At 45.5% G+C, this 144,179-nt stretch overlaps 1 protein-coding gene across 1 annotated transcript; it reads right to left on the bottom strand.

Annotated features, from left to right (window-relative positions):
* Positions 1-39,866: 39,866 nt before the first annotated feature.
* On the bottom strand, positions 39,867-143,195 carry LOC149454448 (uncharacterized; the record flags this gene model as incomplete). The annotated part of the gene is made up of 4 exons (XM_089687540.1): positions 39,867-40,596; positions 92,344-92,440; positions 99,118-99,272; positions 143,106-143,195. Coding segments are annotated over 4 exons (565 nt in total), but the record flags the coding sequence as incomplete, so codon positions are not given.
* Positions 143,196-144,179: the final 984 nt, after the last annotated feature.

The following is a 144,179-nucleotide window of genomic DNA, read 5'->3' as shown; positions in this document are numbered from 1 at the left end:
ACTGACCACAAGGCAAACAAGGCATCTGCCTAGGGCGATATCTTTCAGGGGGGCAGTGGCATTTTTTGGGGGAGGGGGGGAGCGCCGCCCCCCTAAAGAAGGAATGGAAGAAGGGACACACACAGCATGGGGACCAGGTGGGATCTGAGGGAGGTTGTGGGCTGCTTGATGGTGTATGTAGAGCCTGACTCTTGTACCCGGGAATGTCCGGAGCTGTGAAGGTGAGTGTTTTCTCTTGGGGTGGAGGTGGGGGGTTGCCAGTGTATGGGGGGTGGTGGTAGTTGAAGGCTCTCTCGGGGGGGGGGGGGCTGGGGTGTTGTTGGTCAATGTCAGGTACTCTTCGTGGGGGAGGGTGGGTGTTGGTCGGTGTCACTGTCTCTTCGTGGGGGGGTTTGCAACTTTTGTGTTGCCTAGGGCAGCACAAAACCTAAATACACCTCTGGCCTCAAGGCAAACAAGGCATTTGCCTAGGGTGGAATTTTCAGGGGGGCAGCACTGCCCCCTCCCCGGAAGAAGGGAAGGAAGGAGAGACACATGCGACATGGGGACCAGGTGTGATCCGAGAGAGGCTGCGGGCTGCTTGATGGTGTATGCAGAGCCCGACTCTCATACCCAGGGATGTCCAGAGCTGTGAAGGTGAGCATCTTCTCTCTCTTGACAGGGGGAGTGTGTGGCCAGTGTATGGGTGGCGGTGGTAGTGGAAAGCTCTATCGGGTGGGGGAGCAGGGATGCTTAATGTCAGGCTCTCTCCAAAGGGGGGGGGGGGGTGTTGATCGGTGTCAGGCTCTTTCTGCTAAAGGGGGGTTGGAGGTGTTGGGGTGCCAATTTTGGTGCTGCCTAGTGCAGCACAAAACTTAAATACACCACTGTGGACAGGGCCATGGATAAGGGGGTACCACCAGTCCTCCTGTATGTGGCGCAGGCCAGCAGGGGGGCCCCAGGCAGGTGGGTGATTTGGAATTGGGCAGGGAGGGTGATCAACACAGCGGGGGTGCAATTACTGGAACTGATCCCCTGTATGGTTCTCTCTGCACCAACTGAAAGCCGGCTTCTTCTCCTCTCCCTCCAACTGGCTTTCAGCTGCTGCAGAGAAAGCCATACAGGGGATCGGTTCCAGTAATTGCCCCCCCCCACCACCACAAACATCACACCCATCACCATTCCTGGGCACCATATGTTTCTCCATGCTGCCCAGACCCCCCTCTGTGCGCCCCCAACCCCTCAGTGCTGCCTCCTCTCTTTCCCACCTTCACAATAGGATCCTTCAGGATGAAAAGTGGGAGGGTCAGGTAAATATGTCACATTTACCAGCCCCTTCCTTTCCTAAATGAACACAATGAGTGATCAGTACCAATCATTAACTGTGTTCATTCATAATGGCAGCATAGTCAACTGGTTTTTTTTAGAGGGGGGGGGCCTGTCAGGTTGGCTGTATGGGGTCCCATGGTTACAGAATGCGTAATTCATCTTAACCCTTTGAAGGTCAAGGATGCATGGTGGTGATTGATGGGTGACAAGAAGCTCACGGCTGCAATAACCAGCTGTGGGGTCAGATTAGGCTGGGGTGGGTTCAGGACCAAGCTGAGATGATCAACTACTGCAGAGAAAAGTGAGGTCTAAGACCTGGCTGTTCTTTCTGGATTGCAATACTTTATATAGAGTAAAAGGATTAAAGCATCACACCTGTTTTAGGGTTCCTGTCAACTAGTGTTCTTATCAAAACACGAAGCTTTCTATGAACTGATCTGAATTGAATGAACAACGTAACATTTGGCAAGAAAGGACTACATTGGCCTACTGACCCCAATGACCCGAACAACCTCAGACCCATCTCCCTGCTCCCATTTACATCTAAACTCCTCGAGCGCCTAGTCTACACCCGCCTATGCTCTCACCTCAACGACAACCACCTCCTCGATCCCCTACAGTCCGGCTTCTGTCCCCTACACTCCACCGAAACCGCCTTACTCAAACTCTCCAACAACCTGCTAACCGCCAAAGCTAATGGCCACTATTCAGTGCTCCTACTCCTTGACCTCTCTGCGGCCTTCGACACAGTCGACCACCCCCTCCTCCTCAAAAAACTACACTCCCTCGGCCTCAGAGATTCTGCTCTCTCCTGGCTCTCATCCTACCTGTCACAACGCTCCTTCAGCGTTACCTATAATGCTACCACCTCCCCCTCACTCCCCCTCTCTGTTGGGGTCCCTCAAGGCTCTGTCCTCAGGCCCCTTCTCTTCTCCATCTATACCTCCTCCCTTGGCCAACTCATACACTCTCACGGCTTCAACTACCACCTCTATGCCGACGAAACACAAATCTATCTCTCAACCCCCCACCTCACCCCCTCTGTCTCCGCCCGAATCACACACCTACTGAGCGACATATCAGACTGGATGTCGCTCCACTTCCTTAAACTGAACCTCTCCAAAACCGAGTTTCTTGTCTTCCCCCCAGCCTGGACACCACCCCCCATTGACTTCTCCATCATGTCCAACAACGCCACCATCAAACCCGCCCCGCAGGCCAGAGCACTTGGTGTCATTCTGGACTCCAACCTATCCTTCCAGCCCCAAGTCCAATCTTTAACAAACTCGTGCGACTCCACCTCCGCAACATCGCCAAAATCCGCACGTTCCTAACCCCAGAAACCACTAAACAGCTCATCCACTCCCTCATCATATCACGACTCGACTACTGCAACTCCCTCCTCACTGGCCTGCCTCGCCGCTGGCTATCCCCACTTCAGTCGATCCTGAATGCGGCTGCCAGACTCATTCCCCTTTCCAACCGCTCCATCTCCGCCAGCCCCCTCTGCCAATCCCTCCACTGGCTTCCGATTGCGCAACGGATCAAATTCAAAATCCTAACACTGATGTACAAAGCTGTCCACCATACTGCCCCGAACTACATCACTGACCTAATATCCAAGTACCGCCCAACACGCACACTCCCCTCCTCACAAGACCTCCTTCTCTCTAGTTCCCTGGTCTCCTCCTCCCATGCCCGCCTCCAGAACTTTTCCAGGGTGTCACCCATCCTCTGGAACTCCCTGCCCCAACCCATCAGATTATCACCTACTCTCCTCTCCTTTAGGCGCACCCTGAAAACCCACCTCTTCAGGGAAGCCTACCCCACCCCCTGCTAACCTGCCGACCCCCTCCACTCTTCCTACCACTCCATCCCCCACAGCTATCTCCTCCTGTGCCACCATCCCCTCCCTCCTAGATTGTAAGCTCGAAAGAGCAGGGCCCTCGATCCCCTCATGTTTTGCATTGTATTGGTATTGTTCTGTCACATGTTCTGTCCCCCTCTGTAATGTACAGCGCTGAGCGAACTATTGGCGCTTTATAAATACTGTATTATAATAATAATACTTTACCTGCAGTTCCAATGCACCTCAATGGGACATGCTAAGCCCCAAAGAAACAAAGGTCAATGCAAAGTAGGTCAAACACAGCCTCTGAACCATCATGTGTACTGCTCCATTAATGTTGATAGGACTTTGACACCCGTCAACAGAAACCCTTATTGTGGCAAACAACAACACTTGGAGGAACTGACCTCTACGGCTTGGCGCTCTCATGTTTTTACTCTACACAAGTGGAGTAAGCCTACACAAGGACCTTGTCCGCGTTCTATTGGGCATCAGAAAGCACCCACATATTCGCAAGTGACTGATCTATTCAGAGCCTCCACTAAGCATGTGTCAGGTGCTCCACCACCCTTACCTTAGGATCCCAACACTGGCTGAACAGAACTGAATATCCTTTGGAAGACCCATATTTATTCCTCCACACCTGTTTCCCATCCCAACCTTCATATTTTCTCCTTCACACATAAACCCCCTAACTACACCTGCAACTGACAACATCTCGCCCACACCTACCCCCACATCCCAACTCCAATAATTGCTCCTCCACACTTATCCCCTAACCTCTAAAAACATATCCACCACACCTATCTCTCCTAAACTCGCATAACCCCTCCCCACACTTACAGCCCCACCCCAACAACTTTGATGACTTCTCTCCTACACCTACCACTCCTCCTCAACTCTGATAACCTGTTCCACACCTACTAGGCCCCAGTTCTGATAGCCTCTCCTTAATACCTACCCCCCAACTCTGATAACCTCTCCTCAATACCCACCCCCCAGCTCAGATAACCTCTCCTCAACACCCACCCCCCAGCTCAGATAACCTCTCCTCAACACCTAACCCCCGACTCTGATAACTTTTCATCAATACCTACCCCCAACTCAGATAACCTTTCAACACTTACCCCCCAACTCAGATAACCTCTCAACACTTACCCTCCATCTCAGATTACCTCTCCTCAACACCTACCCCCCGACTCAGATAACTTCTCCTCGACACCTAACCCCCAACTCTGATAACTTCTCCTCAATACCTACCCCCCGACTCTGATAACCTCTCAACACCCACCCCCCAACTCAGATAACCTCTCCTCAACACCTACCCCCCATCTTTGATAACCTCTCAACACCCACCCCCAAACTCAGATAAGCTCTCCTCAACCCCTCCCCCGCAATTCAGATAACCTCTCCTCAACCCTTCCTCCCCAACTCAGATAACCTCTCCTCAAACCCCCCCAACTCAGACAACCTCTCCTCAACACCTAACCCCCAACTCAGATAACCTCTTCTCAACACCTACCCCCCCCCAACTCTGATCATCTCCCCTCCACACCTACTGCCCCCTCACTCTTATTACTCCCTTCTCCAACTCACAATCTTTCATCCACCCCTATTCACCCTCTCTATTCGCTCATTCTCTCCTCCACACCTATCCCCCCCCCCCCGCCTTAAATATAGCACCCTCCTAGATGGGCTGCTAGTTAGGTTAGGTAAATGTAGTTCCTGTAATCAGTTGAGCAGCTTGTGATTATTTTGGGCTGTTCTGTGTTTCACTGGTTGCAGATTTGACTGCTTCTCCCAGCTTCTGGAGGATTCTGGAATGTAGTGGGCTGGGAGAGAAAAATAGGCAGCCTGAATATTTTCGTGGTCCCAGCCAATCCCTGGGGGAGTGTGCTCAGTAGGTGGTTGGGGAGTGGATAAATAGTCCGAGGCTTGGATATTTCTATTTTATTCTAGAACTTTTATTTTCTATTCTGGTTTGCCCTATTCTTTTCTATTCTATTCTATTGTTTTAGCTGATCCTATTATTTTGAAATTCAAATTTCAGAAGACAGCTATATTCTTTCTATTCTATTCTGTTCTATTCTATTCTGTTTCTATTCTATTCTTTTAATCTATTTTATTTGTTTATTTTATTCAGTTTTAATCTATTCTGTTCTTTTTGAAATTCGAAGACAGCTTTATTCTAACACTAATACACATCGTCTTTAAAGGAAATCAGCAATAGTCAGCAATACGTTTATTTTCCGAATTTGTTTTTGAATTAGATTTCATTACGATTCAAATTTCGGACTAAATTTTGTTTTGTTATTTTGGATCCGATTAAATTTGTTACTGTTGTAATTCAGAAATTCAAATACATCCAAACCTGACAATGTTGTCAGAATTTTACATGTCTACTATTCATTCAGCCAGAGGAGTGACTGAGACTGTGTGGCTGGCAGATAATACACTAGCTTGGGAAAGAGAACCTGGGACTACTCAGAGGTCCCTTTAGGAGGTGAGAACTACATCACCTCTCCTCCCCAACTCTATGCTCCTCTACTACAGGAAACGTTCTTTAGCTGATGGCGATAAAGAGGTAATTGGATAGGAGGCTACACAGATCCTATGGGCAGTACAGTGGCTAAATGGTTAGCATGGCAGTGCTAGGGCTGTTGGTTCAAATCCTAACCATGGCACCACCTGCCTGGAGTTTGCATGTTCTCCTTGTGCCTGCATGGGTTTCCTCCAGATACTCGGGTTTTCTCCTACACTCCAAAGACATTCTGGGAGGTTAATTGGTCCCTACCTAAATTGGCCCTAGTATGTGTAAGGGAATTCCTGTACAGCGACTGGCACATAGAAATGCGCAATCGCGCACAGAAATGAGCGCGGGTGCATTGCTAATAGAAATGAGCATAGGCTCGTGCATGCATGGAAGAATGCGCATACGCAGGAGCGTGCCCACAGTTTCTGGCGCCAAAGCCTCTTACTCTCCGCCAGTGCTGACTGGTCTTCAGCTCATTCCCTGTGTCCTGCTGTATCCGGTGTGTATCTGTTACCGACCCGGCTTGCCATTGACCTGCTCTTGGATCCTGTTTATGCTTCTGCTCATCGGTTTCTGATCCTGGCTTCCTCCTGACCTTGTCCCTGTCTGATGTTCCAGTACCTCCTCGCCTGCTCGTTGCTGACACTGGCTATTACTCTGACCAGGCGCGGACTGACAACTAATGGGGCCCCCGGGCAATAGGGGATCATGAGGGCCCCTGTGTCCTCAACCACACCCAAAAAAGCCTATGAAAGGTACTAGGGGCATCTCATGGGGCCCCCTACTGACCATGGGCCCTCAGGCAGTGCCCGAGTGCCCAAATGGTCAGTCCGCCCCTGACTCTGACTACTCTTCTGGCTCCAGTTTGGCTCTAAAGTCCTGCCGAGTGCCTGTCCTGGCTATCCATTATATCAGCTCCGGTTGTCACGGTGTGTTCCGGCCTCACGCTTATCAGAAGTTCCAGCAAGCCACGTACCCAGATCTTGCAGTTCCAGTGGAGTGCTTCCTTAACCTAATCTGGCCCTTCCGGCATCACCTCTGTTCCTGACTGGATGCCCTGCTTGATTTACCGAGGTTACACCTCCAGCCGCAAGTTCTACAATCAATACCCGCAGGCACTCGTGTTTCTCCTGTCCCTCAGCACCATCTGTTCCACCTTCAGTGAGGCCTGGGTTGGAGATACAAGAGAGGCTGATCTCGTCAATTCAGACCTCTATCAGATACGTGACAGTATGAGTGTAAGTTAGGTGCCTTAGATTGTACACCCCTTGAGGGTTAGGGACTTTAGACTGTACACCCCTTGAGGATTAGGGACCTTAGATTGTACACCCCTTGAGGGTTAGGGACCTTAGATTGTACGCCCCTTAAGGGTTAGGGACCTTAGATTGTACGCCCCATGAGGGTTAGGGACCTTAGATTGTATGCCCCTTGAGGGTTAGGGACCTTAGATCGTACGACCCTTGAGGGTTAGGGACCTTAGATCGTACGACCCTTGAGGATTAGGGACCTTAGATTGTACGCCCCTTGAGGGTTATAGACCTTAGATTGTACACCACTTGAGAGATAGGGACCTTAGATTGTACGCCCCTTGAGGGTTAGGGACCTTATATTGTACCAGGGGCGGACTGACTACTCATGAGGACCCCGGGCAATAGGGGATCATGGGGCCCCTGTGTCCTTGCCCAAACTCAAAAAAGCCTATGAAAAAGGTACCAGGGGAATCTCATGGGGCCCCCTACTGACCCCGGGCCCTCGGGCAGTGGACGAGTTTCTAAATGGTCAGTCCGCCCCTGGATTGTACACCCCTTGATGGTTAGGGACCTTAGATTGTACACCCCTTGAGAGCTAGGAACCTTAGATTGTACGCCCCTTGAGGGTTAGGGACCTTAGATTGTACGCCCCTTGAGGGTTAGGGACCTTAGATCGTACGACCCTTGAGGGGTAGGGACCTTAGATCGTACGACCCTTGAGGATTAGGGACCTTAGATTGTACGCCCCTTGAGGGTTATAGACCTTTGATTGTACACCACTTGAGAGATAGGGACCTTAGATTGTACACCCCTTGAGGGTTAGGGACCTTATATTGTACCAGGGGCGGACTGACTACTCATGGGGCCCCCGGGCAATAGGGGATCATGGGGCCCCTGTGTCCTTGCCCAAACTCAAAAAGCCTATGAAAAAGGTACCAGGGGGATCTCATGGGGCCCCCTACTGACCCCTAGCCCTCGGGCAGTGGCCGAATTTCTAAATGGTCAGTCCGCCCCTGGATTGTACAACCCTTGAGGGTTAGGGACCTTAGATTGTACACCCCTTGAGAGCTAGAAACCTTATATTGTATGCCCCTTGAGGGTTAGGGACCTTAGATTGTACGCCCCTTGAGGGTCAGGGACCATAGATTGTACACCCCTTCAGGGTCAGGGACTAATGTGAATGTACAATATATATGTAAATTGACGGCGGTATATAAGCACCTGAAATAAATAAGTTGACCCCACAGGAGGTGCCATCAGTTGCATCCCCTGCTACTTCTCTTCCTACTGGACTTCATGGGTTGCTGTAAACCACTATTTCTAGGTAATAGGTATACTTTCATTGTTTTTTTTCTTTGTTTTTTTTTTTTTTCTGCCATGAACATAATGTTTCTTATTTTTACAGATGGCGTAAAGTCTTGCAAAAGACGATGCTGACAGTAACTTAATATAGCGCACCTGTTAATGATGCGGACAATCTAAATGAGTTATTGGGCATGTGACGGAGACATGCCGATCAGGTGCAGAGTGACAGATTGTATGACATACATTATTGTCCTGTACAGGCACAGCATGCTCAGCCATAAATAACCGCACCAAATGTTCCCATCGTGAATGGAAAAAACAATATAAAGTCAGGCAGATGAGTCCTCCCAACCTTCAAACTTTCTTTGATCTGAGAGTGGTGATGGATGGCATCCATGATGCAATTCTCACATGCGGTAGGAGGCACAGAGGGTTATGGGACGGGGCTGAGAGGTGGCAGCCATGATGGTTTAGCAGCTTTATCCTGGATCCGTTGGTTTTGGCACTGCCAACACGAAAAGCTTTGATTGGCTACTCAGATGGAAGTCGCCATTGTGCCAAACAATACTTCTGACTCTCGCGATTCCAGAGTCTTGGCGTTAGGCTGGAAGCAGAGAGGGATGAATGGGCCGGCCAGGCCCCTCTGGGTAACAGGTAGGTGTTCAGGAGCTCCTTTTAGCTTTAAAGTGTTAGTAAATCTCAGATATGAAGTATGCACAAAGCATATCCCTCTATAGTGTGTGTTTGTCTCAGTCCAGAGCACTATGTGTCATTTCCGGGGCAGCACAGTGACTAAATACTTAGCACTTCTGCCTGGCAGTACAGGGGTCATTGGTTTGTATGCCAACCACGGCACCACCTGCCTGGAGTTTGCATGGTCTCCCTGTGCCTGTGTAGGTTTCCTCCCACACCCCAAAAACATGCTGGGAGGATAAATGGTTCCTGTCTAAATTGGTCCTAGTATGTGTATGTATGAATGTGAGTTAGGGACCTTAGATTATACGCTCCTTGGGGGCGGGGACTGATGTGAATGTACACTATATCAGGGGCGGACTGACCATTTGGAAACCCGGGCACTGCCCGAGGGCCCGGGGTCAGTAGGGGGCCCCATGAGATGCCCCTGGTACCTTTTTCATAGGCTTTTTTGAGTTTGAGCAAGGACACAGGGGCCCCATGATCCCCTATTGCCCGGGGGCCCCATGAGTTGTCAGTCCGCCCCTGCACTATATACAATATATATGTAAAGAGCTGTGTAAATTGACAGCTTTATAGAAGTACCTGAAATAAATAAAAAAAATAAATAAAATTTCTCTCTGCTGTCCATTCCTCAGCCATCAGCCTGAATCACTTCTGACACGTTTTCTCGACATCAAGAGATGTGACTGGGGGGATGGGGCAGCCTGTGATTGACAGCCTCAGTTCTGCCTGTTTGCAGTGTGGAGGGTGGGATGTCTCTTTCCTCAAATCAGCTCTCAGAGCTCTCCTTCGTGAGCTCTGCTGTGTGTAATTTCAGCTCTCTGCCAATTTTTTTCTGAATTCTCAGACAAGCATTATTAATTTTGGACTTTGATTGGATGTAGAGAAAAGAATACTGCAGATACACAGGTACAACGTATGTAGGAGGATTTGTTTAATCTCTGAGGCCAGTCACATCACTGGGTATATGTAAGAGTTTATAACAGTGGTCTCCAAACTGTGGCCCTTTGCTTGACATTATCTGTCCCTTGGGGCACACACTATTCCTCTCACTGATACCAATGATGGGGCACTATTCCTCCCACTGATACCAATGATGGGGCACTATTCCTCCCACTGACACCAATGATGGGGCACTATTCCTCCCACTGACACCAATGATGGGGCACTATTCCTCCCACTGACACCAATGATGGGGCACTATTCCTCCCACTGACACCAATGATGGGACACTATTCCTCCCACTGACACCAATGATGGGGTACTATTCCTCCCACTGATACCAATGATGGGGTACTATTCCTCCCACTGATACCAATGATGGGGTACTATTCCTCCCACTGATACCAATGATGGGGTACTATTCCTCCCACTGATACCAATGATGGGGCACTATTCCTCCCACTGATACCAATGATGGGGCACTATTCCTCCCACTGATACCAATGATGGGGTACTATTCCTCCCACTGATACCAATGATGGGGCACTATTCCTCCCACTGATACCAATGATGGGACACTATTCCTCCCACTGATACCAATGATGGGACACTATTCCTCCCACTGATACCAATGATGGGACACTATTCCTCCCTCTGACACCAATGATGGGACACTATTCCTCCCACTGATACCAATAATGAGGCACTATTCCTCCCACTGATACCAATGATGGGGCACTATTCCTCCCACTGACACCAATGATGGGACACTATTCCTCTCACTGATACCAATGATGGGACACTATTCCTCCCTCTGACACCAATGATGGGGCACTATTCCTCCCACTGACACCAACGATGGGGCACTATTCCTCCCACTCACACCAATGATGGGATACTATTCCTCCCACTGATACCAACGATGGGGCACTATTACTCCCAATGACATTAGTGATGGGGCACTATTCCTCCCGCTGACTCCAATGATGGGGCGCTATTCCTCCCGCTGACTCCAATGATGGGGCGCTATTCCTCCCGCTGACTCCAATGATGGGGCGCTATTCCTCCCTCTGACACCAATGATGGGACACTATTCCTCCCACTGATACCAATAATGAGGCACTATTCCTCCCACTGATACCAATGATGGGGCACTATTCCTCCCACTGACACCAATGATGGGACACTATTCCTCTCACTGATACCAATGATGGGGCACTATTCCTCCCTCTGACACCAATGATGGGGCACTATTCCTCCCACTGACACCAACGATGGGGCACTATTCCTCCCACTCACACCAATGATGGGATACTATTCCTCCCACTGATACCAACGATGGGGCACTATTCCTCCCAATGACATTAGTGATGGGGCACTATTCCTCCCGCTGACTCCAATGATGGGGCGCTATTCCTCCCGCTGACTCCAATGATGGGGCGCTATTCCTCCCGCTGACTCCAATGATGGGGCGCTATTCCTCCCGCTGACACCAATGATGGGGCGCAATTCCTCCCGCTGACACCAATGATGGGGCGCAATTCCTCCCGCTGACACCAATGATGGGGCGCTATTCCTGCCAATGACATCAATGAAGGGGCGCTATTCCTCCCGCTGACATCAATGAAGGGGCGCTATTCCTCCCGCTGACACCAATGATGGGGCGCTATTCCTCCCGCTGACACCAATGATGGGGCGCTATTCCTCTCGCTGACACCAACGATGGGGCGCTATTCCTCCCGCTGACACCAACGATGGGGCACTATTCCTCCCACTGACATCAACGATGGGAACTATTCCTCCCACTGATACCAATGATGGGGCACTATTCCTCTCACTGACATCAATGATGGGGCACTATTCCTCCCACTGATACCAATGATGGGGCACTATTCCTCTCACTGACACCAATGATGGGGCACTATTCTTTCAGCTGACACCAATGATGGGGCACTATTCCTCCCAATAACATCAATGATGGGGCGCTATTCCTCCCGCTGACTCCAATGATGGGGCGCTATTCCTCCCGCTGACACCAATGATGGGGCGCAATTCCTCCCGCTGACATCAATGATGGGGCACTATTCCTCCCACTGATACCAATGATGGGACACTATTCCCCCTACTGACACCAATGATGGGGCACTATTCCTCCCGCTGACACCAATGATGGGGCACAATTCCTCCCGCTGACACCAATGATGGGGCACTATTCCTCCCACTGACACCAATGATGGGGCACTATTCCTCCCAATGACACCAATGATTATTATACAGTATTTATATAGCGCCAAAGGGTTTGCTCAGCACTGTACAATAGCAAGGGGGACAGAACATGAGACAAGACAGTAACAATACAATACACGAGGGGTTCGAGGGCCCTGCTCCTTGGAGCTTACAATCTAGGAGGGAGGGGAAAGTGGTACAGGAGGAAATGGCTGTAGGGGATGGAATGGTGGGAGGAGGTCAGTTGTTAGGTGAGGGTGGGGTAGGCTTCCCTGAAGAGGTGGGTTTTTAGGGTGCGCCTGAAGGTGAGGAGGGTAGGTGACAGTCTGATGGATTGGGGTAGGGAGTTCCAGAGGATAGGGGAAGTCCTGAAGAAGTCCTGAAGAAGTCCTGCAATCGGGCGTGGGAGGAGGAGACCAGGGAGCTAGAGAGTAGGAGGTCCTGTGAGGAGCGAAGGGCACGGGTAGGGTGGTATTTGGGTATCAGGTCGGTTAGGTAGTTTGGGGCGGCATTGTGAATGGCTTTGTAGGTCAGGATTAGCAGTTTGAATTTGATGCGTTGGGCAATCGGGAGCCAGTAAAGGGATTGGCAGAGGGGGAGGCAGATGTGGAGCGGTTGGTGAGGTGGATGAGTCTGGCCGCTGAGTTCAGGATAGACTGGAGTGGGGATAGCATTTGTTTGGGTAGGCCAGTGAGAAGGGAGTTGCAGTAGTCCACATGTGAGATGATGAGGGAGTGTACGAGTTGTTTAGTAGTGTCTGGGGTGAGGAATGTTGGGGCATTGTTCCTTCCACTGACACCAATGATGGGGCACTATTCCTCCCATTGACACCAATGGTGGGGCACTATTCCTCCCACTGACACCAATGGTGGGGCACTATTCCTCCCACTGACACCAATGGTGGGGCACTATTCCTCCCACTGACACCAATGATGGGGCACTATTCCCCCCACTGACACCAATGATGGGGCACTATTCCCCCCACTGACACCAATGATGGGGCACTATTCCCCCCACTGACACCAATGATGGGGCACTATTCCTCCCACTGACACCAATGGTGGGGCACTATTCCTCCCACTGACACCAATGGTGGGGCACTATTCCTCCCACTGACACCAATGATGGGGCACTATTCCCCCCACTGACACCAATGATGGGGCACTATTCCTCCCACTGACACCAATGATGGGGCACTATTCCTCCCACTGACACCAATGATGGGCACTATTCCTCCCACTGACACCAATGATGGGGTAATATTCCTCCCACTGACACCAATGATGGGTCACTATTCCTCCAGCTGACACCAATGATGGGACATTGTTCCATAGAGCCTGAAGGATAGTATACTGGCCCTTTGCTTAGAAAGTTTGGAGACCCCTCGGTTTATAACCACTTTAACCAAAAGCATGGGGCCCAGGTAGAACTAAAACCAGCTTAAACTTAGTAGCTCCCTGGTCACCTCCTACCATGCTTGTCTCCAGGACTTCTTCAGAACCTCTCCCATCCTCTGGATCTCCCCACCCCGGTATGTCTGGTTAGCTCCTACCCTGTAGGCAATCCTTGAAAAATCATATATTCAGGAAAGTCTACCCCACCTCCACCTAAAAACTGTACATCGGGCACCTCCATCAGATCATCCCCCGCAGCTATTACCTTTTTGTACCCCCTTCTCCTCCCTTTAGATTGTAAGCTCCATGAGCAGGGCCCTCTTGTTCCTTCTGTACCGAACCAATTGTATTTGTAGTGTCTCCCTTCATACTGTTAAATGCTGCACAAACTGTTGGTGCTCATATATGAATCCTGTATAATAATAATGTGTACTATATAGAGAGGTCATTGCAGCACGGATAACCTCCTGCAGCCTCCTTCTGTCTGCATGCACTCCAGTGATGGCTGCATGGCATTTCTCAGGGTGGCTTTCCTGGTGGTGACAACAGTGGACCACGTCTGTGTAAAAACAGCCACTTGTCTCCATTGGAAGTCCATATGACAGTGTGACCATAAAAGAGTGCAACTGGCAGACAGGGACAGGGTGTTGCCAATGGCTCCCTCTGCTGTCTCAGCCAATGAGGAGGCAGAGACCCAGGACAGCCGAGGTTCTCATGCACAATGCTGGATTGCAATGGGGCTCAGGTAAGTATTAGGGGGGCTGGGGGCACTGCTGCACACAGGTTTTTTACCTTCATGTATAGAATGCATGAAGATAAAAAACCTTTACAAACTTTTTAAGGACTTTCCCTCAACCACAACATGGCAGAGCTTGGGTCTGTCAACCGACCACCAAGGCACCTAACAATGGAAGATGAGAGTCATTTGCTCCCTGTAACCAGAAGCACCAGACTTGTTCTAGGCCAGTGACTAGAACATGGCAGAGCTTGGGTCTGTCAACCGGCCACCAAGGCACCTAACAATGGAAGATGAGAGTCATTTGCTCCCTGTAACGAGAAGCACCAGAATTGTTCTAGGTCATTGACTCAAAGAACTGAGACCAGAGGGTTAGCATAACAGCCATGAAATTACCGTTTTTGGAATGAGGTGACCAAAGCCCGGCATTTCTCTCACATCAGTTTTAATTTAAGTGCTAAAGTGTTAAGGTGAAGTTGAAGAGAGTGAATTTTGGGTTTCAGATGAAGGTTTAAGGGGTGGGTAACCTAAAGTTTAGATTAGGGTTGGGGTTTGAGGGATTTTTAACATTTGTTTTTGGTACAAAAAGACACATGGCCAAAAGTATCCCATGCCATACCCAAAAAAACTGTGAAGGCAAGGATCAAATGCTCAGACTCTGCAGGGCACTGTAGCAGCCAAACTGAACAGTGTTGGTCCTGACAGACCTCCTTTATCAGAGATCTCTGACCACGTGTGTTCTACAATGGCAGAGGTTCTCAATATTGGAGGAGGGACTTTGCCTGTGCTCAAGCAGTTGCAGCCCAACCTATAAGGTCCTGGACCCAGGTGCCTGGTGGCCAGTATAACCCTTCACTGTCACCAAACTGAACAGTGTGGTCCTGATAGACCTCCTTTATCAGAGAAGATCTCTGACCACGTGTTCTACAATGGCAGAGGTTGTCATTATTGGAGGAGGAACTTTGCCTGTGCTCAAGCAGTTGCAGCCCAACCTATATGAGGTCCTGGACCCAGGTGCCTGGTGGCCAGTATAACCATTCACTGTCACCAAACTGAACAGTGTGGTCCTGATAGACCTCCTTTATCAGAGATCTGTGACCACGTGTTCTACAATGGCAGAGGTTGTCATTATTGGAGGAGGAACTTTGCCTGTGCTCAAGCAGTTGCAGCCCAACCTATATGAGGTCCTGGACCCAGGTGCCTGGTGGCCAGTATAACCATTCACTGTCACCAAACTGAACAGTGTGGTCCTGATAGACCTCCTTTATCAGAGATCTGTGACCACGTGTTCTACAATGGCAGAGGTTGTCATTATTGGAGGAGGGACTTTGCCTGTGCTCAAGCAGTTGCAGCCCAACCTATGAGGTCCTGGACCCAGGTGCCTGGTGGCCAGTATAGCCATTCACTGTCACCACTTCTGTATGCTGTGTGTGGTTGCTGGGATAGGGGCACTGATGTTTTTGGTGAACAGGCATGGAGTGAGACTTGTATTCGACTGGCTGTAGCATAGCCCTGTGATAGCTCATATTTTCCAGATGCATGGGATTATGGGAGAAAAATGTATGAGTGATTTTACTTGAATTTTCACATGCACGTGAATCTGTATATTAATGCACCTTATTGTGTTTTCTCCATTTTTGTGCTGTGTGGTATAAAACTTAGCAGGGAAAAAGTCTACTTGCACATGGTAGTATCACGAGTTCCCAATGAGTCCTACGGGTCCCTATAACATGTGCAGCACCCTCCTAGAAAAGCGCAGGTACAGTCATGGTCAGAAATATTGGCACCCCTGTATTTCTGTCAGATAATGCACCACTTCGCCCAGAAAATTGTTGCAATTACAAATGTTTTGGCATTCTCATGTTTATTTATTGTTTGTATTGGTATGACCCAAAAAAAGTAGAGAAACAAAAAGCCAAATCTGACACATACTGTCAGGAATGGACTCAGCACTGGTGGTGGGACTCACCTGCCGTGTGGGCTACAGTACCAGGGCTGACCAGCGGGTGCTCTCAGCAGCCAGAAGCTCACTCCTGCAGTCAGCCAACACCGGGGCCTCATTGCAGGAGGTGTATTTAAGGAATGACCGGGCCTGTGATCAGGGCCTTGGTGTATGTTTCCCATGAGCCCCTGTACCTGGTATCCTGTGTTCCTGCCTATCTGCCTAGTTGCTGACCCTGCTTTGATCCTGAGCTCTGCTGACCATCTCCTGTTGAACCCCTGGCTTGCCTGACCATCCTTCTGCCTGATCCTCTGTACCGCGCTGCCCGTGAGTTACTGAACCCGGCTTGTGACCCTGACTATTCTCTGCCTGCTCCTCCGGTACCTCACTGCCCGCACGTTGCTGACCTGGCCTGCCTGACGCTACCCAGACGATCCATCCATCCCGCACGGATCCAGCCAGCCCCTTCACATCAGGCTTTCCCCCGGTACATACCCTCGGTGGACCCCTCTACCACAGTTGGGTGCACTCAGGGGCCGCAACCTGGTCTCAGTCCTGCGCCAAGTCCATCCCCACCATCAGGGGCTCTGGTGAAAAGGCAGACTGGGGCTTAGACTCCGCGCCCTGGGGAATCCTGTTCTGTGGGTCACTAGAGATCCCGCCGGGCGGTGCCTGGCAGTGCCTTACGGCCCGCCTGGCCATTCCACCTCTCCAGCTCTGACTACGCCTGGGTTCCTGAAGCCTGCTACTTCCCTGTGTCAGTCCACACATTTCTGGTCACACCCAGATCCCTGACACATACCATGCAATATTATTGGCACCTTCCCAAAATTGTAAGAAATATTTGCAATCCAAGTTTGTGATGCTCCTATAATTTGTAATGAAACTCCCCTGTATCAATAAACAGGCGCTGACAATATAGAAATCACACCGACATCCAGTTAAAATGGTGAAAAATTGACTCAACCTTTCTATGGTTTGTCTCTGTGTGGCACATAGGGAATGGAGAAGAGAAGATGCAGCAAAAGAATTGTCTGAGGATTTGAGAACAAAAATGGTGGAAAAGCATGGACAATCTCAAGGTTAAAAGTACATCTCCATAGCGTCCCTTTTCATTCAGATGGCGTCGTACAATATAAAACAATGTTGAAGTTTAAATGGCCATAATGAGAAATCTTTAGAACAGAAATACAGAAACTGACAAATTAACTACATGCATATCTACCAATTGTCCTGGATTTGCCAGGACAGTCCCACATCTAGGTGCTATGTTCCAAAATGACATCTTCATCCTTTTTTGAGTTACTGAGCATGCAGAAGGTTATTAACAGAGGGGTTAGCAATTGTGAGCAGATAGTTTCTGCATAATTAGGGACAGGACCACCCAAACAGTGGGTATAATCTGGATGGGACAGCCCAGAAAGTGGGCTTGGTAAGTGTATGCTGTGGGTGACAGTAGTCCTAGGAACTGGGATGAATATGTTCGTCGGTATTCTATATGCCCAAAGGTATGTGCACACCCCTCTAATTGACCGAATTCAGATGTTTCTGGGTTCAGCTCACACGTTCAGAACATTACTTTTCACTCAAAAAGGCTCTTATCAATACTAACTACGCTGTACAAGTATTGACGTGCCATGCGTTTGTCGCCTTCAACCAAACCTGTTAAAAACGTATCTCTGCAAATACCGCCATCAAGGAAGAAGTTGGTTTGACCAGTTTGGTGTGGAGGAAACCGAGTAGCTTGACCCAAGCTCTGACCCTCAACCCTACGTAACACCTTGGGATGAACTGCAATGGCAATGGTGAGCCAGGTCTTCTCATCTAATATCAGTTCCTGACCTCACCCATGCTCTTTTGGCTGAGTGGGCATAAATTTCTACAGAAATTCAAAATCCTATAGAAGACCTCCCAGGGGGGTTGAGGCCGTTACAGCCACAAAGGTTATAGGCAATGTTATATCATTAAATGGTAAAGATATGTGAGCGCACTAAGATGGGGGGAAAATACCAGCAGCTATGCACAAGGGTAACCAAAATAAAACCTCAATCAAATAATACAGTAAGGGTGCAGCGCTTAAGATATTAATAACATAAAATCTTATAAACAAAAGTTCATAAATAAGCGTAAAATGGTTAAAAGTTCAAAGGTAACTTTCAGAGCTCCTAAAGTGCCTGTTCTCCTGGTAGGGTCGGTGCTTGTGCAATAATTGTAGAAGAATTGCGCACTCACCAGACACGCAAAGTAAATGTGCCCATAAATATAAATCCAGATGTCATCAGGGTAAACCAGATACTGGGGTAACTTCCCTCTGAAGGGTGGAATGGATCCTGGGGCTTTAAATGTTGATCCGAAATCAGCCAGAGTTTCCCCTTAAGGGGAGAGCAGCACCCACTCATCCCTTAAGGGGATACTCTGGTTGATTTGGGATCAACATTTAAAGCCCCAGGATCCAGCTGATGTACCATTCCACCCTTCAGAGGGAAGTTACCCCAGTATCTGGTTTACCCTGATGACATCTGGATTTATATTTATGGGCGCATTTATTTTGCGCGTCTGGTGAGTGCGCAATTCTTCTACAATTATTGCACAAGCACCGACCCTACCAAGAAAACAGGAACTTTAGGAGCACTGAAAGTCACCTTTGAAATGTTATACCATTGCCCATAGTTTTGAAATAGGATGTCCACAAAGCTCATAGGTGTGATGGTCAGGTGTCCACAAATGTTGAACCATATAGTGTGTTTTGGAAGACGCAAGTGTTCATCCTCTTCGTTCCATCATGAAATCGGTGACTCAATGGCTCAGATCAAGCAAGCGTAAAACGAAAGTGCTGATCCTTCTTTAGTTACATACTTGTTCCAGGTCATTGATGCACCAAGTACTAAAGCAGCTCGCACCCCGCATGCTTCTCACTTGACAGGCTCCTTTCAATACATGACAATCTATCCAAGTGCCAAGCGTTTGTCACTTTAAACAAAAACTGTTAAAACTTAGATGCGTAAACACCGCCATCAAGGAAGAAGTTTTAATTTCTCGCTGATCCCACTGTGGGACAGATTTGCAGAAATGACGGCACTCAATTGAGGAACATAAATTAGAAATTTTGAATCCTGCAATTTGTTTTTCAGGCCGTCAGGGATGATGAATAGAGACGAGCGATGTACGCAGTGCGCATAAAGGGGAAAAAAAAAAAAACCCAGCACAGTGCAGCCGTGGAACCGGTTAAATGACAGAAGCATATTAAAGTTCGAGATGCACAAAGCACCATTGAGATGTTAATGTCGGCAATTTCATAAGTTTATGCATAAAAAAAAATAATTACAGCTTAATTGCAACAAAAGAGAAGAAAACTTAAAGAAAGGTGTTTATATGCTGGCACGCAGCGCCGCTTGGCAGCGCCAGATGAACAGATGCGGAGTGCTGGAATGGATTTTGGAAGGTGGCGTTTCCAATCAATTGTTGATTTTCTCCGGAAAACGCCGTGTCTAATGTAGTAAGTGTCAAATGTACAAAACAAGAGGGGAGAAAATAATCAGTCGAGCTTTTGTTGCGCTCCTTCAAGAGGCGCACCTGTGCTAAATGCCTTTTTCTACTTTCCTGGTAATAGGATTATGGCAACAAGGCTTTTGTAATGCTGGGGGGGGGGGGGATTAGCACTAAAACCTCTTAATTGGCTTTGGTGGATAACAAGAGATGTACGGATGGGAACCTCCAGAGAAAAGGGGTACTTGAATGATGCATCCTCCTCACTTCAGGTCGGATACATGAAGGGAATTGCAATACATTTGTGCACATAATCCTACAATCCAAATTTTACGTTTGCCATTTTTGCTGCACCAAAAAAGCAGCCTGACTACAATTCACCAAACTGCACCTAAAGCATCTCAAAACTTCAGGAAGAAAACTATTTGGAAAGACAATAAATTAAACTTTATAGTCAAAATGGCTGTTTGTAGGAGTCAACAAATCCTAGTAAGGAAAGCATAACATCCCTACTGTGAAACATGGAGGTGGAGATCTACTGTTTTAGTGGACTAGAGACACCTGGAAAAAAGCTTTAAAAAAAAAAAGTTGGGGGTGATGCTCCACCTCATTGGAAGACAGTTGGATGAAGGCCCTTTTTTCTCCGATTCAGAGTTTTGGCTGAGATAATTCACCTGCCAGTTTTCTACCTCAGGTATGCATAATGGACAGAATTGACACATGACCTTCTGCCCAGTTCAGGATGTGAAACTCTTCCAGGGCAGAGAAGCAGAATTCAACAGATCGCTTGAAATTCCAGCACATTGATGGGAGGCAACGCCTCCTCTGGGCCTTGAGACCCTGGAATGGACTGGAGACTCAGTACTCCTCCAGAGCAGTGTAGGCTGGCTTTGGTGGATAACAAGAGATGTATGGATGGGAACCTCCAGAGAAAAGGGGTACTTGAATGATGCATCCTCCTCACTTCAGGTCGGATACATGAAGGGAATTGCACTACATTTGTGCACATAATCCTACTATCCAAATTTTACGTTTGCCATTTTTGCTGCACCAAAAAAGCAGCCTGACTACAATTCACCAAACTGCACCTAAAGCATCTCAAAACTTCAGGAAGAAAACTATTTGGAAAGACAATAAATTAAACTTTATAGTCAAAAAGGCTGTTTGTAGGAGTCAACAAATCCTAGTAAGGAAAGCATAACATCCCTACTGTGAAACATGGAGGTGGAGATCTACTGTTTTAGTGGACTAGAGACACCTGGAAAAAAGCTTAAAAAAAAAAAGTTGGGGGTGATGCTCCACCTCATTGGAAGACAGTTGGATGAAGGCCCTTTTTTCCCCGTAATTCAGAGTTTTGGCTGAGATAATTCACCTGCCAGTTTTCTACCTCAGGTATGCATAATGGACAGAATCGACACATGACCTTCTGCCCAGTTCAGGATGTGAAACTCTTCCAGGGCAGAGAAGCAGAATTCAACAGATCGCTTGAAATTCCAGCACATTGATGGGAGGCAACGCCTCCTCTGGGCCTTGAGACCCTGGAATGGACTGGAGACTCAGTACTCCTCCAGAGCAGTGTAGGCTGGCGTTCGCCTTTACAGTTTTACAGCACAGAGATAGAAACGGCTGATGGCAAAGAAGAGTGGAGCCACCAAACCAAGACGATTTTGTCAGGTGACTTCCCATGATCTTCCTGTCCAGGGACAGAGGAGATCTATTCCATTGCAACCAGACTTCATGCTGCAATGTCCTAGTGTGATGCTGCATAACGGAAATCAGCTCAAAGGATGCTACTTCGAGGCCCAAAACTGCATGCATCGGCTAAGAGCCAACAACTTGAAGGTACACAGTCGTACCTGAACCTACAAGTTCCGTAGTTTTTCTGATGGAAGAAACCTTGGCCTGGCTTGGTATCGAAGACCAGCCCCAAGTATAACAGACAAAGTGACAGAAACAGTGAGGATTTCTGTAGGTTCTTAGAACTTCTCCAGAATCTTGATGCATAGATGGGACTTCCAAACCCAACTCCACCTACATAAGGTCATCATCCAGGTATCCCATGATTGGCATCCCTCTCTAGCAAGGCAGCTGAAAACTGGTACCAACATTTTGATGAAAACCCCAGGAGCCATAACTAGACATGTTGCGAATTGATTGGGCACCACAGGTATAGCAAAACACTGCTGGTGCTTCTGGAAAATGGTTATACGGAGGCATGCATCCTTGATGCCCATGGATGCCAGAACGTTACCTTAATGCAGGGAAGCCACTACTGACCCAATCAACTCCATGTTGAACTTTCAGATTTTGACAAATGTTGATTGCTTCAAGATCCAGAACTAAACCAATTCTATCCTCCTTGGGCATCATAAAGAGGTTTGCGTAAAACCCCTGAAATCCTTCTGTGGTAGGTACTGGGAACATCATCCCCTAGGCAAGGAGTCCCTCAATGGTCAGATGCGGAGTCAGGTGCAGGTTGAGTTGGAAAATCTCTGCAGAGGGATTGTCTGAAATTCTATTTTGGATTTTAACAAATGGGTTCACAAATTGGTATTTTCTAACAGTGTTTCTCAACCTTTTTTCAGTCAAGGCACCCTTTAACATTCTGCACAATCTCAAGGCACCCCCAATCTAAAATGTAAAAACCTATTCTACACACATCCAGTACACCCAATGTTAGAGGCGATTTATTCTTCCAAAGCAAATACACCTTTGCATACTGGTACCGACTAATATTCCAGTGTGTCTCTCATTTTCTCTCCCTCACTCTCTGCTAATGTGAACCCAGTGCTGACGGAAAGGGGCAGGGGAGTGCCAAACAAGGATGATGAGCATGCACCCGATGTCCTCCTTATCAACTTATGATGTCATTAGCTGTTAGGATGCTGGCAGCTAGAAGGTCCTAAAAGTGCACAATGAACACCTGTGACTTTGTGTACTAAAAGGCAGGATTGATCCACCTGCTGGCTTGTATACAATTTTTGGGCATTTTGCCAAGGCAACCCTGAAGAAGCCTGAAGGCACCTCTGAAGAAGCCTGAAGGCACCCCTGAAGAAGCCTGAAGGCACTCTGGTTGAGAAGGCTGTTCTAACACATGGGATAGGCAATAGTACACAAAGTCATCTCCCCACCTTGAGCTGGACGGAACCAAAACTTCATGTGAAGAAGTAGGCAGGCTTGCACTGCTTGCCACCTGCAGAGGCAGAAGGCCACAGGGACTTGAATCCCTTATTAACAGCTTTTTAGCAGGTGTGGGCCACCAGTAGGGGCTGCCCCCTGGACTGTCTTGTTTTTCAGTGCACCTAGTGTCAATCTCCTTCGCAGGTGGCAATATACTCAGTTATTGATTATCCAAAGCTGAGCTGTGTCCTGATGTGAACTAAAAAAAATTTAAGGTGTAGCCCAGAGTTGGGCTTTAAAAAAATACACAAGACACAACCTGCCATTGAATGCACACAAACAATGCTTGTGACAAACATACGGTACATGAATAATCCCTAAAATAACTGCAATATTAGGAAAACAATGTACATAAACATCCAAACATTCACTGGAGAACTTAACAGCACTGAACATGGGGTTAAAATCGTCGTTCAGGCTGCACTGAACCAAGCGGAGTCACCTGAATTTCTGCTGTATGAAAGCGCTGCCAACAGAGAGAAGGAAAGGTTGAAATGAACAGCTGTTGATTGCATTCCTGGGACTGTGGCCGTTACCTTGGAAAGGGGTAATAATGACATGCCTGGTTCTCTGCGGGGCCCCATAATGCTTCGGCCTGCCGTTCCGGCTCCGTAGTCGAGTCACACAATTTAAACCTTTTGTGTTGATAATTGCTCGCTCATATGGCATGTATCGACTTGGCTAAATCTGGTGGCCTATAATCTCCAATGTTTCAAAAAAAAAAAAAAAATCAGACACAGCATTACTTATATTTGTGTAGGTAAAAAGGTATACATCATGAACCCCATCTTTAGAATGAATATGACTAGAGATGAGGAAAACAGAGTTTTAATTTCTCCATAACGACAGCATAAATTGGGAAATTTTGGTAAAATTTAACCATTTTGACGAGAGTTGGAGTCAATGGGGATGGCAGATTTCTGGTGGTTTTTTAAGGGTGCAATTCGCTGTATGTGGGAGCCGTGTTTCCTGCCAAAGGATTTGTATTTTGGTCCATCCAGTCCACAGCCCTGCCTGGCAGGTGGAGAGACCGGACCTTTCTCTGTTGCAGTTAAAGCAGTAGTAAACTGCAGCCTTTGAATAAAAAAAACAAAAAACAAAAACCTGAAAGATGACATAATGTGCACTAAGCACATTAAGAAGTACTTACCTTAGAACTAAGCTCTCGGGTGGCGTGCTGTCACTGCTGACAGGGCTTCCATCTTCGTCCAGTCTTCCATCTTCGTCCAGTCTTCCATCTTCGTCCAGTCTTCCATCTTCGTCCAGTCTTCCATCTTCGTCCAGTCTTCCATCTTCGTCCAGTCTTCCATCTTCGTCCAGTCTTCCATCTTCGTCCAGTCTTCCATCTTCGACCAGTCTTCCATCTTCGCCCAGTCTTCCATCTTCGCCCAGTCTTCCATCTTCGCCCAGTCTTCCATCTTAGTCCAGTCTTCCATCTTCGCCCAGTCTTCCATCTTCGCCCAGTCTTCCATCTTCGCCCAGTCTTCCATCTTCGCCCAGTCTTCCATCTTCGCCCAGTCTTCCTCCCTGGTTCACATTCTCCCGACATGTGACTGGCTGAGCCGCGATGACGTCACTCCCACGAAGCTCTGAAGAAACGGAAACGGTCCCTTCAGAGCACGTGTGTGTGACGTCACTGGCTGCATGCAGTGTGAATATCTAAATACCTAAACTGTGCAAGGTACAAGTTAAAGAAAAGACTTTACTGCCACTTTAAAGCCCTACTGAACACTCTACAACACGGGTATCAAACTGACGGCCATCCAGCTGTTGCCAAGCTACAAGTCCCATGAGGCATTGCAAGATTGAGTTACAAGCATGACTTCCAAAGGCAGAGGCATGATGGGACTTGTAGTTTCGCAACAGCTGGAGGGCCGCCAGTTTGACACCTGTGCACTAGAAAGTCCCTGGTTCTTTTTCTGTTGCAATAGAATGGGGCTCAAGAAACAGCTTAATAATACTAAAAGGTGGAGCTTTGAATTTATTAAGGTGATTTTAAACCATTGAAATGAAAAATGAACAAAGCACATTTCTTTATAGTGTGCACTTGCCTCAATCCAAACGGCTTAATGTGATTTCCATCTCCTCTCTCATTCCTCTGCTATCTGCACGAGTCATTTCTGACAGGTGATGTCCACTCCAAGGATGGTGGAAGGAAGTTCTAGCACACAGCCTGTGATTAACAACCTCAGCTATGCATGCTTCCCTATGAGAGGGGTGCGTGTCATAGTTGTATCGTTAAACTGGTTGAAAAAAAAGACCCTCCGGTTCAACCAATCCATTCCTTCCATTCAGTATATCCAGTCCATTTCTTCCACTCAGATATCAGATTACACTCTGCTGTGAGTTACAAGCATGACTCCCAAAGGCAGGGGCATGATGGGACTTGCAATTTCGCAACAGCTGGAGGGCCGCCAGTTTGACACCCTTGTTCTACAACAATCCCACAGTAGGTATCCCTCTCTTGCTAAAGACAGCTAACACTAGGCAAGTTGAGAATTGATAGTGCTCCACCGCTACAAGTACGCTTTCCTTTTGATTGACAAAGTTTGGTGGTGGGCAGATCCATAGCCACGGTTCAGTCCAAGAGCAGCTTTCAAATCCCTCCACAAGCAGTCCTGTCTCTCGATTCCCCATCAGGCAACAGTAGCTTCTGTGTCCTCCACCTCTAGCCATCAGTAGCTTCTGTGTCCTCCACCTCTAGCCACCAGTAGCTTCTGTGTCCTCCAGCTCTAGCCATCGGTAGCTCCTGTGTCCTCCACCTCTAGCCACCAGTAGCTTCTGTGTCCTCCAGCTCTAGCCATCAGTAGCTTCTGTGTCCTCCACCTCTAGCCACCAGTAGCTTCTGTGTCCTCCACCTCTAGCCACCAGTAGTTTCTGTGTCCTCCACCTCTAGCCACCACTAGCTTCTGTGTCCTCTACTACCTCCAACACTGTGTTGGAAGTAAGGGCGAGCTGTGCTCTTATTCATTCCTGCCGACCTTCACTTCCCCCACAAACTGGTCCCGCAACAACTTGTCTGGGGTGCTTATATCGGCATCTTTCTTCTCCAGCCGCTTCCAAAGATTGTGGAGGCCTACTGCAAAGCAGGTGAGGCTTTAGTCCCCCTACTGTCTTCGGACGAAAAACCTGCATCTCATTTCTCGCACAGTCACATTTTCCCTAAACAGGCCTTCCAGCTGCACCACAATTTGTTCTAGGCTAGCCTGTGAATTTTTCGGTAACACCGTCACCGCTTGGTGGGCATCATCCTCTATAGGGTTAATGGCCAGCCCCGCAGTCAGCCGGGTAGGGACCTAATACAGGCAGGTAGAACTCTGTAGTCTCTCCTCCCACTCCGATAGAGAGATATTTGGCCCATTAAAGTTAGGCACGAAGGCCAATTCCGCTCCTAGTGGTGACATAGCGGCCCCTGCTCCTTCACCACCAGCCCCCAAGAGGAGCATATCCTGCCAAGTGCGAGCAGGATGCAGCGTGGTGTACCGGCGGCAGAGATCACACAAAGGCAGAGTTATATGAACTGTATGTTGTAAATGTTCCAAACTAGCTACAACCAGGCCCTAGAGATGCGCACAGCCGCCTGGAGCCACTTGCAAGATCCACAGCAGTGATTTTGTAGCTTGAACCATGTTGCCAGCTTTTGTAACGAGGAGCGGGAATGCGGCCTGGCTGATCCAACCCAAATGGGTTCCTTAGTGGAGATAGCCTAGTCCCTGCACTTTTCTTACTCCCACGGAATCTTTCCCTGCCACTAAGTGCTGTCCATACACCACCCACTCACAAAGCATGCCAAGTCAGGGGTCAGTGGCTGAAATAAGCTCTATCACGTACCTGGTGATGATGGCCAATGGAGAGAGGGCTTCCCTTGCGGCTAAGTTCCGGACTCCCCTGAGAGTGGGACAGCGGGAGTTAGGCCCAAAGTTGCACAGGTCGCCTGTAGGAGTGCTGGTTGGTGGTCCACAAAGAAGCACAGCTGGTGCACAGAGATAGGTCTGCAGATGGGAGGCACCTGTGCATGGTATGCAAACCCTTCCGGGATTTGGATGGTTACTGGGTAGTCGGTTCAAGCCAAGGTCACATCAGATGGGAATCAGAGCAGACGTAGTCAGATGGGTTAGCTGAGGTCATACACAGAGGAGCAAGAGAGAGAGAGAGTATCCGTAAGCCAGGCCCAGGTCAGATCAGGGGTAAGGCAGAGTAGACAGGTCCAGGAGCAAGCTGAGTCGGTAACAGGAAATCATGGGTCAAAGTCACAGGAAACAGGAACAGGGCACAGGGAGCTAGAGATCATCCAGCAACATGAGGAAGTGATGAGCCTCCTTATAAAGGCCGTCTGGCACCAAGCTGAGGCTGATGTGTCCTTCTGCAGCCATGCAGAGTACTGGCAGAAATGCCAGATCTTCCAGAACTTCTGCCGTGGACAGGACCCTGACATCTGCCCTCACCCAAGATGGGCACAGTGGTCATGCGGGGCCCCAGCATCCAATCGGATAGCTGATCTCCTGGTGCTCACAGGAGGTCACAGAGAAAGTAAGTTCCCTACAGCTATTTTGTGTATTTCCATTTCAGTTTAGCGCCACCTACAGACTGCACCTGCCTACACACCCATCCAGTCATTTCCCAAACATTGGCAGTGCCCATATTTGGGAAATGGAATCACCTGTATGTATTCCCAATTACATTTAGCTTTCGGCCAGAAAATCTCCCACCCAACAAATAAATGGGGCAAGGGACACAGCACTGTCACATACCTGATAGCTTCCCAACACGGGCACCGCCCTCTCAGAGTACCCACCTCTGTATGCCAGTTTAGAGCTGGTTTCAATTGCCTCCACTTTCCTAATCTGAGAACTGGTGGTCATTGTGTAAGAATTTGTCACTGCCATAGAATGAAGAACAACCTGACTTTGGACTCTTTCAGTGGGATAATGCAACCTGCCAACAATGCAAGAATGGTTTGAGGAACACAACAACGTGTTTGAGGTGTGGGCTTCGGCTTCAAATTCTCCAGATCTCAATCCAATCAAGCATCTGTAGGATGTGCTGGAAAAACAAGTCCAATCCATGGAGGCCCCACCTAGCAACTTACAGGACTTAAAGGATCTGCTACAGATGGCTTGGTGCCGGAAATCAGAGCATACCTTCAGAGGTCTAGTGGAGTCCATGCCTCAATGGGTCAGGGTTGTTTTGATGGCACAAGTAGGACCTACTCAATGTCAAGTGGGTGGTCATAAGGGTATGGCTGATCGCTTTATCCATTTGTGTAAAAGTAGTTGGGCAGATTTTTGTCATGGTACCTTTTACTAAACTACTTAACCACTCCCACACGCTCTACAATATGAATACTAATCATTCTGAAGAACTAGGTGGGCTCTATGGGATAATATTTGGGATGCGAACTTAACGTGTTGGCCAAAAACACCCCTTTCAGCCATCAGCCGATATGAAAAAAAGCACCGATACAGGTGCAGAAAACCCCCCGCCACTGCTGCCCCTCATCAGACGCCCCTCGGTAGTTCTCAGCCTTATCTGAGTAACCATCTATTGATCCAGGCGTTGGGCTTAGATATTAGTGAAGGAAAGATGGCCTCCACTCATCTCTATGCCCTTGGAGGACCGGAGCGATGTCACTTCTCGTTACGGCCATTTTTTTTTTTTTTTTTAAAGCACTAGATCAATGCTTTTTTTGATCCAATGCTTTACATTGCAGAGGAGAGATGTGGAGTTTTATTGACCCCGTATCTCTCATAAAGAGGACCTGTCACTAATTATGTCTTATTGACCCCACATCTCTCCATAAAGAGGACCTGTCACTAATTATGTCTTATTGACCCCACATCTCTCCATAAAGAGGACCTGTCACTAATTATGTCTTATTGACCCCATATCTCTCCATAAAGAGGACCTGTCACTAATTATTTCTATCACAACGGATGCATTCATTCCTTGTGATAAGAATAAAAGTGATTGAAATTTTTTTTAAAGGGGCAGTGCAAAAAAACAAAACAAAAAACCCCCATTAAACAAATAAATAATAAGAAAAGTTTAAAGTGCCCCCGTGTTCGCACGTAGTGGTGAACGCATATGTAGGCCACGCCCACATATCTGAATGGTATTCAAACCACACACGTGAGGTATCACCACGAACGTCGGAGCAAGAGCAATAATTCTCGCTCTAGTCCTCCTCTGTAACTTTACACTGCTAACCTGTAGACATTTTTAAAGCATCACCCATGGAGGTTTTTAGGTACCGCAGTTTCACGAGCGTGCGCAGTTTTAAAGCGTGACATGTTAGGTATCTATTTACTCGCCGTAACATCCTCTTTCATATTTTACAAAAACATTGTGGTATATATTGTGGGTTTTTTTCAAAGTGTATTTTTTTTTCCAAAAAATATATATTTCTTGAAAAATTGCACATTTCGGTTTTCAGCCAAGTGCATTTTGAATTTTCGGTTTCGGCACCAGAATTTTCATTTCGGCGCACCACTAAATATAATAAAAGTCTACACAGGATAGATAATAAATCTATTGTGCCTCAATGTGGAGGCGCAGCCAGAGAGGACACAGCGATAAGCCCTGAATGAGGTTCTCTCACTTTCCTGCTCCGTCCAAAAAAAAAAAAATGAAATTGGCTGTAGCTGTGCTTCAAGCTGCTCACATTCACATATAAATCCTGCAGAAACAAAAAAAAAAAATTCCCTTTAAAAAGACAAACCACAAAAATGGTGATCGGCTCGTCAGCTTATATTTAAACATTCGCTCCGCCAGTTCCTCTCATAAAGTAATTTTGGTGGAAGTGCTGTAATTGTGCGCGGCGCGTCTGACCCCGCGCATATTTTGGATTTAATTACAGCCTGAGCGTGGATTTCCTAAACCCGTTATTGTCGAGCGGACTGAGCAGTGCCGGCCCCAGAGAAACGCAGCGCCCCCCCCCCCCCCGTGTAATTAGACAGCATAGCGCGGTAATATCATGGAAATGACAGCCAGCCGGATATAGAGCCACTTTAAAATAGCCAATATTTCCTAAAGGAGAAAAAAAAAAGTGATAAAAATAAAGAAAATTATGAATATATTTTTTTTTAACCATTTCCGGACCACCTGCCCACAATTTACAGGTGGGGGGCCCGTGCATGCAAAGTGCGTCACTGCTACATTGCTGGCTGTTACCGGGCCTCGGGGTGTGGCCATGCGCCTGTCTCCGCTGTGACTGTACACAGAGGGAGTCTGTCAGCAGGTCTCGGCCCAGGGGTGGACTGACTACTCATGGGGCCCCCCGGGCAATAGGGGATCATGGGGCCCCTGTGTCCTTAATCAAATAATACAAAATAAATATATAAAAACTTGCGCCACAGAAAAAAATATAAAAACTTTAAGAAATTTAAATGCGGCTGTTCTAAAAAAAAAAAACAATCCAATAAAATCATAGACACTCCACAGCGCAAATAAATTATATGTGAAAATTAAAAATATTATAAATAAAAGTCCAAAAAGCATGTTTCTTTATATATATTTATATAGATATATAGATATATATAATATTTATAGTTTTTTTTGTGTGGACTTTAGATTTTTTTTGGACTTTTATTTATAATATTTTTAATTTTCACATATAATTTATTTGCGCTGTAGAGTTTATAATTCCCGTGTCCTCACCCACACTCAAAAAAAGCCTATAAAAAGGTACCAGGGGCATTTCATGGGGTCCCCTACTGACCCAGAGTACCTTAATGGTCAGTCCACCCGTCTCAGCCAAAGACTCATGGCCGAGACCTGCTGATCGGCTGTGTCCAATCACAGCCCAGAGCCCTGTGTTGACAATCCACACAGAGCTCTGGACAGAGGGAACCGTTTCCTAACCCTGGAAAGCAGGGATGAAAAACAAAGATCTAGTAGTAAAAGCAGCACGCTGTACACACATTATGCATTGTAAGGCACGCATTTAACCCCTTGCAGTGGAGTCACGAGGCAGGGGCGGGGGGTGCGGCCTGCACCGGGTGACACCTACCTCACGGGGTGACACTGGACCCACTCCATGAAAAGGTAAGTTGTAAAGCAAGCTGACGATCCCCGCAGGATGGATCCGATCCATTATGCTCAATCCGCAGATCTGATCCATCCTACGGGGATCGCCAGATTGCAACCTATACGGGGTGACACCGGACCCGCTCCACGAAAAGGTAAGTTGTAAAGAAAGCTGATGATCCCCGCAGGATGGATCGGATCTGCGGACTGGGGAGCATAATGGATCGGAGTCCGATCCAATACGCTCAATCCACAGATCCGAACCATCCTGCGGGGATCGTCGGCATGCAACCTATACGGGGTGACACCGGACCCGCTCCACGAAAAGGTAAGTTGTAAAGAAAGCCAACGATCCCCGCAGGATGGATTGGATCTGCGGACTGAGGAGCATAATGGATCGGACTCCCATCCATTATGTTCAATCCACAGATCCGATCCATCCTGTGGGGATTGTCAGCTTTCTTTACAACTGGGGGTGTCACCAAGTGTTATCGCACCGGGTGACCCCAACCCTAGGGACACCCCTGACCCCTTGATTGCTCTGGATGTTAACCCCTTCCCAGCCGGTGACCGTGTATTATCACACTGATCAATGTATTAGTGTCACTGGAGATGTCAGTGGCAGTTAGTTAATTCCCGTCAGCATCAGATTGCCCGCCGCACTATCGCAGTCCCATCGTAAGTCGCTGATCACTGCCATTAGTAGTATAAATAAAAATTCCAATATATCCCATAGTCTGTAGACACGAATGTTCACACCAGCTCTGGGCACACCTCTTAGGCAGTCCATGGATTGCATCGATGTATGAGACAATCATAGCAAATAGAGGATTCCCCTCCAAGAACCAAACTCTTCCAAACTAGCAACCTTCAACAATCTATAAATGTCACATCTGCCGGTGAGTACATTATCCACTATAATATATGCTCTACAGTCAGACAATCCAGCACGGCTTCCTTCTCAACCATGTGACAAGGCAACACTGTTACTGTATTTACAGCTTGATCCAGCACTGCTTCCTCGTCCATTATCTGACAAGACACAGACTAGTACCCTATATACAGATTACTGATCCAGTATCGCTTCCTACTCCACCATCCGATGAGACACACACAGTGACATCAGATGCCCACACCCTGCTTTCAGAATATAAGAAGTGCTGCGTAAAGTCTGGACGTAGAGAAGAGAGGGCTGTAGATAAACATACAGTGGGGCAAAAAAGTATTTAGTCAGCCACCAATGGTGCAAGTTCTCCCACTTACAAAGATGAGAGAGGCCTGTAATTGGCATCATAGGGAGACCTCAAATATGAGAGACAAAATGAGAAAAAAAATCCAGACAATCTCATTGGCTGATTTGGAAAGAATTTATTTGCAAATTATGGTGGAAAATAAGTATTTGGTGAATATGAAAAGTTCATGTCAATACTTTGTTATATATCCTTTGTTGGCAATGACAGAGGTCAGACGTTTCCTGTAAGTCTTCATAAGGTTGGCACACACTGTTGCTGGTATGTTGGCCCATCCTCCATGCAGATCTCCCCTAGAGCAGAGATGTTTTGGGGCTGTCGCTGGGCAACACGGACTTTCAACTCCCTCCAAAGGTTTTCTATGGGGTTGAGATCTGGAGACTGGCTAGGCCACTCCAGGACCTTGAAATGCTTCTTATGAAGCCACTCCTTCGTTGCCCGGGCGGTATGTTTGGGATCATTGTCATGTTGGATGACCCAGCCACGTTTCATCTTCAATGCCCTTGCTGATGGAAGGAGGTTTGCACTCAAAATCTCACGATACATGGCCCCATTCATTCTGTCCTGTACATGGATCAGTCGTCCTGGTCCCTTTGTGGAGAAACAGCCCCAAAGCATGATGTTGCCACCCCCATGCTTCACAGTAGGTATGGTGTTCTTTGGATGCAACTCGGCATTCTCTCTCCTCCAAACACGACGAATTGTGTTTCTACCAAACAGTTCTATTTTGGTTTCATCTGACCATATGACATTCTCCCAATCCTCTTCTGGATCATCCAAATGCTCTCTAGCAAACTTCAGACGGACCCGGACATGTACTGGCTTAAGCAGGGGGACACGTCTGGCACTGCAGGATCTAAGTCCCTGGCGGCGTAGTGTGTTACTGATGGTAGCCTTTGTTACGTTGGTCCCAGCTCTCTGCAGGTCATTCACTAGGTCCCCCCGTGTGGTCCTGGGATTTTTGCTCACCGTTCTTGTGATCATTTTGACCCCACGGGGTGAGATCTTGCGTGGAGCCCCAGATCGAGGGAGATTATCAGTGGTCTTGTATGTCTTTCATTTTCTAATTATTGCTCCCACAGTTGATTTGTTCACACCAAGCTGCTTGCCTATTGCAGATTCAGTCTTCCCAGCCTGGTGCAGGTCTACAATTTTGTTTCTGGTGTCCTTCGACAGCTCTTTGGTCTTCACCATAGTGGAGTTTGGAGTGTGACTGTTTGAGGTTGTGGACAGGTGTCTTTTATACTGATAACAAGTTCAAACAGGTGCCATTGATACAGGAAATGAGTGCAGGACAGAGGAGCCTCTTAAAGAAGAAGGTCCAGGTCTGTGAGAGCCAGAAATCTTGCTTGTTTGTAGGTGACCAAATACTTATTTTCCACCATAATTAGCAAATAAATTCTTTCCAGATCAGCCAATGTGATTGTCTGGATTTGTTTTCTCATTTTGTCTCCCTATGATGCCAATTACAGGCCTCTCCCATCTTTGTAAGTGGGAGAACTTGTACAATTGGTGGGGACTAAATACTTTTTTGCCCCACTGTACCTCTCTGTATCACCTGAGGACGTTACTTCAATGGGTATATGTAATGGTTCATATCCACTATAATAGGGTCCCTTTCTCCAGCTCTCACGGATTGGATTGCAGGGCCGGCCCTCCTATTCTCAGCCTAGTTTCAAGTGAGCAGGAAAAGAAAAAAAAATTCTGAGCACATTGTAAAAATAGTTTATAATAAAATTTAATGACTTGCACATGAATATATAACTGGATTGAATTTTCTTTTCTTTGTTTTTTTTTCTTTTATAGTTCTGCTTTAACCTGTGGAAGAGTTGCAAATCTCTGCCTGGCGTTTATTAATTACACTTTACAAAATGGTTGAAATAAATTATTAAAAATAAATCTTACAAAATAATACTCCATGTTGTCCACGCTGCGATCAGACAATATTTGGGGCACTAAGGCACGTCATACCGTAAACTCATCAAAGAAACACCACCACCGCAAGATATTAAAAACACTGAGGGGGCACAGCAGCACCCCGGAGAGAATACAACTATAATGCTGAATTTAAAGTGCACCTGTTATTCAGTAACAGACATTCTATTGCAGAGGAGGGGGAAAAACACACTTAGTTCACGTGTGTAACATGTAAGGTACTTGAAGTGTGAAAGCTGCAATCCAGGCTAAGAAAATACTTGAATCTCGGTGTGTTTGAGTATTTTTTTCCAGATCTGTGCAGTAATCCCGTGTGAGACTTCCTGTAATAAAGACCGGTCACTGCAGCTCTCTCCTGCAGGGTGAATGGTCTGGTCTCCGCCTTCTCCTGCAGGAAGCCTGCATTCGGGGGACCTTGTTATCTACTTTTTTGATAACTCCATGCTTTACGTTTTACCCCCCAAAATATTGAGGATAGCATTATGTTTGTGTGCACTAAAATGTACGTCTGGAGGAAAAGAAATGTAATCTCCAAACACGGAAAGGTTTCTTCACAGTGAGAGCTGTGAGAATGTGGAATAGACTCCCTCAAGAATTGGTTGTGGCCAGCTCAGTGGATTGCTGTAGGAAAGTCCTGGATTCTTTCTTGGATACACAGAATATATCTGGATATAACATTTATAGGGAAAGTTGACCCAGGGGTTGCCTCTCGGGGGATCAGGAAGGAGTTTTTTTCCTAGCAGGAGCAAATTGGATCGTGCTTTGCTGTTTTTTTTTGCCTTCCTCTGGATCAACTGTGGGTGTAGGATTATAACTTTTTTTTTTTTTTTTTACTATGGTTGAACTGGATGGACTTTTGTCTTTTTACAGCCAGACTAACTATGTAACTATGTATTTGTAAAGCATAGATATGTAGGGCTGGGGTTTGTAAAACACTGATATACACAGAAAAAATATTAGTTAAGTATATGATCACCCAGTGGGATTATGTAAACCTAACATTTCATATTCTTGATATGTGCCTGCTGTACCCATGTACTTTTGTGTGAAAACCTTGGTGGGTCCTGCCAGTCCCTCTGCTTTCCTATTAAAAACTGACCACACTAGATAGGAGAGCACAGCATGGTCAGCTCTCTGGCTGTGCTGGGAGGTATTCCAATAATCAGACTTGTATCGGCATGCCCCCTGCCCCTGCACAGCCATTCAGAAGGAATATAATCGCTTATTAAAAGGGGGGGGGGGAAGAAGGTATTTAACCCCTTAGCACCGGCGCCTCCCGGCCCTTTTAAGGGTTTAAGCAGCTGCGATTTTAGGGTCATGTGACCGCTGTGATTCGCCATCATGGCGGTCACATGATCGGGAAAGGTCCCAATCCAAAGAGGAGATCGGGACCTTTCCGTGAGTACCAGACGTGTGCTGGGAGCGTGCAGAGCGCACACTCTCAGCACGTTTTTCTTAATTACAGGAAATGTGCGGCTGCTCGGCGTCTAGGCCCAGACACTGGGAGGACGCACATTTGTGTGTGGCCGGCGTGAAGAGGTTAAAATACTACTACTAATAAAACTAATATATATATTTTATTTATATACAAATGTTTTGCCTTTAATTCCTACTTTAACCACTTCCTGTCCGGCTCATGTATATAAACGGCCAGACGGGAGCAGTGCAGGCGAGGGTTGCCGTTTATAAACGTCCTCACCGCTTCCCTGCTTATGCGCGCAGCACCACGATCCAGTGCCTCTGTGTGAGGTCCCAATCATGTGATCACCGATTGGCCAATCAGTGATCACATGAATAGTAGTAAACAAGATGTCGCTTCTGACATCATTGCTTACTACGTGTGAAATCTGTGAATGATCACAGAGCTCACATGGTACAGGGCTATTCACAACAGCCTTGTACCCAGGGGCGGACTGACCATTTGGAAACTTGGGCACTGCCCGAGGGCCCTGGGTCAGTGGGGGGCCCCATGAGATGCCCCTGGTACCTTTTTCATAGGCTTTTTTGAGTTTGGGCAAGGCCACAGGGGCCCCATAATCCCCTATTGCCCGGGGGCCCCATGAGTTGTCAGTCCACCCCTGCTTGTATCATGTGACAAGCTGTGACCAATCACAACTCACACAGTATTTCTCAATGGCTGCAAGAAGGCAGCCAGAGAGAAGGAGAAATGATTGCTTTTACAGCCTTTATGGGTGTAAAAGCAACCAGTGTTGAAAACAAAAAAATCTACATCACCCCCCACAAGTAGTACAGTGACACTGTACTGCTAGGGTGACAGTATGTAAAAAAAAAACACAAAAAAAAACAACCAAATAATATTAAAAAAATTTAATAAAAATGTAAAAAAAAAAAGTTGAAAAATTATAATTTCTGGTTAAACTAATATGGATTTTTTTTTTTTTTTTTACTAAAAAGATAACAATACATTTTGGCCAAGATTTATGAAGAAAGATTATTTATTTGAGAAATGTTATAAGAAAAACACTTTTCAAAATTTTTGGACTTTTTCATTTATATAGCAAAAAAATAAAAATCCCAGTGGTGAATAAATACCCCCAAAAGAAAGTTTTATCTGTCTCAAAAAAATGCAAAAAAATTCATATGGGTACAGTGTTGCATGACCGCGCAATTGTCATTCAAAGTGTGATAGCTCAGAAAGCTGCAAATTGGCCTCTACAGGAAGGGGGGAAAGTGTCCGGACTGGAAGGGGGGGAAAGTGTCCGGACTGGAAGGGGGGAAAGTGTCCGGACTGGAAGGGGGGGAAGTGTCCGGACTGGAAGGGGGGGAAAGTGTCCGGACTGGAAGGGGGGGGAAGTGTCCGGACTGGAAGGGGGGGAAAGTGTCCGGACTGGAAGGGGGTGAAAGGGGCCGGACTGGAAGGGGGGGAAAGTGTCCGGACTGGAAGGGGTGGAAAGTGTCCGGACTGGAAGGGGGGGAAAGGGTCCGGACTGGAAGGGGGGTAAAGTGTCCGGACTGGAAGGGGGTGAAAGGGGCCGGACTGGAAGGGGGGGAAAGGGGCCGGACTGGAAGGGGGGGAAAGTGTCCGGACTGGAAGGGGGGGACAGTGTCCGGACTGGAAGGGGGGGAAAGTGTCCGGACTGGAAGGGGGTGAAAGTGTCCGGACTGGACGGGGGGGAAAGTGTCTGGACTGGACGGGGGGGGGAAAGTGTCCGGTCTGGAAGGGGGGGGGAAGTGTCTGGACTGGACGGGGGGGAAAGTGTCCGGACTGGAAGGGGGGGAAAGTGTCCGGACTGGAAGGGGGGGAAAGTGTCCGGACTGGAAGGGGGGAAAGTATCCGGACTGGAAGGGGGGGGGGGGGGGAGTGTCCGGACTGGAAGGGGGGGAAAGTGCCCGGACTGGAAGTGGTTAAAATGAATGGGTTGTTTAGAAGGCGAGGGTTCACATATACTTTAACTGCCTTTTGAATAATCCGAATCTCATTACTAACCCAAATACCCGATTTAGGAGACCCAATAACAGTGCATAAGCATACAATATACAATAACGGTAAACCAATATTTATTCCATCCAGGTTTTCAGTCACCTGTGTTTGTATCTCTCAGGCACTGTTCACATTGTCATATATTGGGAATGAGTGTTCCCGCTACACGATTTTCACGCGATTCGTCGCGTACTGTCAGCCCTACGTGCATTTTTCTTCCAAAAAGACGCTCCTGCTCCTCTTTGGGCGACAAGTTAAAAGCAAGGTCTCCCGTAATCGCCACACGATCCTGTCGCGCGCCATCACGTTTTGGGCCCCATTGAAACATGTTGGCACCCACGCCGTGAGTTGTGCTACAATTACCACCCGATTTGAAATAGAGGGCAAAACTGCAGCGTTTCTGCCCGTGATTCCAAATAGTGAGGTGTAATTGGAGCCTTGCGGGTTTGTAGTATGGAGATATTATGAATACATGCATCTGATTTTTTGTATTGGTGTTTAGTGATCATGTTTTATCACAGCTCTATGTTCTGTCTTGCTGTCTTCTATAAATAAAGAAAATTTATTCCAACAATAATCTATTGGGAAAAAAAAAATAAAAATTCAGGAGTTTGAAGAAATTTTGATATTTTTTCTTTTACTGAAACAAAAAAAAAATTAAAAAATTATATATATATATGATAAACTGTTGTGTTAACATTGCGCAGCAAAGAATTACAACTGCCATCACTTAATTCTATAGGCCCTGGGCTTTCTGCAAATATGTAATGTTTTGGGAGGTTTAAATAATGTTCAGGTCAAACATGGGCATTTTAACACACAGTATCTCCCAGAAGTGAGTCCCCCCCCTCACATTTTTGCAAATATTTGATTTTATCTTTTCATGTGACAACACTGAAGAAATGACACTTTGTTACAATGTGACGTAGTCAGTGTACAGCTTGTATAACATGTAAATTTGCTGTCCCCTCAAAATAACTCAACACACCGCCATTAATGTCTAAACCGCTGGCAACAAAAGTGAGTCCACCCCTAAGTGACGAGGTCCAAATTGGGCACAGTGAGCCATTTTCCCTCCCTGGGGTCATGCGACTCTCCCCGGGGTCTCAGGTGTGAATGGGGAGCGGGTGGGTTAAATTTGGTGTTATCGCTCTCACTCTCTCATACTGGTCACTGGAAGTTCAACATGGCACCTCATGGCAAAGAACTCTCTGAGGATCTGAGAAAAAGAATTGTTGCTCTACATAAAGATGGTCGAGGCTATGAGAAGATTGCCAAGACCCTGAAACTGAGCTGCAGCACGGTGGCCAAGACCATACAGCGGTCTAACAGGACAGGTTCCACACAGAACAGGCCTCGGCATGGTCAGCTAAAGAAGTTGAGTGCACGTGCTCAGCGTCATATTCAGAGGTTGTCTTTGGGAAATAGACGTATGAGTGCTGCCAGCATTGCTGCAGAAGGTGATGGGGTGGGGGGGTCAGCCTGTCAGTGCTCAGACCATACGCCACACAGTGCATCAAATTGGTCTGCATGGCTGTCGTCCCAGAAGGAAGCCCCTTCTAAAGATGATGCACAAGAAATCCCGCAAACAGTTTGCTGAAGACAAGCGGACTAAGGACATGGATTACTGGAACCACGTCCTGTGGTCTGATGACACCAACATCAACTGTTTTGGTTCAGATGGTGTCAAGTGTGTGTGGCGGCAACCAGGTGAGGAGTACAAAGACAAGTGTGTCTTGCCTACAGTCAAGCATGGTGGTGGGAGTGTCATGGTCTGGGGCTGCATGAGTGCTGTCGGCACTGGGGGGCTACAGTTCATTGAGGGAACCATGAATGGCAACATGTACTGTGACATACTGAAGCAGAGCATGATCCCCCCCTTCAGAGGCTGAGCTGCAGGGCAGTATTCCAACATAAGGACCCCAAACACACCTCCAAGACCACCACTGACTTGCTAAAGAAGCTGAGGGTAAAGGTGATGGACTGGCCAAGCATGTCTCCAGACCTAAACCCTATTGAGCATCTGTGGGGCATCCTCAAATGGAAGGTGGAGGAGCACAAGGTCCCTAACATCCACCAGCTCCGATGTCATCATGGAGGAGTGGAAGAGGACTCCAGTGGTGACCTGTGAAGCTCTGGTGACCTCCATGCCCAAGAGGGTTAAGGCAGTGCTGGAAAATAATGGCGGCCACACAAAATATTGACACTTTGGACCTTGTCACTTAGGGGTGGACTCACTTTTGGTGCCAGCGGTTTAGACATTAATGGCGGTGTGTTGAGTTATTTTGAGGGGACAGCAAATTTACATGTTATACAATCTGTACACCGACTACGTCACATTGTAGCAAAGTGTCATTTCTTCAGTGTTGTCACATGAAAAGAGAGAATCAAATATTTACAAAAATGTGAGGGGGGACTCACTTCTGTGAGATACTGTCTGCATGAAAATTATGGGAAAAGGCCCTGGCAACAAAAGGTAAATACCACATAAAATAAGATTGAAAGCTCTTCATAATTATAAAAAACTAAAATTAAAAAAAGTAGGATAAAGTTTTAGGTCTGCTCATTTCTGCTTCAAAATTTCAGGTGCACTTCATAAAGTGTACCTGTCACTCATACATAACAAAACCTGACAAACAAGTGTTTAAACAGAGGACAGCCCATCACCCGACAGGGATTGGTCCCATCACTATTATGTAAGGCTTCGGGTTTTAACGAACCGTTTTCGCTGACTGTTAGTTAAGGCTACAAATGGCTGTGAGATCAGAGTGTTCAGAGGACAGATGCACTTCAGGAATGTCCATTGTTTAGCTGTGGTCACAGCAAGGCTCATAGCTAGGAGAATCTCCAGGAAGGCTATGTTATGGCAAACTGTCAGCAGATGAAGAAGATTTCCTCCAACATGCGCCTCTCCTCTGATTCCACGCTGGATGGTTCACGCCTCACTTGCTCTACAGGCTTGCGGGTGGGCTTGGAATATCCACGGGTTGGTGGGCTGAGAATACTGAGGTCATACAGGTCCGTGTAGTGTCTTTGCTGCCTCTGAGAAGCGATAGGGCTGATGGCATCCAACATGTCGATGAGGGAAGTCTCATACCTGAAAGAGAGAGGAGAGAACAAGTCAAAAGAAAAATAGTTGTCTAAGGGCCGGAGCTGAAGAGATCAATTCAACCTCAGATTGACAGGCCTCAGCGATCATGCAGAAGTCATTGACCGCTACCTTTGACTAGCAGTTGACCTCTTTTAGTGGGTTTTGTATCTCCTGAATGGAAATACATACCACTCCCACACACCACCCCCGATGTCAACAAAAGATAGTTGACCCGGAACCTAATGAATGAATTATAAACCCAGACAAGCAGCAACTGGATTTCAATTGTCTAAAAAAGTGAATCTGTACTTCCTCCATTAAGTGCAAACTGGTTAAATTGGAATGACTGAAACAACCAGGTATGGAGCAGCACACCTTCCTCTTCTACAATACAGAGCTGGGTGTCTGAGCTGGAGGGAGGACCCTTTACCATTTGTAAGCTCTGACCAGGCCCTCTTGGGCTGTTATTTTTTTTTTCTTAGAGAATATTTCACTTTACTCCTTCAGTGTCTGTGAAAAGACCCTCCAACCCAACCACCCAATCACCTCTCCAGTGATTCTCCCTTGTTCCTTCCTCTACTTCAGGTGACACAAAATATCTGCTTCTTCTGAGTACAGGAGAGAGCAGGTTTCCACCTCCCATGTGACACTGTTCGTATCTATTGGTTAATCTCAAGGCCTAAAGGGAGAGACGCCATTGCTACCTCTAGGTCCTGACATCAGCCAACCCCAAGGATTCTGCTGACAGTTGTGGAAAGGAGAGGAGTAGGTATCTCTGGCGAGGTATCAGTGAGTCAGGAGGGTCCTTTTCATAGACCAGACTTTCCCATCCAGGGTTCTGTGGAATTCTAGGGTTCCTCCAAAGGATGCTAGGGGTTCCTTGAGCAAGCAGCAATTTTTGCCTTTCAGATAAGTTCCCGCTGATACTATTGATCTCTTTAGCCATCAGTAAGAGGGGGATTCTTCCCCACTGACCACCAGTATAAAGAACATTCTTCCCCACTGACCACAAATGTAAGGAACATTCTTCCCACTGATCACCAATGTAAGGAGCATTCTTCCCACTGATCTCCAATGTAAGGAGCATTCTTCCCACTGAGCACCAATGTAAGGATCATTCTTCCCATTAACCATCAATGTAAGGGACATTCTCCCCACTGATCACCAATGTAAGGGATATTCTTCCCACTGATCACCAATATAAGGAGCATTCTTCCCACTGACCCCCAATGTAAGGGACATTCTTCCCACTGATCACCAATGTAAGGGACATTCTTCCCACTGATCACCAATGTAAGGGGCATTCTTCCCACTGATCACCAATGTAAGGGACATTCTTCCCACTGATCACCAATGTAAGGAGCATTCTTCCCACTGATCACCAATGTAAGGAGCATTCTTCCCACTGATCACCAATGTAAGGGACATTCTTCCCACTGATCACCAATGTAAGGGGCATTCTTCCCACTGACCTCCAATGTAAGGGACATTCTTCCCACTGACCACCAATGTAAGGGACATTCTTCCCACTGATCACAAATGTAAGGAGCATTCTTCCCCACTGACCCCCAATGTAAGGAGCATTCTTCCCACTGATCACCAATGTAAGGGACATTCTTCCCACTGACCACCAATGTAAGGGACATTCTTCCCACTGACCACCAATGTAAGGGACATTCTTCTCACTGATCACCAATGTAAGGGACATTCTTCTCACTGACCACCAATGTAAGGGACATTCTTCCTACTGACCAACAATATAAGAAAGCAAAAGAACTGTCCCAGGTGAGGACAGTGCTGGACAGGTAGCTACCCTTTCATTAAAAGTCATTAGCTGAGGTATTCGTAGCTGCTGACTTGATTTTTTTTTTCCCTAGGGACTGAAGATCCTCTACAAGGTAGTGCTTTTTGGGTCAATTCTTGTTACATAAATGACTATTGCATCGGATCAACACCACTCCTTGTAGTCACAGTACAGAGGTTTCATCCAACCTGTGCTAGGCAAACAAGTCTTCAGGTAACAAAAAGCTGGTTTGCAATACGGATTGCCAAGCTCTGCACTGACATTGTGCTCCAAGTCTGTACAAAAAAAAATACAGAATCTGCACTACCGCTATAGAAGTTGGAGGGAATCTTAAAGGTTCTTAAAAATCCTTGCAATATACTGTGTGTGCAACTATCAGGCAAGTGAGTATTTTTCAAAAATCATTATTTTTATGCATATTGTCCAACTCCCAGCTGTATAAACTTGAATGCTTATTGGGTTTAAACATATCGGGTGATGGGTATTTGTGTAATGAGGGATGGTGTGGCCGAAGGAGATCAACATCCTTGATCAATGTGTGCACATTAGGCATCTCCTTTACCTCAGGCAAAATGGCCAAAAAAGAGGTTTAACTGACTGTGAAAAGTTAAAAATTGTAAAAAGTCTTTCAGAGGGATGCAGCACTCTTGAAATTGCTAAGATATCGGGGCGTGATCACAGAACCATTAAACATTTTTTTGCAAATGATCGAAAGGTTCGCAAGAAACGTGTTGAGAAAAAAAAATGCAAATTAACTGTCAAAGATATGAGAAGAATCAAAACGTGAAACTACCAGAAACCCATTATCCTCCAGTGCTGTCATATTCCAGAACTGCAACCTACCTGGAGTGCCCAGAAGTACGAGGTGTTCAGTGCTCAGAGACATGGTCAAGGTAAGGAAGGCTGAAACCCGACCACCACTGAACAAGATAAGTTGAAACGCCAAGACTGGGCCAAGAAATATCTAAAGACAGATTTATTTCAAAGGTTTTATGGACTGATGAGATGAGAGTGACTCTTGACGGACCAGATTGATGGGCTCGTGGCTGGATCCGTAATGGGCACAGAGCTCCACTTCGACTCAGACGCTTGCAAGGTGGAGGTGGGGTACTGGTATGGGCTGGTATTAAAAAGGAGCTAGTTGGACCTTTTCGGGTTGAAGATGGACTCAAAATCAACTCTCAAACCTACTGCCAGTTTTTAGAAGACAATTTCTTCAAGCCGTGGTACAGGAAAAATCTGCATCTTTCAACAAGACCACGATATTTATGCAGGACAATGCTCCATCATACTGCATGGCTAGCCAGTAAAGGCCTTAAAGATGAAAGAATGACATGGCCCCCTTCCTCACCTGACCTCAACCCTACTGGGAACGTGTGGGCCCTTCTTAAGAACAGGAGATTTACGGAGAAGGAAAAGACAGTCTCTGAACAGAGTCTGGGAGGCTGTGGTTGCTGCTGCACAAAAAGTTGACGTTCAACAGATCAAGAACTAAACAAACTCCTTGAATGGAAGGCTTATGACTTATTGAACAGAAGGGTGGCTATATTGGTCACTGATTTTTTTTTTTTAAATGTCAGAAATGTTTATTTGTAAATTCTGAGTTGTTTATTATTCTCACTTTCACAGATGAAAACAAGTGAGATGGGAAAGTTTTCGTTTTTCATTCAGTTGCATAATAATTCTGCATACTAATAGCTGCCCAATAATTGTTCACACAGATATTCTCCTAAGAAAGCCAAAAGGTCACTTTTTTCACTTTCTGAAATATTCAGGTTTGATGTTTAGTAACATTTTGGATTTACCGAGAGTATTTTAGTTCAATAATGAAATGAATCCTCAAAAATACAACTTGCCTAATAATTGTGCGCACAGCGTATATGCCGCTCTCTTTTTAGAAGCAAAAACAAGGCTGATGCAAAAACAACATACAGTTGCAAGAAAAAGTATGTGAACCCCTTGGGATTACGTGGAGTTTTGCATGAATTGGGCATAAAATGTGCTCTGAACGTCATCTAAGTCACAACAATAGAAGAACACAGTCTGCTGAACATAATACTACACAAACATTAGATGTTGCCATGGTTTAATTGCACATAACATGTAAACATTCACAGTGCAGGGAGGAAAAAGTATGTGAACCTTTGGACTTAATAACTGGTTGACCCTCCTTTGGCAGCAATAACCTCAACCAAACTTTTCCTGTAGTTGCAGATCAGACCTGCACAACGATCTGGAGTCATTTTGGACCACTCCTCTTCACAAAACTGTTTCAGTGCAGCAATATTCTTGGGATGTCTGGTGTGAATCGCTCTCTTAAGGTCATGCCACAGCATTTCAATCGGGTTGAGGTCAGGACTCTGACTGGGCCACTCCAGAAGGCGTATTCTGTGCTGTTGCAGCCATTGTTTTGTTGAATTACTTGTATGCTTTGGGTCATTGTCCTGTTGCATCACCCATCCTCTGCGGAGCTTCAGTTGGCGGACAGATGGTCGTACGTTTTCCTGAAAAATGTCTTGATAAACTCTGGAATTCATTTTCCCATCAATGACAACAATCCGTCCAGGCCCTGAGGCAGCAAAGCAGCCCCAAACCATGATGCTCCCTCCGCCATGTTTCACAGTGGGGATGAGGTTTTGTTGTTGGTGCGCTGTGCCTTTTTTTCTCCACACATAGTGTTGTGTGTTCTTCCCAAACAACTCAATCTTGGTTTCATCTGTCCACAGTATATTTTGCCAGTAGTGCTGTGGAACATCCAGGTGCTCTTTTGCAAACTTCAAACGTGCTGCAATATTCTTTTTGGACAGCAATGGCTTCCTCCGTGGTGTCCTCCCATGTACTCCATTCTTGTTTAATGTTTTCCTTATTATAGATGTGTCAACAAAAATGTTAGCATGTGCCGGAGATTTCTGTAGGTCTTTAGCTGACACTCTGGGATTCTTCTTTACCTCATGCAGCATTCTGCGCTGTGCTCTTGCAGTCATTTTTACAGGACGACCACGCCTAGGGAGAGTAGCAACAGTGCTAAACTTTCTCCATTTGTAGACAGTCTGTCTTACCGTGGACACATGAACATCAAGGCTTTTGGAGATACTTTTGTAACCCTTTCCAGCTTCATGCAAGTCAACAATTCTTGATCGTAGGTCTTCTGAGAGCTCTTTTCTGCAAGGCATGGTTCACATCAGACAGTGCTTCTTGAAACCAGTAAACCCAAAACAGGTGTGTGTTTTTTAAGGGCAGGACAGCTGTCAGCAACACATCCAATATCATCACACTGATTGGAGTCAAGGTTGGCTCACTCCTGGCTCCAATTAGCTCTGGGAGAAGTCATTAAGCTACAGCCTCACATACTTTTTCCTCCCTGCACTGTGAATGTTTACATGTTATGTGCAATTAAACCGTGGAAACATCTAATGTTTGTGTAGTATTATGTTCAGCAGACTGTGTTCTTCTATTGTTGTGACTTAGATGACGTTCAGAGCACATTCATGCAAAACTCCACGTAATCCCAAGGGGTTCACATACTTTTTCTTGCAACTGTATCTGTAAGAAGCGGTAAACATGAATATTTTTGGCGGAGGACTCAGAGCTACATTGTTATTCTCTTTCTGTACAGGCAATGGTTAGGCTGAGAATCTCTCCAGAAGAAGAAAAAAAAAATGACAGCGGCAATAAGGTAGAATTTATGAGTTGGGGGCCAATAATGTGCAGAACAAGCGAGGGGGTTATTTAACGAAGGAGAAAGAGCGGTACTTGGCGCAGCACTGATAGATAGGAACAGGTGCTTGAGTGCGTGCATTGCACCTAACAAATCAATACAATCATTTTACAAAGATAAAAAGGGCAGCGGGAGAACATCAGGAGTATTATTCACTTCGGAGCTCGGCAATCTGTTCAAGGTGGACGAGGCAAGAAGCACAAGGCTCTCTTGTTGGGTGGGATGAAGCATGATGATCCAATGAGGCGCCATCGGTTTACCCAGAGCGTCGGGACAACCGTGCCATGATTGCGTGTTGTGTGATGAAAGGCGCTTCGGCAAAAAAAAGACCCAGAGCGGGGATGGTACTCAACTGGCAGATTGGTTCGGGGAATTGGAACGGGCAGGATAGAGACATTACTTTTCTCGATAACGAGTGTTTGCTCGTAGAATAAGCGTTTTTATTTCCCACAATTCTACAAGTCAGGTAAACAAAATCTCATGCTTTGACATCGTACATCTACAGCGCTACTGCAGCTAAAGGGCCAGTCCAACTGAAAAACATACTGGTTACCGGTGAATCAGCCACTGCTTTTCCCATTCCCAGCAGCAAAATTTCCCAGCAAACAGACCAGTCTCCCCCAATTTCCTCTCCAAGAAGTCCCATATCCTCAACACAGCACTGTCCATACAATAATACCAATGTAGCAGTAGGGAGGTTGTGCTACTGCAATGGTGGGTAATTCAACTTCTCTGCATCCACCCAAACTGAAATCTCCGTTATGTCTGGACTGAACACGTTAAAGACAACCGATGAGAAAACAGTTTTGGTTTTATTAAGATAATGAAAAAATTACTGTATATATATATATATTTATCTCTCTATCTCTCCATCTCTCTCTCTATCTATATCTATCTATCTCTCCATCTCTCTCTATCTATCTATCCATCTATATATCTATCTATCTATTTATCTATCTATTATCTATCTATCTATTATCTATCTATTTATCTATCTATTATCTATCTATTTATCTATCTATTATCTATCTATTTATCTATCTATTATCTATCTATCTATCTATCTATTATCTATTATCTATCTATTATCTATCATCTATCTATTATCTATCTATTTATCTATTTATCTATCTATCTATCTATCTATCTATTATCTATCTATCTATCTATCTATCTATTATCTATCATCTATCTATTATCTATCTATTATCTATCTATCTATCTATTATCTATCATCTATCTATCTATCTATCTATCTATCTATTATCTATCATCTATCTATTATCTATCTATTTATCTATCTATTATCTATCTATCTATCTATCTATTATCTATCATCTATCTATCTATCTATTATCTATCATCTATCTATCTATCTATCTATTATCTATCATCTATCTATTATCTATCTATCATCTATCTATCATCTATCTATCATCTATCTATCATCTATCTATCATCTATCTATCTATCATCTATCTATCTATCATCTATCTATCATCTATCATCTATCTATCATCTATCTATCTATCTATCTATCTATCTATCTATCATCTATCTATCATCTATCTATCATCTATCTATCTATCATCTATCTATCTATCATCTATCTATCTATCTATCTATCTATCTATCTATCTATCTATCTATCATCTATCTATCTATCATCTATCTATATCTATCTATCTATCATCTATCTATCTCTCCATCTCTCTCTGTATCTATCTATCTCTCCATCTATCTATCTCTCCATCTATCTCTCTCTCCATCTATCTCTCTCTCCATCTATCTCTCTCTCCATCCATCTCTCCATCTCTCTCTCTATCTATATATCTCTCTCCATCTCTCTATCTATCCATCCATCCATCTCTCCACCCATCTCTCAATCTCTCTCTCCATCTCTCTCTCCATCCATCCCTCTCTCCATCTCTCTCTCTCTATCCATCTCTCTCTATCCATCTCTCTCTGTATCTATATATCTATCTCTCTCTCTCTCTCTCTCTCTCTCTCTATCTATCTAACATCTATTTCTATCTCCATCTCTCTCTCCACCTCTCTCTGTATCTCTCTCTCTCTCTCTCTAACATCTATCTCTCTCTCCGTCTCTCTCTGTATCTATATATCTATCTATCTCTCTCTATCTAACATCTATCTATCTATCTATCTATCTATCTCTCCATCTATCTCTCCATCTATCTCTCCATCTATCGATCTCTCTCTATCTATATCTATCGATCTCTCTCTGTATCTATGTCTATATACACACACACACACTTATCTATATATATCTATATCATAGGGGTCAATATAGAATGGTATCAGCCTCTTACAATACCTTTACAACAAAGCTGAGACTGAGGAGGAAGAAACAGCAGTACTAAGGTCCTGAAAAGGAAGATGCTGATAGGGGGAAAGTGCAGAGTGACAGGAAGGCGGCTTCTTTTCCTGTGCTGCTTCTCCAGTCACTGGCTGGAGGAGAGACAAGACCTGTTTTACTGAACTGCAGCAGAATAAAATCCGTTATCCATGTAAATCTCAGGCATGGCCGTGTAAATCTCCAGCATGGATAAGCAGAATTACAAATCTCCCGCATGTATTTCATCTGTGTACTCTGCTACCCACCCTGGCATCCCTTCTGAGCTCCCAGGGGGAGGGACAGATCAGCAATCCATGTGACCACTGTCAAAGTGGTCATATGATCAGAAGCTGGTCCTGATGGCTTCCAATCTTTAGTCTGGACCGAGAGCTTTCTTTTACAGCGCAGTCTCTGTGCTGGGAGCGTGTTATCATCACAACATCAGCCGCCCAGTGACGCATATGTGCAGTGTGTGGGCACTAAAGACCAACCTTTTGATGCTGCACGTGTGTTGAGAAAGGCTGGTGTTAGGCGGTTAAACTTCCATCTAAGTGCATTCCCATTCCATATGTGTTACTGATGGGCAATTACAAGCAGCTGTGTCAATGCACTGTGTACCCGGTTTCTTGTTTTGAACCCGAACCACAACCTCTGTACTGCCCAGCAGCCCTCGACTGACTGTATCCTGTATGGAGGGTTTATTCAATCTACTGAACTAGGTGTGACAAGATGAACAGATGCCACTCTGAGGATGAATTATGCCACGGTGGCTACAGCTACAGAGGTCAGTGTGGGCTTGCTTTAAAAGTAATTTACTATTAGTATGGAAAAACATGAAGGCCCAAAGCACTAACGTGGAACTTCATAAAAGGGGGCATCAAGATGTCCCCGATCCCTAAAATACCAGACCACCCCTACAAGTGGGTAAACAGACAGTGGGCAATCTTTGATGCAATGCACAAGATGCCTATAACCACTATCATTGTAGGTTTGTGAGGTCTATTCTGAGGTCCTCAAGGCTGAAAAATGCTGCATTCTTCAGGAACAACGCTCCTAGGCCCCTGTGTTAAACCAAATATCACCTACCAGGGGCGGACTGACCATTTGGAAACTCAGGCACTGCTCGAGGGCTCGGGGTCAGTAGGAGGCCCCATGAGATGCCCCTGGTACCTTTTTCATAGGCTTTTTTTAGTTTGGGCAAGGACACAGGGGCCCCATGATCCCCTATTGCCCGGGGGCCCCATGAGTTGTCAGTCCACCCCTGTCACCTACAAATATACAGCGCTTACATAATTATATAAAGTGCAAATTAAATAAAGTGCAATAAACTATTATACAAGTGCAATTGCTGTTATATAACTCCTTAAATATATAAAGTGCTCCATATATATCCCTCAATTCAATGCATCTGTCCATAAAGTGCAACAGTTCTTTCACTAAAAAGTGCAGTGGAATATAACTTCTCCTCTGTGTAAATAAAGTGCTTCATGCAGTTCCACCACTTCCAATCTCTTCTCTTTGTGCTCCACTCCACCTCTGTGTGCCACCACCACCACTACTGAGAGCTCGAAAAAGAAACAACACCTCCAGCCCTCAGGGACTCAGATCAAGGGTGGGTGGGTGGATGGATAGACCACTAAGGAAGTTCTTCCACTAATGAATCAAAGGTTGTGCAGCTCTTAACAAGCCCAATCAGTACTGAAAAGTGAAAACAAAAAGAAAGTGCACCAACCTTGCGCATTACCCCAATAAAACACTGTGATTTTATTAAAATGAGATATATACTCACAAAGCAGTATAACAAGCGTATAAAATCCTGAAAGGAACATTGAAGTGCAAGACCAGTGCAAGTCACATCTAGAGGGGAAGGGAGGATGTCACCAGCACACCGAGGATCACCAATATGGGTCCAAAAGTTTTAATGAACGATCACATAGCTACAGCAAGGCAATGATTCGGAGTCTCGCAGGACCCCTTCATCAGGCATGGGACCATGCCTGTCACATGGCTGATGAAAGGGGTCCTGTGAGACTCCAAAACCTTGCCTTGCTGTAACTATGTGATCGTTCATTAAAACCTTTGGACCCGTATTGGTGATCCTCGGTGTGCTGGTGACATCCTCCCTTGCTGATTCTGTTCAGTTCCAGCCGACAATCGCTGCAGCACCCACTTATACACACCGCCATTTTTAACGCAGGAACGTGTGCGTTTGTACATATACATGAAGAGGGGAGACTCTCAGAGTTCAGCTGACGTGTTTCGAAGGGGGGTCTGAGGAAGAAGGGACTCTCACCTCTTCGAAACGCGTCAGTGAACTCAGAATTTCCCCTCTTGAGGTGACTTGCACCTCAATGTTCCTTTCAGGATTTTATACGCTTGTTATACTGCTTTGTTTGTGAGTATATCTCTCATTTTAATAAAATCACAGTTTTCTATTGAGGTAATGCGCAAGGTTGGTGCGCTTTTTGTTTTCACTTTGCAGTACTGAGAACTCAGCGGACAGCCATGACCTTCTCACTTAAGAGCTGGTCTATATTCGCTTATTTGTATGTATAAGGTCCCCACTCCAGTTGGTCACTCCACCATGCTCCTCATTTATAGCTTCGCCAAGGGTATCATATATTTAGGAGGGAAAAATACTTCCATAGTGTATAATACCCTTTATTAAAAGCTCACATAACAAGCATTAAAACCATTGGTGAGACATGCCTAAGCAATGAAAGGCAGGTCAGGCCGAGTATGAGATTGAGCGTTTAAACCCATGTGCAGGGTGCAATGCACTATTAAATGTGCCACAGTGGCACAATTCATCCTCAGAGTTCACATTCTTGTCTTTCAGCAGCTTTCCTCATCTACTGTTTAGTAAGAAGTTGTAGCACCTTTGCAGCATTTCCTGAGGAGGCGAATGGCATCTGTTCATCTTGTCACACCTAGTTCAGTAGATGATTGAATAAACCCTCCATACAGGATACACAGTCAGTCGAGGGCTGCTGGGCAGTACAGGGGTTGTGGTCCGGGCCCTGCCTTTCATCGCTCAGGCGTGTCATCACTTTTGGGTCACTGGACCGTCATTTCCTGAAGCTCCGCCTCAAGGCGTACATTGTCCTGGATTTGATGAGACACACTAGTATTGTGGAGCGGCCTGAGCAATGAGGCAGGGCGGGCCGGGTATGAGATTTAGCGTTTAAACCCACGTGCAGGGCGCAATGCACTATTAAATGTGAGCGGGATAACCGATGGTTTTAATGCTTGTTATGGGAGTTACAAAAGGGTATTTTATGTTATTGGAGACCAGAGGCGGACTGACAACTCATGAGGCCCCCGGGGATCATGGGGCCCGTGTCCTTGCCCACACTCAAAGCACACCCAAAAAAGCCTATAAAAAAGGTACCAGGGGCATTTCGTGGGGCCCCCTAATGACCCCGGGCCCTTGGGCAGTGCCCGAGTGTTCGAATGGTCAGTCCGCCCCTGTTGGAGTCTCTTTTTCTCACCTAAATATATGATACCCTTGGTGAAGCTATAAGTGAGGAACATGGTGGAGTGACCAACTGGAGTAGGGACCTTATACATACAAATAGGCGCAAATAAACCAACTCTTAAATGAGAAGGTCATGGCTGTCCGGTGAGTTCTCAGTAGTGGTGGTGGTGGCACACGGAGGTGGAATGGAGCACAAAGAGCAGAGATTGGAAGTGGTGGAACGGCATGAAGCAGTTTATTTACACAGAGAAGTTATATACCACTGCACTTTTTGGTGAAAGAACTGTTGTACTTTATGGACAGATGTAATATTTGAAGGATATACAGTTGTGTTCAAAATAATAGCAGTGTGTTGAAAAAAGTGAATAAAGCTGAAAATCCTTCTAATAGCTTTTATTTCCATCCACACAAATGCATTGGGAACACGACACATTCTATTCCAAATCACAACATGAAGAAAAATATATCAAATTTGTGTTCCTCTAAAGAAATTGAAGAAAAGTGAATATTAGATGGTACAAACTCAAACATTCACTATATAAACTGAGAAATGTTTGAAGATTTTGCTTTCCTTTGAATGACTTCATGAATATTTGGTTGTAGTCGCACTGTTTCTGAGAACTGCTGTACATCTGTGTTGCATGGAGTCCCCCAACTTCTGGCCCCTGTGATCAGGTATTCCAGCCCAGGATGATTGGACCACATTCCACAGTTCTTCTCTATTTCTTGGTTTGGCCTCAGAAACGGCATTTTTGATGTCACCCCACAAGTTTTCTATTGGATGAAGATCCGGGGATTGGGCTGGCCACTCCATAACGTCAATCTTGTTGGTCTGGAACCAAGATGTTGCACGTTTACTGGTGTGTTTGGGGTCGTTGTCTTGTTGGAACACCCATTTCAAGGGCATTTCCTCTTCAGCATAAGGCAGCATGACCTCTTCAAGTATTCTGATGTATTCAAACTGATCCATGATCCCTGGTATGCGATAAATAGGCCCAACACCGTAGTATGAGAAACATCCCCATATCATGATGCTTGCACCACCATGCTTCACTGGCTTCACAGTGTACTGTGGCTTGAATTCAGTGTTTGGGGGTCGTCTGACAAACTGTCTCCGCCCACTAGACCCAAAAAGAACAATCTTACTTTCATCAGTCCACAAAATGTTGCGCCATTTCTCTTTAGGCCAGTCAATGTGCTCTTTGGCAGATTGTAACCTCTTCAGCGCGTCTTTTTCCCAACATTGGGACTTTGCGGGGACTTCTTGCAGATAGCTTGGCTTCACATCGGCGTCTTCTAATTGTAACAGTCCTCACAGGGAACGTCACACCTTCTTTCATCTTCCTGGAGCTGATTGTTGGCTGAGTCCGCCCCATTTTGGCTATTCTTCTATCCATTCCAATGGTAGTTTTTCGCTTTCTTCCACGTCTTTCAGGTTTTGGTTGCCATTTTAAAGCATTTGCCATCATTTTAGCTGAGCAGCCGATCATTTTCTGCACTTCTTTGTATGTTTTCCCCTCTCCAATCAACTTTTTAATCAAGGTACGCTGTTCTTCTGAACAATGTCTGGAACGACCCATTTTCCTCAGAATTTCAGAGAGAAATGCACTGTAACCAGCATGTACAACATTTGCTGCCTTCCTTCCTTAAATAAGGGCAATCATTGCCACCTGTTTTTCAAAGAATGAATGACCTCACTAATAGAACTCCACACTGCTATTATTTTGAACATGCCCCTTTCAATGAGTGATTCAATGACACAGAATCAGCAGCATGCATGTCATGACTGTTGGGTCTGTTGGATTATTTGCCATGTAGAAATATCATTTCTACCAAAAACAGTGATTGATCCGGTTAGTGATGTCTGACTGCTATTATTTTGAACACAACTGTATATATGAATCACTTTATATATGTAAGGAGTTATACATTTATATAATAGCAATTGCACTTGTGTAATAGTTTATTGCACTTTATTTAATTTGCACTTTATATAATGATGTAAGCACTGTATATTGTGGGTGATATTAGGACAGGAAGTGTATCACTGGCAGGATCTCCAGATTAAAATCAGAGAAAACTAATGCAGCCACCATGTCTATGGACTGGTAAACTACAATAAATTCAAGCCCAACTCTAGGACAGATACAAAAAACACAAATGAGTGCAATTCTGCAATCATCATACATCATTAATTGTATTTCTAAAAACATGAAAGTGTATTTGACCTAGTGTCATTCACTTCCAATCCCTGTACAGCAGGGCTGGAGTCAGAGAAAGAAGCAGCACAAGCAGCCAGTGAGTTCACACAAACAAGAAGCATACAGATAGGGGGAAAGATCAGAGTGACAGATGAGCTCATAACAGTGCTGCTTCTCCTTTCATTGTCCAGTCACAGGCTGATGGGTCCAGGATAACCTAGGCTCAGAGGAAATGGGTAGAATGATGCGGACCATTTGAGTACATCATGTAGCAGACTAAAGTACTGCAGGGGAAATCTCTGGATTAAAGTTGATCCCTGCAGAAAGACCTTTAATTTTAAGCTTTATGCTTGTTGACTACATTTTGTTCTTGGGTTAGCAAAGAGCTAGGTATCCTTGGCCCTTCAGCAGTGGTGAAAATACCAATTCCCATGATGCCGCTGCAAGTCATACCAGTGGCTGTCAGTCTTGCAATGCCTCATGGGTCTTGGAGTTCCTCATCAGCTGAAGTAGGTAGGCTGCTACTGTTGGGTTAGGATATACCTGATGACAGCTTCATAAATGAGTCTCAAGGAGGACATCTCATGTTTAGAGGAACAAGAATGCATACTTTATACTGAACAGCGGCATAGCCCTGGATAGTAGACACAACCCTGCCGTTAGAAAAGCCCCGATAGCTTTCAGTAATTCCAGGACTTATGGTGAGATTTCATAGACCAGTCCGCGTTCGCTGTACTTTTTGTTCGTTTTGTTCTTGGGTTAGCAAAGAGGTAGGTATCCTTGGCCCTTCAGCAGTGGTGAAAATACAGATTCCCAGGATTCCGCTGCAAGTCATACCAGTGGCTGTCAGTCTTGCAATGCCTCATGGGTCTTGGAGTTCCTCATCAGCTGAAGTAGGTAGGCTGCTACTGTTGGGTTAGGATATACCTGAGGACAGCTTCATAAATGAGTCCCAAGGAGGACATCTCATGTTTAGAGGAACAAGAATGCATACTTTATACTGAACAGCGGCATAGCCCTGGATAGTAGACACAACCCTGCCGTTAGAAAAGCCCCGATAGCTTTCAGTAATTCCAGGACTTATGGTGAGATTTCATAGAACAGTCCGCGTTCGCTGTACTTTTTGTTTATTTTGTTCTTGGGTTAGCAAAGAGGTAGGTATCCTTGGCCCTTCAGCAGTGGTGAAAATACCAATTCCCATGATGCCGCTGCAAGTCATACCAGTGGCTGTTAGTCTTGCAATGTCTCATGGGTCTTGGAGTTCCTCATCAGCTGAAGTTGGGAGGTTGCTACCACTGGGTTAGGATATACCTGAGGACAGCTTCATAAATGAGTCCCAAGGAGGGCATCTCATGTTTAGAGGAACAAGAATGCATACTTTATACTGAAAAGTGGCATAGCCCCAGATAGTAGACACAACCCTGCCGTTAGAAAAGCCAAGATAGCTTTCAGTAATTCCAGGACTTATGGTGGGATTTCATAGACCAGTCCGCGTTCGCTGTACTTTTTGTTCGTTTTGTTCTTGGGTTAGCAAAGAGGTAGGTATCCTTGGCCCTTCAGCAGTGGTGAAAATACAGATTCCCAGGATTCCGCTGCAAGTCATACCAGTGGCTGTCAGTCTTGCAATGCCTCATGGGTCTTGGAGTTCCTCAACAGCTGAAGTTGGGAGGTTGCTACCGTTGGGTTAGGATATACCTGATGACAGCTTCATAAATGAGTCCTAAGGAGGACATCTCATGTTTAGAGGAACAAGAATGCATACTTTATACTGAACAGCGGCATAGCCCTGGTTAGTAGATACAACCCTGCCATTGGATGGGTGACCTCCCTCAGGTCCACCTGCCCTTGATCTATCCATTAAATACATGTGCCTCTACTATGGGGGCTCTCAGAAATTGTAGAGTTAGGACCACAGAATACCAGGGTGCCTCTGTGGCTTACGTATGTATTTGCAAATGTGTGCTAACTAAACCCCTGTTTTTAACGCATACAGTTAGATAGGTTGATTTGGTTGCTGGCAAATTGACCAGGAACATTGTTCTCTTCCCTTCATGGCCCTTCAGCAGTGGTGAAAATACCAATTCCCATGATGCCTCTGCAAGTCATGCCAGTGGCTGTCAGTCTTGCAATGCCTCATGGGTCTTGGAGTTCCTCATCAGCTGAAGTTGGGAGGTTGCTACCGTTGGGTTAGGATATACCGGATGACAGCTTCATAAATGAGTCCCAAGGAGGGCATCTCATGTTTAGAGGAACAAGAATGCATACTTTATACTGAACAGCGGCATAGCCCCGGATAGTAGACACAACCCTGCCGTTAGAAAAGCCCAGATAGCTTTCAGTAATTCCAAGACTTATGGTGAGATTTCGCAGACCAGTCCAAATTCGCTGTACTTTTTGTTCGTTCTGTTCTTGGGTTAGCAAAGAGGTAGGTATCCATGGCCCTTCAGCAGTGGTGAAAATACGAATTCACATGATGCCTCTGCAAGTCATGCCAGTGGCTTTCAGTCTTGCAAAGCCTCATGGGTCTTGGAGTTCCTCATCAGCTGAAGTTGGGAGGTTGCTACCGTTGGGTTAGGACATACTTGAGGACAGCTTCATAAATGAGTCCCAAGGAGGACATCTCATGTTTAGAGGAACAAGAATGCATACTTTATACTGAACAGCGACATAGCCCCGGATAGTAGACACAACCCTGCCATTAGAAAAGCCCAGATAGCTTTCAGTACTTCCAGAAATTATGGTGGGATTTTATAGACCAGTCCACGTTCGCTGTACTTTTTGTTCGTTTTGTTCTTGGGTTAGCAAAGAGGTAGGTATCCTTGGCCCTTCAGCAGTGGTGAAAATACCGATTCCCATGATGCCGCTGCAAGTCATACCAGTGGCTGTCAGTCTTGCAATGCCTCATGGGTCTTGGAGTTCCTCATCAGCTGAAGTTGGGAGGTTGCTACCGTTGGGTTAGGATATACCTGATGACAGCTTCATAAATGAGTCCCAAGGAGGACATCTCATGTTTAGAGGAACAAGAATGCATACTTTATACTGAACAGCGGCAGTAGGCGGCAGGGTTGTGTCTACTGGTTAGTAGACACAACCCTGCCGTTAGAAAAGCCCAGATAGCTTTCAGTACTTCCAGGACTTATGGTGAGATTTCACAGACCATTCCTTGTTCGCTGTACTGTCAGCTTTTGCTAATAAGACGACATAAACAACCCCAGAGAAGTTCACCCATCCTGCTTAATTTGAAGAGCCCCCGGCGCTCTCGGCACAAAATGACGGAGAACTGGCTGCCTGCTCGCCTGTCCAGGGAGTCATTCCTTTTTTTTTTTTAAATGGCTGATAATGTGTCCTTCCTAATGTGTAGCTCTCTGCTCCCTGGCATTTCAACAAAGCGCACAGCCGTCTCCTCTCGCATGCAGGTTAAGCAATATGACAGGTGGCTGCATTTTATGACGGAGCAGCCAATTAGAGGCGGATAGAGGACTCTGGGTAAACAATGCTGACTGTCTGGCAGGTACAGAGAAGCCGACGTGTCAGGGGTTAGACCGCACATCGCTGGTGGCAATTTATTGTCGGCTGTGAGCCCGGATGCCCATGACATGGGTCAGATGGTCCATTCAGATCGCAGCAAAGCAAAGGCATTTCACGTTTCTCTCCTCCGCTGACACCGGTGTATGTGTACAGAAAGACAAGTGCATACAGAGATTGTTTTGGGGCTATTTAAAGGCTCGCTCATCTTGAAGCATAAAGAGTTTACTATATACAAAGCTAGTAGTGTTCCCAAATGTCCACACTGGTATTTGACATTTATGTAATTCTGTTATCTGCCAATTTACACTAAAGGAGGCTTAAGAGTAGCAGCTGGAAGCCTTCCCCTATGAGATTACTTGACAGAAAAAATATCTCCCCTATTATACAGCCGTCATTTCTGACCTGTCCAGAGAATGTTCCTATTATATCCATAATCACTTGAAAAGGATAACTAAACCGAAAAATAAAATTGTAATTTCATGCAGCGTACCAGTCCGTAGATGTGGTGGTTGCATTTGTCTTTTTTCGGGCTAAGAATGGTTTCAGTGGTTAAGGAAAATATTTATTGATATTTGGCAGAAATATAGTCACTTCCTGTGAGATGAACTGGAAGTACAATGTTATTTTTCCTGTAAACTACAAACCCCATCAACCCTCGTAACAGAGATGAATAAGGGCAGACATGTTTGAAGGTCAGCCTGGGTGACAACCATGGCTGTTCTCAAAGATACAGTGGAGGAGGAGTGAGCATAGCCAGCCAAGGACGGTAAGTGCATTATTTGCAGGAAGAGGAAGGAAGGAAAGACAGGAGGAGGAGGAAGAAGAAAGAAGAAAAAGAAAAGAAGAAAGAAGGTAGGAGGGAGCAAGAAGAATTAGAAGAAAGGGGAAGGAAAGGAAGGAAGGAGGAGAGGGGGGAAGGAAGGAGGAGAGGGGGGAAGGAAGGAGGAGAGAGCAAGAGGAAGAAAGGAGGAGGAGGGAGGAAGAAAGGAGGAGGAGGGAGGAAGAAAGGAAGCAAGAGGAAGAAAGGATGGAAGGAGGAGGGAGCAAGAGGAAGAAAGGATGGAAGGAGGAGGAAGAAAGGATGGAAGGAGGAGGAAGAAAGGATGGAAGGAGGAGGAAGAAAGGATGGAAGGAGGAGGAAGAAAGGATGGAAGGAGGAGGAAGAAAGGATGGAAGGAGGAGGAAGAAAGGATGGAAGGAGGAGGAAGAAAGGATGGAAGGAGGAGGAAGAAAGGAAGGAAGGCGAAAGAAGAAAGGATGGAAGGAGGAGGAAGAAAGGAAGGAAGGCGAAAGAAGAAAGGCGAAAGAAAGGAAGGAAGGAAGGCGAAAGAAAGGAAGGAAGGAGAAGGAAAAAAAGGAGGAGGAAGAAAGGAAGGAGAAGGAAAAAAGGAAGGAAGGAGAAGGAAGGAAGGAGAAGGAAGGAAGGCGAAGGAACAAAGGAAGGAAGGCGAAGGAAAAAAGGAAGGAAGGAGAAGGAAAAAAGGAAGGAAGGCGAAGGAAGAAAGGTAGGAAGGCGAAGGAAGAAAGGTAGGAAGGCGAAGGAAGAAAGGAAGGAGGGAGAAGGAAGAAAGGAAGGAAGGAGAAGGAAGAAGGAAGTAAGGAGAAGGAAGAAAGGAAGGAGGAGGGAGCAAGAGGAAGGAAGGAAAGAAGAAAGAAAGGAGGAGAGACCAAGAGGAAGGAAGGAGGGGGGAGCAAGAGGAAGGAAGGAGGGGGGAGCAAGAGGAAGGAAGGAAAAAGGGAGGAGGGAGCAAGAGGAAGGAAGGAAAAAGGGAAGAAGGAAAAAGAAAGAAAGAAGGAAGAGGAAGGAGGGAGGGGGAGGGAGGGGCAAGATGAAGGAAGGGGTAGGAGGAGAGAGGAGGAAGGAAGTGGTAGGAGGAGAGAGGAGGAAGGAAGGGGTAGGAGGAGAGAGGAGGAAGGAAGGGGTAGGAGGAGAGAGGAGGAAGGAAGGGGTAGGAGGAGAGAGGAGGATGGAAGGGGTAGGAGGAAGAAAGAAGGAAAGAAGGGGTAACAGTAAGAAAGAAGGAAGGAAGGAAGGAAGGAAGAGCTGAGAGGGAGAAAGAAGGAAGAAAGGAAGAGGTAGGAGGAAGAAAGAAGGAAGAAGCAGGAGGAAGAAAGAAGGAAGTCCATCACAATGTTGAGCCAATAGGACGGGGGTAGGAAGCAGAAGAGGGCAGACCCACGTGGGACTTTACTTGAAGGTCTAAGAAAGTGCCTTGAGGGGGATCCATTTTACTCTGGTTGGCACTTTATCATGCTTTAAATAATGAGAATTTTGCTCATTCATGGTTGCTTTAAAGTAAACCTTTCAACACCCTCTCCAGCAGTATACATACCCTATATACTTTGCTTCCCTCAGCTCAATTTACCAGTCTGAGGAAAGAAAGCCACATATAATCTTCAAACTACTTATTAGAGCTTACACAGGGCTTCAGACTTGCCCTGACCAGTGTGACAACACTGAGCCAAATCAAGCACCAGTGCTTTTGGAGAGTCATGTGGTTCCCTGTATACGGACGTGCTGGGATTTCCTCTTCAATCGCATTGGCTGAGCAGCACTGGGTTGGGGAGAAGCTCCTGGGGAGAGAGGTTTATTAATCCTGTTATGTTGCCATTCATGGGTATTCAGAAATCACTTTGTGGTCCATGTCGATCAGGTAAAGATGGACAGGGTGTGCAAAGGAATTCAGCTTAGCACAGCTGACAGAAGGCAGTAGATGGTGGTTTAGAAAGAGCTCCAGAGTAAAACAGGTGATAAAAGTGAAGCTCCCAACAAAACAGCCATGTATTAAATACGGATTCTGCAGGGTGTAATGCTGAATGTGATCACACAGAACGCTCCTACAAAGCCAGTAACAGAGACACAGCAAGCTGCCATACCACCGGAGTGTAATGAGTCATATCAGACAACAGAGGAGCTCTGGAACAATGCTGTACTTCTATATGTCTTTCAGGGAGCTGCGGGGAACAGATGTAGTCAGGAAGACTCAAGAACACTCTCCAGTTGCTTTCTTTACCTGCTGCCTCCTTCTCCCCACCCAGAGATGCATCTTGAGCAACCTTCGCTCCCAAACCAGACAACGCAACCAGGACCTACTATTAGTGGTGTCACTACGGTTGGTGTCACCTGCAGACCGGTGAAATATGGTGTCAACACCCCCTCCCCCCCCTCAATATTTATTTCTTGTTTTCTGAAAGTGTTCCAAAGATGCAGCACGCAGAACATTTGGTGCGCTTTTTGTTTTTGTCTTTTTAGCAAACAATAAACCCAGGGGTGATTAAATACCACCAAAAGATGCAGAAAATAAAACATGCAACCTAATAGAAATCTAAAGGACTGCAGTGAGTTTGACGAGTTTGTTGTGGAGGAACTTGAGTGGCCTATATGGAACCCTGACCTCAACTCTACTGAACACCTTTGCAACGAATTGGAACACCGACTGTGAGCCTGGTCTACCCATCCAACTTCAGTACTTGACCTTTTAGGGAAGGTTTATTTGTACCAGCATGACTGTGACCCTGTTCACAAAGGCAGCTCCTTAAAGACATGGTTTGATGACTTTGGTGTGGAGGAACTTGAGCGGCCTTCACAAAGCCCCAACTTCAACCCTACTTAACACCTTTACTATGAATTGGAACAGAGACTGTGATCTGTGATTCAGGTCTTCTTATCCAACATCAGTTCCTGACCTCCAAATGGACAAAAACTGCCACAGACACTCCAAAATCTTGTGAAAAGTCTAAACAGAAGAGGGGAGGATGGTATAGTCACAAACTGGTCCAACTCCATATTAAGGCCCATGAATTGGTAATGTGATATCCAACAAGCTCATATGGTCAGGTGTCCACAGACATACAGTACATATAGTGTATTTGATACACAGACTTTGTCAAAGGCTTTTTCCTAATTTTTTTTCCCCTACAGAGATTTTCAGCACCTCAAACTTGAGCACCATTTATCGTGTTTAATGTCTTGAATCTAGATAACACATTTAAAAAAAAAAAAAAAAAATGGTGTCATTTTCATCCTTCATTTACATCGTACTTCGGCATCTGAATTTTTCACCTCGATATTTTAAAACATGTTAAGAAAATTCCACCAGGGCTTGTATACCAGCACTTTGGAAGCAGGAATTCCCTGTTACACTTTAGTTATGGTTTGCCAAAATATCCGAAATTCATTCTATGGAAAATGATGCAACCCATCTGGATTGCCCTACTTTTTGTACTGTTATAACTGGTGTTGTTGCACCTCTGTCTGTCTGAAAAATGTATAATTCAAAAATGTTTAAGAAAACGATGGTCATCGGTTCAAATCCCAACCACACTACCTGCATGGAGTTTGCATGTTCTCCCTGTGCCTGCGTGGGTTTCCTCTGGGTACTCAGGTTTCCTCCCACACTACACGCTGGTACAGAGGCGGACTGACCATTTGGGAACTCGGGCTCTGCCCGAGGACCCAGGGTCAGTAGGGGGCCCCATGAGATGCCCCTGGTACCTTTCATAGGCTTTCTTGGGTGTGGTTTAAGTGTGTGTAAGGACACAGGGGCCCCATGATCCCCTACTGCCCGGGGGCCCCATGAGGTGTCAGTCCGCCCCTGCGCTGGTAGGTGTAGTGTGTGAGGACGTACTACATGCCGTTAAGTAATTGGCTCCTGTCTAAATTGAGGGCAGGGACTGCTGCGAATGTACAATATATATGTATATCGCTGCATAAATTGACGGCGCTATATAAATACCGGTAATAAATACATTTGTAAAGAAGTCTTCCAGAGGAGGGCCATAAAATGACAAATGCTTCAACACACGGGGGATGGGAGGGAGTGTGAGGAATTAAAAGACAGAAAGGTATATTCTAGCGGTGAATTATTTCGTATCAGCATCATAATATTGCACTGGAAGGGTCTGAGGCAGGACACTGTAGGTGCTCCTAAAGGTAAGTGTGCAATTTCCAGTGTTACATTAGCAATGAGTTAAGGTTTTGGGTGACAATTGGGGTAAAAGGATGCAACTTTAGGGCTGCCTGCATTTTAGAAACACAATTTAGTTAGCCAAGTGAAACCAACAATGGGCTATAGATATAATTTCAATCTCCACTCTTGAACGGTTGCTATAGTGAACCTATAACAGCAATGGGCAAACTACGGCCCGGCGGACCTTTCAATCCGGCCCGTGGAGCGTGATGCTGTCAGGATGTGTGTAGGCGGGGCAGCGTGACGAACGTGAGGGGAGCTAGGCTCCTCTCACAGTCCGCCCTGAAGACCGGAACGGCGTGGGAACACGGCGAGAGGAACGCGCGGAGCAAAGGTAAGTGAATGAATTACTATGGGGGATGAATTACTATATGGGGGATTAATTACTATGGGGGATGAATTACTATATGGGGGATGAATTACTATATGGGGGATGAATTACTATATGGGGGATGAATTACTATAGGGGGGATGAATTACTATAGGGGGGATGAATTACTATAGGGGGGATGAATTACTATAGGGGGGATGAATTACTATAGGGGGGATGAATTACTATGGGGGATGAATTACTATGGGGGATGAATTACTATGGGGGATGAATTACTATATGGGGGATGAATTACTATATGGGGGATGAATTACTATATGGGGGATGAATTACTATATGGGGGATGAATTACGATATGGGGGATGAATTACTATATGGGGGATGAATTACTATATGGGGGATGAATTACTATATGGGGGATTAATTACTATATGGGGGATTAATTACTATGCTTACTATGGGGGAATATTACTATACTTACTATGGATGACACATACACATCATTCATCTACTCTTGGTCCGGCCCCCGGGTCCAATATATGAACCCATTGCGGCCCTCAAGTCAAAAAGTTTGCCCACCCCTGACCTATAACCTTCAGGAATTAATGCTGAAGCTTCGATAGATATGGAAATGTTTACATTGTTATATTTGTCCAGCTTGGACCAATGTAAGTATGAGCCATACCAGTTGGATCCATGTGGAAACTGCAATCACTGTAGTTGACAATTACTACAATTGATGCTAGCTGCTGGTTTCTGTACCAAGCAGGTACCCAACTGCATTGCTCGCTCAGAACAGGCGCCATTCAGAGAACACGTTCAAATTTCTCAATAAATGCAGTGTTCTCTGATTGGTTGAAGTGGAAATCGAGACTTCACCACCCTGACTCTCCATCTTGCCCAATCACAGAAGGCTTTGCGTTCACTGAAAAAACGCAAAGTGTTTGTTGCTTGAATGGAGCTCGTGCAAAGAGGGCTACTTCATGTGTTCAGAATGCAGCAGGACCTGGAAGCTAGGAAGAGATCGCTAGAGTAGCAGTGTCTACTACAGCCATTTCCAGCTTCCACAAGAACCCGACAGGCATGGTATATACACTATACTGCCATAAGTATTGGGCCGCCTGCCTTTCCAGGCACATGAACTTTAATGACATCCCAGTCTTAGTCCGTAGGGTTCAATATCGAGTTGGCCCCGCCCTTTGCAGCTATAACAGCTTCAACTCTTCTGGGAAGGCCATCCACAAGGTTTAGGAGGGTGTCTATTGGAATGTTTGACCATTCTTCCATAAGTGCATTTGTGAGGAAAGGCACTGATGTCGGGGGAGGAGGCCTGGCTCGCAGTCTCTGCTCTAATTCATCCCAAAGGTGTTCTATCAGGTTGAAGTCAGGACTCTTTGCAGGCCAGTCAAATTCCTCCACCCCAAACTCGCTCATCCATCTCTTCATGGACCTTGCTTTTTGCACTGCGCTGTCATGTTGGAACAGGAAGGGGCCATCCCGAAACTCTTCCCACAAAGTTGGGAGCATGAAATTGTCCAAAATGTCTTGGTATGCTGACACATTAAGAGTTTCCTTCTCTGGAACTAGGGGGTCAAGCCCAACCCCACACCATAGTATCCCTGCTCCACTAAACTTTACACCTGACACAATGCTGTTAGGAAATTACTGTTCTCCTGGCAACCACCAAACCCAGACACGTCCATCGCACTGCTAGACAGAGAAGTGTGATTCTTCACTCCAGAGAACAGGTCTCCACTGCTCTAGAGTCCACACGAAGTTTGAAGATCTTTAGCTACTGACTCTGTCGCTGACCCCACTCTGTCATATTACATGGCCTACCACTTGGTGGCTGAGTGGCTGTTGTTCTCAGTTGCTTCCACTTTGTTATAATCCCACTAACAGTTCAGCGTGGAATATTTAGTAGCCAGGAAATGTCACGGATGGACTTATTGCACAGGTGGCCACCTATCACGGGACCATGCTTGGAGTCACTGAGCTCCTGATAGCGACCCATTCTTTCACCAATGTTTGTAGAAGTCTACATGCCTAGGTCCTTGATTTTATATAATTGTGGCCATGGAGGTGATTGGAAGACCTGAGTCCAATGATTTGGATGGGTGTCCCAATACTTCTGGCAATATAGTGTATATTTACAGTAGTTCAAGCACAGCAAGTATGCAAAACAATCAGAAACTTTGCAATAAAACAAAATAAGCAGCTGCTGAAAACAGTCTAGATTCCCTTTAATAAATTGGGTTATAAAAAAAAAAAAAAAAAACCCCACAAATATCACCTCTATGCTGCAGTTGTCTCCCGCTGACTCTAAGCCTGAGGTCACATGACCATGACTGCCAGTTGCCCCTCCAGCGTTCACTGGAACGCCACGCAGAATACTGGGCAGGATTGGCTGGCTCAAGCTTTTAGCGGCACACAGAAGCTGAGCCAGTTACCAATCAGGCATCTGGATGGACCCTGATATTACTGATGGGATCCTTCCTGAGCCTAGAGCAGCTCTTGGACATCTGCTCACAGCGGGCTTTATCCCACTGATGACTGTGACCCGCAAGAAAAGTCTGGCCAAAAAAAACATTTTTTAAAAATGACCTGTATTGTGAAAGGTGTCCCCAAAAAAGAAAGGGAAAAGGACTGCTCATCAGTATTGTCTGTGGTCTCCCTGCATCTAATCTTTACCTAATCAATGACTTATGCCTTGTTCTGCACTGTGTCTCTATGTGGAGGCAGCTATCTTGGTAGAGATCAGGCTTAGCTTCCTCATGTCACAGTTGACTGCTGATGACTGCTTGTGTGATGACCAAGAGGAAGCACAGATCCGCAAAATGCATAAAACAAAAGCAGGGAGATCCTTGGAATGCAGGTCAACAGGTACAGGTTCCTCTCCAGCAAGGATAACCATGAGCAGCACAATAAAGTCTCCACTGAATCTCACTCCAAATCTGGTGAGATTAGCAGCCACTGGTAGCAGCGCATTAAGTTTGGCGCACAATTTTTTTTTTTTCTTGGTAGAGACCGGGCTTAGCTTCCTCATGTCACAGTTGACTGCTGATGACTGCTTGTGTGATGACCAAGAGGCAGCAATCGAGGTGAAGGAAGCACAGATCCACAGAATGCATAAAACAAAAGCAGGGAGATCCTTGGAATGCAGGTCAACAGGTACATGTTCCTCTCCAGCAAGGATAACTGTGAGCCGCACAATAGAGGCTCCACCGAATCTCAGTCCAAATCTGGTGAGATTAGTAGCCACAGGCAGCAGTGCATTAAGTTGGGTGCACAATTTTTTTCAAGGTGAATGCAGGAATCTCCTCCAATGTGCTATTGTATTATGACAGCAGGGAAGCCCCCACTGTCAGAATACACTATTTAGCGTTGCAGCCGATTGGCTGCAACTGCTGATTGAACAAGCTTTTCCAGCAGGACCAATTGACTGAAGCTGCTCTAACGATCGCCCTCTGCCGAACAGAGAGGGCTACATACAGATCACAATTTCACTGGTCTATGCTGAACCAACCAAATTTCGAACAGCTTTAGATGATACAAAGCTATGAGGCGACAAAGCAGGAAGAGTGCTGATAAATCTGTGGAAGGGTTCAAGATGAATAGATTTCTTGATGCTTCCTACAAGATGGCGGATCTTCACTTTTTGAACCCAGGTCGGCCCAGGTAGCCCTCTCTGTTCGGCCCTCTGCCGAACAGAGAGGGCTACATACAGATCACAATTTCACTGAACCAACCAAATTTCTAACAGCTTTAGATGATACAAAGCTATGAGGCGACAAAGCAGGAAGAGTGCTGCTAAATCTGTGGAAGGGTTCAAGGTGAATAGATTTCTTGATGCTTCCTACAAGATGGCGGATCCTCACTTTTTGAACCCAGGTCCCAGGAAGACAAACTTTTTTTTTTTCCATTCAACAAGCGAGGTGAATGCAGGAACCTCCTCCAATGTGCTATTGTATTTTGACAGCAGGGAAGCCCCCACTGTCACAATACACTATTCAGCGCTGCAGTCGATTGGCTGCAACCACTGATTGAACAAGGTTTTCCAGCAGGACCAATTGACTGAAGCTGCTCAAACGATCGCCCTCTACCGAACAGGGCTACATACAGATCACAATTTCACTGGTCTATGCTGAACCAACCAAGGGTTGAACCAAGGGTTCAAGATGAATAGATTTCTTGATGCTTCCTACAAGCTGGCAGATCCTCACTTTTTGAGCCCAGGTCCCAGGAAGACAAACTTTTTTTTTTTTCCATTCAACAAGCGAGGTGAATGCCAGAATCTCCTCCAATGTGCTATTGTATTATGACAGCAGGGAAGCCCCCACTGTCAGAATACACTATTCAGCATTGCAGCCGATTGGCTGCAACCACTGATTGAACAAGGTTTTCCAGCAGGACCAATTGACTGAAGCTGCTCAAACGATCGCCCTCTACCGAACAGGGCTACATACAGATCACAATTTCACTGGTCTATGCTGAACCAACCAAGGGTTGAACCAAGGGTTCAAGATGAATAGATTTCTTGATGCTTCCTACAAGCTGGCAGATCCTCACTTTTTGAGCCCAGGTCCCAGGAAGACAAACTTTTTTTTTTTTCCATTCAACAAGCGAGGTGAATGCCAGAATCTCCTCCAATGTGCTATTGTATTATGACAGCAGGGAAGCCCCCACTGTCAGAATACACTATTCAGCATTGCAGCCGATTGGCTGCAACTGCTGATTGGCGAGCTTTTCCAGCAGGACCAATTGACTGAAGCTGCTCTAACGATCGCCCTCTGCCGAACAGAGAGGGCTACATACAGATCACAATTTCACTGGTCTGAACCAACCAAGGGTTCAAGATGAATAGATTTCTTGATGCTTCCTACAAGATGGCGGATCCTCACTTTTTGAGCCCAGGTCCCAGGAAGACCAACTTTTTTTTTTTTTGCTGGATAATTGTTTGTCGAGCAACATAAATATGACAGCGGAGCCCCAGAGAAGGCAGACAAGAGTTAATGATTTCAGTGGAGCGATTATGATCTATGCTATAACTAGCTAATTTAAAGCTCTTTGCTCTGCCTAGCTACCTCCTCTTACTAATTGTGACTTGAATCGTAAATTACACAAAAGGCTGTAAAACTATCTTCAAACAGGGTGAACAAAGAACCGCCAAGACTACAGCGGGGGAATGTGAGCGCCAGATAAAGATTAAAGCTGCAGCACGACAATGAATTGGATGCACTCGGCTTTGTAGCGTACACAGATGTTGCATGAAAGTAAAGGCACTTACACGTGTAAGACCCGTACGAATGTTTTCACATTGAGTGCTCCCAATTATACATGAAAGTCGGCTTCGTCCGCCATTCATAATGGCGCTGCATTCGCTCCGGAATACAATGCGCTTCCTATCAGTCGGCCGAGCCGCGTTCTGCGCTGACATGAGCGTGTTGTAACCCTAATAAAACAATCACTGGATGCAGCCTGTTTATCAAACGCCCGAGTGTAAGCAACATGCTCCTACGGCTGAAAGAAGAGTGGCACAGCTCAGAGATTAAATGAGAAAACAAAACGTCTTGTGGCCAGTGTTCATTTCTGGAATCTTTACAAATTCATGTGTTCTATTTTTTTATTTTTTTTTAAAGCCGAAGTTTAATCTGCTTATAGTTTTCCTTCCTTGGTCTCCTTCGCTCATCAACATGCTAATGAAATTTACAAATGAAATCTTTGTTTTAGACCCAGTGATGTCATCACTGGCTCTCAGGGATTCTCTATGCAATGTAAATTAGTAAGCATATATAAGAGAGGGTACAGACTTTTGGTTAGTTGGCTCTGAGGAAGAGGCAAGTCCTCGAAACGCGTCAGCCTGTTGGAGGTCCAGAGTTCCCATTATGGTCACACACATAGTGTGGATTGGACGGAGCGGTTCCTATTTGATGTAAATAAAAAATGGCCACCGCCCAAGTCTATAACTAGGAAGGACACAAACAGGCATCACATAGCGAATGAAGGGGAGAGAACAATGTTCTTGGACAACTTGCCAGCCAGCTTGCCAACAACCGAATTAACCTAACAGTATGCGTTTATAACAGGGGTTTAGTTAGCACACATTTGCAAATACATACGTAAGCCACAGAGCCACGTCACGGCACCCTGATAATCTGTGGTCCTAACTCTACAGTTTCTGAGAGCCGGCAAGTTGTCCAAGAACATTGTTCTCTCCCCTTCATTCCCTATTTGATGTACCTTTGACCGTATTGTCATTTTGTGAGTATAATACCTACTTTTATCATTTAACAATTTTTCACATTTTTTAACCACTTCCCTTCCGGCCCATGTATATAAACGGCCTGACGGGAGCAGTGCAGGGGTGGGTGGCCATTTATAAACGGCCTCCCCAATCCCTGGGAGCGCGCAGCACCACGATCCGGTGCCCGCTGTGTCCTCCGGACACAGTGGAACACCGATCGTTGTACGGGACCTCTGTGTGAGGTCCCGATCATGTGATCACTGGCTGGCCAATCAGGGACCACATGAAGAGTAGTAAGCAAGATGTCACATCTGACACCTGACTTCAGTGTATCCACAGAGAAACCGCCAGTGCAACATTATTCTCGCTTAGGCCAGTAGTCTCCAAACTGCGGCCCGTGGGATGGATGTGGCTCTTTGATTGACGTTATCTTGAGGCACAATTCTATCCACTGACACCAATGATGGGGCACTATTCCTCCCAATGACACCAATGGTGGGGCACTACCCTTCCCACAGATAGCAATGATGGGGTACTATTTCTTACACTGACATCTGCAATGGGGCATTACTCCTCCCACTCATACCAATATTCGGGTACAATCCTCCCAGTAAAACCAATGACGGGGCAACTATTCCTCCCACTAAAACCAATGACGGGGCAACTATTCCTCCCACTAAAACCAATGACGGGGCAACTATTCCTCCCACTAAAACCAATGACGGGGCAACTATTCCTCCCACTAAAACAAATGACGGGGCAGTGTTCCTCCCACTAAAAACAATGATGGGGCACTGTTCCTCCCACTAAAACCAATGATGGGGCACTATTCCTCCCACTGACACCAATGATGGGGCACAATTCCTCCCACTGACACCAATGATGGGGCACAATTCCTCCCACTGATACCAATGATGGGGCACTGTTCCTCCCACTGACACCAATGATGGGGCACAATTCCTCCCACTGACACCAATGATGGGGCACTATTCCTCCCACTGACACCAAAGATGGGGCACTATTCCTCCCACTGACACCAATGATGGGGCACGATTCCTCCCACTGACACCAATGATGGGGAATTGTTTACTCGTATTTATATTTATACCTGGGAGTCTTCTACTTCCACTGGCCACAGTCTGGCCCCCCTGAAGGACAGAAAAGTTTGTTCAGAAAGTTTGGAGACTTCTGGCCTAGGCTAAAAGGTCCACTTTGCTTGTTTGATTAAAGGGACAATGGACAACGGATGCCCCATAGCAAGCCTATGGGTGACGTCATCGCACAGGCTCTGCAGTCATCGTCAGCAATCTCTCCCCTACACTGAAGCTGGTGCTGGGACTGGATCATGCCTGCACGTGTGGAGTTTTCCCACGCATGTTCAGACAACCCGAGATCTGGGACCTCCATAACAGAGGTGTCTTCGAGCATGATGTGCTGCAGGTCTCTGCTGGGTCCAGAAGCACTCTGGCACATCTTTGCACATGTGCACATGCACTGTCAGAGGCACCGGAAGTGCAACATCAGTGCAATGACCAAAGCATATCCCTCTATAGTGTATTTTCCTCAATCCAAAGTACCTAGTGTGATCGACCCCACCCCCCTCACCCCACCCCCCTCAGGTGATTGACGGTTTCAGGTACTTTCCCTATTAGGCTGTTTAGGGGGAGGTGTCTATTCCCTCCACTCAGATCTCAGATTACACTCATCTCTCTCTGCTCTGCTGTGTAGTGTGAGACATCAAATCTCTACCCCCTGAAGCAAAGATGCTGTGTAAAATGTGTGCTTTAGGAGGATGTAGAGAAGAGAGGGCAGCAAATAAAACAGGTACAACGTATGTAAAAGATTTTTTTTTTATCTGTGTATCACCTGAGGCTAGTCACATCACTGGGTATATGTAAGGGTTTACAGCCACTTTAAATTTGTTTTAACGTCCGTTTAATAATACTTCTATTTAAGACTAACCTGTGTACAAAGGTGACAACACTGCGGTGTGATTTTACTGAGGATGTAAAAGGATTGTGTTCATCTCCAGGGTAGTCACTTCACTGGGTATATGTAAGGGTTTATAGCCACTTTAAAAACGTTTTAATGAATGCAGAGCTGCATTTATTTGTGTATGGGGGTTAGCACAAAAAAAAAAAAAAAATACCCAGTGATCCTGCCATGAAGGTCTAGAACACGACAGAAAAAGGTAATGCAACTGGCCTTTCCCATCACAAAAAAAAAAAAATCTTTGCTCCAGGAAGAACTATCCTATAACTTTCATATATTCTTAATCTAGTTCTTCTCTACCTTTAAATGTTAGCAAAACTTTCCTTTGGGGGGGGTGTTTGCCCTTTATTCAGCTCTTAGTAATATGCTTTTATTCCTTTTCTATCTTTATCACTCCATCTATAATATTGAATCCCACCTTTGAACATCTCTAGTATTGTGTATCACTTTCAACCAGATCCGACGGATTTAAATCCTCTTTTGAAAGGAAGGAGGAAAGGAAAGTTCCCTACGTTGTTAGCTAAGCTGGCGGAATCTCTTTCCATCTGCTGGTGTCAGCTGTCAATCTCACTTATCGGCCAGTAACATACTAACGTGCTATCTGGTCACATACCTGCCTATCTGTTTATTGGGTTTTGCAGAGAATAAGAATGAAGATACATATTTTGCAGAGGTACAGCTCTGGAGCAGAAGAGACCGATGCTATCGCCAGTTCAGAATCAAACGTCAATTATCTATTCAGCATTCTAAAGGTGGTCTGGCTGCAACCGTAAAATTTTATAAATACTTTTTATATTGTTGGGTTCTAGAAACTTTCCATTTTCTGCTGCAGCCATTCTCAACCAAGGTTCCTTCCATAGGTGGCTAAAGGGTTCCTTGAACTGTGGCCGATTGACCTCTCAGTTGATGGAACCGGCACAGTTCTGGGTCCAACGGCATTTGGTAAAGTCAGTGCCATGACATTGAAGCGGGAAGTTCCACTTTAAGGACTGCTCCTACGCTCTCCATTAAGGATTGGCACCTTTGGGGGGGCGGGGAGGGAGCGGGTACCCGAATTTGACAGGTACCCGCTCCCACTTCCGGTCCGATCTCCTAGGCTAGTGGTCGGCAAGCCGCGGCTCGCGAGCCACATTCGGCTCTTTACACACTGTAATGCGGCTCTTCTGTGTGCCGGGCGCCCGCTCCCCTCCTTCCTCTCGGGCGGCCGCCCCAAAAGTCAGGACTCTGCAGCTAGCCCAGCAATGGGCAAACTACGGCCCGGCGGACCTTTTAATCCGGCCCGCGGAGCGTGGCAAACATTGGCTGTCCGGATGTAGGCGGGGCAGCGTGACGAACTCCTCTCCTCTCACAGTCCGCCCTGAAGACCGGAACGGCGCGGGAACACGGCGAGAGGAACGCACGGAGCAAAGGTAAGTGAATTGACACAATATGGGGAATGAATTACTATGGGGGGATGAATTACTATATGGGGGATGAATTACTATGGGGGATGAATTACTATATGGGGGATGAATTACTATATGGGGGATGAATTACTATGGGGGATGAATTACTATATGGGGGATGAATTACTATATGGGGGATGAATTACTATGGGGGATGAATTACTATAGGGGGGATGAATTACTATATGGGGGATGAATTACTATGGGGGATAAATTACTATATGGGGGATGTATTTTCAGTTTTAAAAATGTGGCTCTCAAAATAAATTTCAATCGTGATTTTGGCGAGATTTGGCTCAGTTGAAAAAAAAAGGTTGCCCACCACTGTCCTAGGCGATTGGAAACAAAAGGTGTCCTCCCTCCCTGTAGTCTTTTGGGACACGTGGCAGGTCCCAGAAGACTACAGGACCATACATGATGCGCAGTAGGTACCCATCTGTGAAGCCGCAAGGTATCACAGCCGGGTGCCCACACTGAAGATGCCGGCCTCCTAGAATACAGGACGGCTGGTGAAACGGGCTGCGGGGGACACACCACGGGACCAAGGGACAGGTAAGTGGCTGTTTTTTAAAAGTCAGCAGTTATAGTTTTTGTAGCTGCTGACTTTTAATTTTTTGACAGCGTGAGTGGAACTCAGCTTTGATGATCCTTTTAATGGTTTGTAAGAGTGGCATTCTTCCCAGTAACCAACACCTTAAGGGAAGCATTCTTCACATCGACCACCAATGAACTGATTTTTTTAGCAAGGGATCTGAAAATTATTTCAGGGGCTCCTTTGGGGTACAAAGGTTGAGAAGTTCAAGCAAGTCAAGACCAGCTTTGCACTCACCACCTATTTTGCTCCTTGAGTACAATCCTACTGAAAGGCTCGCATGATATTGGTAAGTTTGGTGGTCAATTTATCGTTCACGAGTATCTGCTATACTTTTGATTTTACAGCTTGGTTGCCGTGCGTACACAGGTCAGAAGTTACAATTGAGGAGAAGCGATTCCATTAGGCTTCAAGCTCAGCAAAGCCACACCAAGCAAAAGCGGGATATCAACTGCAAAAATTATTCACAGCATATCCTAGACCTGGATCCATAAAACCTGTACAATTGGGCAGGTCCACCATATATGAAGGTACAGAGCATCTCCGAAAGCAAGTCCCAGCAAATACTGGACTATAACATGCAACTCGAGTCGGGACGTCCAGCAGATTTTCAAGATTCTCTTGTAGTACCATAGTTCAAAATTTGTAATCTTTACGGGAGACATTTTGGGGAAACGTTTCTGTGCCATAACAAAGAATGGACCAGATTTGCATTTGTAGCAAACTTTTGTTGGTGCATAGAAGCGAGTTCCTCAGCTCTTTGTTTTTCCAGAAACTCCGGCCTTGGCGATTCCAGCTGCAACATCAACGTTGTTCTTCTGGTTTTTCATTAATCCATAATTCCAAGGTAGTAGAAGTTGGTTACGACCTCCATTCTCTCTTTAGCAAGCATTGGTTTTACTACTGTGTGTCCTTTGTTGGTTCCAACCATGCTTTTTTCCCTTGAGTGTATGGACGGAGACGTCATGCCCTTTTCTACTGTTTTATCAACAGATCTTATTAGTTGCCTTGGGCTGGCCTCTAAATAAAATACCCGCAACACATTCAAAATAAACCAGGAAAAAAACGCTCGGTTCCTTACTTAACATGTTAAACGGCCGGACAGTGGCAGTGCAGGGTCGGGTGGCTGTTTATAAACGGCCTCCCCGCACCCTGCTTGTGTGCGCTCCCTGGGAGCACACAGCACCGCGATCCGGTGCCCGCTGTGTCCTCCGGACACAGTGAAACCCCGATCGTCGGGCGGGACCTCTGTACGAGGTCCCGATCATGTGATCACTGATTGGCCAATCAGTGATCACATGCAAAGTAGTAAGCAAGATGTCACTTGTGACATCATTGCTTACTACGTGTGAAATCTGTGAATGATCACAGAGGTCACATGGTACAAGGCTATTCACAACAGCCTTGTACCATGTGACAAGCTGTGACCAATCACAGCTCACTCAGTACTTCTCAATGAGTGCAACAATGCACACAGAGAGAAAGAGAAATGATTGCTTTTACATCCTATATGGGTGTAAAAGCAATCAGTGCAAAAAAAAAAAAAATCTTCATCACCCCCCACAAGTAGTACAGTGTCACCATGGTGACACTGTACTGCTAGGGTGACAGTATGTAAAAAAAAAAAAAAAATATATAAAAAAAAATAAAAATGTAAAAAAAATGTTTAAAAATTATAATTTTTGGTTATAAACTAATTTGGATTTTTGTTTTTAACTAAAAAGATAACGGAATCAATTTTGGCAAAGATTTATGATGAAATATTATTTATTTGCAAAATTTTATAAAAAAATAACACTTTTTTTCAAACTTTTTGGACTTTTTCATTTACATAGCAAAAAAAATAAAAATCCCAGCGGTGAATAAATACCACCAAAATAAAGCTTTATCTGTCTCAAAAAAATGGTAAAAAATTCATTTGGGTACAGTGTTGCATGACCGCGCAATTGTCATTCAAAGTGTGATAGCGCTGAAAGCTGAAAATTGCCCTGGTCAGGAAGGGGGTAAAAGTGTCCGGACTGGAAGGGAGGGAAAGTGTCCGATCTGGAAGTGGTTAAAACGAAGAAGCTGCATCAATATGTTTATGTAGGCCACATTTATATCTTCATTAGAATGCAATAGATGCCACAAAGCTTTATTTGGATTCACACTGTGCACAGAGAGGCCAAAATACACCATTAAGACGCAGTACATTAAAATCTATTTGTAGCAAACTTTTGTTGGTGCATAGAAGCGAGTTCCTCAGCTTTGTTTTTCCAGAAACTCCAGCCTTGGCGATTCCAGCTGCAACATCAACGTCGTTCTTCTGGTTTTTCATGAATCCATAATTCCAAGGTAGAAGAAGTTGGTTACGACCTCTATTCTCTCTTTAGCAAGCCTTGGTTTTACTACTGTGTGTCCTTTGTTGGTTCCAACCATGCTTTTTTGCCTTGAGTGTATGGACGGAGACGTCAGGCCCTTTTCTACGGTTTTATCAACAGATTTTATTAGTTGCCTTGGGCTGGCCTCTAAATAAAATACCAGCAACACATTCAAAATAAACCAAGAAAAAAACGCTCGGTTCCCTATTTAACATGTTAAAAGGAAGAAGCCGCATCAATATGTTTATGTAGGCCACATTTATATCTTCATTAGAATGTAATAGATGCCACAAAGCTTTATTTGGATTCACACTGTGCACAGAGAGGCCAAAATACACCGTTAAGACGCAGTACATTAAAATCTATTTGTAGCAAACTTTTGTTGGTGCATAGAAGCGAGTTCCTCAGCTCTTTGTATTTCCAGAAACTCCGGCCTTGGCGATTCCAGCTGCAACATCAACGTCGTTCTTCTGGTTTTTCACGAATCCATAATTCCAAGGTAGTAGAAGTTGGTTACGACCTCTATTCTCTCTTTCGCAAGCATTGGTTTCACTACTGTGTGTCCTTTGTTGGTTCCCACCATGCTTTTTTCCCTTGAGTGTATGGACGGAGACGTCAGGCCCTTTTCTACGGTTTTATCAACACATTTTATTAGTTGCCTTGGGCTGGCCTCTAAATAAAATACCAGCAACACATTCAAAATAAACCAAGAAAAAAACGCTCGGTTCCCTATTTAACATGTTAAAAGGAAGAAGCCGCATCAATATGTTTATGTAGGCCACATTTATATCTTCATTAGAATGCAATAGATGCCACAAAGCTTTATTTGAATTCACACTGTGCACAGAGAGGCCAAAATACACCGTTAAGACGCAGTACATTAAAATCTATTTGTAGCAAACTTTTGTTGGTGCATAGAAGCGAGTTCCTCAGCTCTTTGTATTTCCAGAAACTCCGGCCTTGGCGATTCCAGCTGCAACATCAACGTCGTTCTTCTGGTTTTTCACGAATCCATAATTCCAAGGTAGTAGAAGTTGGTTACGACTTCTATTCTCTCTTTAGCAAGCATTGGTTTTACTACTGTGTGTCCTTTGTTGGTTCCCACCATGCTTTTTTCCCTTGAGTGTATGGACGGAGACGTCAGGCCCTTTTCTACGGTTTTATCAACAGATTTTATTAGTTGCCTTGGGCTGGCCTCTAAATAAAATACCAGCAACACATTCAAAATAAACCAGGAAAAAAACGCTCGGTTCCCTATTTAACATGTTAAAAGGAAGAAGCCGCATCAATATGTTTATGTAGGCCACATTTATATCTTCATTAGAATGCAATAGATGCCACAAAGCTTTATTTGAATTCACACTGTGCACAGAGAGGCCAAAATACACCGTTAAGACGCAGTACATTAAAATCTATTCGGGGTTTAATTAAGAAATGTTAGAAAAACCGTAAGGTGGCCGGATTCGAGGAAGCGGCGTACACACGCTCTCGACAATTAAGCGCCTTCCATCCCGCTCCTCGAACGCTGTAAATTTAAATTATTTTTCAGTAAGCATTAAACAGACTGGTTATTTTGCCGAAGTGCCCTAAATAAAACCTGGATAAGTGATATTAATGTTCTGTGGTCAGTATTATTGAACCTCGAAAGCAATAAAGTTTATGAGTCGATAAATATTACATTTGCAGGGTGCTTAAGATTCTGCTTCTGTCCCCGGCGCTTATTACACATTGTAACCGCCAAGTCCACAATACATTATTCATATTCGGGGTGTCACCGTGGTGATGGATTGCCGGGAGAGGCTGTCCTTTAAATAAATCAACAAATAAAAATGCAAATCTTAACATTTTCGGGCTACAACCTTCCCCACGTCTTGAATGGGGAATGAAAATTTCCACATTATATCAACAGCAAGCAGAGAGAACAATTAACGACCTGCTCCGCCGCTAAGTGGGAGATTAATTTGGCGACGGAGGCTTTTATCACCTGTGTTCCGAGCCGCGCTGCCCGTTTCTGACCACTTGCACTTTTCGCGTTGAAGATAATAAAATAAGGAAAGCAAGTTGGCTCTGACATTCCCCCGTCACCGCGCCACAGCTGGAAATGTCAGTGTCTCACCGCCCGCCCCGCACACCTCGAAGGAAAAAAAAAAAAAAGTTTGTGACTTCTGAGAAGTTCACCCTTTGCGTTTTCTAGTCTTGCCATTCTGAAGTTTGCATCTGACAGATTTTGGAGAAAGCAATATACTGCAAATGTGAAGGATGGGAAAACAGCAACAGGCCGTATTGTGTATTACCATATTTCAGGAGGAGGTAATGAATCCTTGTCCTATATCCCATTCTACTTCCCCTGGACCCTGTCCCCTCATGACTGTTGCAGCCTCCTTCCTGCTCTATCCTAAACTCTCTAACCCACATCTTCAACCTCTCACTCTCCATGGGCACCTTTCCCTCCCCACTCAAACATGCACTGGTTACCCCCATCCTCAAAAAACCCTCGCTGGACCCCACCTGTTTGAATAACTTAACACCCATCTCTCTGCTCCCGTTTGCCTCCAAGCTTCTCGAGCGCCTTGTTCACAACCGTATGAACTGCTACCTCACCGACAACAACCTTCTTGATCCCCAACAGTCTGGCTTCCACCCACAACATTCCACAGAAACCGCCCTACTAAAACTCACTAATGACCTACTAACTGCTAAAACCTATGGCCATTACTCCATACTCATCCTAACCAATGGCCATTACTCCATACTCATCCCAACCAATGGCCATTACTCCATACTCATCCCAACCAACGGCCATTACTCCATACTCATCCTAACCAATGGCCATTACTCCATACTCATCCCAACCAACGGCCATTACTCCATACTCATCCCAACCAACGGCCATTACTCCATACTCATCCCAACCAACGGCCATTACTCCATACTCATCCTAACCAACGGCCATTACTCCATACTCATCCCAACCAACGGCCATTACTCCATACTCATCCTAACCAACGGCCATTACTCCATACTCATCCCAACCAACGGCCATTACTCCATACTCATCCCAACCAACGGCCATTACTCCATACTCATCCCAACCAACGGCCATTACTCCATACTCATCCCAACCAACGGCCATTACTCCATACTCATCCCAACCAACGGCCATTACTCCATACTCATCCCAACCAACGGCCATTACTCCATACTCATCCCAACCAACGGCCATTACTCCATACTCATCCCAACCAACGGCCATTACTCCATACTCATCCCAACCAACGGCCATTACTCCATACTCATCCCAACCAACGGCCATTACTCCATACTCATCCCAACCAACGGCCATTACTCCATACTCATCCCAACCAACGGCCATTACTCCATACTCATCCCAACCAACGGCCATTACTCCATACTCATCCTAACCAATGGCCATTACTCCATACTCATCCTAACCAATGGCCATTACTTCATACTCATCCTAACCAATGGCCATTACTCCATACTCATCCTAACCAATGGCCATTACTCCATACTCATCCTAACCAATGGCCATTACTCCATACTCATACTCCTTGACCTTTCCGCTGCCTTTGACACAGTCGACCACTCGCTCCTCCTCAGTAAACTCCACTCGATCGGCCTCGGTGACTCTGCTCTCTCCCGGTTCTCCTCTTTTACCTTTCTCAGCGCACTTTAAGTGTCACATACAACTCCTCCTCCTCTGCTCCCTCTTTCTGTTGGGGCACCCCAAGGCTCTGTCCTTGGGCCCCTCCGTTTCTCTCTCTATACCTCTTCCCTGGGCCAACTGATCACCTTTAGGCGATCTTTGAAAACTCACTTCTTCTGGGAAGTCTATCCCACCTCCACCTAAGAACTGTACTTGAATCACCTCCACCAGATCATCCCCCACAGCAATCACCTTTTGTGTCACCTCCCCCTTCCTTTAGATTGTAAGCTCCACAAACCGGGCCCTCCTATTCCTTCTGTACTGAAATGTATTGTAATTGTACTGTCTCCCTTATATTGTACAGCGCTGCACAAACTGTCGGTGCTATATAAATCCTGTATAATAATAATAATAATATTTCCTGCGCATCCTACTATGGCAGCTCTAGGTGTAGAGGCTGTAGAAGAATTGGGTGTTACGGTGAAATAAAGGGTAAAAGAAAAACTATAGCAAGAAATTATAGCTGAAAAGGTGCGACTATAGTCACTAACTGTACCCATATGAATTTTTTTGCATTTTTTTAAGACAGATAAAACTTTATTTTAGTGGTATTTATTCACCACTGGGATTTTAATTTTTTTTTGCTATATAAGAAAACGTCCAAAAAGTTTTTTAAAAAAAGTGTTTTTCTTACAAAGTTTTGCAAATAAATAATATTTCTTCATAAATCTTGGCCAAAATTTATTCAGTTATCCTTTTAGTAAAGAAAAAATAACCCAAATTAGTTTACAAGCAAAAATAATTTTTAAAACATTTTTTTTACATTTTTATATTATTATTTATGTTTTTTTTTTTTTTAACATACGGTCACCCTAGCAGTACCAAAGTGATACTGTACTACTTGTGGGGGTGAAGATTTTTTTTTTCTTACACTGATTGCTTTAATACCCATAAAGGCTATAAAAGCAATAATTTCTCCTCCTCTCTTGCTGCATTCCTGCAGCCATTGAGAAATACAGTGTGAGTGTCAGGAATGGACTCAGCACTGGTGGTGGGACTCGCCTGCCGTGTGGGCTGCAGTACCAGAGCTGACCAGCGGGTGCTCTCAGCAGCCAGAAGCTCACACGTGCAATCAGCAAACCTGGGACTGATTGCAGAAAGGTGTATTTAAGCCATGACCAGGGCTGTGCTCTGGGCCTTGGTGTATGTTTTCCCATGAGCCTCTGTACCCTGTGTTCCTGCTTCGTTGCTGACCCGGCTTGATCCTGATCTCTGTTGACCGTCTCCTGTTCTGACTACTGGCTCATCCCTGACTATTCTTCTGCCTACTCCTATGCTACTTGACCTCCTGTTGCTGCACCTTGGCTTGTGACCCGTTTACTCTTTGCCTGCTGCTCTGTACTGATCTGCCTCCACCGTTACCGACCCGGCTTGTCTGACCATGCTAACTACTCTGCCATCCATCCATCCTGCACGGATCCAGCCGTACCTGCACATACCTCTGGTGGATCCCTCTACCACTAGCAGGTGTACTCAGGGGCCGCGACCTGGTTTCAGTCCTGCGCCAAGTCCATCCCCACCATCAGGGGCTCTGGTGAAAAGGCAGACTGGGGCTTAGACTCCGCGCCCTGGGGAATCCTGCCCTGAGGACCGCTAGAGGTACCACCAAACGGTCATTACAGAACCCTACGGCCGGCCTGACCGTTCCACCTCTCCAGCCCTGACTACGCCTGTGTTCCTGCACCTCCTAAAGATTAGTGGAAGGTTGGTTTGCTCACTGTGCGTTTATATAGATATATATCTGGGTGGCTAATAATAAACTGTACTATATTACCTGCGTTTCCCTGTGTCAGTCCACACCTTTCTGGTCACTCCTTGATTCCTGACAGTGAGCTGTGATTGGTCACAGCTTTTCACATGGTACAAGGCTGTTCTGAATAGCCCTGTACCATGTGATCATTCACAGATTTCACATGTAGTAAGCAATGTCAGAAGTGACATCTTGCTTACACCTATTCATGTGATCACTGATTGGCCAATCAGTGATCACATGATCGGGACCTCGCATAGAGGTCCCATACAGCGGATCGCGGTGCCGTGAGCTCCCAGGGAGCGCGCACAATCCAAAACGGCGGGCACCGTTTATGAACGGCAACCTGCCCCTGCATTGCCACCGTCCGGCCATTTATATACAGCGGCCGGACGGGAAGTGGTTAAAACAAATTAAAGTGGGTGTAAACCCTTCAACAAAAAAACGTGAACAAAGAATTCACAAGAAAAGCGGTTACATAAAGGACAATGTGATAATCAATCATCAAAATATGATTTTATTAGCAAAATTGCAAAAATGGAAAACAGTTGAGTAAAGACAGCAAAACGCCATCACCTCAATTTAAGACAATAGACAGAGCAACCTTAAAACAAAAAGATTAAAAAGCATATTTTGACGATTATTTGAGTATCACGTTGTCCGTTATGCAACCGCTTATCTTGTGAATTCTTTATTCACGTTTTTTTTCTAGTTGTAGGCTTTTTTGGTTATTGGGCAAACTTTGTACTTCAAGCGATACCAATTACTTTTTAAGCCTCTATTCTTATGGTGATTTGGGTGTAAACTCTTACATACAGCCATAATCATCGCAATGATGACAAATCACGGCTTGAACTATCTTGCTTTGCATGGAATGAGTCTATCTCATATATTCGTTTCACCTTTTAAGTTGCTGCGCTGAAATAAATGAACTTTTGAACGATATTCTTGTTGGAGATACAACAGCATGTACTATATAGTATTGTGTGTTAATATCACTTGACCAGTAGATGGCACTGTACACTAAGGTTACCAGTTGTGCATATGTGTAAAACTTGTTGGTTCTCTCTCTTCCTCTCTCTCTCTTAAAGCAAGATGTCTGCTATCACTGTCTGCAGAAATGTGCTCTGTATGTTTGTAACTTAAGCCACACAAGTAAAACGGAATTCTGCCTCATCACAAGCTACCAGTGTCTTCTCTAACACATAACCAACAATTCTAATTTTTTGAGTTTTACCTGTATACCCAGTGAACTGACTGGCCTCAGGTGATACAGAGATGAAACAGATACTTCTACGTAAGTTGTACATGGTTATCTGTAGCCTTCTCTCCTCCACAGCCTCCTAAAGCACACATTTTAGACAGCATTCCATAGCTCCATAAGGCAGGGGGGATCTGATGTCACAAACTGCACAGCACAGAACAGGGAGCAAAGTGTAATCTGAGATCTGAGCTAAGGGAATGGATACGCCCCCTCTACACAGTCTCACAGGGAAACATGCACATCTGAGGCTGTCAATCACCTGCTGTGTGCTGGCAGGGGCAGCGTGGCCATTCTTTTGGATTCTGTGGTGTTGGCGTAACCTGCCACAAGTGACTCATGCAGATAGAGGGAACACAGACAGAAATCACACTAGGCGCTTTTATAGTACACACTAGAGAAGGATTTTTCATTACAGAGATTTACAACCACTTTAAAGCCCAATTCCAACTAACACTTTAACCGTTAGCTGCCCGGCCTATAGCCGTTTGGCGGCAGCAAAAATGCTTCACCTTTCCAGGTGCACGCCATTTGGCATGCTCCCGCACATGCGATCTGAGTACCGGCCCCCGTTGCCGGTACCATGTGACCTGCTGTGACCAATCACAGCAGGTCACATGACAGTTGTATACAATGGATGGCTTCATTCATGCCATCCATTGTATACTAGTGCCTAGCTGTGAATGGTCACAGTAGGTCACATGCACATGTCATGTGATTAACTGTGGCTAAATCACAGCTAAGCACAAAAACCTGAATGAATCGATTTCATTTCAAATTGTGTAAAAAAAAAAAAAAAAATACTGATCACTTCCCCAAAGTAATACAATGTTACTATGGTAACATTGTACTACTTTGGTCATAGTAAAATATGAAAAAAAATCTTTAAAAAAATTTAAAAAAAATGTAATAAAAAATTTAAAATAATAAAAAAATATATATATATATATATTTTTTTCATACTGTCACCAGTCAGTGTCCCTGATCACCGCCATGCCAGTTATATGATGACGCTGTACTGCACTGGTGACAGTATGTAAAAAAATAAATAATTTTTTTCATTTTTTTAATTTTCCGAAAAATTATGACAAAAAAAAAAATACAACTTAAAAAAACGTGCCATTCCTCTTATGAAATACGTCGGACTGTCTACTCTGCAAAAAGGGGTAATTTAGGGGATATCTGTACTGTTCTGACATTTGGGGAATATCTGTACTGTCCTGACATTTGGGGGATATCTGTACTGTTCTGACATTTGGGGGATATCTGTACTGTCCTGACATTTGGGGGATATCTGTACTGTCCTGACATTTGGGGGATATCTGTACTGTCCTGACATTTGGGGGATATCTGTACTGTCCTGACATTTGGGGGATATCTGTACTGTCCTGACATTTGGGGGATATCTGTACTGTTCTGACATTTGGGGGGATATCTGTACTGTTCTGACATTTGGGGGGATATCTGTACTGTTCTGACATTTGGGGATATCTGTACTGTCCTGACATTTGGGGGATATCTGTACTGTTCTGACATTTGGGGGATATCTGTACTGTTCTGACATTTGGGGGATATCTGTACTGTTCTGACATTCTTGGACCTCAAGAAATTAGATTGGCTGTCAGTACTTCAGGATTGATCAATATTCAGATCTATACCATAGTTTGTGAACTCTATAACTTTCCTACAAACTAAATAATACATCCTAATTTGGGTTATTTTCACCAAAGACATGGAGCAGAATACATCTCGGCCTAAATTTATGAAGAACAATTATTTATTTGTAAACTTTTATAACAGAAACAAAGAAAAACGTTTTTTCAAAATTTTTGGTCTTTTTTTGTTAATTTAGCAAAAAATAAAAACCCCAGCGGTGATTAAATACCACCAAAAGAAAGCTCTAGTTGTGTGAAGAAAATGATACAATTTTAGTTTGGGTACAATGTTGTATGACCGCGCAATTGTCATTCAAAGTGTGAGAGCGCTGAAACCTGAAAAATGTCCTGGGCAGGAAGGGGGAAAATTGCCCGGAATTGAAATGGTATTGTGAAAGTAGTTTCAACAAGTAAAAACCCTTTTTACTGTTGGGCCCTGCGCTCCACTTTTAACCTCAATGACTGTATATTTTTTGTTTTTGCATGGGGAAGGTGGATACCTCAGTGGGGTGTTTACTTTTGTCAATTTTATATCATGATATTTATGGATTTGATCATTATCACATTTTTATTATTCATACTGCAGTGCATATGTTGTTTTCTAAGCAGTATTGTTTGGCACTTTATGGGGTTTGAAGGGCTGGAGGTTGTGTATATGAACTTTGCTTTTTTTATAGTGATCATTGAGTTATACTATTGAAGTTTATATTATCCATTACGATTTAATACCGAAGGGTTAGACACTCTGGTGGATGTTTACTGAGACACATTTATATTCTTGATTTGTCCCTTGCAGGATATGAAGGTTTGATGGGCTGGGGGTTGTCCATGGGGATTTATTGTTGAATGAAAGTTCGCCATTTACATAAGATTTTAAGATTGTTCGTAGTTAAGACACTTCGGTGCAGGGGCGGACTGACAACTCATTGGGCCCCCGGGCAATAGGGGATCATGGGGCCCCTGTGTCCTTGCCCACACTCAAAAAACCCTAAAAAAAAAGGTACCAGGGGCATTTCATGGGGCCCCCTACTGACCCCGGGCCCTCGGGCAGTGCCCGAGTGCTCGAATGGTCAGCCCGCCCCTGCTTCGGTGTTGATTGGATGACGATGTATCATTGTTTGTTTGGCACGATTTGTATTTATTCCTAGAAGCCCAGCACTGTTACTCTTCACTTTATTTAGGGATGTGGGAACACATTGAGGTGTTAGCAGCAGCTCAAAATTAATATTTATTATCCTAATATTGGGGCAGCGCAAAAGTATTTTGTTTTTATTTTATTACTAAATCTGTCCCCATTGCTTGTAAGAAAAAAATGTGACCTTCTGTAATAACAACTGACATACTTTTTGTGAAAGCAGAACTCTGGGTAAAAAAATAAAATAAATAGCCCAGCTAAAGTGAATTATAAGAAAGAAAAAAAAGCGCCTTTACTATAAGACTCCATGTACACTGCAGCTGATAAACTGACGTTTAGGAGCTTTTCTGCAGTTTTTTCAGCAGCCCCTGAACCCTCCCTAATGTTTTCCTATGTGTCCGTGTACACATCGTCATTTACAGGCAGTAGAGTTTACAGTCGTTTTTTTTAACGCACTAAACTTGCGTTCAGGAGTAGATTTGATCAGTGTTTCAAACGCCAAAATGCTTGTAAACGCGGCTAACCGCGTTTAAAAGCGTTTGCGGTTGGAATTTTTTTTTTTTAACTGTTCCATTTCTAGATGCTGTCCAGAGCCTTTTTTCATCATGAAAAAATGTATGCAAAGTGTTTTCCCGGTACGAAAAATGGACCCGGTACACCATACTTTGAGGTTTCGCATGAAAGCAAATATGTTAGACGCTGCTGCAATAATTTCTGCACAGAAATGAGCCGGAACATCCAAACACCACAAAAAAACAGCTAATCTCAACAAATACTGCTCTCTCTGCTTTTCTCAAAATGTCAGAAATAGTTATTTTTCTACTGTTTTTCAGTGCATTCTGGGCATTTTGGAAGGTCTCCTGAGGTTATCATTAGAAAACGCTTCTAAACGCAAACGCTCATAAACGTGGTATGCAAACGCAGCTAAACAGATGTTTTTTAACCTCCCTAGCGGTCTGATTATGTCAGTATTTCTGTGCTCAAAGTGGTACATTATTTTGCATGGAAATATGTTTTTTTATTGTAGGCCTGTAATTCTTAGGAATAACTCACTGAAATCTGTCCGAACAAGAGTCTAGTAAACATCCCGGGGATGATAAAATGTGAAACACGAAATCATAAATTATAATTTAATAAATCATCATAAAAAATAATAATAGAATAATAAATGTAATTCAATAATGTCATCAAACCAAAAACACTGAAATGTGAAATAGAGCGCCAAGTTGGCACATCACTGAGCTCAGTCGCAGAATCGTTTTCAGTGTCAGATGAGGAATTTCCCCCACGAATCATTATCACTCAATTCTGCAAGTGGTTCTGATTTACTATCGCTGTTCTCTAGCCGGTCTAAAACCGCGTCTGACCTAAAGGGACGCTTTTTGGACGCCATGGACGTTTCTCAGTTTCCAGGCAGAAAGAACAGTAAAAATGCAGGCAGGGCGCCGGACAAAGCACTCGGGACAAAATGTATGTGAAATGGTTTGATACAGGAATGTTATACTATGTGACTTCTCCATCACATCCAACAACGCCACCATCAAACCCGCCCCGCAGGCCAGACTTGGTGTCATCCTAGACTCCAACCTATCCTTCCAGCCCCAAGTCCAATCTTTAACAAACTCATGAAGACTCCACCTCCGCAACATCGCCAAAATCCGCACGTTCCTAACCCCAGAAACCACTAAACAGCTCATCCACTCCCTCATCATATCACGACTCGACTACTGCAACTCCCTCCTCACTGGCCTGCCTCGCCGCTGGCTATCCCCGCTTCAGACCATCCTGAATACGGCTGCCAGACTCATTCCCCTTTCCAACCGCTCCATCTCCGCCACCCCCCTCTGCCAATCCCTCCACTGGCCTCCATTCAGTGTCCTCCACCCCCCTCTGCCAATCCCTCCACTGGCTTCCGATTGCGCAACGGATCAAATTCAAAATCCTAACACTGACGTACAAAGCCGTCCACCATACTGCCCCGAACTACATCACTGACCTAATATCCAAGTACCACCCAACACGCACACTCCGCTCCTCACAAGACCTCCTTCTCTCTATTTCCCTGGTCTCCTCCTCCCATGCCCGCCTCTCCAGGACTTCTCCAGGGTGTCACCCATCCTCTGGAACTCCCTGCCCCAACCCATCAGATTATCACCTGCTCTCCTCTCCTTTAGGCGCACCCTGAAAACCCACCTCTTCAGGGAAGCCTACCCCACCCCCTGCTAACTTGCCTCCCTCCTCCACTCTTCCTACCACTCCATCCCCCACAGCTATCTCCTCCTGTGCCACCATCCCCTCCCTCCTAGATTGTAAGCTCGAAAGAGCAGGGCCCTCAATCCCCTCATGTTTTGCATTGTATTGGTTTTGTTCTGTCGCATGTTCTGTCCCCCTTTGTAATGTACAGCGCTGAGCGAACTATCGGCGCTTTATAAATACTGTATAATAATAATAATAATGTAATTTTAGTGTATTGAGTGAATGTCACATTTTTACATTTTTGAATTTCCCGCCGGTTACGTCCCCCGTACGTCCCGACACTCGCAGGGAACGGAACCCGGAAGACAGATGCCGGCACTGGCCGGGGACGCTGCAGGGGGGACATCGCGGGAGCGCAAGACAAGGTAAGTGAAGAAGAGATCCCGGACCAACGCTGCAGTGTAATCCCGAGTGTAGCTCGGGGTTACCGCTTTTGGTACTGAAAGTTAACCCCGAGCTACACTTGGGAATACCACCTGGGGGGTTAACCTACGTTTGCCAGCAGTCCGTTTCCATCGTTCAGAAGTGACCCGTGTACATGGAGCCTAACACTAACCTTCAGAGCAGTACCTTGCAGTACTTCCTCTCCACCACTAGCTGGCCACCATCATTCAACAAAATATCCTCCTAGCCCAGGCTGTCATGGACCCGCCCTCTGGGAAAAAATCATTGCACTGGATGGGCTCAAAGTATTACTGTACTGAATGGCCATTGACTTGGCCAGTGACAATGGCCATAATTGTGTTACCTTGAGCTCCGCTCAGTTAGGAAGGGAGGTATCCGTGCGTGTGTTCATAATGTAAATGCCACAACCCTTTTGCCTTGCGGTCTTGTAAAAATGGCAATACCTGTGCTGTGTGTATTTGGGTGTGCGGGCATCGTCACCTACAAACAGAAAGTACCCGAACAAGGGCCGTCATGGCGGGATCACCAGGAATTATTTCAATAAAAGCTGCAGATTTAGAACGAAAATGACCTTTTCTATATTAATTTTTGTGGTTGGGTAGAGTATATTCAGGGGTTAACCCAGTAGAGGAAGTCATTGTACAGACATCTACGTACATGAATACCCTTTTACAGCCATATAATAAGCATCAACCTAGGCTAGATATGAGTTTTTTTGAGAAATAAGCCTCACAAACAGCCCAGGATAATTGCGGCTGCCTCTTCTCCGAAGCGTTTAGAGGCTCTCCCACCTCTAAAGTGGTTTATTCACCCTCTATTTCAGGGAATTTGTCTCTTATCCCATCCGGGGATGAAATATTGATGAAAATAGGCATGAGAAAGCTGCCACCAGCGAGAAATAATATTCCTGAATATAATTAAGCTCCATTTCAAAAGTAATGCATTTAAATTTATATCAAATGCCTGAGACGGCCTGAGACGCCAATCCCAATCAGGCGGGATTATGGGAGGCAGGTAACTGTTCCCGTCAATTACCAAGGCTTGATTTTCAATTTATATTCAAAAGAAGGCTCGTTCCGTACGCAGGGAGAACGTCTCAATTCCAGGTAAGTTTCAATTACAGAGGATTTCCAGTGCCAGGCAATAAACAAATAGATTTATAGGCAGAGACCCCTCTCCTGCCCCGTGGTTCATGGTCGAGAGAAAGCGAAGAGCAAGGATGTTGCTGAAAGGAGTGCGCTGCATATTGATGGAGGCGCGCTACCAAACGGCCTATTCACTATGATATGTTATGGATTATATTGCTGCTTACAAATCCTGACCCAGCATCCTTTAGAGGCCTCCAGCCCAGCGATTCAATCCCGGATTAATGAAGCTACGGAGTGGTTTAAAAAAAAAAAAAATTCACAAAGATCTTTTGAAGACAATAAGATGACTGTTTTACCATGATGCCGGAAAAGATCTGATCACCTATTTGTTGCTTTGACAGAGACACAATGGGAACGATGTAATTGGAAATTTGCAACACACGTCTGCAATCAGGGGTTCGGACTATAGCACAGGTCAAAACTAAGAAGAGGTATTGACTAATGAAGAATTAGCGGTGGTCAAAAAGAAAGCCTGGAACCCCTAAGATCTCCAGTTATTTGCGGGGGAGCCAAATGACCCATTGTGGCCACTTTAACCACCTCCTGTCCGGCCCATGTATATAAAAGGCCGGACGGTGGCAGTGCAGGGGCGGGTGGCAGTTTATAAACGGCCTCCCCGCACCCTGCTTGTGCGCGCTCCCTGGGAGCGCGCAGCACCACGATCCGGTGCCCACTGTGTCCTCCGGATCGTCGGACGGGACCTCTGTGTGAGGTCCCGATCATGTGATCACTGATTGGCCAATTAATGATCACATGCAAAGTAGTAAGCAAGATGTCACTTCTGACATTGCTTACTATGTGTGAAATCTGTGAATGATCACAGAGATCACATGGTACAGGGCTATTCACAACAGCCTTGTACCATGTGACAAGCTGTGACCAATCACAGCTCACACAGTAGTTCTCAATGGCTGCAAGAATGCAGCTAGAGAGAAGGAGAAATGATTGCTTTTACAGCCTTTAGGGGTACAGGGTGATCTGTCCTAATATTGTGTAGACATGTATAGGTGGGGTGGGGGTTGTGAATTGTTTGGTGTCATGTGGTTGCATCCCATTGTTCTATTGTGTGTCTAACTTGGGAGCAAACTATTACGGGAAGTATGTGTTTATGGGTATTGGCTTGGTGGGGGGTGTTTCCAGCAGCCCTCCCTCCTGATGGGACTGTCTGCTGGTGTGCCTCTTGTTACTAAATGTAGATTGCCCCAGCCTGTGTCATTATGCAGGGAGGGGGGACTGTCCCCTGAGTGTATATATCTTGTATCTGTGTTAAAATAAACTAGTCTACTTCCTGGTTTACTTCAAGATTGGTGTCGTCTAGTATTGTATGGTTAGCTGTGGTGTCTGTTGTCGGTGCTCGGACGGGGAAGCGGTATTCTAACGGATGAACCCAAACGCAGACTGGGGTCGGTTCCGTTACAGATGTCATTTGCCTAGGCCTGGAAACCAGAAAATAACTGAAGAAATGTAAAAAATATGTTTTAAAAAGTAAATATGATATACTTTATCATTTATTTACTAATGCTAGCAGAGTAAGAATTACAAATAATCAATGTTCATTGAGTGAAGTTCCACTTTACGTCTCCTAAGTTATGTCCTGTTTTGCAGGGCTCAAGACTGAACACAGGTATCATCTCAGACCCCTTCCACAAGGCTTGGTAAGCATTGAAGCTGTATATGCCCCTTTCTACACATACTATACCCTTCTGGGGGCTTACCCCTGCTCATGATAGAGTCATAGCTCTGAGAAAGGGTATTGGGTCCACAAAACCCAGTGGCTCAAGATTGAACACTGGTATTGTAACGGAACCGGACCCCGACTGCACTTGGGCATTTCCGTTAGACTCCCGCTTCCCTTTCCGAACATTATCCACGGACCCCACCGCTGGCCATACAGGACGAGACAGCACCAGGCTTCTTAAGACAGGAAGTAAATTGCTTTATTTTAACACAAACACAAGATATATACACAGGGCGGGGAAATACAACCAGTAACAGGAAACACATCAGCAGGCCGTCCCATCAGGAGGAAGGGCTGCCGGAAACACCCCCCACCAAACCAAGACACACAATAGAACAATGGGATACACCACTTGGCAGTAGACAATACAGGAACACATGCATCCCATAATAGTTTGCTGGCAAACAAGACACAATAGAACAATGGGACCACTTGGCAGTAAACAATGAACAACCCCCACAGCTTACCTATACATGTCCACACAATACTAGGCCATTCCACCCTGTACCCCTAACAGGCATAGGGTGACTCACACATAATGGGAATATGGAGAGCGGAGACAGGGGTCTCCCCACCTCTCCAACGGGGGCTGTGTTCCATGGGTCCCCCACCCAAAGTCACTCCCGTCACAGGTATCATCTCAGACCCCTGCCAAAAGGCTCGGTAAGCCCTGAAGCAGCATATGTCCCTCTCTACACATATTACACCCTTCTGGGGGCTTACCCCTGCTCATGATAGAGTCATAGCTCTGAGAAAGCTCCCCAAAACGTGCCAGAGGGTTTTTTGGTCATCCTGTCTCCAGGTGGAGAGCGGACTCTTACATTACGTTCTTTATGCATTTATATGCCTTTAGCTCACTAGACTTGTGACTATATCTATTGTTTATTATAATCTATAGTAAAATGTCAAGGTTAATGTGCTAAGTGTGTCTCTGTTTTTTATGTTTTGTCTAGGAGAGAAGGTAAAGTATCCAGTTAAAAGTATATAGGATGAAGCCAGCCTATATCCCCGCGCTAAAGAAATGGTGAGTGTTTAGCATAAGAAAATAAAAAATTGAACAAATAATTAAATATTTAAAAAAAGCTGCCATTTTAAATAAAAAAAAAAATCTATAAACAGTGACTAAAAAAAGTACACAAACAGCGCTATGTCAGAACACATTATCCAATTAATATAGAAGGATAAAAGAAAGAAAAAACTTCCACCAAAAAATAATAATATTACCCCAGGAATGAATTTAACTTTTCACATTATAATTTTGTTATTTTTTTGGTGGAAGTTCTTTCTTTTATCCTTCTATATTAATTGGATATTGTGTTTTGACATAGCGCCGTTTATGTGTACTTTTTTTAGTCACTGCTTATAAAGTATCCAGTGTGCATAAGGCCTTCTCCTGGGTACTAAAGCAGAGCTTGATTAGCTTAGACTGGCCCTTTCCCCCTCACCAACCCAAAATGGTAATCTGAAGGAAATTTTGGGTATTTACCCAATTTGCATTTAAAAATACATGGATTTTTTTTTTTTTTTTTACATATATCGATTTTTGTTTTCACATTTGTGCAGAGTTCATCATTAGAAAGATTTTCATGATGCTCAAACTCAGCTGTTTGCAGCACTTAACATGACAGCTGAGTAAAACCATTTAACAAGCTCTCCTACCGGCAGATGTCTTTGTGTTCTGGTGACGTTTTGACATCGTTCATCTCCATCCTCAGACTGGGAACACTGGGAGAAGTAGTAGCATCCCTCCGAGACCCTGTGATTAAACAGATCGGGAAATTTACCAAATACACTACACAGCACAAATATTTCATTCATTTTAATAAAAATATGTAGTTACTATCATGTAGATCTAAACAAATAATGGCCGGCTAACCCATACACTCTTCTCCTTTTCTATCTGGACTGCAATCTCCCTGCACAGCTGCTATTAAAAAAAAAAAAAAGGAGGTATGACTAGTTTTTGTTTTCTTGAAGCTCCACTCCAAGAAAAAGCATACAAGAACCCAATCTTTTTTTTTTAATTCTATTTTTTATTGAGAACAACGGAACAGTAAAAGACACATATCATGTTTTAATATAAGGATATAAAAAATACAGAAGAAAGGCATAAAAAAACTAAACAAGCATGTGGAGATTCCAAAATAAGGCTGGGAAAGATACCATACCAGGAGAAAATACAAAGCAACTTAGTGTACATACGAATGTAGACTAATCTGAAGCCTTTTACTAAAAGGAGTTCACTACATGCCGAGAAAGTGTGGAGAGAATGCAGAAAAGAGTTCCCACCACCTCATTAAAGAGGAACTTCTCTCACCTTGACTATTTCAACTCCCTTCTCACAGGCTATCCCCTCTTCATTCTATTATGAAAGCTTCAGCCAGACTTATCCACCTTACCAAATCGCACAAAGCCCTCCACCCCCCTCTCTGTCAGTCCCTCCTCTGCCTTCCAACTGCCCAGCAAATTAAATTCAAAATACCATGATGATACAAAGCCATTCACAACTCTGCCTCGAGCTACATCACCAATCTTATCTCCAAATATCACCCAAACTATCCTCTCCGCTCCTCCCATGACCTCCTGCTCTTTAGTCTCCTCCTCCCATGACCTCCTGCTCTTTAGTCTCCTCCTCCCATGACCTCCTGCTCTTTAGTCTCCTCCTCCCATGACCTCCTGCTCTTTAGTCTCCTCCTCCCATGACCTCCTGCTCTTTAGTCTCCTCCTCCCATGACCTCCTGCTCTTTAGTCTCCTCCTCCCGTGCTCGTCTCCAGAGCCTCTCCCATCCTCTGTCCAGCTAGCTCCTACTCTTCAGGGAAGCCTATCAGGCCTCCAAAGTAATAACTGAACTTTGAACTCCTCCATCAGCTCATCCCCCACAGTTATTACCCTTTGTACCACTTGTCCCACCCTATTAGATTGTAAGCTCTTATGAGCAGGGCACTTAACCCTCTAGTACAGGGGTCTCCAAACTATGGCCCTTCAGCTGTTGAAGTACTACAAGTACCATCAAAGTGGGGAAAGTGTCCGGACTGGAAGGGGGGGAAAGTGTCCGGACAGGAAGGGGGGGAAAGTGTCCGGACAGGAAGGGGGGGAAAGTGTCCGGACAGGAAGGGGGGGAAAGTGTCCGGACTGGAAGGGGGGTGAAAGTGTCCGGACGGGAAGGGGGGGAAAGCGTCCGGACGGGAAGGGGGGCAAAGCGTCCGGACGGGAAGGGGGGCAAAGCGTCCGGACGGGAAGGGGGGCAAAGCGTCCGGACGGGAAGGGGGGCAAAGCGTCCGGACGGGAAGGGGGGGAAAGGGTCCGGACTGGAAGGGGGGGAAAGGGTCCGGACTGGAAAGGGGGGAAAGGGTCCGGACTGGAAGGGGGGGAAAGGGTCCGGACTGGAAAGGGGGGAAAGGGTCCGGACTGGAAGGGGGGGAAAGGGTCCGGACTGGAAGGGGGGGAAAGGGTCCGGACTGGAAGGGGGGGAAAGCGTCCGGACTGGAAGGGGGGGAAAGCGTCCGGACTGGAAGGGGGGGAAAGCGTCCGGACTGGAAGGGGGGGAAAGCGTCCGGACTGGAAGGGGGGGAAAGCGTCCGGACTGGAAGGGGGGGAAAGCGTGCGGACTGGAAGGGGGGGGGGGGGGGGAAGTGTCCGGACTGGAAGGGGGGGAAAGTGTCCGGACTGGAAGGGGGTGAAAGTGTCCAGACTGGAAGGGGTTAAAGACCAGCCTGGACAACTATGGTTCCTCTCATTGACACAGTGCAGCAGTTAGCATAGCCATTCAGGAATAGGGGTGTTTTTTTGTTTTTTTTCAGGACTACCAGAAGAAAATAATTAAATATAGCCTGACAAAAAACATGCAGCCACCACATCTAAGGACTAATAAGCTATGACAGATCACAGTCGTGTTTTTGGGTTTAGATACTCTAAGCTCCTCAAAGCAAACACTGCTTTAAAAGAGAGTTATGGGATTTTCACAGCAATGCCCCTAAGTATTGATAATAAAAGCACCCCTGGGCTCAATAAATTAGAGGAAAATATTGACAATTCTGTGCAGGTAAACACGAGAACAAGCACAGCTCATAAAGTCGTCTTGAAGAAAGTGCATCCATTGATTGGCGCTGCTAATCCAAGGTCTGAAGTGGCAGAGAATGGCAGAGAATTCAGAGAGGCTTGCACAATGCACTCACACTTCAGCAACCCATACGGGGAAGAGTAATAGGGCCCAAACCCCTCTTAGTCAAAAGTGATTCGCCTTCAAATTAGAAATTGATTTTCGCTGGACACGAGCTGTCTGCAGGCTGCAAGCTTTTGTTGCCGCTCGCTGAAAGGGATTAACCTTGCCCGCTGTTTGGGTTCAACCTGTCGACACTATTTGGACTATTTGAAAAAAAAAAATAAAGTCTTTTAAATGTAAGGACAACCTTGGAGGGCAATACTGGATATTTTTTCTCTTCCAGATGAAATCTTTGCAATTTCGGATTTTTTTTTTTTTTTCTTTTAGCGTGTAATTTGGTAGCAACAGAAAGAGATACAGAAAAAGAAAAGGGTACTAAAAGGTTAGGTGGGCTGGGAAAGTAATGACATGTGGGACAATGCCAAGGACAGACATTCCATTTCCAACTATGGAGAATGGGAAACTGTAGATGATTTCTAAACACCAAAATTTCATTTGCATGGTAAGGAGTACAAGGGGAGAAAAGTCATAATGCAACAATTAATTCAGACACAAATCAAAACCTCAGTGAGATAACTACCAATATATTCATAAATCCAAACATAGCAATTGTGCTGGAAGTACACCCCACTCCCTATGTGTATGTGTGTTTGTATACATATATACACAAACACACACACATACATACATACATACATACACACACACACACACACATATATATATATATATATATATATATATATATACACACACATATATATATATATATATATATATATATATATATATATATATATATATATATATATATATATACACATATATACACACACACACACACACACATATATATATACACACACACACACACACATATATATATATATACACACACACACACACATATATATATACACACACACACACATATATATATACACACACACACACATATATATATATATACACACACACACACATATATATATATATACACACACACACACACACATATATATATACACACACACACACATATATATATATACACACACACACACACACACACACACACACACACACATATATATATATATATACACACACACACACACACACACACACACACACACACACACACACATATATATATACACACACACACACACATACAACATGGGCTAATTGTTCGGCCATTTTTCGGTAGTTTGGCCGATTTTGTTTTATCGGTAAAGTTGAAAAAAAAAAAAAATCGGCCGATTTTTTTACCGATCGGCCAATTTTCGCGGCAATGATGGGCAAATCGGCCGATTTTTTTACCGATAAAAAATTCTGCGCATGAGCAGTGACCTGCAAGAGCAAGACAAAAAGAAGAGGATGAAGAGGAAGAAGAAGAAGAGGATGAAGAGGATGAAGAGGAAGAAGAAGAAGAGGATGAAGAGGAAGAAGAAGAAGAAGAGGATGAAGAGGAAGAAGAAGAAAAGGATGAAGAGGAAGAAGAAGAAGAAGAGGATGAAGAGGAAGAAGAAGAAAAGGATGAAGAGGAAGAAGAAGAAGAGGATGAAGAGGAAGAAGAAGAAGAGGATGAAGAGGAAGAAGAGGAGGAGGAGGAGGAAGAGGAGGAGGAGGAGGAAGAGGAGGAGGAGGAGGAAGAGGAGGAGGAGGAGGAAGAAGAGGAGGAGGATGAAGAAGAGGAGGAGGATGAAGAAGAGGAGGAGGATGAAGAGGAAGGGGAGGAGGAGGATGAAGAAGAGGAGGAGGATGAAGAAGAGGAGGAGGATGAAGAAGAGGAGGAGGATGAAGAAGAGGAGGAGGATGAAGAAGAGGAGGAGGATGAAGAGGAAGAAGAGGAGGAGGAGGAAGAAGAGGAGGAGGAGGAAGAAGAGGAGGAGGAGGAAGAAGAGGAGGAGGAGGAAGAAGAGGAGGAGGATGAAGAAGAGGAGGAGGATGAAGAAGAGGAGGAGGATGAAGAAGAAGAGGATGAGGAAGAAGAGGATGAGGAAGAAGAGGAAGAAGGCCGAAAAGCAACAAAACATGATTTTTTTTTTTTTTTTAACCACTTGCCCTCCAGAGGATTTACCCCACTTCCTGACCAGACCATATTTTGCGATACGGTGCTGCGTTACTTTAACTGATATTTGCGCAGTCATGCACCGCTGTACACAAATGGCATTTGATCACCTGTGCGATTTTTATTTATTGCGCTATAAACAAAAAAAGACTGACAATTTTGAAAACAACAAACAATATTTTTGACTATTTGCTATAAAATATATCCAATAAAATAAAAAAATAAAAAATCACATCTATTCATAAATTTAAGCCAAAATATATTCTGCTCCGAGTTTTTGCTACAAAAAAAAAATTCCAATATGTGTAAATTAATTGGTTTACATGAAAGTTATAGCGTCTATAAATGGAGGTATATATACTGGAATTTTTTTTTTATACTAGTAATGGCGGCGATCAGCGACTGTGGTGGGCATTCTGAGACTGGGTGGGAACTAACTGCCACTGACATCCACAGTGACACTAATACAGTGATCAGTGCTAATAAAACGCACCAACACTGTACTAATGGCACTGGGCAGGAAGGAGTTAACATCTGGGGCGATCAAAGGGTTAACTGTGCGCTGTGTGTGTTTTAGTAACGTGACATGCTGTGCAGAGAGATACAAAATAGAATGTCAATGCTGACAGGAGAGAGACCTGTGTTGTTTACACACAGGCCTCTCCCCTGTCATCTTTACCCAACGATCGCCAAGTGGCAGTCGGGACCGGGTGATTTACATTGCAAGTCGCCAATAGCCTGTCTACCTGGAAATGCAAATCCTGTATATATACACATGATTTTGCGCAGTACTTCTGCTATAGGGCAGTGGGAAATTGTTTAAAGGGGGGTGATTCTTTACTATACCCACTGAAAATATATATTTTTTTTACTTTCTGCTATAAAACAAATAAAAAAAATTTAATTTCTTCATAAATGTAGGCCAAAATGTATTCTGCTACATATAAAAATCCCAAAAAGTGTATATTAATTGGTTTGTGTGAAAGGTATAGCATCTACAAACAATGGGATATATACTGAAATGTTTATATATAGGCACTGACTAACTGACACGGACATCACCAGTGACACCAATACAGTGATCAGTGCTAAAAATATACACTGTCACTGTACTAATGACACTGGCTGGGAGGGATTAACTTCTAGGGGCAATCAAGAGGTTAGTTGTGTGCCTAACAAATGTTAATGTGTTTACTGTGTGCTGGTTTGTACTACAGATAAATGTATTTTCCCTGCTTAACAGAGAAAAGAAACAAAGACTGCTCCCTCTGTATGGAGCTCTGTGCTGTTTAACAACAGAGAGCTCTAGGCTGTGATTTGACACAGCAGACCAGCAGGTCCCAGCTATGAATTAGTGCCTGGAATCTGTTCATGAACTCCTGCTGTGTCAAATCACACAGGAGTAGGTGGGCAGAGGCACGTGCTCCAAACCTGGTAACAGGCAGCGATGTACCAGTAAGTCATGGTGCCTGTGGCTGCCATCCAGCGGCAGCAAAAGTGGCGGTTCGGCAAGTAATTAAGGCATTAACAAAAGGTGTTAAAGAATAGATGGTATAATACAATAAAAAGGGACATTTTATGTTGGACAGCTACAGCTATTAAAGCTTTAAAACCCCATTTAAACAGATATTCCACCTGCCTGGAGTTTGCATGTTCTCCTTGTGCCTGCATGGGTTTCCTCCAGGTACTCCGGTTTCCTCCCACACTCCAAAGACATGCTGGTAGGTGAATTGGCTCCTGTCTAAATTGTCCTTAGTATGTGTATGTATGAATGTGAGTTAGGGGCCTTAGATTGTACACCCCTTGAGGGTTAGGGGCCTTAGATTGTACGCCCCTTGAGGGTTAGGGGCCTTAGATTGTACGCTCCTTGAGGGTTAGGGGCCTTAGATTGTACACTCCTTGAGGGTTAGGGACCTTAGATTGTACGCTCCTTGAGGGTTAGGAGCCTTAGATTGTACGCTCCTTGAGGGTTAGGGGCCTTAGATTGTACGCCCCTTGAGGGTTAGGGACCTTAGATTGTACGCCCCTTGAGGGTTAGGGACTGATGTGAATGTACAATATATATGTAAGGCGCTGCGTAAATAGACGGCGCTATATAAGTACCTGAAATAAATAAATAAAAATAAATATTCTGAATGCTGAACACACAAGAAAGAGCAGATGGATTTTCTGTCCATGAAGCAAGCTCTCTCTCACCTTTACAAACACCGCTCTCTGGCGGGACCAGCGACTTGTTGCCGTTGAGTGTCGCTGCTTTCTTCCCCGAGTTTGTTCCGTTGGGGCTGCGGGCTTTCTTGCTGTTTTTACTAGATGGAGGGGTCGGAAGCCCTACTGACAACGGCCTCACAGGGCTGAAAGAAACAAGACACAATTAGTACAGTGCAGTCACCCTACAAATAGGAGTGAATCGAAGTCTCAGCTCCAGGTGACAAGTAATATTGCATGAACGTTCTAATTGTGCTGCAGTTGCATATGAACCCAGCCTCTCACCACCATACGTGCCCACGTCTTCCCTCTACTGCCCACTGAGCTGACAATGAGAAGAACTGGAAACTCCCACCACTGTGTACAGAATGCCACAATCTCACTACCAGCTGACAATTATGACTGGAGTGTACCTTTAATAGATTCCAACATAAAATCTCACACATACCTACATACTATATACAGTGGGGATCGAAAGTTTGGGCACCCCAGCTAAAAATTTGTATTAATGTGCATAAAGAAGCCAAGGAAAGATGGAAAAATCTCCAAAAGGCATCAAATTACAGATTAGACATTCTTATAATATGTCAACAAAAGTTAGATTTTATTTCCATCATTTACACTTTCAAAATAACAGAAAACAAAAAGAATGACGTCTGCAAAAGTTTGGGCCCCCTGCAGAGTTAATATCTTGTACTGCCCCCTTTGGCAAGTATCACAGCTTGTAAACGCTTTTTGTAGCCAGCCAAGAGTCTTTCAATTCTTGTTTGAGGTATCTTTGCCCATTCTTCCTTACAAAAGTCTTCCACTTCTTTGAGATTTCTGGGCTGTCTGTCACGCACGGCTCTTTTAAGGTCTATCCATAGATTTTCAATTATGTTGAGGTCAGGAGATTGTGAAGGCCATGGCAAAACCTTCAGTTTACGCCTCTTGATGTAATCCCCCGTGGATTTTGAGGTGTGTTTAGGATCATTATCCATTTGTAGAAGCCATCCTCTCTTTAACTTCAGCTTTTTCACAGATGGCATCAAGTTACCATCCAAAATTTGCTGAAATTTTATTGAATCCATTTTTCCTTCTACTCGTGAGATGTTCCCTGTGCCACTGGCTGCAACACAACCCCAAAGCATGATTGATCTAACCCCATGCTTAACAGTTGGACAGAGGTTCTTTTCATTAAATTCTGTGCCCCTTCTTCTCCAAACGTACCTTTGCTCATTCCGGCCAAAAAGTTCAATTTTAACCTCATCGGTCCACAGAACTTGTTTCCAAAATGCATCAGTCTTGTCTATATGATCATTTGCAAAGTTCAAACGATGATTTTTGTGGTGAGGACGTAGAAGAGGTTTTCTTCTGATGACTCTTCCATGAAGACCATATTTGTACAAGTATCTCTTTATAGTGGAATAGTGTACCACAACTCCAGTGTCTGCCAGATCTTTCTTCAGGGATCATGCAGTCAAACGTGGGTTTTGAATTGTTTTTCTCACAATCCTGTGAGCTGTTCTGTCTGATATTTTTCTTGTTCTTCCAGATCTTGCTATAACTTCCACTGTTCCTGATGACTGCCATTTCTTAATTACATTCCGAACAGAGGATATTGAAATCTGAAAACGCTTTGCTATCTTCTTATAGCCTTCTCCAGCTTTGTGAGCGTCAACTATTTTCAGTTTCAGTTTTCTAGACAACTGCTTAGAAGAACCCATGGTGCTGATTGTTGGGGCAAGGTCAGATCAGTCTGGGCAATTAAAACCTTTGAGATTGACATCACCTGGTCTTCCCAGACAATGATTGAGAACAATCCATGACACTGGCAGGTCTCAGCTTTGCAAAGGGGGCAGTGCATGCTATAAATTCTGCAGGGTGCCCAAACTTTTGCAGACGCCATTTTTTTGTTTTCTGTTATTTTGAAAGTGTAAATGATGGAAATAAAATCTAACTTTTGTTGACATATTATAAGAATGTCTAATCTGTAATTTGATGCCTTTTGGAGATTTTTCCATCTTTCCTTGGCTTCTTTATGCACATTAATACAAATGTTTAGCTGGGGTGCCCAAACTTTCGATCCCCACTGTGTATATATATATATATATACAGTCATGGCCGAAATTGTTGGCACCCTTGATATTTTTCCTGAAAATCAAGTATTTCACACAAAAAAGGTATTGCATTAACACATGTTTTGCTATACACATGTTTATTCCCTTTGTATGTATTGGAACAAATATAAAACAGAGGCAGAAAAGCAAATATGACATAATGTCACACAAAACCCCAAAAATGGGCTGGACAAAAGTATTGGCACCCTTAACTTAATATTTGGTTGCACACCCTTTGGAAAACATAACTGAAATCAGTCGCTTCCTATAACCATCAATAAGCTTCTGACACCTCTCACCCGGAATTTTGGACCACTCTTCCTTTGCAAACAGCTCCAGGTCTCTCTTATTGGAAGGACACCTTTTCCCAACAGCAATTTTAAGATCTCTCCACAGGTGTTCAATGGGATTTAGATCTGGGCTCATTGCTGGCCACTTCAGAACTCTCCAGCGCTTCTTTGCCATCCATTTCTGAGTGCTTTTTGACGTATGTTTGGGGTCATTGTCCTGCTGGAAGACCCAGGATCTTGGACGCAAACCCAGCTTTCTGACACTGGGCCCTACAGTGCAACCCAAAATCCTTTGGTAATCCTCAGATTTCATGATGCCTTGCACACAGTCAAGGCACCCAGTGCCAGAGGCAGCAAAACAACCCCAAAACATCATTGAACCTCCACCATATTTTACCGTAGGTACTGTGTTTTGTTCTTTGTAGGCCTCATTCCGTTTTCGGTAAACAGTAGAATGATGTGCTTTACCGAAAAGCTCTATCTTGGTCTCATCTGTCCACAAGACGTTTTCCCAGAAGGCTTTTGGCTTACTCAAGTACATTTTGGCAAACTGTAGTCTTGCTTTTTTATGTCTCTGTGTCAGCAGTGGGGTCCTCCTGGGTCTCCTGCCATAGCGTTTCATTTCATTTAAATGTCGACGGATAGTTCGCGCTGACACTGATGCTCCCTGAGCCTGCAGGACAGCTTGAATGTCTTTGGAACATGTTTGGGGCTGCTTATCCACCATCCGGACTATTCTGCGTTGCAATCTTTCATCAATTTTCCTCATCCGTCCACGACCAGGGAGATTAGCTACAGTGCCATGGGTTGCAAACTTCTTGATAATGTTGCGCACTGTGGACAAAGGCAAATCTAGTTCTCTGGAGATGGACTTGTAACCTTGAGATTGTTGATATTTTGCCACAATTTTGGTTCTCAGGTCCTCAGACAGTTCTCGTCTCCTCTTTCTGTTGTCCATGCTTAGTGTGGCACAGACAGACACACAATGCAAAGGTTAAGTGAACGTCTCTCCTTTTTATCTGCTTTCAGGTGTGATTTCTATATTGCCCACACCTGTTACTTGCCCCAGGTGAGTTTACAGGAGCATCACATGCTTGTAACATTCTTATTTATCCGCAGTTGTGAAAGGGTGCCAATACTTTTGTCCAGCCCATTTTTGGAGGTTTGTGTGACATTATGTCGAATTTGCTTTCTTTCCTCCCTTTTTTTGTTTTGTCCCAATACACACAAAGGGAATAAACATGTGTATAGCAAAACATGTGTTAATGCAATACGTTTCGTGAGAAATACATGATTTCCTGGAGAAATATCAAGGGTGCCAACAATTTCGGCCATGACTGTATATATATATATATATATATATATATATATATATCAGTCTAAAAATGGAATGTTCGGTGTATTGTAACACTGAGACAGAATACAACAACAAATTCAGCAGAAATGCGTCTAACAAATGATGACTGATCTGCATGTTCATGAGGGAAATAAGGATTTGATCCCCTTCACAAAACATGACTTAGTACTTGGTGGCAAATCCCTTGTTGGCAATCACAGAGGTCAGACGTTTCCTGGAGTTGGCCCCCAGGTTCGCACACATCTCAGGAGGGATTTTGGCCCACTCCTCTTGGCAGATCCTCTCCAAGTCATTAACCACTTGAGCTCCAGAGGAATTACCCCCCTTAATGACCAGACCTTTTTTTGCTGTTTGACGCTGCACTAATTCAAATGATAATTGCGCGGTCATGCAATGCTGTACCCAAATGAAATTTACGTCCTTTTTTTTCACACAAATAGAGCTTTCTTTTGGTGGTATTTTATCACCTGTGCGCTTTTTATTTTTTGCGCTATAAACAAAAAAAACGCGAAAATTTTGAAAAACATCAATATTTTCTACTTTCAGCTATAAAAAATATATCGTAAACTCAAAGTTAGTCATAATTTAAGCCAAAATGTATTCTGCTCCATGTTTTTGGTAAAAAAAAATCCCAATAAGTGTATATTGATTGCTTTGTGTGAACGTTATAGCGTCTACAAACTATGGTATAGATACTGTAATTTATGCCTTTTTTTGCTGTTTGGCGCTGCACTAATTCAAATGATAATTGCGTGGTCATGCAATGCTGTACCCAAACGAAATTTACGTCCTTTTTTTCACACAAATAGAGCTTTCTTTTGGTGGCATTTTATCACCTGTGCGCTTTTTATTTTTTGCGCTATAAACGAAAAAACCACGAAAAGTTTGAAAAAAAACAGTATTTTCTATATTTATACTCGGGGGGGGGGGGGCGATCAAGGGGTTAGACAGGATTATTGGTGTATTAGCGGGCAATCTGGCGCTATCTGGGAGGGGCACAAACACTATCGGAAGTCGCCAGCGACACTGATACGGTGATCAGTAAAAATCGGTTCACTGATCAGTGACACTGGTGACAGGGCAGTGAAGGGGTTAACTGGGGGGGCGATCAGGGGGTTAAATGTGTCCTAGGTGTGTTCTGTCAGTGTAGTGCTTTGTACTCACTTTTCTGTTTCTTCGTCTCTGTCTGGAACGGAATGTGTCCAGGCAGAGAAGAATGACATCATATCCTGCCCTGTGTAAATGTCAACAAAGGACAGGATAGGACAGGGACCGATCATCTGATTTCAGCCAGAAATCACTGGCTGAAATCTAATGATTGATCCCTCCTGGATCGAATCGTGTCACCCGCGGGAGCGCGCGCCCCCTACCCGCGAAAGTGTCGGGAGTGCGGAGCCCGTTTTAAAACGTACTTCTGCGCTCCACTGCCGCCCTGCACACGTATATATACAGTGGCAGGGCGGCAAGCGGTTAAGGTTTGGTGGCTGACGTTTGGCAACTCGAACTTTCAGCTCCCTCTACAGATGTTCAATCGGATTAAGGTCTGGAGACTGGCTAGGCCACTCCAGGACCTTAATGTGCTTCTTCTTGAGCCACCTGCCTTGCCTGTGTGTTTTGGGTCATTGTCATGCTGGAACACCCATCCACCACCCATTTTCAATGCCCTGGCTGAGGGAAGAAGGTTCTCACCCAAGATTTGAGGGTACATTGCCCCGTCCATCGTCCCTTTGATGCGGTGCAGTTGTCCTGTCCCCTTAGCAGAAAAACACCCCCAAAGCAGAATGTTTCCACCACCATGTTTCACATTTGGGATGGTGTTCTTGGGGTCATAGGCAGCATTCCTCCTCCTTCAAACACGGTGAGTTGAGTTGATGCCAAAGAGCTGGATTTTGGTCTCATCTGACTACAACACTTCCCACCAGTCCTCCTCTGCATCATTCAGATGTTCAGTGGCAAACTTCAGACGGGCCTGGACATGTGCTTTCTTGAGCAGAGGGACCTTGCGGGCACTGCAGGATTTCAGTCCTTGTCGGCGTAGTGTGTTACCAATTGTTTTCTTGGCGACTGTGGTCCCAGCTGCCTGGAGATCATTGACAAGATCCTCACGTGTAGTTCTGGGATGATTCCTCACTGTTCTCATGATCATTGACACTCCACGAGGTGAGATCTTGCATGGTGCACCAGACCTAGGGAGACTGACACTTGTTTTGTGTTTCTTCCATTTGTGAATGATTGCACCAACTGTTGTCACCTTCTCACCAAGCTGCTTGGCCATAGTTTGGTAGCCCAGTCCAGCCTTGGTAGGTCTACAATCTTGTCCCCGACATCCTTGGACAGGTCTTTGCCATGGTGGAGAGTTTGGAATCTGATGGTTTGATTGCTCCTGTGGACAGGTGTCTTTTATACAGGTAACAACATGAGATTAGCAGCACTCCCTTTAAGAGACTGCTTCTAATCTCAGCTTGCTACCTGTATGAGAGACACCTGGGAGCCAGAAATCCTGCTGAATGATAGGGGATCAAATCCTTATTTCCCTCATGAACATGCAGATCAGTCATCATTTGTTAGACGCATTTCTGCTGAATTTTTTGTTGCTATTCTGTCTCTCAGTGTTACAATACACCGAACATTCGATTGTTAGACCGATCATTTCTTTGTGAGGGGCGAACATTCAACATCAGCCGGGGATCAAATACGCATTTCCTTCATTGTGTGTGTGTGTATATATATATATATATATATATATATATGCTCCAAGGAGCAGGGCCCTCCTTTCCCTCTTGTATTGAACTGTATTGTTGCTGTATTGTCTCCCGTTATATTGTAATGCGCTGAGCAAACTGTTGGCGCCATAAATCTTGTATAATAATAATAATAATATATAAATCCTGTATAATAATAATAATAATAATATATAAATCCTGTATAATAATAATATATAAATCCTGTATAATAATAATAATATATAAATCCTGTATAATAATAATAATATATAAATCCTGTATAATAATAATAATAATATATATATAATCTCTTTAATTTCTTCTTTAACAATTTTTTTGGAAATGTCCCCTGTTCTTCATAGGGCTGCACATCCCTACACACGGCATTAATCCGCTATCTAAAGAGAACAGGCACACCGCTGAAAAGGTAAAGAAAAGAAAAAAAGAAAAAACAAAACAGAACACAGATTGCTCCTATTATTCAAAACAGCCATAAAAAACACACACAGCACCGCAGCAAACACCTCCACGTTGTGAATAATTTAGAGCAGAGTTTGGTGCAATTTGAATTTTTCTTCAGGGATGGGAAGTTAAATACCTTTAATTTGTTCTAATTATTTCAAATTTGCAAGTTAATTATGGCTGATCATTAAACAACAGAAAGGACTGCGTTCTCCTCGGAGCTTTACCTTCCACCCCTCGCATTACTTAAGCTACATTTTCGTATGCATGAATTAACTTTCTAAATAATCGCGCGCTTTGGCTAAATGGTCCTGGAAAATGAGAGCCGACGTTCGGGGAAAGGCTTTAATGGACATTACAAAAGGCCGCTGGGAGCAATGGTAGGCGCAGTCACGGGGCTTCTAATGGGGTCTTATTTACAAATCTTTAGGCTGGGGCACGGTGCAACTGCATTAAAATGCTTCTTTATGAAGGAGCAGCCACTTCTCGCAGACAATAAAAGCAAACGTCCATTCGGAGACAGTTCAATCCACTTGAAAGTGAAAGTTGCCTGAAATAAAAACTTGAGCGGCGATTGTTCATCAGTAAATGATGCTACGCTGGGTATAGCGGGTGATGGAGGGTGGGGGGGGGGGGACCTACGGCAAGCTCAGGAAATGTGTAGCTTGTCTAAATCTCTGAAGCCGCAAGTCCAGGTGGCTGACAGGTCATCCAGGGACTCAACACGATCGCAATAAAAAAACATTCGATGACAACTTCTTGTAAATTATAAAATGCATTTATTCGCTTCGAGAGCCAGGAGAGGATTTTTAAGCTCTTCTGAGCCCAACTCGCCATATTGGTTGTCTTGTTTCACTACAGAAGCAATTTCCATCTCTTACCACATCAAAACTGGATAAGAACGCTTACGTATTCAAGGTTGCATGATCTGTGCTACAAACTGGCAGACTAGGCTTTTTCGCGTCTACATCATCTTACTGCTGATGATCACTAACATATACAGCTGCAAGAAAAAGTATGTGAACCCCTTGGGATTACGTGGAGTTTTGCATGAATTGGGCATAAAATGTGCTCTGAACGTCATCTAAGTCACAACAATAGAAGAACACAGTCTGCTGAACATAATACTACACAAACATTAGATGTTGCCATGGTTTAATTGCACATAACATGTAAACATTCACAGTGCAGGGAGGAAAAAGTATGTAAACCATTGACTGGTTGACCCTCCTTTGGCAGCCATAACCTCAACCAAACGTTTCCTGTAGTTGGAGATCAGACCTGCACAATGATCTGGAGTCATTTTGGACCACTCCTCTTCACAAAACTGTTTCAGTGTAGCAATATTCTTGGGATGTCTGGTGTGAATCGCTCTCTTAAGGTCATGCCACAGCATTTCAATCGGGCTGAGGTCAGGACTCTGACTGGGCCACTCCAGAAGGCGTATTCTGTGCTGTTGCAGCCATTGTTTTGTTGAATTACTTGTATGCTTTGGGTCATTGTCCTGTTGCATCACCCATCCTCTGCGGAGCTTCAGTTGGCAGACAGATGGTCGTACGTTTTCCTGCAAAATGTCTTGATAAACTCTGGAATTCATTTTCCCATCAATGACAACAATCCGTCCAGGCCGAGGCAGCAAAGCAGCCCCAAACCATGATGCTCCCTCCGCCATGTTTCACAGTGGGGATGAGGTTTTGATGTTGGTGTGCTGTGCCTTTGTTTCTCCACACATAGTGTTGTGTGTTCTTCCCAAACAACTCAATCTTGGTTTCATCTGTCCACAGTATATTTTGCCAGTAGTGCTGTGGAACATCCAGGTGCTCTTTTGCAAACTTCAACGTGCTGCAATATTCTTTTTGGACAGCAATGGCTTCCTCCGTGGTGTCCTCCCATGTACTCCATTCTTGTTTAATGTTTTCCTTATTGTAGATGTGTCAACAAAAATGTTAGCATGTGCCAGAGATTTCTGTAGGTCTTTAGCTGACACTCTGGGATTCTTCTTTACCTCATGCAGCATTCTGCGCTGTGCTCTTGCAGTCATTTCTACAGGACGACCACGCCTAGGGAGAGTAGCAACAGTGCTAAACTTTCTCCATTTGTAGACAGTCTGTCTTACCGTGGACACATGAACATCAAGGCTTTTGGAGATACTTTTGTAACCCTTTCCAGCTTCATGCAAGTCATCAATTCTTGATCGTAGGTCTTCTGAGAGCTCTTTTCTGCGAGGCATGGTTCACATCAGACAGTGCTTCTTGAAACCAGTAAACCCAAAACAGGTGTGTGTTTTTTAAGGGCAGGACAGCTGTCAGCAACACATCCAATATCATCACACTGATTGGAGTCAAGGTTGGCTCACTCCTGGCTCCAATTAGCTCTGGGAGAAGTCATTAAGCTAGGGCCTCACATACTTTTTCCTCCCTGCACTGTGAATGTTTACATGTTTTGTGCAATTAAACCATAGCAACATCTAATGTTTGTGTAGTATTATGTTCAGCAGACTGTGTTCTTCTATTGTTGTGACTTAGATGACGTTCAGAGCACATTTTATGCCCAATTCATGCGAAACTCCACGTAATCCCAAAGGGGTTCACATACTTTTTCTTGCAACTGTAGCTTGCTGGCTTCAAACTTGGATGTCATGAATCATCTTTTTTTGTAACAGGAGCTTGCAGAATGGTTGGGCAAAGTGTGGCATCTGTGGCCAATGATGGAAAAGAGCGGTCACGGAACAACACAGCAGGAAAAGGCTGCGTGGGGAAAAGTGGTCGTAAACCTATTGTGATAAAAAAATGAACAAAGCATAGCCCTCTATATAGTCTGTATAGCCTCAATCCAAAGTACCCCGTGAGATTTCGGTCTCTTCTCTCTGCATTAGTCACTTCTGACAGGTTATCCCAACTCCACAGAATCCCAGGGGATGGTCTCTCCCCCCCTCCTCCAAACACACAGGAGGCGACTGACATCTTCAGTTGTGCATGTTTCCCTATGCGACTGTGTAGAAGAGGGTGTGTTCTCTCTCTCCACTTAGGTCTCAGATTACACTCAGCCCTCTTCTTTGTTCTGTGCAGTGTGTGATGTCAGATACCCACCTGCTGGAGCTGAGAAATAGCCTTTTATCTGTTTTAAAAGGCTGTAGATGCGGTAGAACAGCAGATAAACAGGTACAACTTACGTAGGACAGGTTTAATCTCTGCACATTACTTGATGCCAGTCACTTCACTGGGTATATGCAGGGGTTTACAATCACTTCAAGGGCCCACTCACACTAACCTGACAGCTGCTGCACACTAAACCGACAGGGACCATCACGTGACTGCATGGAATGGACTCAATAAGAAATAAAGGTAAGAATTTAATTTACTAAAATTTGGGTGTGGGGGTGGGGGACATTTTGGAAGCTGGAGTTGGGCTTTAATGCCTAGGAAGGGACAAATGGCAGATCCATTAGGTCAACCTCTGAGATCCTGGTGCCCAACATGTGCTTCTTTGGCACTTGCTGTGCAGCCCTCTGGGCTCCTGAAGACACTAATCTGTTTTCCTATTGCCCTGTTACAGTAGTGATTTCTAGCAGCCTTGTGCAAAATGTCCCCAGTCTCTATTCACACTCAGACCATCCCTTGTATCATGTCTACCGTATCTGACCATCCCTTGCAGCAAGTCTGAGGTCTCTAAGCATCCCTTGCATCATGTCCACCGTCTCTGAGAATCCCTTGCATCATGTCCACCGTCTCTGAGAATCCCTTGCATCATGTCCACCGTCTCTGAGCATCCCTTGCATCATGTCCACCGTCTCTGAGCATCCCTTGCATCATGTCCGAGGTCACCGACCATCCCTTGCATCATGTCCGAGGTCACCGACCATCCCTTGCATCATGTCTGAGGTCACCGACCATCCCTTGCATCATGTCCACCGTCTCTGAGCATCCCTTGCATCATGTCCGAGGTCACCGACCATCCCTTGCATCATGTCCGAGGTCACCGACCATCCCTTGCATCATGTCCGAGGTCACCGACCATCCCTTGCATCATGTCCGAGGTCACCGACCATCCCTTGCATCATGTCCGAGGTCACCGACCATCCATTGCATCATGTCCGAGGTCTCTGATCATCCCTTTCATCATGTCCGAGGTCTCTGATCATCCCTTTCATCATGTCCGAGGTCTCTGATCATCCCTTTCATCCTGTCCGAGGTCTCTGATCATCCCTTGCATCATGTCCGAGGTCTCTGATCATCCCTTGCATCATGTCCGAGGTCACCGACCATCCCTTGCATCATGTCCGAGGTCACCGACCATCCCTTGCATCATGTCCGAGGTCTCTGATCATCCCTTGCATCATGTCCGAGGTCACTGACCATCCCTTGCATCACGTCCGAGGTCACTGACCATCCCTTGCATCACGTCCGAGGTCACTGACCATCCCTTGCATCACGTCCGAGGTCACTGACCATCCCTTGCATCATGTCTGAGGTCTATAATCATCCCTTGCATCATGTCCGAGGTCTATGGCCATCCCTGGCATCATATCAGCGGCATCATGTCCGCAGCCTCTGACCATATCTTGCATCATGTCCGAGGTCTCCGATCATCCCTTGCATCATGTCCGCAGCCTCTGACCATATCTTGCATCATGTCCGAGGTCTCCGATCATCCCTTGCATCATGTCCGAGGTCACGACCATCCCTTGCATCATGTCCGAGGTCACCGACCATCCCTTGCATCATGTCCGAGGTCACCGACCATCCCTTGCATCATGTCCGAGGTCACCGACCATCCTTTGCATCATGTCCGAGGTCACCGACCATCCCTTGCATCATGTCCGAGGTCTCTGATCATCCCTTTCATCATGTCCGAGGTCTCTGATCATCCCTTTCATCATGTCCGAGGTCTCTGATCATCCCTTGCATCATGTCCGAGGTCTCTGATCATCCCTTGCATCATGTCCGAGGTCTCTGATCATCCCTTGCATCATGTCCGAGGTCTCTGATCATCCCTTGCATCATGTCCGAGGTCTCTGATCATCCCTTGCATCATGTCCGAGGTCTCTGATCATCCCTTGCATCATGTCCGAGGTCACTGACCATCCCTTGATTCACGTCCGAGGTCACTAACCATCCCTTGCATCATGTCTGAGGTCACTGACCATCCCTTGCATCATGTCTGAGGTCACTGACCATCCCTTGCATCATGTCCGAGGTCTATGGCCATCCCTGGCATCATATCAGCGGCATCATGTCCGCAGCCTCTGACCATATCTTGCATCATGTCCGCACTCTCCGACCATCCCTTGCATCATGTCCACAGTCCCTGACCATCTCTTGGATCACTGGATGCACTGGTGTCATTACCACCTATGTAAATCTATATGTCCACGTTCCATAACCTCTTTTGCCTCATGTCCACAGTCTCTGACCATCTCTTGTATCATGCCCATATAGTCTTTGACTATATATCCTGTTTGTCTGCTGGCTCTGATAAGGACCATTTACTGAATCTTATGTTCGGCCCTTGGGTGATGTTGTGTTTGAACATGTCCCACTACCCCTTAAAAAGACATCCTGCATACGTTAATACATGGCTATCTGCAATATGGCCCATCTTTGTGAACATGCTTGAGTAAAATCTTGCCTCTTTCCCCACGGCAGGGTACTCTAGAAGAATCAGAAATAATGATCCAATCTGGATTATTTCTCTCACTAGGCTGCTGTTGTTAATAAAGTTCTCACTTCACATGAATCTATAGGGCATCTCAACATTATCAATTCACATTATTTTAACAAAAAATAAATACATCGCAGCTCCCTCATGTGACCTAAAACCTGGGCAGCCTAGGAGTTGCATACCATTGCAGACTAAACAATTTATGGCTTTCAATTGGACAGACCCTGTAGGGCAGGGGTGCCAAAATGGCGGACCTCCAGCTGTTGGGAAACTACAAGTCCCATCATGCCCCTGCCTTAGGGAGTCATGCTTGTATCTGTCAATCCTGCAATGCCTCATGGGACTTGTAGTTTGGCAACAGCTGGAGGGCCACCAGTTTGACACCCGTGCTGAAGGGTATACTTGAAGCTGACATAAGAGGGTCAGCAAGGCAAAACCAGGGAGCAAAGGCTGTACTGAGCAAATATGGCTGCCCCAAGCATCACCACACTGATCTGATTTATATTAAGCGGCTCACTTTTAATGAATATTTGATATTAAACAACAACTACATAAACATCCCATCAAAGTAATATACTGAAAACAGGGATATTCTGCTCCACCAGCTGCTATATACAAGTTGACTAGTTTTGAGGTGTGCTGCGGAGAGACTTTATCTATTTTAATAGCTGAATACCTCCCTACTACCTATGGGACTGTAATATTTAACCCCACCTCTCCAGCGCCAATATATTACCGAGGTTCCCACATGGGCTGCGTTTTCAGAAGAAGCGCATGGACTTCATCCCTGCGTGTCCCGGGGCACTGGCGTCCATTCAAATAAATGGGCTGTCAGGAATGGACTTGCCAATAATGGTGGAACTCACCTGCCTTGTGGGCTGCAGTACCAGGGCTGGCCAGCGGGTGCTCTCAGCAATCAGAGACTCACCCCTGCAGTCAGCCAAACACCTGAAGCTGATTGCAGGGGTTGTATTTAAGGAATGGCCAGACTCACAGTCAGGGCCTTGGTGTGTGTTTTTCCATGGGCCCCTGTATCTTGTAACCTGCATTCCTGTTCCTGTTTCTGCCTGACTTGTTGTCGACCCTGCCTGATCCTGACCTCTGAGGACTTCTCCTGTTTGATCCCTGGCTTGTGACCCTGACCATTCTCTGCCTGACCCTCTGCACCGCGCTGCCCGTGAGTTACTGAACCCAGCTTGTGACCCCGACCACTCTCCCGCCTGTTCCTGGTACTCCGTTTGCTACTGACCTGGCCTGCCTGACGACTCTTGCATTGTATGTATTGTTATCTGTAGGTGGTTTGGTTTGTTTGCACTGTGTTTATGTTTAGTTTTGCACTGTGTTTTGTATTGTTAGTCTTAATAAATCATATTGTTTATACCATATCTGAAGCCTGCGTTTCCCTGTGTCAGTCCACACACCTCTGGTCACACCCGGAGCCCTGACATGGGCTCTCCTGCCCGCTCAAAATGCAGTGCGTACGGCCGCATATATGTGAACCAGTGGTAAGGCAGTAGCAGGATTAGGAGAAGGGAAAAGAAAGGTCGGAAGGAAAGAAAGAATAGTGAAAAAAAAAGGGAAAACGAAGAATTGAGGAGAAAGATCACTGGTATAGTATGGAAAGCTGGAAAGAGAAGTTAAAAGCTATATGGACCGGCGTAAATTGTAAGGGGATAATAAACGTAATAAAATGAGCGCAAGGTAAAAAGTAATGTAAGCAAGCATAAAAGGCAAACCTCACAATCCTTCTAGTCAATAAAATAGTACAATATGCAGCGCTAAGTACAATAAGGGTAAATGAACACCAAAAGTGTATATAATATCAAGTATCCGGCACTGTGAGACGCTATAAAGCGCCAAATGATACAGTAAAGTGATAATAACGTCCTTTTATGACGTATAAAGTGCTCAAGGTGATAAATAAACTGAATAAATGAGTCCACACAGCAACCGCCTTATAGGTGCAAATCCGTGATTCCTGTGATAATAAATAGATGTATATTGCACTAACCAAAGAACGGAAAAAAAATGCACATTTGAGTAATTAAGACCAACTCCTGGTCATCTGGATCTGGACAGCAGGACTTCTGGGGGTCATCTGTCAAACCTCAGCATACAACTCCAGGCTTCAGGGATATGACATAAATTGTAAGGGGGTTTGGGCGAGATGGGGGTAGTCGGGAGGCTGGATTGCAAAACTTATGGGAATGTTTATATTTTGGATTTAAATGATACTTTGCTGTGTTTTTTTAATGAGAAAGAAAAAAAGTTTGAAAAAATAAAAGATTTAAATTAAAAAAAAAAAAACTAACTAAATATATTGGAAATTTTGAGTTTTTGCCGAGACAGGAAATCTTCCACTGGGGTCACTTGTGATGACAAGAGTGGACTTTTTTTTTTTTTTACTTTACTAGCTGCGTGCTTATTCCAGGTCAGTGAGCGTCCATTGCTAGTGTACTCACTTTCAAAAGTGCAAGCATGGAGCGGTCACTGTGATCCTGGCATCTAGTAAAGGAATGAAGCCAGCGAGGTCTGCAGAGTTTGATCCCCCATTCTGCATTGTGCCCCATTCATGACTCACTTTGGAATGAAGCTGGAGGCAGAATAACAGCTCTGGGGCTTTTGTCTTTAAGGCTGAAGAATCGGAATTTATTACTGTAATACAGTTAGGCTGCCTGTATGGCAATTAATAGGTTATTCTAGGTTTTTTTTCTTCTTCATATTGCAGCAAGAATTAGCAGCATGCTGGAGGTCAGACCGCTGCTCTTCACAAAGCAGAAGCCTTGGTCCCCAATGGTCCGACACCTTTCTCTACTGCACGTGTCTGCCATCAATGCTGCTGCTCATGGAGCACGAGTAATGTTGATTGGAGCAGTGTGTAGAGGGAGTGTTGGACCATTAGCCTGTGTCTGGGGCAGAATTCAGGGTGAGGGTTGGATTGCTGCAATCAACATTTCTCATGCTCCATGAGCAGCCCAGATGATTACAGCAATGTGCAGGGTGGTCCACGTGGGATCATTGGAGACCTGGGCCATGTGCTAGAGCAGCAGTCCAATCCTCAAATGTGGGTATTTAAACCCTCGATGAAGAACTTTTTACATCAAGAAGAAAAATGAAGTGCAGCATATTAATGTATTTTCAGCCTGACTGCAATACAGTAGCAAATACTGAGGTTTCACTTGGACTTTAAAGTGTTACTAAACACCGGACCCCGCTTTCACTGTACCCGCTCTCCCCGGACCCCGCATTCACTGTACCCGCTCTCCCCGGACCCCGCATTCACTGTACCCGCTCTCCCCGGACCCCGCATTCACTGTACCCGCTCTCCCCGGACCCCGCATTCACTGTACCCGCTCTCCCCGGACCCCGCATTCACTGTACCCGCTCTCCCCGGACCCCGCATTCACTGTATCCGCTCTCCCCGGACCCCGCATTCACTGTATCCGCTCTCCCCGGACCCCGCATTCACTGTATCCGCTCTCCCCGGACCCCGCATTCACTGTATCCGCTCTCCCCGGACCCCGCATTCACTGTATCCGCTCTCCCCGGACCCCGCATTCACTGTATCCGCTCTCCCCGGACCCCGCATTCACTGTATCCGGTCTCCCCGGACCCCGCATTCACTACATCCGGTCTCCCCGGACCCTGCATTCATTATATCTGGTCTCCCACAGTACATGGAAATGCAAATATTATAGTAAATATAAACTGCTAAATACCTTTTCTCATAAGCAGTATATAGCAGTCTTGTGACTTCTATCAGTGTTCAGCCTAGCACTGGTTAATCTTGTAGGCAGAGTTTTCATTCTCTTCTGACTGTCCTATGAGGCTATATAACCCCCGACCCTCTGTCTGGACAGCGCTGTTTGGCCCTGTGCTGATCAAATGCACCCTCAAAAAGGAAAAAAAAAAAAAAACACTCTCGTCATAAACACTAAACTGAGCATGTGCAGAGTGACTTCTAGAACTCTGTACTATCGGCAGGTGGACTACGGACAGTCTATCTATCCCCCGTCTATGTTCACCCTCACGGGTTACCCTTTAACCGGAAACTGAAAAGATCGCTCTGTATCTGCTGAACAAAGAGCCACATGCAGCAGCGGCACCGGACAGTGGCAGGCTGACACGGCTGTGCGTCAAACAATTTTTACCCGGGCTGACATGTTTTACGAGGCCTCCTGGAGAATACATCACAATAACAAATGGGACCAAGAGAGAAAAGCCAAGCCTGAGTAGACGTGTGTACGTTGATGACAGCACAATCCATCCTTCAGTGCTGAATTTAGCTGAATTACCTGAAATCTGTCATGCGCCCGTCTCTTTTGTCATGCAGTTTACTTTAATGTCCTACAAGATGAAGCGGCGGGCAAACGTTGCCAGAATTATTTTGTGCTTGAAAGACGTTTACATCTAAACGCAGAGAAGTGTGATAAAAACCGGAGAGACTTTGTAAACTTCAGAACAACCTCTGCAGAGACTGTGGTCATCCGTGTGTATATCCCCACGCCAAAACCAACCGTATACCCGGACATAGGCAGCTGAAGTGAAACGCAAGGCGTCGCCGTCCTATAACTCCTCCCCATTACACCTACCAAGTCTTTACAGGAAAGCAATCCCTTAACATTAAGGGACCATTCCTCCTATGCACTGAATGCACATACATGATAGCACCCTGAGTCAGGCCCCCCCCCCATTAATTTTGAATGGGTTGGCAATGAATCTAAATGCACAACATGGGACCTCTGTGTAACGGAACCGACCCCAGTCTGTGCTTGGGTATTTCTGATAGAATACCGCTTCCCTGTCCGAACACCGACCACACACCACAGCCGACCAAACAAGACTAGACGACACCAGTCTTGAAGTAATCCAGAAAGTAGACCAGTTTATTTTAACACAGATACAAGATGTATACGCTCAAGGGAACAACACCCCTCCCTGTATGATATAGGGCGGGGCAATCTACATTTAGTAACAAGAGACACACCAACAGACAGTCCCATCAGGAGGGAGAGCTGCTGGAGACACCCCTACCAAGCCAATACGCATAAACACATGCATGTCATAATAGTTTGCTCCCAAGCAAGACACACAATAGAACAATTGGATGCAACCACATGACATCAAACAATCCACAACCCCCAACCCCATTAGGACAGATCACCCTGTACCCCTAACAAGGATTATTTTGCGCTTGAAAGACATTTACATCTATACGCAGAGAAGCGAGATAAAAACCGGAGAGACTTCGTAAACTTCAGAACAACCTCTGCAGAGACTGTGGTCATCAGTGTGTATATCCCCACGCCAAAACCAACCGAATACCCGGACAAAGGCAGCTGAAGAGAAAAGCAAGTCATCCCCGTCCTATAACTCCTCCCCAGTCTTTACAGTAAAGTTAACATTAAGGGACCATTCCTCCTATGCACTGAAGGCACATACATGATAGCACCCTGAGTCAGGCCCCCCCCCCCCCCATTAATTTTGAATGGGTTGGCAATGAATCAAAGCAGAACTAAATACACAACATGGGACCTCCGTGTAACGGAACCGACCCCAGAGTGCGCTTGGGTATTTCTGTTAGAAAACCGCTTCCCTGTCTGAACACTGACCACAGACACCACAGCCGACCAAACAAGACTAGACGACACCAGTCTTGAAGTAATCCAGAAAGTAGACCAGTTTATTTTAACACAGATACAAGATATATACGCTCAAGGGAACAACCCCCCTCCCTGTATAATGACACAGGGCGGGGCAATCTACATTTAGTAACAAGAGACACACCAACAGACAGTCCCATCAGGAGGGAGGGCTGCTGGAGACACCCCCACCAAGCCAATACACATAAACACGTACATCTCAAAATAGTTTGCTCCCAAGCAAGACACACAATAGAACAATTGGATGCAACCACATGACATCAAACAGTCCAAAACCCCCACCCCAATATTAGGACAGATCACCCTGCACCCCTAACAAGGATTATTTTGCGCTTGAAAGACGTTTACATCTATACGCAGAGAAGCGAGATAAAAACCGGAGAGACTTTGTAAACTTCAGAACAACCTCTGCAGAGACTGTGGTCATCAGTGTGTATATCCCCACGCCAAAACCAACCATATACCCGGACATAGGCAGCTGAAGTGAAAAGCAAGTCACCCCCGTCCCATAACTCCTCCCCATTACACCTACCAAGTCTTTATAGTAAAGCTACCCATCACATTAAGGGACCATTCCTCCTATGCACCGAAGGCACATACATGATGGCACTCAGTCAGGGCCCCCCCCCCATTAATTTTGAATGGGTTGGCAATGAATCAAAGCGGAACTAAAATGATTTCAGTCTCCCCGGGAGCTCCTACCATGATGTCAAGTATGCAAAGGTGTTGTGCACATTATGGCACAATTATCCGTCAAGGTGCCCTACGTTAGTGGTGTCACCTCTGCACCACTCGCTTGTTACTCCCATCTTCTTCCAGGTCAATGGTCTTCAGATGAAGAAAAAAAAAATGGCACCCACCCCAACCTAGAACTGGCCTTTACAGCAAGGTGCACATGGAAAGGCAATGCAAATCACAAACAAAAGATTTCCCAGCACACTTACCAGCCAACCTACAAAACAACTGAATGGTCCTAACACTTAAACTGGCTTTTGTTTGCACACATTCAGTGGCGTCCCTAGGGGGGTGGGGGCCTGAAACCGGCACATGCACAGTTGCTTCAGGGGATACATATCTTCACGGGTTGTGATACTCATTTTACCACTACACCGGCACCACTCCTTCCTCGCTGGAGGGGTGACACCACCCCTAGGGATGCTTCTGCACACAATTACAAATATATGTGTAAGACGCAGTGTCCATGACAAGGGACCTCTGTATATACTGCGGTCCTAACTCTATGATTTTCAGATCCTCCATAGTAGGAGAACATATAACAATGGATAGGGTAAGGGCCGGAGTGCCTGGAGGGAGCCCACCCTTCCCTAACAGCACAGGCTCTTCAGATGTCTTGAATGATCAGGACTTCCAACTCTTTTTTACTTCGTGAACCACAATGGAGCACTACAGGTGCATTGTCCAATACTGTAGTTGTACATGCACATTGTTCATCAATATGGACCAATTACCCAGCAAAGTGCCCTACGTCGGTGGTGTCACCTCTGCACCACTCGCTTGTTACCCCCATCGTCTTCCAGGTCCTTCCGATCAATAAAAATGGCATCCACCCCAACCTATAACTGGCCTTTAGAGCAAGGTGCACATGAAAAGGCAATGCAAATCACAAACAAAAGATTTCCCAGCATACTTACCAGCCAACCTACAAAACAACTGAATGGTCCTAAGAGTTTACAAACTGGGTTTTGTTTGCACACATTCAGTGGTGTCCCTAGGGGGGTGCAGGCCGCACCATCACAGGGGGTGCAAGAGCAGGATGCCAGCAGAGCTTCTGGGCTCTGTGAAGGTCCCGGCCAGTTATTGGGGTGATCCTGGATTCCCGGCACAGTGACAGCTGCCCCCGGCATAGCGGTAAAATGAGTATCCCGACCCGTGAAGATGTGTATCCCCTGAAGCAACTGCGCATGTGCCGGTTTCAGGCCGAAGAAGCCGATCTCCGACTTTAGCGCAGAGCTGCCACAGTTAACCCCTTCCAGGCTGCAAACTGCTGAAGCTGATCCCGCAGATCACTATGGGTTGCAAGATCAGTTAACCCCGTAAAAGCTCTGAGGAAGAGGTGGTGTCCTCGAAACGCGTTAGCCAGCTGGTCATCCAGGGTTCCATCGTATGGACTCAGATGTTGTTTGGATCATACATCTTGTTCAGTTTGACATGCCTGTGTTAATATGTCCATTGTGAGTATGATACCTATTTTGTTTCTTCAATAAATTATTTTAAACGATAATGCACTAGGTCGGTGCGCCCTTTTTCTGTTTCTCCATTTGTATCCAACCCCCTCCTTAACAGCACAGGCTCTTCAGATATCTTGAATGATCAGAACTTACAAATTGTTTTTACTTCGTGCGCCACCATGGAGCACTACAGGTGCATTGTCCAATACTGTGGTTGTACATGGGGTGCCATGCTAAACGAATGGCAATGCTACACACTATACTGCAGATTATGCATCATGATAACAGGGGGTCTACAACACATTACTGCATCACACAATGTACAGGTCTGAATGAGCTCCTAAAGGACCAATCTGGAGGCTCAGGAAGAAAAACCAAAAAGGTGCAAGGCCAAATTGGTCTTCTACAGAAAAAGTCTTGATTTGCACTTCTATCCTCTGTATCAGTTTTGGGCACCAATTCACAAAAAGAACATTGGGGAACTGGAGAAAGTACAGAGAAGGGCAACTAAACTGATCAGAGGCATGGAGGAGCTCAGCTATGAGGAAAGATTAGAGGAACTGAATTTATTCTCTCTTGAGAAGAGGAGATTAAGGGGGGATATGATCACTATGTATAATACATAAGGGGGATATGATCTCCATGTATAATACATAAGGGGGATATGATCTCCATGTATAATACATAAGGGGGGGATATGATCTCCATGTATAATACATAAGGGGGGATATGATCTCCATGTATAATACATAAGGGGGATATGATCTCCATGTATATTACATAAGGGGGGATATGATCTCCATGTATAATACATAAGGGGGGATATGATCTCCATGTATAAGACATAAGGGGGGGATATGATCTCCATGTATAAGACATAAGGGGGGGATATGATCTCCATGTATAAGACATAAGGGGGGGATATGATCTCCATGTATAATACATAAGGGGGGGATATGATCTCCATGTATAATACATAAGGGGGGGATATGATCTCCATGTATAATACATAAGGGGGGGATATGATCTCCATGTATAATACATAAGGGGGGATATGATCTCCATGTATAATACATAAGGGGGGATATGATCTCCATGTATAATACCTAAGGGGGGATATGATCTCCATGTATAATACATAAGGGGGGATATGATCACCATGTATAATACATAAGGGGGGATATGATCACCATGTATAATACATAAGGGGGGATATGATCACCATGTATAATACATAAGGGGGATATGATCACCATGTATAATACATAAGGGGGATATGATCACCATGTATAATACATAAGGGGGGATATGATCTCCATGTATAATACATAAGGGGGGATATGATCTCCATGTATAATACATAAGGGGGGATATGATCTCCATGTATAATACATAAGGGGGGATATGATCTCCATGTATAATACATAAGGGGGGATATGATCTCCATGTATAATACCTAAGGGGGGATATGATCTCCATGTATAATACATAAGGGGGGATATGATCACCATGTATAATACATAAGGGGGATATGATCTCCATGTATAATACATAAGGGGGGATATGATCTCCATGTATAAATACATAAGGGGGGATATGATCACCATGTATAATACATAAGGGGGGTATGATCTCTATGTATAATACATAAGGGGGGATATGATCTCCATGTATAATACATAAGGGGGGATATGATCTCCATGTATAATACATAAGGGGGGGATATGATCTCCATGTATAATACATAAGGGGGGGACATGATCTCCATGTATAATACATAAGGGGGGGACATGATCTCCATGTATAATACATAAGGGGGGGACATGATCCCAATGTATAATACATAAGGGGGGGACATGATCTCCATGTATAATACATAAGGGGGATATGATCTCCATGTATAATACATAAGGGGGGATATGATCTCCATGTATAATACATAAGGGGGCATATGATCTCCATGTATAATACATAAGGGGGGGATATGATCTCCATGTATAATACATAAGGGGGGGATATGATCTCCATGTATAATACATAAGGGGGGGATATGATCTCCATGTATAATACATAAGGGGGGATATGATCTCCATGTATAATACATAAGGGGGGATATGATCTCCATGTATAATACATAAGGGGGATATGATCTCCATGTATAATACATAAGGGGGATATGATCTCCATGTATAATACATAAGGGGGGATATGATCTCCATGTATAATACATAAGGGGGATATGATCTCCATGTATAATACATAAGGGGGATATGATCTCCATGTATAATACATAAGGGGGGATATGATCTCCATGTATAATACATAAGGGGGGGATATGATCTCCATGTATAATACATAAGGGGGGGTATAATCTCCATGTATAATACATAAGGGGGGATGTGATCTCCATGTATAATACATAAGGGGGGGGATATGATCTCCATGTATAATACATAAGGGGGGATATGATCTCCATGTATAATACATAAGGGGGGATATGATCTCCATGTATAATACATAGGGGGGGATAGAATCACCATGTATAATACATAAGGGGGATATGATCTCCATGTATAATACATAAGGGGGGGATATGATCTCCATGTATAATACATAAGGGGGGATATGATCTCCATGTATAATACATAAGGGGGGATATGATCTCCATGTATAATACATAGGGGGGGATATAATCACCATGTATAATACATAAGGGGGGATATGATCTCCATGTATAATACATAAGGGGGGATATGATCTCCATGTATAATACATAAGGGGGATATGATCTCCATGTATAATACATAAGGGGGGATATGATCACCATGTATAATACATAAGGGGGGATATGATCACCATGTATAATACATAAGGGGGGATATGATCTCCATGTATAATATATAAGGGGGGATATGATCTCCATGTATCATACATAACGGGGGATATGATCTCCATGTATAATACATAAGGGGGGATATGATCTCCATGTATAAATACATTAGTGGTTTATATAGTGAACTCGGTGTAGTTATTCTCCCTGAGGTCATCACAGAGGACAAGGGGCGCTCTTTACGTCTGGAGGAAAGTAAATTCAATCTCCAAACACGGAAAGGTTTCTTCACAGTAAGAGCTGTGAAAATGTGGAATAGACTCCCTCAAGAGTTGGTTGTGGCCAGCTCAGTGGATTGCTGTAGGAAAGTCCTGGATTCTTTCTTAGATACTTAGAATATAACTGGATATAACATTTATAGGTAAAGTTGATTCAGGGAATATCCGATTGCCTCTCGGGGGATCAGGAAGGACTTTTTTCCCCGCAGGGGAAGCGTGCTTTGCGGGGTTTTTTTGCTTCCTCTGGATCAACTGTGAGTGTAGGATTATAACTTTTCTTTTTTTTATTGTCTGAACTTGTGTCTTTTTTTCAGCCAGACTAACTGTATCTACAGACTGTTCTCACTGAAGGTAACCCTGCATTTTTTCATCAGCCCCATAGTTTGAATCGTCCAGATTCATTCTTAGTTTACGTTACAGCAACTTTGGTCGCTAAAATAAAACATTTCATTGGCATGTGTGAGTATGAATGTGACTACTTTTATTTTAAATTGTGGCATTGGTAATGCACTAGGCCAGTGCTTCATTCTTGCCTTTTGTTGTTTAGTGTTCTGAAGATGGATGCAAGCCTAGGGAGCTGCAAACCCTACGGAGCATCAGCCAAACTAGGAAAACTCAAGCCGTTTGGAGGACCATTCATGCTAAAGAAAACGAAGTGGCCGGGTCACCGCGTAATGTCACTGGTGCCCCCACCCCTTTATTTCCTTTAGCGGTGGGGAGAATGACAGCTCCTTCTTGGAGCGATAGTGAAGAAAAACAAAGCTGGTAATTACATTTAAAAACTGGCAGTGACATATAGGGGCAGCCAATGAGGAAGCCCGAGTGTATACACTGCTCCCTCGCTGCACACACTGCTCCCTCGCTGCACACACTGCTCCCTCGCTGCACACACTGCTCCCTCGCTGCACACACTGCTCCCTCGCTGCACACACTGCTCCCTCCCTGCATACACTGCTCCCTCGCTGCATACACTGCTCCCTCGCTGCATACACTGCTCCCTCACTGCATACACTGCTCCTTTCCTGCTTCCTCCTAGTGGAGTGGAAATGGTTGGATGCACTCCGATGGCTCTGGGATGGCAAGCTCTGATCACGGTCAACAGGTTTCCGACCCTGGGTATGTGCTTTTCCAGGTTTGAGGTCGAGGGCCACATCAGAGGGCTCCACAGGGCCACAGGTTGAGCACTCCAGCTCCATAGGCTGAAAACATACTTAAAAAGAAGGACTTTGATAAATCCACCATGCTGGAGACTATACCAATGCAATATACTGTTTATCAAGGCAGGTTGGCTTTAATAAGGCTTTCTCTGCACTATGGACTTTATGTTTAAGGTTCTCCTCTTCTAAAATACAGAATTTTAATTATGAGTTTATGGGGGACGGTCAACATTCAGAAAACAGAAGCGTAACCCACAAACCCGGCTCCAAACAGTTAAAGGAACGCTTCTGCACCTCTGGTTTCAGCCACATTAAAACTCCCTGGAAGTGCAAATAGCTTTTTAAGTCTGTGATTTATTGAATGACATTTCCGTCCTTAATGTCTGCTATTTATACAGTACACCCCCCCCCCCCCCCCCCGTACAATTGAGCACCCCGCTGGCTCTCCCTTATTACATCGCATGGCTGTAATGTCTTCCCTTTCTACAAGTCTTCCAGCTTGATGTGTGACAGCAATACATCACAGGGGATAGTCTGCATCTCTACACCTGCCTGGATTGTGAACGCCGGCTCAAAATAGACCGGGATAGAGATGAACAAAGCTGAGCGCAAAGCCTGATCTTCACCGCACTTCAGCTGCAGCCTTTTCATGGCGTTCATTAGCGGGAATAGACATTGCAGCTACACAAGAAACAAGTGGACCTGTCCTGAGAAATTCTATGAATAAAATTCAATAAAAACAACTTACAACGCCATCCACAACTCTGCCCCCAGCTACATCACCAACCTGGTCTCAAAATATCAACCAAACTGCTCTCTTCGATCCTCCCAAGACCTTCTGCTCTCTAGTTCCCATGTCACCTCCTCCCATGCTTGCCTCCAGGACTTCCCCCATCCTATGGAACTCCCTACCTCAATCTGTCCGGCTATCTCCTAATCTATCCACTGTTAAAAGATCCCTGAAAATCTCTGTAGCCTCCCTGGCGGTATTCCCGAGTGTAGCTCGGGGTAAAGTTTTAGCACCACAAGCGGTAACCCCGAGCTACACTCGGGAATACACTGCAGTGTTGCTCCGCGATCCCTCGATCACTTACCTTGTCCTGCGCTCCCGCGATGTCCCTCCTGCAGTGTCCCCGGCAATGTAATCCGGCAGATGCCGGCATTTGTCATCTGGGTTCCGTCCCCTGCAAGCGTCGGGAAGTGCGGGGGACGGAACTGGCGGGAAATTTGAAAATGACAAAAAGTGACATTCACTAAATTCACTAAAATCACATAGTATAACATTCCTGTATCAAACCATTTCACATACATTGTGTCCCGAGTGCTTTGTCCGGCGCCCTGCCTGCATTTTTTCTGTTCTTTCTGCCCGGAAACTGAGAAACGTCCATGGCGTCCAAAAAGCGTCTCTTTAGGTCAAAAGCGGTTTTAGACCGGCTAGAGAACAGCGATAGTAAATCAGAACCACTTGCAGAATTGAGTGATAATGATTCGTGGGGGAAATTCCTCATCAGACACTGAAAACGATTCTGCGACTTTGCTCAGCGATGTGCGAACTTGGCGCTATATTTCACATTTCAGTGTTTTTGGTTTGATTATATTATTGAATTAAATTTATTATTATTATATTATTTTTTATGATTATTTATTAAATTATAATTTATGATTTCGTGTTTCAAGTTTTATCATCCCCGGGATGTTTACTAGACTCTTGTTCGGACAGATTTCAGGGAGTTATTCCTAATAATTACAGCCTACAATAAAAAACTACATATTTCCATGCAAAATAATGTACCGCTTTCAGCACCAAAAATCTGAAATAATCAGACCGCCAGGGAGGTTAAAGAAGTCTATCCTGCTTCTGCCTAGTAAACTGCCATTTATTTCCTCCATCAGCTCATCCCCCCCCACAGCTATTACCTTTTGTATCACTCAACCCTTCCTCCTAGATTGTACGCAGGGCTCTCTGTTTCCTCTTGTACGCCTTAGGTTGTCACGGTGCATTTTCATAAAATGAAAGCCACATTTTGTTCCTCCCACGTGAAAGTGGAAGTTACCTTTTAAGTCACTGCTGGTTGGGGCACTGAGGGACTGGACAGGACATGATGGGACGGGACCCCCCCTCAACAGTAGTAGTTAGTCATTCAGCTGGACCTGACAATGCTCCGTATCCGCCACCCCCCTCTGCCAATCCCTCCACTGGCTTCCGAATGCCCAACGGATAAAATTCAAAATGCTAACACTGACGTACAAAGCTATCCATAACACTGGCCCAAACTACATCACCGACCTGATATCCATCTACCACCCAAAACGTACACTCCGCTCCTCACAAGACCTCCTACTCTCTAGTTCCCTGGTCTCCTCCTCCCATGCCCATCTCCAGGACTTCCCCCATTCTCTGGAACTCCCTACCCCAATCCATCAGATTATCACCTACTCTCCTCTCCTTCAGGCGCACCCTGAAAACCCATCTTTTCAGGGAAGCCTACCCCACCCCCTGCTAATTGCCGATCTCCTCCACTCTTCCTACCACTCCATCACCCTCAGCTATTCCTCCCCTACCACTATCCCCTCCCTCCTAGATTGTAAGCTCCAAGGAGCAGGGCCCTCGATCCCCTCATGTATCGCATTGTATTGTTATTGTACTGTCTTGTGTATTGTCTCCCATTGCAATCTACAGCGCTGAGCAAACTGTTGGTGCTATATAAATATTGTATAATAATGTTTTGCAGCCTATTTATATATAATAAAAAATTTACAAAAAGCCTCCAAATGTTACATTGCATGCTGCTGGTTTCCAGTTGTCTAAAGAGCTTAAAAAACTGAGGTTCCCGTGCGGGCTGCAGTTTCCAAAGTAGTGCAGGGACTTCTTCCCTGCGTGTCCCGGGGCCAGGAGTCCATTCAAATGAATGGGCTCTCGTGACCGTTCAAGACGCAGCCCGTACAGTCACATAGATGTGAACCGGGGGTCGTGGGGGAGATTATCTAGACTTGGTACAGCTGTGAATAGTATCCAATCAGCTTCTAACGCCAGCTTATTCAATTACCCCCGATTCAAATCTATGCGGCCGTGTGGGCCGCGTTTTGCACGGGCACGAGAGCCCATTCATTTGAATGGACTCCCTTGCCACGCGGGGAAGAAGTCTTTGCACTTCTTTGGAAAACGCAGCCGAGGTTCCCAGTACGCTTGCGTTTTCCAGTGCGGGCGGCGTGCACCACCCACACAGATGTGAACCTAGCCTAACAAAGCATTCCTTTTATTCTCCTACCTCAAATCAGATCCCAGGGCCTCCCACTGCATCCATATATATTCCAGATGCCTTGAAATCGGACCATCTTCCCCATTCCTTTCTAAATTTGCCCATACTACCTTCGTCTATATGGTATAACTCCTCCATCTTATTTCTATATTCCACCATGTCTAACCAGTCCCTCGTTGTTGGAGGCTCCTGTACCTGCCAGAATGTAGGAATTATCCCCTTAGCCACACTAAGGCATAATAAACGGTTTTTATAAGATGGGAGCACCCAGCAACAGTCTCAGGGCTTTTGAATGTCTCCATAAAACGTGCATTTATTTTATTTTATATATTATTTACTTGCGAAAGCCTCCCTTGTGTATAGACCTTTGTTTAAATGAATGGTCTGGTCTCTGAAAGCTGGAAGAACTCCATACGGCTGTCTGTATTTTATGAATGGGCTGCAGTGTGCAGGAGTACTGTGATGTATAATGGAGAGTAACAAAAGAAATAAAACCCTATGTGGTGATGTCGGGGACAGGTATGACATCCCTCAAGTTTTCACCTTTAAAAACAAGCCACCCGGGTGCCCCGGGCCTCATCTACCTTCTTTATGCAGCTTTGCACAGACGCTCGATGCATACTTCTCTCTCATATGTCGCTCAGTGGGAGCGCGACCTGGGAGTGGTTGTGGATCTGGAGGACTGGAATAGGGCCTGGTCGCTTATAGCTAAATGCTCATTTAATACGACCATGCTGGAGGCAGCATACAAAGTATTGCTTCGTTGGTATTGGGTTTCGGCTCCGTCAGGGATCGGGGTGTGACCAGAAATGTGTGGACTGACACAAGGAAGTAGCAGGCTTCAGGAACACAGGCGTAGTCAGGGCTGGAGAGGTGGAATGGTCAGGCGGGCCGTTAGGTACTGTCAGGCACCGCCCGGCGGGATCTCTAGTGACCCACAGGCCAGGATTCCCCAGGGCGCAGAGTCGAAGCCCCAGTCTGCCTTTTCACCAGAGCCCCTGATGGTGGGGATGGACTTGGTGCAGGACTGAGACCAGGTCGCGGCCCCTGAGTGCACCCAACTGTGGTAGAGGGGTCTGCCGAGGGTATGTACCGGGGGAAAGCCTGATGTGAAGGGGCTAGCAAGTTTGCACAGTAGTGACTGGATCCGTGCGGGATGGATGGATCGTCTTGGTAGCGTCAGGCATAGTCAGGCAGGCCAGGTCAGCAACGTGCGGGCAGTGAGGTACCGGAGGAGCGGGCAGAGAATGGTCAGGGTCACAAGCCGGGTTCAGTAACTCATGGGCAGCGCGGTACAGAGGATAAGGCAGAAGGATGGTCAGGGTCACAAGCCGGGTTCAGTAACTCATGGGCAGCGCGGTACAGAGGATAAGGCAGAAGGATGGTCAGGGTCACAAGCCGGGTTCAGTAACTCACGGGCAGCACGGTACAGAGAATCAGGCAGAAGGATGGTTAGGCAAGCCAGGGGTTCAACAGGAGACGGTCAGCAGAGGTCAGGATCAAAGCAGGGTCAGCAACTAGGCAGATAGGCAGGAACACAGGCTACCAGGTACAGGGGCTCATGGGAAACATACACCAAGGCACTGACTGCAGGTCTGGCCATTCCTTAAATACACCTCCTGCAATCAGCCCCAGGTCAACTGATTGCAGGAGTGAGCTTCTGGCTGCTGAGAGCACCCGCTGGTCAGCCCTGGTACTGCAGCCCACACGGCAGGTGAGTCCCACCACCAGTGCGGAGTCCATTCCTGACAGGCTCGTTTGGCCCAGGCTAACCTTGCCTGAAGTGATCGATGCTTTTGGGGTTGTGGCCATCGTGGAGATGTAGTGCATATCTGGTGGCCATGCCCGAGACTGTTTCGCTTTTGGTCTTGTGTGTTTGGCCTCCTTTTCACCTTGTTCCATCTCTCCATACGTCGGGATGCTCGGTATGCTTTCCTTCATTGTTCCATACCGGGCTTCTTGGCTCACCAGCAGAAGTTGGCTTCCTATTTGTTTTTGTCGGCCACTAGAACAATTGCTCAGGCCTGGAAGAGTCCGTCTGTCCCTCTTCAGGGGGGTGCGGGATCCTATGACAACTATGATGCTCAATGAACAGATGTCGAGTATCTGCAACGACTCCCAACGTAAATTTTTGAAAATATGGGAGCCGTGGTTGCAATATCCCTTTCCCTCGCTCCCTCCGGCTAGTCTGGGGTTGTGATGGTGTTCGGTATTGGCGTTCTTGGACCCCTGCTCTTTGGTTTTGTTATATTTTTTTTTTCTTTTTGTACTCCTTTCTTTTTTTTTTGTGTTTGTTTTTGGTGTGGCAGTGGATAGCTGCTTTTAGTTTGAGTTACAGCCAGAGTTATATTAATGTTCCTGTAATTTATGTGTCATTGATAGCCCCTGTGTGGGCGTACCTTTTGCTCTGTTGGCATTAGAGTACTGTTTTTTCTATTTTTTTTATTTTTTATATGTGCAATTGATAGGCCCTGCGTGGGCGTGTTTTGTTGCCTCTGTTTTATACTGTTTAAAATTAATAAAACATTGAAATAAATATATATATATATATATATATATATATATATATATATATAAAAAAGCCACCAATGGCAGCTCCTCTAAGCACAGAACCCCTAAAACCCTGCTTGCTCCGTGGGGTCTGTAGATGGCTGGGGGGGCCCCTGATTGCACAGTTTGCTCTGAAATACTACACAAAGCATCTTTCCTCAATCACAGGGTTCACATGTCAGAAAGCTGGATGTCTTCTCTAATAACCTGCCCCCGGCTAATGTTTGTTTTGAATAATGGCAAAGATTTCCCGGTAATTTCTGCCGATGTAATGGTCATCTAATCTTCATCTGTATTCCTCTCCCACGCTAACTGTGGCTGATTTTCGCACCAGAAATGGTAAAACTGACTGAAATCGGATTTTTAATTTAAATTCTAAAATGAATGATATTAAGAAAGATGTAGAACATTGTTTTATATAGATTTGAATGAGAACTCCAGCTACAATGGTTAGTATGGAGTGGAGCAGAGTTAGAACAATCGTTTAGGTTTACTTTACTGCTGGCTGCAAAGTCAATGAGCAGGATTTAGAATTTCCTTTTCTGGTGGCAACCGAGGCAGAGAGTGAGAAGAAATATCCCCAGTGGAGACACAACAATCATTTTCTTTTTTTTTTTTTAAATAAAAACAAAGTGGGAAAATGTTAGAACCTCAGGATTTAAAGGGACTCTGATGCCAATAAAAATAAAATATTTCAGCCTATCGCAGAAGTTCTCTGAGATCGCTTTACAAGCAGTGCCTCTTCAGCTCAGCTCACCCTCCACGACCTTCCCAGCAGCTCAGCTCACCCTCCACCATTCCAGCAACTGAGCTCACCCTGCTCCAGCATCCCAGCAACTGAGCTCACCCTGCTCCAGCATCCCAGCAACTGAGCTCACCCTGCTCCACCATCCCAGCAATTGTGCTCACCCTGCTCCACCATCCCAGCAATTGTGCTCACCCTGCTCCACCATCCCAGCAACTGTGCTCACCCTGCTCCACCATCCCAGCAACTGTGCTCACCCTGCTCCACCATCCCAGCAACTGTGCTCACCCTGCTCCAGCATCCCAGCAACTGTGCTCACCCTGCTCCAGCATCCCAGCAACTGAGCTCACCTTGCTCCAGCATCCCAGCAACTGAGCTCACCCTGCTCCAGCATCCCAGCAACTGTGCTCACCCTGCTCCACCATCCCAGCAACTGAGCTCACCCTGCTCCAGCATCCCAGCAACTGAGCTCACCCTGCTCCACCATCCCAGCAACTGAGCTCACCCTGCTCCACCATCCCAGCAACTGAGCTCACCCTGCTCCACCATCCCAGCAACTGAGCTCACCCTGCTCCACCATCCTAGCAACTGAGCTCACCCTGCACAAGCATCCCAAGCAACTGAGCTCACCCTGCTCCAGCATCCTAGCAACTGAGCTCACCCTGCTTCAGCATCCCAGCAACTGTGCTCACCCTGCTCCAGCATCCCAGCAACTGAGCTCACCCTGCTCCAGCATCCCAGCAATTGTGCTCACCCTGCTCCAGCATCCCAGCAACTCATCTCACCCTGCTCCAGCATCCCAGCAACTGTGCTCACCCTGCTCCACCATACCAGCAACTTAGCTCACCCTGCTCCACCATACCAGCAACTCAGCTCACCCCGCTCCACCTTCCCACTAGAGAACCAGAAGCTCAAGGAGTTGATCCTCTTCCCTGCAGGCTCTCAACAGCTCAGCTCAACCTGGCAGTAGTGACCCAGCTGCCCTCAATCCCCCTCCTGGCAGTGGCTCATTAGCTTCCCTAATCCCAGTCCCAGCATTAATCAGCAGTTCAGTTCCCCTTAAAGTAGTGACTGCTTAGATTCCCCTGAACCTCCCCTCAGCAGCTAGGTTCCCTTTACTCCCACTCCCCGCAGTTCAGTCCCCCCCCCCCCATCCTTTTCCCCCAGCAGTGACTTAGCGGCTCAGCGTTCCTTTCCAGCAGTTACTCAGCTCTATGGTTGAACTGGATGGACTTTTGTCTCTTTTCAGCCAGATTAACTATGTAACTCAGCAAATCAGTTCACCCTAACCCCCCCTCACAGCAGTCACTCAGCAACTCAGCTCTCCCTTTTCTCTCCTTTCCCAGCAGCTCAGCTCCCCTTTCCAGAGGTAGAGGCATCACTACTATGGCATATTTCATTCTTCTCATTTTTAACACACAAAAAGCAGAAGTTCTGGGAGAGGGAAACAGGGTGTGCTGAGGTGCTCAGAGATGACTTTACTGTTTCTGCTGTGAATTTGAGGATGAATTACTTCACAGTGGCTGCAGATACAGCAGTCACTGGAGCTTTGTTTTAACCTCCCTAGCGGTCTGATGATGTCAGTATTTCTGTGCTCAAAGCGGTACATTTTTTTGCATGGAAATATGTAGTTTTTTTTATTGTAGGCCTGTAATTCTTAGGAATAACTCACTGAAATCTGTCTGAACAAGAGTCTAGTAAACATCCCGGGGATGATAAAACTTGAAACATGAAATCATACATTATAATTTAATAAATAATCATAAAAATAATAATATAATAATAATAAATGTAATTCAATAATATAATCAAACCAAAAACACTGAAATGTGAAATAGAGCGCCAAGTTCGCACATCGCTGAGCAAAGTCGCAGAATCGTTTTCAGTGTCTGATGAGGAATTTCCCCCACGAATCATTATCACTCAATTCTGCAAGTGGTTCTGATTTACTATCGCTGTTCTCTAGCCGGTCTAAAACCGCGTCTGACCTAAAGGGACGCTTTTTGGACGCCATGGACGTTTCTCAGTTTCCAGGCAGAAAGAACAGTAAAAATGCAGGCAGGGCGCCGGACAAAGCACTCGGGACACAATGTATGTGAAATGGTTTGATACAGGAATGTTATACGATGTGATTTTAGTGTATTTAGTGAATGTCACTTTTTTACATTTTTGAATTTCCCGCCAGTTCCATCCCCCGTACGTCCCGACGTCGCAGGGAACAGAACCCGGAAGACAGATGCCGGCAGCGGCCGGAGGAGATGGCCGGGGACACTGCTGGAGGGACATCACGGGAGCGCAGGACAAGGTAAGTGCTGGAGGGATCCCGGCGCAACGCAGTGTAATTATTATTATTATTATACAGTATATAGCGCCAACAGTTTGCTCAGCGCTGTACATTACAATGGGAGACAATACATGAGACAGTACAGTAACAATACAATACACGAGGGGTTCGAGGGCCCTGCTCTTTGGAGCTTACAATCTAGGAGGGAGGGGGGAGTGGTACAGGGGGAAATAGCTGTGGGGAATGGAGTGGTGGGGAGAGCGAAGGAGATCAGCAGTTAGGTGAGGGCGAGGTAGGCTTCTCTGAAGAGATGGGTTTTCAGGGTGCGCCTAAAGGGGAGGAGAGTAGGTGACAGTCTGATGGATTGGGGTAGGGAGTTCCAGAGGATGGGGGAAGCCCTGGAGAAGTCCTGGAGACGGGCATGGGAGGAGGAGACCAGGGAACTGGAGAGTAGGAGGTCTTGTGAGGAGCAGAGAGTGCGTTTTGGGTGGTAGATGGATATCAGGTCGGTGATGTAGTTTGGGGCAGTGTTATGAACAGCTTTGTACGTCAATGTTAGTATTTTGAATTTTATCCGTTGGGCAATGGGAAGCCAGTGGAGGGATTGGCAGAGGGATGGAGGACACTGAGTGGAGGTCAGTGGAGGGATTGGCAGAGAGGGGTGGAGGACACTGAGTGGAGGTCAGTGGAGGGATTGGCAGAGAGGGGCGGAGGACACTGAGTGGAGGCCAGTGGAGGGATTGGCAGAGAGGGGTGGAGGACACTGAGTGGAGGCCAGTGGAGGGATTGGCAGAGAGGGGTGGAGGACACTGAGTGGAGGCCAGTGGAGGGATTTGCAGAGAGGGATGGAGGACACTGAGTGGAGCTCAGTGGAGGGATTGGCAGAGAGGGGTGGAGGACACTGAGTGGAGGCCAGTGGAGGGATTGGCAGAGGGGGTGGCGGATACGGAGCGGTTGGTAAGGTGGAGGAGTCTGGCCGCAGAATTCAGGATAGACTGAAGCGGGGATAGCCTGTGTTGGGGTCCTGATTGCAATCCCGAGTGTAGCTCGGGGTTACTGCTTTTGGTACTGAAACTTTACCCCGAGCTACACTCGGGAATACCGCCAGGGGGGTTAATGTCATATCCATGGCAGGTTCCCTTTAAACCTAAATGAAGACTGCGTTTGCCTTCCTACCCCTCTCAGTAGCACAGATTTCCCGACAACTACAGGTGCAGTCAATGACACAGACCTGGGGTTAGGACCTCACTAAACACATAGTAAATGCATAATGAAGTGATCAGCGTGAACCAGGACAAACATCAGAACATCGGGAAGCGGCACTGCGGAGCCAGTAAAGGGTTACAGCAGGGAGCTGGCAGCGTGAAGCTCCGTACAGCTTTTTGCTGGATAATAGGAGTGTACGGTAAACACTCGGCCCTAACCTGACAGCATGTGAAATGTGGAATTATCTGCAGCTAATTCACAGGCAGCTAGTGCGTTTCTGCTTGACTGCTGCCATGTCATGACTCTCCAGCAGCAGCTGCCTCCGTCCCGCCGAGAATGTTCTGCTATTCCAGCTGGGGAGGAGAAGCTTATTTTAGAAGGCCCCGGGAGACTCGATTCAACGCTCACCAACAGCACCGAAATGGTAATTTTTAATAGTGGCTTCAAAGACTCGGGACAAGCAGATGTAATTCTGATTTTCATTCTGCGGTAAGGGCCCTTGAATGTATCGGGAGCCTGAGACAGGGACCGGCAGAGCATTGACAACCAGATGTCCTTAAAGTGAACCTGACACATGTATTAAGAATAGAAGAACAATAAAGATAGAACAGCGGCTCCTAAAGGTGTCTGAAAATATCTTGTATCTTACAAATCATTTCCATTGTACTCGGAGAACCCCTCTAAACCCAGGGAGTCCACATGAGCCTCATCCTCTGCTCTGACTTGTAACCCATCTCCCATTGGAGCCAAGCGCAACCCACCATTTAACTATCTGATTCTAAAGCCCATACTTGCCAAGAGAGGCATTATGCAGGACGGACACACAGTATGGACAACAAGAGGTTGACACCCCTCAAAATGACTGAGCTCAGGTGTTTACAATGAAGGGTACGGGAAGAGGAACAGGGCCTCCAACGTTGGTGTCAGCGAGAAGAGGAACGGGGCTCCCGACGTTGGTGTCAGCGGGAAGAGATAAGGGGCCCCCGACGTTGGTGTCAGCGGGAAGAGATAAGGGGCCCCCGACGTTGGTGTCAGCGGGAAGAGATAAGGGGCCCCCGACGTTGGTGTCAGCGGGAAGAGATAAGGGGCCCCCGACGTTGGTGTCAGCGGGAAGAGATAAGGGGCCCCCGACGTTGGTGTCAGCGGGAAGAGATAAGGGGCCCCCGACGTTGGTGTCAGCGGGAAGAGATAAGGGGCCCCCGACGTTGGTGTCAGCGGGAAGAGATAAGGGGCCCCCGACGTTGGTGTCAGCGGGAAGAGATAAGGGGCCCCCGACGTTGGTGTCAGCGGGAAGAGATAAGGGGCCCCCGACGTTGGTGTCAGCGGGAAGAGATAAGGGGCCCCCGACGTTGGTGTCAGCGGGAAGAGATAAGGGGCCCCCGACGTTGGTGTCAGCGGGAAGAGATAAGGGGCCCCCGACGTTGGTGTCAGCGGGAAGAGATAAGGGGCCCCCGACGTTGGTGTCAGCGGGAAGAGATAAGGGGCCCCCGACGTTGGTGTCAGCGGGAAGAGATAAGGGGCCCCCGACGTTGGTGTCAGCGGGAAGAGATAAGGGGCCCCCGACGTTGGTGTCAGCGGGAAGAGATAAGGGGCCCCCGACGTTGGTGTCAGCGGGAAGAGATAAGGGGCCCCCGACGTTGGTGTCAGCGGGAAGAGATAAGGGGCCCCCGACGTTGGTGTCAGCGGGAAGAGATAAGGGGCCCCCGATGGTGTCAGTGGGAAGAGATAAGGGGCCCTGACGTTGGTGTCAGTGGGAAGAGAAACAGGGCCCCTGACCTTGGTGTCAGTGGGAAGAGAAACGGGGCTGCCGACGTTGGTGTCAGCAGGAAGAGAAATGGGGTCCCATCGTTGGTGTCCATGGGAGGAAATATGCTCCGGTGTTGATGTCAGTGGAAAGACAGGTTCCTCATTGCTGGTGTCAGGCAGGAATAGTGCTTCATATCAGTGGGAGGAATAGTACTCTTAGGGACAAATAAAGACAGGAAAAGGGCCTCATCCATCCTATGGGCCACAGCTAAAACTGCTGCTCTAGACAGAAATGAGCAGTATGGGTGCAGGCCCACTGCAAAGGAGAATTTTAGTTTTCTACAGAATTTTAGTTTTTGTACAGCATACAGACTATGTACTTCCAACCTTTTGGCAACAATTTCTGTTTCAGCATGACAACTCCATGGGTTTGAGTGGCCAGCAAAGAGTCCTGACCTCAACCCTAATGAGCACCTTTGGGATGAACTGGAACGTCGATTGCGAGCCAAGTCTTCTCATCCAACATCAGTATGTGAAATAAATGCTCTTTTTGGTGACTGACCAAAAATTCCCAGACACCATACAAAATGTTCTGGAAAGCCTTCCCAGAAAAGTGGAGGCTATTACAACTGCAAAGGGTGGCACCTCCATGTCATTGTCCATGGTTTTGGAAGAGAATGTCTAAGAAACTTGTCTGAGTGTGGTGATCAGGGGTCCGAAACTTGTCTGAGTGTGGTGAGCAGGGGTCCGAAACGTGTCTGAGTGTGGTGATCAGGGGTCCGAAACTTGTCTGAGTGTGGTGAGCAGGGGTCCGAAACGTGTCTGAGTGTGGTGATCAGGGGTCCGAAACTTGTCTGAGTGTGGTGATCAGGGGTCCGAAACTTGTCTGAGTGTGGTGATCAGGGGTCCGAAACTTGTCTGAGTGTGGTGATCGGGGTCCGCAAACTTTTGGACATAGCGGGTGCTGATCGTTTTTGTCTATAAAGGAAAGTATTGGATCGATTCCTCAGGTGATAGTTTAAATTTTGAGGTTAATAAAGATTGGAAAAGCTTGGTTTTATATCTAAAAGGATAGGGGAGGAAAAGGTTTAAAGGGCTAGCTCACCTTCACTAAAGAACTGCATATGCAAGTAAGGGGCGTCTGCGGATAAAAACAAACTGGGTCTCTGCAGAAAGCTCCTATAGGTGTAGGCCAAGTATGTACCTCATAGGGCCTGGCTGGAATACTCCTAGGACGTTGCTACTCACTCATTGCTGCTCACCTCCACCATCACAGGAGTGAGCTTTTTTTCTGATTCAGACCCCCTCACATGCTCTCTCTCCTCTGATACAGTATCCCTGAGCTCAGCATTTGAAAGCTCACTCCTGTGATGGAGGAGGTGAGCAGTAACATGTAGGCCTCACGTAGCAACATCCTGGGAGTATTCCAGTCAGGCTTCATGAGGTACATAAATGGCCGACACCTATAGCAAGGGCATTGTTCAACTTTAATCAGAGCTGCAGTTTGTTTTTATCTACAGACACCCCTTATCGGCATAGGCAGCTTTTTGGTAAAGGTGAACTCTCCATCTACGTGCTTGTGAATAGTCCAACGCTGGCCACTCACTAGTAGATTTTCGAATAAACATTCATACAAAAATTCTTTGTATATTTGGTGGGTGGATGAATGTTTTTCAAAAATACTTCAAATTTAGAATGCACTTGGCCGAAAACCAAAATGGACAGTTTTTAAAAAAAATTATATTTGTATATATATTCAGTCAGGTAAAATAATATATATATATATATATATATATATATATATATATATACAGTCAGGTCCATAAATATTGGGACATGGACACAATTCTAACATTTTTGGCTCTATACACCACCACAATGGATTTGAAAAGAAACAAACAAGATGTGCTTTACCTGCAGACTGTCAGCTTTCATTTGAGGGTATTTACATCCAAATCAGGTGAACGGTGTAGGAATTACAACAGTTTGATTATGTGCCTCCCACTTGTTAAGGGACCAAAAGTAATGGGACAATTGGCTTCTCAGCTGTTCCATGGCTAGGTGTGTGTTATTTCCTCATTATCCCAATTACAATGAGCAGATAAAAGGTCCAGAGTTCATTCCAAGTGTGCTATTTGCATTTGGAATCTGTTGCTGTCAACTCTCAAGATGAGATCCAAAGAGCTGTCACTATCAGTGAAGCAAGCCATCATTAGGCTGAAAAAACTAAATAAACCCATCAGAGAGATAGCAAAAACATTAGGCGTGGCCAAAACAACTGTTTGGAACATTCTTAAAAAGAAGGAACGCACCTGTGAGCTCAGCAACACCAAAAGACCCGAAAGACCACAGAAAACAACTGTGGTGGATGACTGAAGAATTCTTTCCCTGGTGAAGTAAACACCCTTCACAACAGTTGGCCAGATCAAGAACACTCTCCAGGAGGTAGGTGTATGTGTGTCAAAGTCAACAATCAAGAGAAGACTTCACCAGAGTGAATACAGAGGGTCCATCACAAGATGTAAACCATTGGTGAGCCTCAAAAACAGGAAGGCCAGATTAGAGTTTGCCAAATGACATCTAAAAAAGCCTTCACAGTTCTGGAACAACATCCTATGGACAGATGAGACCAAGATCAACTTGTACCAGAGTGATGGGAAGAGAAGAGTATGGAGAAGGAAAGGAACTGCTCATGATCCTAAGCATACCACCTCATCAGTGAAGCATGGTGGTGGTAGTGTCATGGCGTGGGCATGTATGGCTGCCAATGGAACTGCTTCTCTTGTATTTATTGATGATGTGACTGCTGACAACAGCAGCAGGATGAATTCTGAAGTGTTTCGGGAATATTATCGGCTCATATTCAGCCAAATGCTTCACAACTCATTGGACGCTTCACAGTGCAGATGGACAATGACCCAAAGCAGACTGCAAAAGCAACCAAAGAGTTTTTTAAGGGAAAGAAGTGGAATGTTATGCAATGGCCAAGTCAATCACCTGACCTGAATCCGATTGAGCATTTCACTTGCTGAAGACAAAACTGAAGGGAAAATGCCCCAAGAACAAGCAGGAACTGAAGACAGTTGCAGTAGAGGCCTGGCAGAGCATCACCAGGGATGAAACCCAGCGTCTGGTGATGTCTATGTGTTCCAGACTTCAGGCTGTAATTGACTGCAAAGGATTTGCAACCAAGTATTAAAAAGTGAAAGTTTGATTTATGATTATTATTCTGTCCCATTACTTTTGGTTCCTTAACAAGTGGGAGGCACATATGCAAACTGTTGTAATTCCTACACCGTTCACCTGATTTGGATGTAAATACCCTCAAATTAAAGCGGACAGTCTACAGTTAAAGCACATCTTGTTCGTTTCATTTCAAATCCATTGTGGTGGTGTATAGAGCCAAAAATGTTAGAATTGTGTCCATGTCCCAATATTTATGGACCTGACTGTATATATATATATATACATATACACACACATATATATATATATATACACACACACACACACACATACATACATATATATATATATATACACACATATACATACATACATATATATATATATACAAACACATACATATATGCAAACACACGCACACTATATTGCCGAAAGTATTGGCCCCTCCCTCCAAATCATGTGATTCAGGTGTTCCAATCCCCTCCATGGACACACGTGTATACAATCAAGCACCTAGGCATGCAGACGGCTTCTACAAACATTGGTGAAAGAATGGGTCGCTCTCAGGAGCTCAGTGACTCCAAGCGTGGTCCCGTGATAGGTGGCCACCTGTGCAATAAGTCCATCCGTGACATTTCCTGGCTACTAAATATTCCACGCTCAACTGTTAGTGGGATTATAACAAAGTGGAAGCAACTGGGAACAACAGCAACTCAGCCACCAAGTGGTAGGCCACGTCACATGACAGGGCGGGGTCAGTGCATGCTGAAGTGCACAGAAGTCGCCAACTTCAGAGCGCCGTGGTAGTTCATTGAGAACTACAAGCTAACAGCCGCTAAGGCTACCAAGGGAGAAAAGGAGAGAAGCGCCTCTGGGGTGGTAACCCGGGTGAAGAGCCGTCATCTTACAAGCTGCTTGAAAAAGGAGCACACTTCCGCCTTCCACGGCCAGCGCATGCTCCGAAACGCGTCGCAGTGCACCCTGGGATCTGACGTCATCACGGCCACGCCGCTGCTGCGTTCCATCCGGATCTGAGGGAGGACGTGCACGCCGGCTGGCCTCACCGCTGTTCCCCTCCAGCCACCACGCTGTTCCAGCCGAGAGCTGACCTCCCCACATCGCAGTAAGATGACGGCTCTTCACCCGGGTCACCACCCCACCGTTCACTATTGTTAACCACGGTATTTAAGCTTATGATTACTTCACACATGTGAGTGTTTCTACTTTTAGACTTGAATTAAAAGACTTATTGCACTTAGAGGCGCTTCTCTCCTTTCTCATCTACAGAAGTTGCTACAGCTTATTTGGAAGCCTTGCCCTCAGTGCCACACGGAATCCTACGCTCTTCATACAGTAGCCACTAATACCACCATCACCCCATACTACCATTTCCCAGGACTTTGCAGTGTTTGCGCTGCTACAACCCTTCCTCATTTCTTTTGCTATGGCTATCAGGACCTGTAGTTTTCCAATTCACAAAATACTGTGAATTAGTGACGCAGCCAGGTGGGCGGAGCCCCACACGGCCATATTTTTTAAAACTTTGACAGCTAACAATAGATCTCCCGCTAGCAGCGGAGTGGGGCAGGTCCTTTCATAGCATGTTATACCCTGAATAAAGCATGTAAAATGTTATGAAAGGTGAATTTAAAAAAATAAATAATCATTGGCCTTCATTTTGTTGATGTACGTCATTTTAAGTATTGCTAGAGAGTGTTTTTTTTTTTGGGGGGGGGGGGGGTTAGGGTGCACGTTATCGATTTAGTGTGTAGGGCTAGAGTTTTTTTTTTTAGTTTTTTTCTTTTGAAGGGTGCATGTGATCAGCACAGGGCCAATCAGCACTGTCCAGGCAGAGGGTCAGGGGTCATGCAGCCTCATAGAACAGTCAGAAGAGAACTAAAACTCCTCCTACAAGATTAACCAGTGCTCAGCCAGACACTGATAGAAGTCACAAGACTGCTTTATACTGCTGATGAGAAAAGGGATTTAGCTGTTTATATTTACGAATATAATTGCAGTTTAATGTACTGCGGGAGACCAGATCATGAATGCAGGGTCTAGCCTTAAAACTGTCCCCTCCCCCCTGCTAACCTGTGTAAGAAAGACGTATATGCTTTCCTATTTTAAGGCCTGTCTGATCATATGATCCCGTCAACCAGTGGAGGCTGCAGGGGAGAGTGGGCTTCGACAACGCCTAGTAAAGCCTGGATTGGTGTAGTCACCCATAGGCTCTTATGGCCCATTTGTTCTCTGCACTCCCTCCTCTCCCCTGCAGCTGCTCTGGTTGACACAGGTGAGCGGGCTCATGTGACTGGAGCTGCTGAACATAGGCAAGTAAAAAACATCTCTCTTTCTTACACGGGTTCGTTAGCTTAAGTGTTCGGAGGGAAGAGAGGAAAGGTTTAAGGCTAGTTAGGTGGAAGCTGGAATTACACTAACTTTCCTGCTGCCTGCACTCTGCTCAGCGTTCAAATTTTCATCGGAGGTCAGGAGAAAAACAAACCTTCAGTAATGTTGGCCTCCTGGGTCCACTACGGCCCTCTCCAGTTCCTCCTGCTGACTTCCACGTCACTGATCTACCCTGCAAGGACATGGAGGTCAGGGATTGGAGCCTGCAAGAGCTTTGAGGGACCCAGTAAGGCTACGTTCACACTAGCGTTGTGTGCAGGCGGCAGAGAGGCGTTTGGGCAGTGTTTTTACCGCTTCCCAAACGCCTCGGACAATTCTGCACATTGCAGCACATGGTGCTGTTCTAACGGGAGTGTTAGCGTCGCGGCAAAACGGACGCCTCTGGACGAGTCAGGAGGCGTTGAAGCCTCCTATTCTAGTCTATGGTGCCGCTGCGCAAATGCCCGGCTGGCGTTTGCGGGGCATTTGCGAAGCAGTAACACTATTTAAACTTCATTATAGCCGTTTGTGGGGCGTTTTTAATGCTCGGCAAACGCCTAGCAACCGCCACTAAACCGTGCATGCGGCGTTTGCAGAGCGTTAAAAATTGCTCCGCAAACGCCGGACCAACGCTTGCCAAACGCTATAGGGACGTTTGGCAAGCGTTGGTAAAACAGTCAAATGTGAACGAGCCCTTAACCTCCTTAGCGATATTCCCGAGTGTAGCTCGGGGTAAAATTTCAATAACAAAAGCGGTAACCCCGAGCTACACTCGGGCTTACCATGCGGCGTTCTCTGGGGGTCCCTGCAGCACTTACCTTGTCCTTCGCTCCCACGATGGGTCCCCTGCAGCGTCCCCGGCCATCTCCTCCGGCCGATGCCGGCATCCGGCTTCCGTGTTCCGGTCCCTGTGACGTCGGAATGTACGGGCGGCGGAACCGGCGGGAAATTTGAAATTTTAAAAAAAATGACATTTTTGCTGTCATTGCTTTTTCACTGCATTTCACATACATTTTGTCCCGAGTGCTTTGTCCGGCGCCCTGCCTGCATTTTGACTGTTCTTTCTGCCTGGAAACTTAGAAAAGTCCATGGCGGCCAAAAAGCGTCCCTTTACGTCAAAAGCGGTTTTAGAACAGCGATAGTAAATCAGAACCACTTGCAGAATTGAGTGATAATGATTCGTGGGGGAAATTCCTCATCAGACACTGAAAACGATTCTGCGACTTTGCTCAGCGATGTGCGAATTTGCCTCTGTATTTCAAATTTCAGTGTTTTTGGTTTGATTATATTATTGAATTAAATTTATTATATTATTATTTTTTATGATTATTTATTAAATTATAATTTATGATTTCGTGTTTCAAGTTTTATCATATCCGGGATGTTTAATAGACTCTTTTTCGGATAGATTTCAGTGAGTTATTCCTAAAAATTACAGCCTACAATAAAAAACTACATATTTCCATGCAAAAAAATGGTACCGCTTTCAGCACAAAAAAATCGGAAAGAATCATACCGCCGAGGAGGTTAAGCAGCGCTCCTGAAAGTGCCAGTTTCCCTGCAAACTGCAGGGGAGGATTTCTCTCCAGTGGAGCATCGTCCTGGTGGTGCAGAAAACGTAAGTGTTCCCAGTTTTTATTATAAGTCCTTTCTTTTCAGCAATTTGGAAAACTTGAAATACAAGGCATATCATATAAATACCATCTGGCCTATAACTGATGCGTGGCCTTTCAGACTTTGGTCAGTACACACATACCAGGGCTCCACTGTCACGGCACATTCAGGGACACCAGAGTTCCCATGACAGTCAGAGATGAAATTGAAGATATATTTTAAAATATGGATGACAACACATAAAAAAAAAACATGACTAAAAAAAAACAAAATAAGGCTCTATGTACTCACCTGCACAAAAAACCGTTGCTTTTGGGGACAGCGCCTAGAGAAGGGGTGGTTGTAATAGCAACCTCTCTAGTCTGTATGACCAAAGGAGTTCTAGAAATGAAAACACAATAGGAAAAGTTAAAGATAAAAAAAAAAATAGAAAAGTCCCCTGCTACAGAAAAGGAATCTTATTGTCTGTGGAGAAGCAGTGATCTCTCTGCAGAGGTGCCCCCCCCCCCCCTCTTTCCCGCTGAGCCAGATATATAGCTCAACAATCAAGAAAAGCTCAAGGTTCTGACTCCTTGCGCTGAGGGACAGGCAGTGTGTCCGACTTTTGCAGAAACCCCACCACTGTTGCACAGAGAGCAATGGTCCTTCTACACAGCATGCTGGCAGGGGACAGGATTCTCTACTGCTTTCCAAAGAAAATCTGTAAGACATCCTTTTGTTTTGATGCACATGAGAGTGTAATCAGTTAATTTAAACAAAAAAAAAAGTTCGGTTGGGCTTTATCACTACGTACTTTAAAAACGCAGAGGTACAAAATCTAAAAAAAACAAAAGAGAAAAAAACAAGAAAAGAAAAAAAAGGTTCCGAATCGGATCCATCTTTGAAGAAACAAGCTGTCTGCCACTAAAAATTGCAGCTGAAGAGCAGGCACAATAATGTGCCCATTGTCCCCATTGCTAGTCAGAAAAGACCCCTGTGCATCCTCTGATCTGAATTTGCCACAATTCTTTCCTATGAGAACTCTTCAGGGGCTGGTAGGGGCACTCAGTGCCTATGAACTCACCAGGGGCTGGTAGGGGCACTCAGTGCCTATGAGAACTCTCACCAGGGCTGGGAGGGGCACTCCGTGCCTATGAGAACTCACCAGGGGCTGGGAGGGGCACTCCGTGCCTATGAGAACTCACCAGGGGCTGGGAGGGGCACTCCGTGCCTATGAGAACTCACCAGGGGCCAGTAGGGGCACTCAGTGCCTATGAGAACTCCTCAGGGGCCGGTAGGGGCGCTCAGTGCCTATGAGAACTCCTCAGGGGCCGGTAGGGGCGCTCAGTGCCTATGAGAACTCCTCAGGGGCCGGTAGGGGCACTC

This window comes from Staurois parvus, unplaced genomic scaffold, assembly GCF_062004578.1.
Source record: "Staurois parvus isolate SC_StPar_1 unplaced genomic scaffold, SC_StPar_1.0 ptg000428l, whole genome shotgun sequence".
NCBI lineage: Eukaryota > Metazoa > Chordata > Amphibia > Anura > Ranidae > Staurois > Staurois parvus.
Note: the sequence above shows the minus strand (reverse complement) of the source record. Positions and strands in the feature narration are given on the sequence as shown.